Here is a 135,681-nt window from a genome sequence, read left to right on the forward strand (position 1 = left end):
GCCTCTGTCTTTTCTGCCTCTCAAACGAAGGGGAAAAATGAGTTCTAGGGAATTAAAATGATAATGACCCCCCCAACAAAGTTTAATGTGAAACTTGAATGGTAAAGTGAATAAATTATTCCAGAATATAAGAATAATATAAGGTCAATGGAGGAGATCCAATATCCAACTCTCAGGCGTTAGAGAAGAGAGAGAATTAAGGTCAAAGAAATAAGGCAAGAATATTTCCCAAAACTGGAGGACGTACGGCCCTGGGTTGAAAGTCCTGAGTGTTCAGCACAATGAGTGAGAAACAGTCCATGCCAGGAATAGCACCATGGAACGTCGGATACCGGGTGTGCAGAGACGATGCTGAATGGCTCTCAAAAATACGTACGCCGAAAGCTCGTACTGCGCCCCATAAAAATGTGCAGGTTTTGCATGTTAATGCAAAAATGCTTAAAGAGCAGTCACCGGCACAGGACTGCAAATCAGAATGTCACTAGAAAGATTCTCTACAGCTTTTTTTTTTTTTTTTTTTTTGACAGGCAGAGTGGACAGTGAGAGAGAGAGACAGAGAGAAAGGGTCTTCCTTTTGCCATTGGTTCACCCTCCAATGGCCATCGTGGCCGGCGCGCTTGGCCGGCGCACCACGCTGATCCGAAGGCAGGAGCCAGGTACTTATCCTGGTCTCCCATGGGGTGCAGGGCCCAAGCACTTGGGCCATCCTCCACTGCACTCCCTGGCCACAGCAGAGAGCTGGCCTGGAAGAGGGGCAACCGGGACAGAATCCGGTGCCCCAACCGGGACTAGAACCCGGTGTGCCGGCGCCGCAAGTCGGAGGATTAGCCTAGTGAGCCGCGGTGCCGGCTTCACTAGATTCTCACAAGAACGTTAAAGGCAGGGAGCGAAAGCACTAATGCCTTCAAAACCCCAAGAATGAGTGGGGGCTGTGGTGTGGCTTGGCATGCCTACACCGCGTGTCAGTGTGCTGGCTTGTGTCCTGGCTGCTCCACTTCTGATCCAGCTTCCTGCTAACGCATCCCAGGAGGCAGCAGCTGACGGCTTAGTAATTGGTCTGCTACTCACGTGAGGGACAGGGAGGAAGCTCCAGGTTCCTGGCTGCCGGCTGGCCAGCCCTGGCTGTTGGGCATTTGGGGAATGAGCCAGTGGATGGAAAATCTCTCTCTGTGTGTCTTCCCCCTCACACATATGCTCTCACTCTTGCGCTCTCTTTCTCTCTGCCTTTCACGTACATGAAAATAAATAAATAATAAATGTTAAAAAAAAGTGCCCAGTGAAATTTCATCCTAAGATTTTATGCCTACGCATATTTTTTACCAAGTAGAAAAGGCACATTTATTTCTTTTCTTTTTTTTTTTTTTAAGATTTATTTATTTGAAAGTCAGAGTTACGCAGAGAAAGAGAGAGAGAGAGAGAGAGAGAAAGGTCTTCCATCTGCTGATTCACTCCCCAATTGGCTACAACAGCCGGAGCTGCACTGATCCAAAGCCAGAAGCCAGGAGCTTCTTCTGGGTCTCCCATGTGGGTGCAAGGGCCCAAGGACCTGGGCCATCTTCTACTGCTTTCCTAGGCCACAGCAGAGAACTGGATTGGAAGTGGAGCAGCCGGGTCTCGAACCGGTGCCCATTGGATGCCGGCGCTTCAGGCCAGGACGTTAAATTGTTGTGCCACAGTGCTGGTCCCCAGAAAAGGCACATTTCTATGTAAGCAGACTCAGGGTTTTTCTAGCAGTAAGTAAGAGAAAAAGAAGGTACAGCACTTTGCAAAAATGAAATCCAGCACAGGAAATTGACAAACAGCGCGTCCATGAAGACAGCTGTGTGCTCAGCTTGGAGAGCACTCCAGTCCAGATCGCAGGAGGCGGTGCACAAGTGTCCACACTCCTGGAAAACAGCCTGGTGTTGGACGGATCTGTTGTAAAAACTGGACAAAGGGAGAGAGCAAAGAAAAAGAAAAAACAAAAACAACCCTGTTGGTTCAAAGGAAACAAAGAAAGGGAAAGAAATAAGGTTCTGGCACAAGATAGGAAAAACTGTACACAGGAGTATAAGCACAATATAGTATCTGGCTCAAGGGTGACTTGGCAGTCTTAAAAAACATTCACGTCCAACTGATTCAACTCAAAGTGGTGATAGAACTATACTGGGAAACAGAGCTTTGGCAAGGACTGTGAGAGAAAGACCATAACACACAGTTGGTAGAAAATATTTAGAATAAGTAAATCAGGAAATCATTAAAGCCTGTTAGTAGTAACACAATGGAAACACCAGAAGAAATAACTGAGCAGATGGGGGTGGTTGTGTTCCGGAGCAGGAAAAAACACGACAATGACTATCTTTAGTAATATCACTGTTAAAAATAATGTGTATTTATTATGCTTATACATGTTTAGATTTATTTATTTTAAAGTTGGAGTTACTGGCAGAGAGGGAGGCAGGGAGAGAGAGAGATAGATCTTTCATCTGCTGGTTTACTCCCCAAATGGCCACAACAGCGGGGCTGGGCCAGGCTGAAGCCAGGAGTCAGGAGCTACATCCGGGTCTCCCATGTGGGTGGCAGGGGTCCAGCACTGGGGCCATCTTCTGCTGCTTTTCCAAGGCCATTAGCAGGGAGCTGGATCGGAAGTGGAGCAACTGAGCCACAAACTGACGCCCATGTAGGATTATAGCCAGTGCTGCAGGCAGGGCTTTATTGGCTATACCATAACACGGCCCCTATGCTTATAATATTTTAAATGATGATGATGATGATGATGATGATGATGATGATGATGCACTGGGGTGGGAATTTAGCCCAGCAGTTAAGACACTGGTTTAGATGCCTGACTTCCATATTAGAGTGCCTGGTTGACACCTGGCTCCAGATCCTGACTCGAGACCTTGGCTCCAGCTTCCTGCCCATGCAGACCCTGGTAGGCAGCAGGGATGGCTCAAGTAATTGAGTTCCTGCCACCTATGAGGAAAACGTGGATTGAGTTCTGGGATTCTCCTTTTGCCCTGACCAGTTCTGGCCATTGCAGGTATCTGGGGAGCAAACCAGCAGATGGAAACTCCCTCTGTCTACCTCACAGATAAATACATACATGCATAAATAAGTAAATAAATAAAATTATTTTTTTAAAAAATGGACATTACCAAACATCTAAACCATTGGTATTCAAGTTTTTTTGGTCACCTTGATTTTTTTTAATTTAAATTTTTTATTTTGTAAAGATTATTTATTTGAAAGTCACAAATACAGAGAGAGAGAGAAAGAGAGAGAAACAGAGAGAGAGAGAGAATCTTCTCTCTTCCAGAAACTGTTTTTCCCTAAATGGCTGCAATGGCCAGGACTGGGCCAGGGCAAGTCCAGGAGCCAGGAGTTTTTTCCAGGTCTCCCACGTGGGTGCAGGGGTCCAAGCACTTGGGCCATCTTCTACTGCTTTCCCAAGCACATTACCAGGGAGCTGGATCAGAAGTGGAGCAGCCGGGATTTGAACTGGCAGCTGTAAGGGATGCCGGCACTACAGGTGGAAGCTTAACCTTCTGTGCCACAGTCCCGGCCTCTCAAATTTGTTTTGCTAGCTGAGTCCTTCCCCACTCCTAGGCCAACACAATCTTAGGTGGAATCAAAAGCACAGAGGGCACGGCCTTGGCACTCCCGCAGCCTCTCGGGCACCTCTTGGAAACTACTAATGCTGGAAATAGTTGGAAAACCACAGAACCATGCTGTCTCCGCTCCACTGTCACTAACTTAAGTTCTAACTTTCCCAAAGTCGTACAAGGCTGGCTTTAGAATCAAGGCCCTGAGTCCTTGTCAGGACCCTTCTCTTACACGGTCCTGCTTCAGGAACTTGCTATTGTAACAGTATTAAGAGGTATGACATAGGTCCAGTAACACTGCGCTGATGAAGTTCTGGGAGTGCTTTCAGGAATGCCATACCCAGTAAGCCCTCCGTCCAGCAATAACCCGGAAGTGGGAGGAGGAGGAGAAATGGTGGGTGCATGCCCACATTCACAGTAACTCCAGTCTGCGGGCTGGCATTGCTGCACAGAGGGTTAAGCTGCTGTGTGAGGGCTGGTTCGAGTCCCAGCTGCTCCACTTCCAATCCAGCTCTCTGCTAATGTGCTTGGGAAAGCAGCAGAAGATGGTCCAAGGGCTTGGGCCCCTGCACCCACATGAAGACCAGGATGGAGCTCCGGGATCAGGTTTTGGCCTGGCCTAGCCCCAGCCATGGTGGCCATTTGAAGAATGAACCAGGGATGGAAATGCTCTTTCTCTAACTCTGCCTTCAAAATTAATAATAAATAGGGGCCGGCGCCGTGGCTCACTTGGCTAATCCTCCGCCTGTGGTGCCGGCATCCCATATGGGCCCCAGGTTCCAGTCCCAGCTGCTCCTCTTCCAGTCCAGCTCTCTGCTGTGGCCCGAGAGGGCAGTGGAGGGCAGCCCAAGGGCTTGGGCCCTGCACCCGCATGGGAGACCAGGAAGAAGCACCTGGCTCCTGGCTTCAGATCGGTGCAACGCCGGCCATAGCGGCCATTTGAGGAGTGAACCAACGGAAGGAAGACCTTTCTGTCTACAACTCTACCTATCAAAATAAAATTTAAGAAAAAAATTTAAAAATTAAAATTAATAATAATAAATTAATTAAAAACAAAAACTTGAGTGAGAATACAGACTGGGCACTCAGCTCTTTCCCAAGATGCCTGTCTAGTCTATCAGGTATATTTCTCTTCATTAAATCTTGCTACCTTGTATGGGGGGGGGAGACCTTTGATGAGTGATTAGATCATAAGAATTTTGCTCTCAAATTTGGAAGTGAGGCCATTATAAAAGGATGAACTTGACCCCCTTTCACCTTTCCTGTCTGTCTTCCACCTAGGAAGGTTCTCACCAAATGCCAGCACCTTGAACTTGAACTTGTCAGCCTCCAGAACTGTTAAATAAATTTCTCTTCATTATAAAGGATCCAGTCTGCGTTATTTTTGGTTTAGCAGCACAAAACAGATCGAGACAAACCTCTTGAAAGCATGAATCATTGGCTTAAAGAATCAAACAAAGAACCGGTGATTTTAGGAGGAGGAGGAGGCACAGTCATAGTGGCAAAACAGGAAGGAAATAGAGCAGTGCTGAACCCAGGGCAATACTGGACACACCCTACAGCTTCATGGCTCCCTTCCTGAAGAAGAATGTGGCTCCTCCATTGCCTAGCTGTGACATTTAGACATGGAGACTAACCGCTTGCCTTAGTCCAAAAATTCTGCAAGACGTTTGTCAATGCAAGGATTAACGCAAAACTAGAGGACTTTATCTCAGACTATACTGTCCAGGACAAGTAGCTACTGAATATGTGAAATTCAGCTCTCATGACTGAGGAACTGAATTTAAAATTTTTTAATTTGTCAGTGCTAAAAAGGAGACTCACTTTAACTTCCAGGAAGGACCAGATGTACTTTTCCTTACTCCTCCTGCTGAGAACAGCAAAAATGCCAGCACAAGATACAAAAAGTGCCAGCGCCGCAGCTCACTAGGCTAATCCTCCACCTAGCGGCGCCGGCACACCGGGTTCTAGTCCTGGTCAGGGCGCCGGATTCTGTCCCGGTTGCCCCTCTTCCAGGCCAGCTCTCTGCTGTGGCCAGGGAGTGCAGTGGAGGATGGCCCAAGTGCTTGGGCCCTGCACCCCATGGGAGACCAGGATAAGCACCTGGCTCCTGCCTTTGGATCAGCGCGGTGCACCGGCCTTGGCGGCCATTGGAGAGTGAACCAACGGCAAAGGAAGACCTTTCTCTCTGTCTCTCTCTCTCACTGTCCACTCTGCCTGTCAAAAAAAAAAAAAAAAAGATACAAAAAGCAAGCATAAGACACTTACAGGTGGACAGAGGGCAGAGAGCTGATGAGCTAAATGCCTAAGGAGTGACATGGTGCCGAGTTTTCTGTTGGCTTCAGTATTCCAGACCTGGAGCTGAAGATGCTGAAGACTCAAAAATGTCAGTAACCACTCACACAGAGTCCCAACACAAAGCTCTCTCCGTCCAAAGGGTGAGAAAAGGCCTAGACCAGCATGGGAGCCTTCAGACACTAATTATTCCAGTCCATCAACTCATGCTAGTAGAGGCCAAGTGCGGAGCCTAGAATCCCACCCTGCAGGATGCAGTGGGGCCTGGATGATATCAGAGAACTCTAGGAAGCCGAGACTTTCAATCCTGTTGGCTGGTAAAGCCTTGCCCCTTGGTGGCTTACATGAAAAACCTATAGGGTGGCGGCGCTGCGACTCACTAGGCTAATCCTCCGCCTTACGGCGCCGGCACACCGGGTTCTAGTCCCGGTTGGGGCGCCGGATTCTGTCCCGGTTGCCCCTCTTCCAGGCCAGCTCTCTGCTGTGGCCAGGGAGTGCAGTGGAGATGGCCCAAATGCTTGGGCCCTGCACCCAATGGGAGACCAGGAAAAGCACCTGGCTCCTGGCTTCGGATCAGTGCGATGCACCATTGGAGGGTGAACCAACGGCAAAGGAAGACCTTTCTCTCTGTCTCTCTCTCTCACTGTCCACTCTGCCTGTCAAAAATAAATAAAATAAAATAAAATAAAAAAATAAAAAGAAAAAACCCTATAGGTGCCTGGACTTTGAAACTCACCTGCCACCAAGAAGCATCCCGCCTCCCCCTGTTGGGGTTGTTAGAGGCCTAGAGGAGAGCCAGGACCTGTCTTACCATTTCCCCAGTGGTGATGAGGCCATCCCTGAGTGGTGTACGCAGCAGCACCCCTGCCCAGCGGGAGCGAGCAGTCTGTCCTGACGCTGCCGGGGCCATGTCAAGGAAAGCCAGCCCGAGCAGAACCAAACTCTCAGATTCAACACAAAAAATGTCCAGGTTTCCATCAAGAGTCACTCACGGCACCAAGAACTAAGATCTCAGAGCTGAGCAAAAAAAAGTCACCAGATGGAAACACCAAAATGACAGATGTTAGAATTATCTAAGACTTTAAAAGCAGTTGTAATTAAAAAAAAGGGGGGGCTTCAGTGAACAACCAGAAACATCCTTGAAACAAACTAAAAACAGAAGCCTCAGCAAAAAAAAAAAAAAAAAAAAAAAAAAAAAAAAAAAAAAAAAAAAAGAAAGAAAGAAAGAAAGAAAAGGAAAACTGTAAAGATTCACGTAGAAATTTTAGAACAAATACCATAACTGAAATAAAAAGCGCGGTGGATGGGAACAGAGAATAAAGGGTCAGAGGAAAGAACTAGTGAGCTGGAATATAGAAAAATATACATTAATCATGGTTAAACAACAGAAGGAAAACTAGCTGGACCTCAGGGTTTGTAACAAGAGATCTAACAATACACACACCACTGGAGTTCTAGAAGGAGAGTAGAAAGGAGTGGGAAGTTGAGAAAGCATGGAATTATTATGGCTGAACTTCCCAAATTTAGGGAGAAATAAATCTCCAGATTTGAGAAACTGAGTGAATCACAAGATAACCGCCCCCCAAATACAAGGAAAGATATCTCACAATTTTTGAAAAAAGATTTATTTTATTTATTTGAAAGTCAGAACTACAGAGAGAGAGAGAAAGAGATCTTCCATCTGCTGGTTCACTCCTAAGATATTTCCAACAGCCAGGGCTGGGCCAGACTGAAGCCAGGAGCCTGGAATATCATATGGGTCTCCCACACGGGTGGCAGGTGCCCAGGTACCTGGCCTGTCTCTCATTGCTCTCTCAGGTTCATTAGCAAGGAGCTGGGTCAAAAGCAGAGAAGCTGGGACTTGAACCAGTACTCTGATGTGGGATGCTGGTGTCGCAGGCAGCAGCTTAACCTGCTGTAACACAACTTCAGCCCCACATCACATAGTTAAACTTTGGAAAAATAATCGGAGAAAACCTTGAAGGAAGTCAAAGAAAACACCTGCTTTGGAAAACCCAGCATATGAGAACTGGCCACCAAAGGCAGGTGTGGAGAGGGCTGAAGAATGAGGTGGACATATCCAGGGTCACACAAAGGTATAGGGGGAGGAGGGACTTAACAAACCCAGCCCCGATCAGTATTAAGGGGTTAATGTGTTAAACCAGACTAAGGCGGCCTGTGGTTAACATTAAGTGCACCTGGACTTGCTCACAAAATGTTAACACTGCAGGCATTAAGTAAGGGACATTCCAGGTCCATGTGCGCAAGGCAAGCCCAGATCATCTTTATGACTTTATTAGCTAAGGTTTGAGATGACTATCCGGGTTACCTTAAGGGCAAGATGGGAGTTACAACCCAGATGGCTACAGTCATGTCAAGATGATTTCTACAACATTTATCTGAAGAGGAAAACCAATCAGAACGACAACAGATTTTCTTTAGAGATCATGGGGCTAAGAAGCAAGTGTCAATAGAACTGTCAGTCTAGAATCCTACAGCCTGTGAAATGCAGGAGCTATGGAGACAATTTTTGATGAAGGAAAAGAAAAAGAATTTGCTACCTAATGTCCATTGGCTAAAGGATGTCTCTGAAGAAGAAAAGACAAAAGAAAAAACAAAACCTTAGAACATCAGAGAGAATGCAGTAAGCAAACATCTATACATATAATGTATTTTCCTTCTCTTGTTTCCTAAACTAGGCTTGATGGTTCAAATAGAAAGTCTAATACTATCTGATGTGAGTTGAGAAAGAACCATGTTACATTCAGGGCCACAGTAGTTTTCTCTCCTTAACAGGAGGTGGGACGAATTTCACCCCAGTGTCCAGTAACAGGATTTTCCTTCCTCTACAAAGTGATTAAACTCATTTTATCCAAGAAATTTAAACTTCCACTTTTGGAAATGGAAGATTGTGTTGCTAAGAAACAGGACTGATGGAAAAAGATATAAAGGGATTAATAATGCTAGCATAGTGCTGGTTGCAAATGTTCACTTAATAGTCAAGATCTTTTTGGATGTGTTAAATCTTTTTTTTTTTAAGATTTATTTATTTATTTGAAAGGTAGAGAGAGAGAGAGAGAGAGAAAGTTCTTCCGTTTACCCCCCAAATGGCCGCTACTTGAAGCCGGGAGCCAGGTGCCTCTTCCCAGTCTCTCATGTCGGCGCAGGGGCCCAAACACTTGGGCCATCCCCCACTGCCCTCCTGGGACACAGCAGAGAGCTGGACTGGAAGAGAAGCAACCGGGACCAGAACCCAGCGCCCACATGGGACGCCGGTGCCGCAGGCGGAGGACTAACCAAGTGAGCCACGGCACCGGGCCCTGGATGTACTAATCTTGAGAGCAGTAGCAACATACTAGTCACTGCGAGTTATGTTTAAGTGTTAATCAGATTTGGTCATCATGCAATGTGTGCATGTACTTCAAAGTATCTCACTGTGCATGGTAAACACAGCTTTATCCATCAGTGTAAAAACAGTGTAGTTACTGAGACTCTACACTTGGTTTGTTAAGTTTTATTTGGAGGAATTTGATAAACTCCACCTCAAAAATCCCAGCTGAAGACCATAGAAAATTCAGAGGAAACACCCCAAGCTGGCTAATGTTTTTTTCCTTAATGATTTGCATTTAGATTTAGCAAGTGTGAAGGAAACTTGGAAGGAACACAATATTCCTTCCCTCAACAGGCTCCATTCATACCCCACAATGATCACAGATACGTGGAAACCAGGCCTACAGTTCCTTCATGATACTCTTAGGAAACCTTTTCCTATGGAATCTGGCAATACAAATTGCTAATACCCTTAAACTTTTCATCTAGCAGTTCCACTTTTAAGCATCTGCCCTACGTATTTACATACCATCTGTACTACATATTTGTAAAATGACAACTCCTAGAGGTTATTCTAACACTGTTTTTAACAGAAGATCAGAAACAACAGTGTGTCCACCTATATGGCACTGGTTTGATTATAACAGCCTCAACAATGAACTGGAATGCAGTAATACTAAACAAAGAAGCTCTTTATGTGATGATACGGATTGCCAAGACACATTGTCAACTGAAAAGAGGTACAGAATATACGCATAACATTCTCCCATTTCTTTTTTTCTTTTTTACAGGCAGAGTTAGACAGTGAGAGACAGACAGAGAAAAAGGTCTTCCTTCTGTTGGTTCACCCCCCAAATGCCCGCTATGGCTGGCGCTGCAGCGACCCAAAGCCAGAAGCCAGGTGCTTCCTCCTGGTCTCCCACGGGGTGCAGGGCCCAAGCACTTGGGCCATCCTCCACTGCACTCCCGGGCCACAACAGAGAGCTGGACTGGAAGAGGAGCAACCGGGACAGAATCCGGCCCCAATCGGGACTAGAACCCGGGGTGCCGGAGCCACAGGCGGAGGATTAGCCAAGTAAGCTGTGGCACTGGCCTATTCTCCCATTTCTGTAAGAGGTAAACAAGCATACATGTACAAATTTGCTTACACTGTGTCTTAAAATGTTTTCTAAGGATGCAAAATAAACCCATCGTTTGTTGTCTGCGGGAAAAAAGTGGCTGTAAACAAAGCAAAGGGCATTTATCCCTTCACACACTTTGATTCACAATCATTCAGATTCTCTTTTCTCAATTTCTTTTTTTTTTGACAGGCAGAGTGGACAGTGAGAGAGAGAGACAGAGAGAAAGGTCTTCCTTTGCCGTTGGTTCACCCTCCAGTGGCCGCCAAGGCCGGCGCGCTGTGGCTGGCGCACCGCGCCTATCCGAAGGCAGGAGCCAGGTACTTATCCTGGTCTCCCATGGGGCGCAGGGCCCAAGCACTTGGGCCATCCTCCACTGTACTCCGTGGCCACAGCAGAGCTGGCCTGGAAGAGGGGCAACCGGGACAGAATCCGGCGCCCCGACCGGGACTAGAACCTGGTGTGCCGGCGCCGCAAGGCGGAGGATTAGCCTAGTGAGCCGCGGTGCCAGCAATTTCTTAATGCTATCAAAACCATTTCAAATAAAAGGTTTGGCACGACTTTTGTCCTTCCAGCTTAACCGTATGCTGCTGCTGCTGGGGCTGGCTCCTAGGCATGAGCTATGGCCCACCATGCGCACCTGGAACCCCTCAGGGAGGTGCGTTTTGTGTTCAGCTCACAGCAGAGAAGCTGGTCGTGGAGTGGCGTGGGATCTGGAGCCGTGTGTCTCCCCAGCAGCCCACTTCTCCCCAGCCCAGCCCTGTTGGGAAGCTCTGCTCCCTCCCCTCAGGGACACTGACTCCCCAGGGATGCTGCTATGGCTGTCTGGGAAGCACCAGGACAACGTGGCGGGGGCTATGGCGTGCTGAGAAAATCAAGAACTTAGCAACATCAAGAAAACGTGACACCACCTAACAGATTTGGATTCAAAATTTTAATAATAAATTGTGCCAGTAGAAGCTTTTCAAAGGCAATGATATATCAATAAATAATAGTTAAATTGAGTTCCTGAGAAAGAACCTACCACATGAAAGTATGTCAGAGCGCTGTAAATAACAACATGGCATTATGTAAAATAGCGAAAATACTGACAGTCAGGATACAAGCGCAGCAGACTTCGGAATATGCCATTCATACAAATGTAAACCAGTACACAGGGTTTTTTTTTTAGTTTAGTTTTTGATAAACTTATAAGTGTTGTTTTCTAGATACATACTAAGTAATGGATACATTATACTAAGAATTTCAAGGAAAAATATGTGGAATAATACTATAATGAAAAATATGATGCATCAGATTTTTTAAAAAGCAAAAGAGAATTTAAATTTTTACTCAAATATAAATCACTTTAAATAGGCACCATACTAATTTGAAATAAGGAATATTTTGTGTGTTTACCTATGTAGTTATATATACATCTATACGTCTAAGAAAATATGTATGGCTTATTTTTTCATCCCACTGTCACTAAGAATCTTTGCTTGTTTAAAAAGGTTAGAAAAATGTATTGTTTACACCGAGTTATGATTCAACACTTCAAAGCACACTAGAACACCATGTGAAAGAACCGTCAGATTATTCAATTTCATTATGGTAACGTCTCAGCTGTTACGACAGCGGGAAGAAGCATTCAAGAGGTTAAGTAGCAGGGTTGGAGTTACTGAATTCCACATACCAGCTACACCAAGAACCAAAGAGCATACTGCCTAGAGAAACAGACACGGGTCCACCAGTAACTTCAAATTTTTGGCATAGCTACGTTAATCCCTTTTGATGTGTATAAGTTTAGTATATGACAAATGTTTCACTTTACCCCCCCAAAGAATCCAATCATACCCAAGACACACACACACACAAATCACTTTTCAGTTACACATCTGCATGTCTGTAACAAAACAATAAGGGATACAATCATAGCGCGGAAGTCACTCACACGATACGTTATCAGCACACTGTCTAGAATACCTCATTTATAAACACTCGGTAAAAACATATTCACAGGACCTGCTGTGAATGGCAAGATACGGTGATTTTATAATAGAAAAACCCTGCTCATGCAGTACTGTCCCCAGCAGACGGCTGAAATCACACCACATCATCACCTTGCTCACTTCCTATTACACTATAATACGCAAAAAGCCAAAAAAAAAAAAAAAAAAAAGCAGCTTTTAACATTATATATCACGATTTTGAAATGTGGGAAAAAATACAAACAAAAACCATTGTGTGGATAAAACTGTCTCCATGACATCTGGGAAGAGTGTTGTCTTGTTAACTTTTTTACATTATTGCACAGACATTTCTTCTCACATGTTTTTCAGTTTTCATGTCTTTTCTTAAATGTGAATAAGTGCTACGGATAAAATACAAATGTAGAAAATAACAGCAGCATGATTTGTCAAAGTTAATCCCTATAATTTAGTAAGAAAAAATGGATATAAACAAAATAAGTGCTCTTTCTAAACTGTACTAAATGTTTAAAAATATTGTTTTGATGCAGTGTAGGTCCTCAAAAGCCAACTCAAAGTCACGTCGACCCACCCTGCCTGTCAAGCAGGACCGAGAGAGGCAGCTCGGCTGGACGTGGAGTCCCTTCAGCTTCCGCGTGGGGCGGTCACGGTGAAGAACAGTCTCGAGAGAAGTAGCCCACCTGGGCTGCTCCCCCCAGCGGCGGAGCGCCCTGAGGGCCCCGGTGCACGGCTACACATAGACCGGCTGGCAGCCCTCGGTCGGATCCACCAGATCGGAGTTTTCCAAATCTGAGTTCTCAGACTGCGAAGCTTCTGCTCCTGAGGGCTTGGGGCACCTAAAGGGGTAGCCATTGTCATCAAAGAACCTCCGGAAAGTGAACTCATAGAAGGCGTGCTCTGGGTGCTTGTTGCCGGGGGAGGCGAGCGTGTCCCAGGCCTTGGCACTCCCTTCGCTGGCCTCGTTCCACGGGCTTTCTTCATCTACGGGGTCAAAATTTGAGGTGTCCATGGGGTGGCTGATGGTGGGCACGTAGGGGGCCGGCTGCTTCCGGATGTCGCTGGAGAAGTCGATGGCGCTGAAGAAGGGGTGGGCCTTCAGGTCATCGGCCCCGTCCCTCCCCAGCCGGCAGTCTGCCGAGCAGCACAGCTTGGTGATGAGGTCCCTGGCCTCGGGGCTCAGCTTGACCTGGGCGGGAATGTGGAGCGTGTTCTCCCAGTTGATCACCTGGAGAGAGGGCAGAACACAAGTCAGCTTCCCGTCCCATGTCAGCGCCAGGCGGCCAGGGCTGCCACGCCACAGCCTGGGATGACCTGACGGCTTGCACCTCAGTGTACGAGGCAGTTCGAACAGACACAGAGGCAGCAGCTGACAACGGAGTGGACATCTTTTTAGAAGATTTTATTTATTTGAAAGGCAGAGTGACAGGGAGAGGAGAGAGATCATCTATCCTCTGGTTCACTCCCAAATGCCTGTGCCAGCTGAGGCTGGGCCAGGCAGAAGTCAGGAGAAGCAAGGAACTCCATCCAGGTCTCCCATCCAGGTGGCAGGGCCATCATCTGTTGCCTCTCAGGTGCATCAGCAGGAAGCTGGATCAGAAGCGGAGTAACTGTGATGCAAACCAGGCACTTTGATGTGGGATGTGGGCAGAAGCCCCTGGGCCACAATACCTGCCCCTGGTGGGGTTTTATTTAGTAGGTCCCTCCCAGTCAGCATCAAGGGACCACGCAACCAAACACACACTAAAGGATGCTCTACTGCTTAGCAACACAATTCTGTCTTCCAGAAAAATGAAGAGACTGATCCTCTGCGAGTCATTTCTTTAGCTATGGCAATGGGTTTCTGTTGAACCACTGTGACACACGTTCAATATTTATTATGGCCAAAAGATGGCCAACTGGGGTTTTGTTTTAAAAAAAGTAACCTAATAGAGGAAAGCTGACTGAGGGTCTGATGGTTATTGCCCTGGTTCATGTTCGTGATGCCCATCTGCATAAACCAGCCATCTGGCTGCTTGGTGAATTCATTCATCACAGATGTGTCCACTATGATGAAAAAAACAAGAGTCTTGATTGCCTATTCTTAGAATCAGGGTGAAACAAGGCCAGTGTAACTCAATTCTAGTTGGGGTGTCGGGACAGCAGGTAAGGCCTGGAAGTAGCTGGGTAGGTGGGTGGGAGGACTGGTTCGAACCTAGGTAGTTGTTTTAATAGAGCTAAAACTACAAGACTCAGAGGAAATCATAAAGGTAAATGCTGCCTGGTAACTGATCTGGGAATGACTTCTTAGATGACACCAAAAACAACAGACAATAAGAAAATATTCAAAGCTTTTGTTCATCAAAGAACATTATCAACCAGTGGAAAAGGTAACCAACCAATGAAACAAGAGCATATGTGTACAAAACATATATTAGAATCATTCAGAATATATAAAGAACACCTACAATTCCATAACAAAAAAATTCAACCTGATTAAAAAAGGGCAATGGACTTGAATAGCTATTCCTCCAAAGGAGATACACAAATGGCCAGTACATGAAAACACTCAATACTATTAATTGTTAGGTAAATATAAATGAAAATCACACTATGATACTACCTCACTCACTTAGGACGGCTAAAAAGAAAAAAAAAACCCAGGAAAATAATAAAAATTATCAAGGATAATAATAACTTTTGTTATCAAGGATACGGGTAAGGCGCAGCTCTGGCCGTTGCAGCCAATGGGGGAGTGAACCAGTGGATGGAAGACCTCTCTCTCTCTGCCTCTCCTCTTTCTGTGTAACTCTTTCAAATAAAAAATAAAATAAATCTTAAAAAAAAGGATATGGGTAAATTGGAACTCATGTGTACTGCAGGTGCACTATAAACTTGGTTTCTCAAAAAGCAAAATATAGAACAACCATATGCTTTAAGGTATATCTGGGGATATATCCAAAGGAAGTGAAAGCAAAGGAAGTGAAAACAGGAGCACAACAGCCACGAGGTGGAAACAACCTTGATGTCTAATGATGGATGAATGGATAAACAACCACGTTCTAAACACACAGTGGACCAAAATTCAGCCTTGAAAAGCAAGTTCTGATACATGCCACACAACACAGATGAGACTTGAAGTGAAACGAGCCGTCACAAAAGGACAAATACTGTATGACTCCACTTAAAGGAGGTACCTAAAATTGTCAAATGCATAGACAGAAAGTAGAATGGAGGTTCCATGAGGCTGGGGGAGGGAGAAGAAGTAACTAAATGGGTATAGAGTCTCTGGGATGATGACAACACTTAGAAAATAGTGGTGATCGCAGCACTACATGTGAATGTTCAAAAATGGCTAAAATGGTAATTTTATGATAGATATGTGTATTTTACCACAATAAAAAAATCTGGGTTATTATCATGCAGGCAAATTAGTGAGTGGTTCAGAAATTCAATTAGGATGTTGATAATATCTATTTCCAATTTTATTGCTTCTAGATGAAACAGCCTTAATTGAGGATTTTTCTAATTAAAAGGTTATTAATTTTAGGTTCTACTATGGACTTCAGGGATATGAAAACTTCCTAGAATTGTGTGTCCATGGGTAAATCCACTGCAGGCTGCAGACTCTCAAATAATTGCTCATTATAGACAGGAATGGCTCTAATTGTAAAACTAGTCAGTAACGCTGCCTCACACGACTATGCGGAACACACACATCCACTCTGCCTCCACAGCTGAAAATCCACCAACAGCGATGCTGATTCCAGACAAGGTGAGTTCTGCTTGCTCTTTGCCGGGCAGGTAAAGAGCTCAGCTCCAACTTTGTGACTTTCCTTAAGTCAACAAAATTTACAAACGCTGATATTACTGTAAAAAATTCCACGGTCCGCACCGGCATTCCCGCCCTACCCAGGACGAGAGGCCGGCTGGGGGCTCTCGCGCCCCAACTCACCTTCAGCTGGGTTTCCGTGGGCGTGGGCGCCAGGAAGGGCGGCTGCCCCACCAGCATCTCGAAGAGAATCACGCCGACGCTCCACCAGTCACACAGCTGCGTGTACCCTGCAAGACAGAGTCGGCTCAACAGGGGCCCAGGCTGGGGGTCCTCCCTGCGCATGCGTTTCCTGTCCAGCCCGGAGCACTCTGAGGCAGCCCGGGGCCCAGCCCTGTGCCGAGGCTCCCGCAGCCTGCCGGGAAGGGCTCACGGCCACGTCTATTCTCCACCTTTACTGATGGACTTGCACAAAGAAAAGATCACTGCTGTCGGGGCTCTTTAAGTTCTTCCAGACCACGCCAACAGAAGCGAGTTACCGTAACAGAACCTGGAAAATGTAGGGTTGAGACCCACGAGTAGTCCAAGAGGCTTCCGTGTGGAATACGGAGACCAGGAAGAGGAAAGGGGCACCCCGGGGGTGCTAGGCCTGCCTCACACGCCCTGCTGAGGGTCACGACCAGGAGGCTATGGGGCAGGTTCACCCATCTTTGATTTTCGCCCACTTTTCCCTCAGAGACCCATGTCACAGTGAAGCCAGGCTCTTCCTGCTGTGACCCAATGCTTGCTAAGTGTGCTGGGGACACAGGGGGTCACTCCCTGGTGTGTGTGCGGTGACGGCTGGCAGCGCTTGCCAGTGGGGGCCCTTTAGAACCCCTGCTCCCCCTCCACCCCCTCTCCTCCTGCCTGGCTGGGCACGGGAGGCTGCAGAGCTGCGATCACTAGCTGCTCTGCCCGCTGCACCAGGAGTGGCACCCACAGCTTCTCCAGGCACTTCCTGCTAGTACCTGTGAGCCTGGGGCCGAGTGGCTCAGGAGCTCCCCTTGCCTTACCACAGCTCGCAGAGACAACTGGGACTTGAACAGGTCTGGCTGCCTCCTGGGACGTCTAACAACACAGGTTTGAATGAGAAGCCGCCTATCTCTGGATTTGTTAACTCTGAGCGGGGGCCCCAGTCACTGTCATACGGGCCACACAGGGTCACGGAAGCACTGCCCTTGTTCCGAGCCAGACGTCCTATTTGATAGCGGGGGCCATCTGCTTGGCATATGGATTCTGCTGGGCCCTCGTCATGTTGTGTCCACTGCTGTCGCATAGATTCTATTCTCTGCGGGCAGAGCGGAGCAGAACAAGTGGAGGAAAGCGCTCTCCATAGCCTGGCTTCTCAACACCCTGCTGGGTGGTACAGCTCGCCCCAGCCAGCAAGGCCAGCAGCGCTCTGCTCCGCCAGCGCCTGCAGATACTCAGGCAAGGCTGAGTCACGGTGCTGCGGCCCTTGGAAACTGGCTGCCATCCTCTGCCTCTGCACAAACCAATTCTAGGGGCCCCCCTCAGAGGTCCCGGTGCAAAGCCTCCCATTGCCGGCCACCGGACTCGGCCCAAGGGATGAGTCTTCCCTCACCCCGGCAAGCGAAGGCACTTCCCCAACGGAGGGGGTGCGTGGAGGCCCAGACGTTAGGGAGAGCGAGTACCTCCCGGGCTTCTGTGGGGACACATGACAGGCAGGCTATTTTGTGCTCTGGGAAGCCAGCGCTGGGGACACCTGCGGAGGTCGGTGCGCCCCGAGTTGGGCAGCTGGCCGTGGGGTGCTCGAGGCGAGGGGTTGCTGGCCCATACCTTTGCGGAGGAGCACCTCTGGCGCGATGTAATTTGGAGTCCCGACCAGAGAGTGTGCCAGACACCGCTGGTGCTGCTTGCGCGCCCGCTGCTCCAGCGTCTTCAGCCTGTCCCCACACCGACAGTTAGACACATCGTCCCAAAGGTCGCTGGGCTCCATGCTGTCCTGTCGGATGTGGTTCCCTTCAGCCCGGAACCGGGGGTGGTGAAAAGGAGGAAGGAAAACCAAAGTGAATCTTCGCTGGTCAGCAATGCAACGAACCCACAGCTTAGAGTAGCAAATCAATTCCAATCCCCCGCCGCTGACGGGTTAGGACCGAGACTCGCGCGTGACTGGCCCCAGGGGCAGCGCCTGTGTCAGACTCTGAGGCCCACTCGGCAGGCGCCAGCTTGGACCAGGACAGAGCCGGGTGCTCTGGCAGTGCAGGAAAGGGCGCGCTATGCCGAGCAGGCGCGGGGCACCGTGAGGGCTACATTCTTGATGCTTCCTGGGCCTAGATCACAAGGCCCTGTCCAACAAGCCATGCTTTCAAATGAGCAAGAACGAATCTGCAGCGGGTTTTTAAAAAATGCACGACATTCTCCAAGGCCAGAAGATGGAGATGGTGCAGGGCGAGTTTTGAGTTAAAGGTTAAGTCTGTTAAAAATTAAGTCTGAGTTAGGGTATTAAAATAACTATTTCAAGAATCCCTGCCATAAATAAGATAACAACCAGCTGGGTTTTTGCTGTTGTTGTTATCTTTTCAAATAGCAGGAGTCTAAGGAATGGGGTGAAATATACATTAGATTCAGGTTAGTTGTGACAGAGGACCCCTTTTGGAGGGGTTATGAGAATTCTTCACAAAGGCCCTGTGACATTCCAAGATCTAAAATGTAGCAAAAGTGAAACCCACTACCTTAAGGAAAGACACCTAACACACATCACACTATTTCTTTAGGGAGAAAAGGATGTCACTGCAGACTATAAAATAGAGTGACAGACAATTCCAAAATGATCAGGGGCCACCCCCACGCAAACAGGGGTCTGGGTGTGGACAGTGGAGGTGGCATGCCCAAGACAATACCTTTCTGGTAGTATTTGGAATTGTGAGTCCACCTGAACCCAGTGCAGAGGCCGAAATCTGTCAGTTTGATGTGACCATCCAGATCTATCAGAATGTTGTCAGGCTTGATGTCCCGGTGGATAAAGCCCATCTTGTGGACGCTCTCGATGGCCAACGTCAACTCTGCGATGTAGAACCGGGCCAGGTGCTCGGGGAAGACCTCCATGCGGATCAGCAGGCTCATCATGTCCCCGCCAGGGATGTAGTCCATCACAAAGTACAGGCTGTCTTTGTCTTGGAAGGAGTAGTAGAGTTTCACCACCCACTCGTTGTCGGCCTCAGCCAGGATGTCCCTCTCGGCCTTGACATGGGCCACCTGGTTCCGGTTCAGCACATCCTTCTTCCTCAGGGTCTTCATGGCGTACAGAGCGTGAGTGTCCACCTTACAAGCAAGGCACACTTCTCCAAAGGCACCGATGCCCAGGGTTTTGATTTTCACAAACATGGACTTGTCCATCTTGGCCCTCTTGAGCCTGTTGTAATTGGACTCCTTCTGGTAGAGGATCTTCCTCATCTGCTCCTGCTCAGCTTCGCACAGTCCAGCCTGTGTTGAAGGAAAGGGAGGAGGAGCCATGTTACAGGGGGTCCCAGCACAGCAAGCCACAGCAGGGGGTGGGCTGGGGGCTCCCCAGAACCGAGAGGGCTCTAACTTAATTCACACAAAACACCTTAGAATGGGCCTTATACACTACAAGCAAGATAATATTTGGCCTTCTCCTTTATAGCCACAGCCAGCCACAAATCTGGAATCCAAGGTAAGAAAAGAATAGTTCTTTCTCTGGGTGAGTTTAAGCTCCAGAAAGGAGGGGTGCTTCCATTAGGATGGGACCACAACATCCCTGAAACTCCAAGAGCAATCTAATATTTTAATAGCCCAGGGAAAAATGAGATGGCAGGAAAGAAAAGGTCAGTGAATGCTAGACAGCAGGAAGTAAGAGCACAGATTCGATTTTCAGAATTACTGGCCCTGTGTGACTTTAAAGTTAGTGTTCCATTTTAATTTGAATAATTTATTAATAATTAACCTTCTGTAGCACTCTAGTGCCAAACATTATTAGCTACTTAGGGCATACATGAATCACTACTAGATATATTTTTCCTTAAATTTATAAAAAACCCAAACCTTGTTTCTATTTTTCAAAGTGTTGTGTTACTATGCAAATTTTGATGGTTTCTTTTTTTAAAGGTTTATTCATTTATTTAAAAGGCAGAGCCAGAGGGACAACGTCTTCCATCTGCGGGTTCACTCCCCAAATGGCCGCAAGGGCCGGAGCTGAGCCAATCAGAAGCCACAAGGAGGAGTTTCTTCCTGGTCTCCATGAGGGTGCGCACTTGGGCCATCTTCCCCTACTTTCCCAGGCCATCGCAGAGCACTGGATCGGAAGTGGAGAAGCTGGGATTCAAACCTAATCCCACATGGGATGCCAGCACTGCAGAAGGAGGCTCTTCCCACTACCCCACAGCACCGGGCTCCTTGCTGAGTTTTTTAAAGAATAAGGACACACATGATAACCCTATTACGCACAGCCATCCCTCAGGAGAAAGGGGGTGGGAGAGGGAAGTAGCAACATCTGTGACTTCTCTAACACACCTGTGAGAAGGGTTAGTCTAAAGTGGGAGCAGAAAAGGGACCCTGCTGTTACCAACTGAGGGGCGCACGTGGGGCAAACGGACAGAAGAAGCGGGGAATTACTTTGGCCATCTCTTGCTCCAGCTGCATCCTCCGGTTCACCTTCTGCTGGTAGGTTTTTATGACATTCTCCACGTGCTGCTCCATGAAGAACTTAAAGGCATAAGGTGAGTAGCTTTTGATGCGCGACTCTCGCTTCTCCTCGTCTTTGCTGTTTTTGCGGACAGGGACGGGGGAAGTCTGGATCTGCTTTTTGTCCTTCCCGCATTTGTCCCCCTTTGCGCCCTTGTGGCTCTTGTCTGCCCTGTCGGCTGGCTCGGCGGCTGTGCCCCCTCGGAGGCTCTGCTCCACACCCGCACACAGGCCATCCAGGTCGTACTGCTCCGACTTGCTGGGCAGCAGCAGGTGCTTCGGGTAGGGTGGGGGCGGGCACCTGCGGTCGGGACTGCCCAACTCCAGATCCAGCGGGTAGGGGCTGCCGAGGGCCAGGGCGTGCTCGTCCTTAGCGTCCAGCCCGTCTGCGGTCGGGGCGGGCGCGGGCACCCAGGCCGGGTGGGACGGCCCCACCGCCGTCTGCGGTTCGGGCCTCAGCACCCGCACACTCTTCACAGGGTGCAGGATGTGCGCCGCCGTGACGGCCGTGACGGTGTTGGGAGCAGGCAGGGAGGGCTCGGCCTGGACGGGAGCGCTGGCCCGCGGCTGCTGGCTGTTGAAGGAGTTGGTCCTGCTGGGCGCGCGGCCGTCGGGCCGAAAGCTCGCGTGCGGCCGTGGCGCGTCCAGACCAGGCTTCTGCAGGGAGTCGCGGCGGGCCAGGGAGGTGGCCGGCCAAGCCTGCACAGGGGCGCCGCCCAGCTCGTACAGGTCTGCGTTGAGGCTGTTTCTGGAGGGGGCAAGCAGGCTCTGCGGGGGGCTGTCGCCTGCGAACATCTGGCCCCTGGCGCTCATCACGTGCAGCTGGTGGGCCGCGGGGCTGGCCTGCTTGTGGTGCGGGTGTGGGGCGTAGAGCGCGGCGCCTGGGGCTGGAAAGGCGAGGCCGGCGCCCGGCGGGCCCCCCTGGCCCTTGGCAGTCAGGCCCGGGTAGACCGCAGCCTCGGGCGACGCCTTGCTCTGGAAGGAGGGGCTGCGCTTCACGCCGTAGGCCAGCGGCTCCCCGGGCACCAGCAAGTGCGCGCGGCCATAGTGCGCGCCGGGCAGCGGCAGCGCGGGTCCCGCAGCGCCGGGGCCCGAGAAGTGCGGCCCCGCCGCCTCCACGCCCGCTGCTGCGTAGCCTTTGGGAGGGTGCGGGGGCCCCGGCACGCCGTGGGGCGCTGCCCCGGGGAAGAGGAAGTCCACGTAGGGCCGCGGCACCTCATCCAGCGTCGCGGGGCCCTCATAGGCCGCGCCGCCCAGCGGATGGTAGGGTGGGAACGCGTCACCTGTGCCTTCTAAGCTGGGCCTCCGCGTCACCGTCACCGGGGTAGGCACCAGGCCCTTTCCTGCAGGAGATGGAAAGACGGAATCAGTGGGCCCCAGCGCTCTGGGTCCCTACCTGGCAATGCCTCAGGGGGCCGAGAGCCTCACAGGGCCTTCATCCCAGGGGCTGCGTTGTGGACCAGTGGCCGCAAAAGTGGCCCAGTGCAGGGTTGGGCTGGAGTCCAGAGGGCACCGGGAAGGGGCAAGGCAGTCCGAGGGCAGTGTCCCAGTCCTGGGGCGGGGCAGGGCGGGGACGCTCGGACCAGCGGCCTCTTTGCCTTGCTGAATTGAGCTGGGGCTGCTGGGTTTACTGCCACATAGTTCAAATGCCCACTTTTCTTTTTCCTATTTTTGAAATTGAAGCTGTTCTGCCACCTCCTTTATTAAAACTATGAAGCACCCATAAAATCTCTACAAATAACCAGATGGGTTTCAGCTGCGACTTGCTTAATCCTGACCTCCCTGCTGTGCAAATCTCTCATTTGACACAGACACGGGGACGGAAGGGCAGAAGCTGCTCCCCTCTGTGCCAGCCCTGCTCTACCCTGCTTGCTTCTGCAAAGACCTGTGCTGGGTTGTGGGGAGACCCCTCCCGGGGGGAACAACAGGCAGAGCCAAGGCCCAGCCAGCGGACATGGTGGGGCACAGGCAAAGCGGAGCTGATCTGGCCTGCAGGGAGATGGGCAGGGGAGGACGCCCATCCCCCCAGACCCAACTGTAAGGATCACACACAGACGCCAGCCAGGGACTGGGTAAGGAAACTCCTGGTCTCCAGAGAACAGAAATGGTGTCCTCGTCACAGTGAGACACAGCCTTCAAGGCATGTGACACCTCCCACCACACCAAGTGTTCATTCCCATGACTCTTTTATCACACCCCAGGGACCGCAGGTGCCCCTGGGCCTCCTGAGGGCCTCTGAAGGGAAACCCAGCACTCGGACAAGGCCCACTATCCTGCAGCACTTGCCATTTGGCACCTGCTCTCAGGGGCTCCAGTGTGAAAAAAGGTGTGCTTTCAAATTAATGAACTAAACCCCCCCCCTTTTTTTTTTGACAGAGTGGACAGTGAGAGAGAGACAGAGAGAAAGGTCTTCCTTTGCCGTTGGTTCACCCTCCAATGGCTGCTGTGGCTGGCGCACTGCGCCAATCCGAAGCCAGGAGCCAGGTGCTTCTCCTGGTCTCCCATGGGGTGCAGGGCCCAAGGACCTGGGCCATCCTCCACTGAACTCCCTGGCCACAGCAGAAAGCTGGACTGGAAAAGGAACAACCAGGACAGAATCCGGTGCCCCGACCGGGACTAGACCCCGGGGTGCTGGCACCGCAGGCGGAGGATTAGCCTAGTGAGCCGTGGCGCCGGCCTAAACCTCTCTTTTCCAAGACTCTTCCACAGGCCCACAAGAAAGTAAAAGAACATTTTTATTCTTAGGTTGCTGTATTTTTAGATCTTTCAGGGAAAAAAACAAATTCCCCAGGGAAGAAGTACTTCAGGTACTTCAGATGAGGTGGGGTGGGGTGGGGTGGCCACCCGAGATCTGCTGCCTCTACCGGGGCATGGCCGGCTCAGCTCACCCACTACTGGAAGGAGGCGACTGGCCAACAGATGGCACTGACCAGGCCCAGCTGCACTTCTTTTGTGCTCCTGAGTCCCAAATCCTCCTCACCCCCTACACTGAGGTCTGGGCTCACCTGGGGAGGTCTGCTTAATCACTCGCACTATCTGCTCGTTCCTCGGGTCCAGGTAGCCCATCTTACTGATGTACTCCAGGGCGGCTTCTATACTCCTGCTGCCGGTCTGCTTGAGCGCTCTGCCCGCCATCTCCTGGAAGAGAAGCGCGGAGATGTGAGTGCACGCCATCGTCACTGCAGCACACAGCCACCGGCGGCTCCCATCCCCGACTCGGCCCGAGTGCCTGCCATCGTCACTGCAACACACAGCCACCGGCGGCTCCCATCCCTCACTCTGGCTCAAACCACACTTTGCCCTCCTTGGAGAGGTGCTGCAGACAACCCTCAGAGCAAGTAAGGGGGCTACAGGACCTGCACTCTGCAGGAGACTGATGACAGAAGCCCAGCACACACCGCGCCACAGACTGGTTAGCCTGGGAAAAGAACATGTAGGAATTCTGATGGTGGATCTGAAAGAACCTTAAGTCGGCTTCTCCTTAGTAAACTTGTGGGGTTGGACTGGAGAATCCAGGATGAAACCAAAATGCACAAAGTTGAATGGAAAAGACAACTGCAGGAGTCAAGGAAAACTGACTCCCATGCTGACCCCTGGGACCCAGTGACCTGCCCTGGAAGGAAGGCGTGGCTGCCAAACAGTCTCTGGTAAAATGCTGATTGACTGCCTGGTGTCTGCAAAGCCCCGTGCTGGCTACAGCAGTAGAGGATCTGCCCTTAGAGAACTGACCACTGAGAGGAAGGCAGGCTGCCCACAGCCCTCTTGAAACCGCTGGTGGGAGGAACGCAAGGCAGAGACTGAGGCAGGTAAGGTGGATGAGGTCAGGAGGCAGCTTTGACCCACCCGAGTGAAGCGGTGGTGGCATGGCTGGCCCTCCCAGGACAGACAGGCTGTGGCAGGATGAGAGTCCCAGCAGAGAAAAGGCATCCTCGGTAGAGGAGTTGTTGGGACAGAGGCCCGGCGTGCTGGAAAGACAGCAGCAGCACCTGGGGGCGAGGTGACATGGGGAGGGGACCCACAGACCAGGGCCAGGCTGACTGGAGAGGTTTGCTTGTTTGCAGGCAGTCACAGGGCAGCCACTTTACCTGGGGGCAGCTGCAGGGTGCAAAGCTTGAGGTACTCTCAGATGTGGGCCATGAAGCAGACAAAAGGGGATGGGAGAGACCTGGCAGCTCATCCCCTGGCAGGGCATGAGATGGGCAAGGGGCAGCAGCAGGGGTGACAGCCATGAGAGCTGTGACCCAGCAGGAACAGAGAACCCTGCTGGAGACTGGCTCCAGACAAGGACAAGGAGGAAGCAGGCAGAGGCAGCAAAAGAAGGCTCCAAAGGTTCCAAAGAAGGGGAGCTGCGCACTTCACAGGTCAAAAGGAAAGGTGAGAGTACTGAAAATATGGGAGGGGCAGTGCCACTCAGAAGAGAAGGAAGGAGTGGGAATGCAGAAGGGGCGGGGGAGCCATACAGGCCTGTTCTGTGGCCTGCCATCTGGCAGGGAGCAGAGAGCCACCTGTGGAGAGCACCATCCACCCAGCCCTGGACAGGCATCCTGGCTAGTGACTTTGATCTCATTCAGCTGCCTGTGTCTGCCTGCTCCCCTGGGGAAGGAAAGCACGGCAGGGCCTGAAACCCCACCTTGCAAAGCACCAAAACACACAAAGTGCTATTATTCATATGCTTGTCTAATACTGAACCAGGCGTTTCAGTCCTGGCTGTATGCCAGCCGAGGGGCAGGACAAAACACATCGGCTCAGCCTGGCTATAATGTGGGAGGCTGCAAGACAGTGGGCCAAGAGTAGGGCCGGGGTCAGAGCCTGGGGAAGAGGTGTTGCCACCATAGCAGATGCAACCAAGTGGAGGAACACAAGTGACAACTTATGAAGCAGACTGGGAGGTGAGAATAAGAACAGAGTGAGCTTGAAAGCAGAGCTTGGAGCCACGGAACGGGCAAGTGTGTATGACCTGCAAGAGTGGAGGAGGTAGCAGAGGTTCAGAAGTGAGGCCCCTCCCTGCCTCACCTGGAGCCAGGAGATAACACTTCACCTCCCTACTTCACAGCCCTGCTATGCGATGAGGTCACGTCTGGGAAGGCTCCTAGCAGCTTGGAAGAGACCCGATAGAAGTCCACATCTTACTTATTAGTAGGCTCTGCCTGGAACTTTTGGCCCCTACAAGAACATGTGCCAATCAGAGTCTACCCCTAACCACAAGCCTTTCCATCAGCACTAACTGTCCAATTGCTTTGTCTGAAATGTGGCCCCCGACTGCGTCTACTTCTGGGTGAGTCACCATTATCTCAGCGCCTGCCAACAGTTAGCACGGACGATGTCACAGGGGCTCATGTGGTGACAGAGCACCTGCTACTTCAAGCTTTGTGTGCTGACGGTGCTTCAAATCCAGCCGCTTTCAGGAGACTACATGAGGAAGACTACAGGGGAAGCCTCGTGTTCACTGGCATGTATACCTGAGCCGTACTCATGAGCCAACTTGTTTGTAAAGAAAACCTTCAAATAAGCCGGGTTGGTCGAGGCTTGCCCTTCTTATCCAACCATCACCCCTCATGCAGCAATATGTGGTTTTCACAAAGAGACTCCGAAGCTGCTACTGTACATGTCCATACAGCTGTGTTGTAAGAGCTTTGGAAATGGAATCCATTTCTAAGTGCATCAGGATACTCGGGGCACAAAGACCAGACTGGGGTGGGGGTGAGGGGGAAGGAATGACAGGGGAGGCAGTATGGCAGGAGTTGAGGCTGAAATCCAGCAGCAAAGCCTGGGCCACTCACCTGCATTCTCAAGAACGTACAGAGATGGTAAGAGTCCTGACCGAGAAGTGCATGTGGCTATTCCCGGGGCAGGGGCAAAGGCAGATCTGGCCTCAGAGGCCGAGCACCCGCTCCCGCCTCCCCAGTGCCACTGAGCAGCTGAGCAAGTTCTTCATCTGCACTGATGGTCAGTTCCCTCATCTGTGAAGCCGGCTGACAGGGCTGCTCCGGAGCAGGGCTGGGGAACCTTTGTTCTGCCAAGGTCCACTGGGATATTTGTAACATCATTCGCAGGCCACACAAAATTATCAACTTAAAAACTGGCCTAATTATTTATTTATTTATTTATTTATTTTTAAAATTTGTTTGACAGGCAGAGTGGACAGTGAGAGAGAGAGACAGAGAGAAAGGTCTTCCTTTGCCGTTGGTTCACCCTCCAATGGCCGCCGCGGCCGGCGCACCGCGCTGATCTGATGGCAGGAGCCAGGTGCTTCTCCTGGTCTCCCATGGGGTGCAGGGCCCAAGCACTTGGGCCATCCTCCACTGCACTCCCTGGCCACAGCAGAGAGCTGGCCTGGAAGAGGAACAACCAGGACAGAATCCGGCCCCGACCGGGACTAGACCCCGGGGTGCTGGCGCCACAAGGCAGAGGATTAGCCTAGTGAGCAGCGGCGCCGGCCCAATTTTTTTTAAATAAAGATTTCTTTCTTTGAAAGAGAGAGAGAGAGAGAGAGAGAGAAAGTAAGTATTCTATCCACTGGTTCACACTCCCCAAATGGCCGCAACAGCCAGAGCTGAGTCAATCTAAAGCCAGGAGCCAGGAGCTTCCTAAGGACTTGGGCCATCTTCTGCTTTCCCAGGCCATCCGAGAGCTGGATTGGAAGTGCAGAAGTTGGGACTTTAACTGGCACCCACATGGGATGAAGGCACTGTAGGTGGTGGCTTTACCTGCTATGCCACAGAGCTGACCCCAGCCTGCCTAAGGTTGCCTTGGCAGAGCCAGACCGAGTGATTTCGCAGGCCTTGGGCTGGGTGTTCCCTATCCCTGCTGTAAGGGCTAAAGGAGATAATGGGTGTGTCTCAGCACCATTTAAGAGTTGGTGGTTACTGTCCCCTGAAGTAGCTAAGTGCCTCTGGGAAATATGTGAAGATTACATTTGTAGATTTTATGCAGGCTCAACATTAGTAAGTCTAATGCTTTATATATGATCTTTCTTATCACAATTATATAAAGAAACATAGTGAGTTCCAGTTGGCCTCAGGCTGGTGTTTAAATGTTACCAACTTCTGTGCATGTGCGAATGGACAAGACAAGGACTCAGCCCAAGAGTTGCAGGGAGGACAATTCAGATACGTGTCTTGTGTCCAACCCACAGAAAGTGACCAGCAGATAGCTGTTCAGAGAATGAGGAGGGAATGGCTGAATGAGCTTCGACTTGGGGTAAATAAAAGGAGGAAAGGGTGCCCAGCAGGGCATGAGACAGAAGACTGCGGGGCCCCCTGGGCTGCCTGAAGCTGGAGATGCCCCCGGACAGGCCGACGCAACAACTCCCTGAAGTGTTACTCTGTGAACCCAGACTGCAGACCTGGGCCATTCTTCAGGTGAGCCTCTTCTGCGGAAGTCCACAGTACTGCACCGCTGTCTGGCTGCGTGGCTGACGTCCTGCTTACCACCTACTAAGGATTCACAGGGCAGAATACAGGGCTAACAAGACTTTGATAACACTGTCACCTGGCAACACGCACCAAGAAAACCCCATGCCCAGCTGAGTCCTTCCCTCAGAGTGCTCTAGAAAGCTAATTTTAGGAAAGCTTGATGCAGCACAGTCCCATCAGGAGATCGGTCACCGAGTCCACGAAGCCAGCCTTCTCTACCAGGAAGTCCTTGGTGCTGGAGTTGACGCTGTCATTTGAAGCCCCAGATTTGGCACATGGTATCTCCAGTGCTCAATTCTGTTTCTTCAGTGACCACCGCACGCCAGCTGTGGCGATGGTAAGATTCAGCAATGCCTGCCTTCACCCTCCCTGTTCTCTGAGTCTTCCCAGGCTTGGAAGCCCCTGATGTGGACATTTCCTTTGCACCTCACATCCGGGGCTGAGAGGGTTTCATCAGCTCTGCTGAGGCTGGAGAAGTGTTACATTCTGGATGCCTCATGACAAGCCTGTGCTGTCCCTCATTCCTCAATCTGGTACAGAAGAATTTAACACAGCATAAAATCTGTGCCCGACAATTTGGGGGACCACGGTGGTTGCCACATAAGAGTCCAAAGGCCCTTACCTGGAGCCCTTATCTGCAGATTCAGTCAGCTGTGTAATGTTTAATGAATGCGACACCTTCAGAGAAATGCACCAAAGGGTGATTTTGGCATTGGGTAAACATCAGAGTGTATGTACACAGAAACCTACATGGTATAGCCTGCTACACAAATATGCTATACGGTAGAACCTATTCAATGTTTTTTTAAAAAAACTTAAAAAAAGGGTTTTAAACACTTAAGAAAACTAAGACACAAACACACACATTAGCCTCAGCCTACACAGGGTCATCCTGTCCCATTGGGAGGTCCTCAGGGGCATCAGGTACACATGGAACTGTCCTCTCCACTGATGATAATGCCTTGTTCTGACACTTCCCAAAGGATCTGCTTGAGGTTGTTTTACAATAACCTTTTTCTTTTCTTTTTTAAGACTTATTTATTTATTTGAAAGTCAGAGTTACAGAGAGGAGAAGCAGAGAGAGAGGTCTTCCATCTGATTGTTCACTCCCCAATTGGCTGCAACAGCTGGAGCTGTGCCGATCCAAAGCCAGGAGCCAGGAGCTTCCTCGGGGTCTCCTATGTGGATGCAGGGGCCCAAGGACTTGGGCCATCTTCTACTGCTTTCACAGGCCATAGCAGAGAGCTGGATCGGAAGTGGAGCAGCCAGGACTCGAACCAGCGCCCATATGGGATGCCTGTGCTTCAGGCCAGGGCGTTAACCTGCAGCATCACATCTTTTATTTAACAAAATAACTGTCTTTCTTTTAGATTGTTGAATTTGTTACATACTTCTTTATCTATTCACTTGAAAGAGTTACACAGAAAGAGGAGAGACAGTTTACTAGTTTACTCACCAGATGAATGCAAGGGCTAGGGTGGACCACACTGAATCCAGAAGCCAGGAGCTTCTTTTGGGTCTCTGCCATGGGTAGCAGGGGCCCAAGTACTTGGATATATTCTGCACCTTTCCCAGGCCATTGGCAGGAAGCTGGATCAGAAGTGGAGCAGCTGGGACTCGTCATATGGGATGCCAGCATCACAGGCAGAAGCTTTACATACTACCCCACAGTGCTGGCCCCATACAGTAATCTTTTTTAAAAACAAGTAGAGGCCGGCGCCGCGGCTCACTAGGCTAATCCTTCACCTTGCGGCGCCGGCACACCGGGTTCTAGTCCCGGTTGGGGCGCCGGATTCTGTCCCGGTTGCCCCTCTTCCAGGCCAGCTCTCTGCTGTGGCCAGGGAGTGCAGTGGAGGATGCCCCAGGTCCTTGGGCCCTGCACCCCATGGAAGACCAGGATAAGCACCTGGCTCCTGCCTTCGGATCAGCGTGGTGCGCCGGCCGCAGCGGCCATTGGAGGGTGAACCAACGGCAAAAAGGAAGACCTTTCTCTCTGTCTCTGTCTCTCTCTCTCTCTCCCTGTCCACTCTGCCTGTCAATAAATAAATAAATAAATAAATGTAGAAATGGGGCCAGTGTTGTGGTGCAGTAGGTTAAGCTACCACCTGAGACACCAGCATCCCACATGATCCTGGTTTGAATGTTGGCTGCTCCACTTCAGATCCAGCTCCCTGCTAATGCTGCTCTCTCTCTGTCTCTCCCTCTCTCTGTAACACTCTCAAATAAATCTTTAAAAAATTCTAAATAACTAAAATAATGATAGTACAGTAAAACACAAATCAGCAACACACTCGTTTATTATCATTACCAAATATTATAGGTTACGTAATTATACTATTCTATGACTGGCAGCACAGATGTTTTTATACATGCACCACACATACAGGTAAGGAATGGGTTACACTGACAATACATCTCTGATTCAGCTCCATTTTAGTCTCATGGGACAACCATCACACATGCCGTCACTGCCTGAAATGTTGTTTTGCAGTGCGGTACTGCATATTCAGTGAAGAACTCCCCACCAGATGTACTGAGGAATCTGGGCTGGAAGCGCTACCATGCTGCTGCAAAAAAGGACAGATTTAAGGGCCTGGCAGCCTCACTTGTTCTGGGGAGCAGCTCCAGGCCCAGGAGGTGGTTGTTCTCGGCTTAGGGGGTAGCCCTGGACCAGACAAAGGGATTAGTCCCATTCCTTTTTTTTTTTTTTTTTTTTAATTTATTTATTTGAAAGGCAGACTTACAATGAGAGTGGGAGACGGACTGGTGTTGTGGCGCAGTGGGTTAAAGCCCTGGGCCTGGGAAGGCAGCAGAAGAGGGCCCAAGTCCTTGAGCCCCTGCACGTGCATGGGAAACCCAGAAGAAGCTCCTGGCTTCGGATCAGCACAGCTCCAGCTGTTGCGGCCATCTGGGGAGTGAACCAGCGGATGGAAGACCTCTTTCTCTCTTTCTCTGACTTTACCTCTTTCTGTAACAGTCTTTCAAATAAATTAAAAAATACATACATATATATATACATATATATATATGTATATATATATATAAACAAATAGAGTGGGAGAGAGAGAAATCTTCTTTCTGCTGGTTCATTCTCCAAATGGACACAGTGGCTGGGGCTGGGCCAGGCCAAAGCCAGGAGCCCAAGTGGGTGGCAGGAGACCTAATACTGGGCCATGTTTTCCTGCTCTCCCACGTATGTTAGCAGGGAGCTGGATTAGAAGTGAAGCAGGGGCCCAGCGCTGTGGCATAGTGGGTAAAGCTGGCACTGCAGGTGGGCCAGTTTGAGTCCTGGCTGCTCCACTTCCGATCCAGCTCCCTCTCATGGCCTGGGAAAGCAGTAGAAGATAGCCCAAATCCTTGGGCCCTTGCACCCACGTGGGGGACCCGGAAGAAGCCCCTGGCTCCTGGCCTCGGATTAACCCAGCTCCGACCGCTGCAGCCATCTGGGGAGTGAACCAGCGGATGGAAGACTTCTCTGTCTCTCTCTCTGCCTCTGCCTCTCTGTAACTCTGCTTTTCAAATAAATGAATAGATCTAAAAAAAAAAGAAAGAAAGAAAAAGAAGTGAAGCAGCCAGGACTCAACTAGATGTTCAGAATGCTGGCCCCTATTCCTGTTCCTTTAAGGCAGAGCCCTTTTCCAGGGTTTCTGCCTCATGGCTAAAGCAAAGAACCTGGGGGTGGGAGGGGTTTGAGAACAGAGAAACCCAGGTTTCAGACTTCATTGGTTTCCTGCCGTGACCAACAGCACCTATAATACTGTACCTTAGGCATGTGAACTAGGCCTTTTTCCTTTTTTAAACTTTTTATTTATTTATTTGAGATGTAGAGTTACAGATAGGGAGAGACAGAGAAAGGTCTTTCATCTGCTGGTTCACTCCCCAAATGGCTGCAGAGCTATGTCGATCCAAAGCCAGAAGCCAGGAGTTTCTTCTGGGTCTCCATGTGAGTGCAGAGGCCCAAGCCCTTGGGCCATCTTCCCCTGCTTTCCCAGGCTATAGTAGAGAGCTGGATCAGAAGAGGGGCAGCCGGGACTTGAACCAGCACCCATATGGGATACCGGCACTGCTGCAGGCGGAGGCTCAGCCTATTACACCACAGCGCTGGCCCTGTGAATTAGGTCTTAATAAAGCAGTTCTTAACTTTTGCACATGAGGTCTTTCTACAAATGTCTGTCCTCTTAATTTTATGAAAACACCAGCGATACCTTCAAACTGGTTCTAGCAACAATGAGGCCTGGAAAATGTGCGGTTTGCTCACATGCTGTCTTTATGGAGAGCTCTGCCCCAGGACCACCAGGCAGGTGAGGTGTACGGCATACCGCCTGGCCGCCCCCACTCCAGCTGCCCAGGTCTTGGTCATAGCTGTGTCCCCAGGCCACCTCTCCTGTCCCGCCAGGCCTGACACACAGGCCTCCCGCTCAGCCAGGAAGGTGCAGGCCAGGAACTGGCTCCCAGGAAGGCAGGAGCTGGGCTCCTCAGCAGCAGAACTCACTCTTCCACGGCGGCGCCATGTGACTGCGAGTGATTGAAATTCGGTGACAAATTATTATTATGTATGAAGGAAGGAATTTCCTATGGAAATCCTGCCCCCACCCCTTCCTGGTAAGAAAGCATTTTTCAGATGTTAGCAACGTTTTCGCATTCCAACTGTGAGGTTTGGCTGAAAACCTAGGAATGCGGAGCTCTGGCCTTGCTGGGCCTCGGGGGCCTGCCCTGAAGACCCCTCACTAATGAGCGATGCCGGTAGGGTGGGGGCGAGGCGGGCCCAGGGGCTGAGCCCGGCCTCACAGGGTGGCAGGGGCAGCTCTTCTGCTGGGCGGTTTCTTTCTCCGACCCAGAGGCCTGGCTTTCTTGAGGAAGACGGGGAACCACCAGACAGGCATTTCTGAGGGTGCTGCTCCCGAGGCCGGGCAGCGGCACAGGCTCCCTACGGGCCCCCGGCAGGCGTTGGCAGGCCTGCGTGAGATGCTCCCGGGGAAGCCAGCAGTTGGGTGCGCTCCACCACCAGCTGTCAGGCCCCTTCGCAGGAACACAGCCCCGCCAGCCATGTGTTTCCCCATGCCGGGACCTGAGAGCAGTGTGGGCTCTCACAAGCTGCTTCCTGTGCGTGTGCTCAAACTGTGGCTGGAAAAATAAAGCAAAGATGGGCCGGCGCTATGGAGTAGCAGGTTAAGTCACAGTCTGCTGCGATCCGTGGGTCCCGGCTGCTTCACTTCCGATCCAGCTTCCTGCTAATGCACCTGGGAAAAGCAGAGGATGGCCCAAGTCCTTGGTCTTCTGCACCTGTGTGGGAGACCCAGAAGAAGCTCCTGGATCCTGGCTTCAGATCGGCCCAGATCTGGGTGTTGCGGCCATACGGGGAGTGAACCAGAGGATGGAAGACTCACTCTCACTCTCTCTCTCTCTCTCTCTCTCTCTCCCTCTCCCTGCTTTTTTTTTTTTTTTTAAGTGAAGAGAAAATGGAAGTAGCCTTTGAATTTTAACTATATGCACAGGGAAAGAAGGTGATTAACCGAGGCCGGCACTGTGGCGTAGCGGGTAAAGCCGCTGCCTGCAATGCTGGCATTAGAACAACTGACAGGCAGGACTGACGAAGAAAAACATGGCTTAAAATTAAACCAACATGCGGCTGGCGCCGTGGCTCACTAGGCTAATACTCTGCCTTGCGGCGCCAGCACACCGGGTTCTACTCCCGGTTGGGGCGCTGGATTCTGTCCTGATTGCCCCTCTTCCAGGCCAGCTCTCTGCTGTGGCCAGGGAGTGCAGTGGAGGATGGCCCAAGTGCTTGGGCCCTGCACCCCATGGGAGACCAGGAGAAGCACCTGGCTCCTGCCATCGGATCAGTGCGGTGCGCCGGCCGCAGCGCACAGGCCGCGGCGGCCATTGGAGGGTGAACCAACGGCAAGGGAAGACCTTTCTCTCTGTCTCTCTCACTGTCCACTCTGCCTCTCAAAAAAAAAATAAAAAAAACAAACCAACATGCAAAGTTGTTGACCTTGCCAGTAATCAAACGAACACTAATCAGATAAAATAGTATTCTATTACCGGTGCTAGCACCAAAATAAAATGAGTCATTATAAAGCTAAATAGGCTGAGCAAACTCTTCATAGTCATACATTTTTGGAGGCAGTATCAACCGTAAAACTCCTTTCAAGTGAGGATTTATTAAATATCCAAAGTTATTACATTTTTTAATACCTTTACTTCTTGAAGTTTTTCAGGCTAGTTTCAAAGGATTCTATTTTTAAAGTTGATTTCCAGGATGATGTCTGTCAGAGTTCGGGATACTACACCAGTTCCCCAAATAGGAGAGGCCGGGGTATGAATCAAAAATGGCCTAAGTACCCAATAACAGAATGAGTTAATTATGATTAATATCTTCCTTAAAACACACTTAATTTAGCCATAAAATACTTTCTATAATGACAAACCCTTTATAAATATTTTAAATTTATTTTCATTTTATTTGAAAGGCAGAGAGACAGAGATAGAAAATATCGAGAGAGAGAATCTCCCATTTATTGGTTCACTCCTGAAATGCCCAAAATAGCAGGGGGAAGGCCAGGCCGAAGCTGGGAGCCTGGGACTCAATCTGGGTCTCCCATGTGGTGGCAGGGATCCAATGGCTTGAGCCATCATCTGCTGCCTCCCAGGGTCCGTATTGACAGGAGGCTAGAATCAGGAGTGGAGCTGGGACTTGAACCCAAGCACTCCAACACGTGATGCTGATGTCCCAAGTGGCATCTAAACCACTGTGCCAAGTGCCTGCACCTATACCTATAATTGTTTTACCTGGCAAATATTTGCTGAATGTCTACTCCTGTTGTAGACACTGAGTGTGCAGCAGGGAACAGATCATGCAACTTTACCTTTTGCTACCATCAAGCAGGTCAACAGAGGTACTGGCACATCCAGGAGACTTAACAGATTGCCTCCTAGTTTACACACACAGTTTCTGGGGTTCTGGATCCCCTATTTTTATTCGCATGTCCCTAACTGTGCTTGTGTCTAAAAACGAGCACCAATAGTTCCTCTCCTTGCTGTATGGGAGGCCACACTTCCCTCGATAGGTAGAGCCTACTTTTCTCCCTTCCAATCGTGACGGGCATGCCACCTGCTCTGAGCACTGGAATGAAGCAGCAGTGATGCCGTGACAGTTCTGACCCTAGCCTTCAAGAAGCCTGGCTGCTTCCATTTTTACTCCTTGCATACCTGAATGGCTGGAGAGAGATCCTATCCTGCCAGCCCCGAAGCCTAGGCGAACTCCCAGGGGAATGAGCCACACAGAACCCAGCAGACACTCTGGAGGGCAGAATGACTGCCAGGCTGAGCCCAGTCAGCCCACAGGGTCACAGGAAATTAAAAAAAAAATTTGCTGTTTTTAAGCCACTAAAAATTCTGGGATGATGTGTTATATAGTAACAGGTAATTGATAACTGACCCTACTTCTTTCTCTGCTGAATATAATCTAGAAAATACATTTATCTGTTTATCTTAAAATTTGACTAATTAGAGCTATCAGAAAGTTGTCTTAAAAGTTAAATTTTCAGATATATAAGATATTATTAATATAGAAATTTAACAAGATGGAGAAAAGATTATTTCATTAGAAAATGACCTTAGTATCTAAATATTGATTGCTACTATGATGGCTGAAATCTGAGAATTCAAATAAATGTGTTTCATATTTTTATTCCAAGATGTTCCCTTAGATTATTTAGTTTTCCCATTGTAATCCCAATAATGAAATGCTTACTTTACACATTTATTTATCATAATTTGACTACATTTTCAGCAGCAAGTAGTGCCTTTTTATACAGTCTTGCATTTTTACTGGCCCTAAAATAAATATTTAGCTGGTTGATATGACAAAAAAATCATTGTTATTATGATTTTAAATGCTTTAGCTTTATTTATTTTTATTTTTCAAAGTGCAAAGTTAAGTATTTTTTAAAATAACTTATTTGAAAGGCAAAGTGACAAAGTGCAAGAGACAGAGAGAGAGCTCTCCCATCCACTGGTTCACTCTCCAAATAGCCAAAACATCCCAGTTTCAGCCAAGCTCAAGCCCGAAGCCAAGAACTCCCTCCTGGTTTCCCACGTGGGTGGCAGGGACCCAAGTGTATGGGCCATCTTCCACTGCTTCCCCAGGCCCTTAGCAGGGAGTTGGATTTTGAAGGAGGGGCAGCCAAGACTTGAACTGGAGCTCCAAAATGAGATACCAGGCTCCCAAGAAGGGCCTTAACCCACTGTGCTACAGTGCTGGCCCCCAAATGCTTTGTTTTGAAATGTATGCTAAACTCTCAAATACTCTTTTTGAGGAAAACACACTCCACATTTTTTAAAAAATTATGAAAACCAGCAGAATATTACTCTCAAGAAAGCACTTTCCAGTGCTTCAGGAGAGGCTGGCTGGGAGCACCATCCTGAGAAGCCCCTCAGTCTCAGTCTCAGTCTCAGTGTTGTACAGAAATCTGCTGGCACCAGCTGCACGTGAACCTGCTGGCTGTGTCTGGACGTAGGGCACCAGCACTGTGGTGGGCTGTCTGGCTCCCGCTCCCAGCCTGGCGGGAGGCCCTCTGCTCTGACAGCACCAGGGGCCAACCAGCAGTAGGCCTGATCCAAAGGGTCTGAGAGCCAAGCCCACCTGAGACGGCACCAGAACTTCTAGAGGCAGGATTTCTTGTCTCCGTTTGGAACCTTCCCCTGCCTAATACATTCCTGTTTTTAAGGAAGGCATCAGGTAAAATGTCTTGTACAATTCACACACATGCATGTGCGCACACACACATGTAAACAAAACGGAATACGGATCGGGCCAGCCTGGGATCAGTACTCCTCGGGACAGAGACCAGGTCCAGTGTCCTGAGAGCCCGAGGAAGGCGGGCGAGCCTTTGGCAGGCAGCACAGGAATGGCACACCCCACGCATGTGAAGCAATGGCGCTGGCCCAAAAAAGATGGAGTGCGATGGAGACTTCTGGAAACCATCAGCCAAGAGGGCTCGGCATCACGCGTGGGTAGAGGCCCAGATTTCAGAAAGGAGCTGAGGGCTGGGAAATGCATGGTGGGGCTGCGGGTGGGCCAGGGGTCAGGCGGCGGCTCCACAATCTGGCAGACAGGAAAGACTGCAGCTGAGAACGCTGAGAAAGAAAACCACTGGACCTTGATGCCAAGACCCAGAGCCGGCCTCCTGGCGCCCCCTGCTGGGCAGGTGTCGGCTGGCCAGGCTGCACTGCCCCCAGGCCTCATTCACAAAGCTTTCTCTCCCAGGCCAAGGGTCAGCCAAGAAGGGCCTGGGGGCGGTGTTAAAGCCACACATCCCACACCACAGTGCCTGAGTTCAACGTCCAGCTGTGCTCCCGACTCCAGCTTTCTGCCACTGCAGACCCCAGGAGGCAGCAGTGGGGGCTCAAATGATTGGGTTCCCGACATCCGAGTTCCAGGCTCCTGGCTTCGGATCCTAGCCTGAGGCCACTGCAGGCATTTGGGGAGGGAAGCAGTGAATGAGAGCTTTCTCTCTCTACCTCTACAACAAGGAGGAAGGGCTGCTGTGCTGGGAGAGTCCACCTGCAGACCTTGTGCTGAACCTCCAGTGCCAGCTCCGATGGAGACAGACAAGAACCAACAGCAGGTGAGACCATGGCCGGGCAGCCGCCTGTCTGCCGGAGCTCAGGACCTCAAAGACTGCCACTCAGCGGGGCGGGAGCAGGTGAAGAAAGGAATTACTTGGGGCTCTGAATCACACTCTTGCCTCTACCTTCAGCCCTGACTCTCTGGAAGAAGTTTTATTTATCAGAAAAGCAGAGTGACAGAGAGGAGGAGACGGAGACACAGAGATCTTTCAACCTTCCATCTGCTGTTTCACTCCTCGAATGCCTGCACCAGCTGGGGCTGAGTCAGGTTGAAGTCAGGAGCTCAGAACTTCAGCCAGGTCTCCCATGTGAGTGGCAGGGACCCAAGTCCTGAGCCACCATCTGCTGCCTCTCAGGGTGTGCCTTAGCAGGAAGTGAGAATAAGGAGTGGAGCCAGGACTCGAACCCGGGCACTCCGATATGGGATGCGGTGTCCCGAGTGGTGCCTTAACTGCCGTACCAAATTCCCGCCCAGAGAAGAACTGTTTTGCCAGACTAGTTCCGCGCTGTGATGAGACCGAGTCTAGAAGGGATCGACTTGTGATGTAACCAAGCATTAAGATGGCCAAAAAATACACTCGCGTCATCAGGGATGAAGCACGAACAGCTTAAACGTGACTCTGGAAGAACAGATTTCTCCTCTGTGGGCCACACGCCAGTCCTGGCTCCTGAAATGAAGTCAGCCGAGTATGTGGGAAGACTGGCTGCTCTTCACTTCCGGACAAATGCTGCCTGTAACATCCTGCCATCATCTCCCTCCGAAAAAGCCACAACTCCGAAGTAGCTCCCAGGCCTCCCCACGCAAACATGCCCCTGACGCTGACCTGGAAGCTCCTTTAGACTCTCTCAACCCTCTCCTTTGCTTTCTCACTGAGCAGCAGTTTTTGTCCATCTGGTGCTGGGGTCTCAGTGTCGGGGATGAGGAGCCTGTGAGCGCCGAGGGGTGGGGACGTCAGTGCAGATGGCACAGAGCTTGTGTCCCTGCAGTTAGGCCAAGAATGTGACCAAGCAAACTGGAAGATCCAGAAAGTTACAGGCTCACCCAAGTAGGAAGATAGCAATTCGCTTACTACATCCACAAGCTGCCCTTGAAAGAGTCGGAATGGGATGCAATCTGGCAAAATGCACACACATGTTGGCTATGAAGATGTAAGGCTGGGAAGACCGAAATTTTTATGTCATTTCCTAAAAAAATCACAACAGTCTGACTGTGAAATGCATACAGACTAGGGGAGGGTTAATCTTTAATTCACAGTTGCCAAGGCTCAGAACCTCTGCAACAGTTTCCAATTTCCGACAATGCTTTAAAGTCCAATCGTTTTGTTTGAAGCTTGGCTGTGATTCTACCAGTTAGTTTCTTCTTTCACCCATGTTGCTGATGGTGAGCCCTCAGAACACACACTGCTGAACAGTGGTGTGCATTTTCTCAACGTTACACTTGTGTGCACAGTTTCATACACTTAACACTCATAAGGAAGCTACATTTCACTTCTTGCCTTGTCCAGTAGGACAAGAGGTTTTACCCAGTACAGGTGGCAAACACACTCTACCCTGCCTTCTCTTTACTAAGGGAGAAGAAACTCAGTGAAGACGTTGCTCAGAGCGGTGAAGCGGCCTGGGACCTGAACACCTTGGCGGCCTGCACGGGGAGAAGCGTGGCCTGGCCACCCCAGCCTGGAAGCTACTCTAGCAGAGCAGAGAGTAAGCCGGGGTGGGGGTGAGAAAGACACACAGAGAGAGGGAAACTGATGGGCTGGATGTAAACTAAGGGGCCTGAAATTTATCTTAATTCCGTATGTGGGGGACAAAGCTGGAAAATGCCTGCCTCTGAAATTACAAAAAGGACTGAAAACACACAGCTCTGCGGCCAGCGTTCTCTATGCCAGTAACCGTCACCAGCACACTCTCGGCACGCCCAGAGATTCCAGCCTAATCACCTCACAAACTTTCCATCATCGTAGTGCTGAGGACGGATGATTAGCTACGCAGAGAGGGAAACACGAACACTGCCCTCATCTCAGGGTGGCGGATGAGGGGGAGGGGTCACGAGTGAATTTTCTATCCCTCTTCACACTCGTCCTACATCTTCCACGCTGCCTCTATTATTCCAACATTCAGAAAGGAAAGCCTCAGCAAAGACGGCCATCAACCCCTGGCCTCGCCAGTTCGCTGCTCGGCTCCAGCTACCACAGGCTGACCAGGCTGACCAGGCTGACTGTGACGACCGGAGCGCTGCTGTCTTCCTGGATTCCTGTGGGGGCTCCCAGAGGGTCTTCCGGCTCAGACAGGACCTCTGACTGGTCCCGCTGCTCCGGAGTTTTCTTGGTGGGCAGGAGGGTGCAGCTCTTTGGGTGCATTTGGTAGGATGACTCAAGACTGAGACAGAAACAGAGCCAGGAACTGTGCACGTGGATGCAGATTCTCATAACTCTGAAATGCAGGGATTTGTGTTTTATCAAAAGCAGGAGACCGAGGCTCAGCATGACTAACCATTTCCTAAGTTCATACAACCAGTGGCAAAGTGTGAATTCAAAATCCAAGGGCTCAAAAGAAGTCCAATGTCATTAGTAATCACAGAATTTCATTTAAAAAAAAAAGGGAGGGGACCATTTTCACATCCATTCGATTGACGACACCAGTCAGTGCTGCTGAGGATTGAGCCCTGCACTGATGAACTGAACTCTGGCATGAAACTCGCCCTGGACTGCAGGACACTCTGAGAAGACCTGGCAAAGTTAAGGATGCTTAAGGCACGCATGTTTACCCTGATTGGACATTATACATAATGCTCTCGTGTGTCAGTTAAAAATAAATAAGTAGGCCGGCGCCGCGGCTCAGTAGGCTAATCCTCCGCCTTGCGGCGCCGGCACACCGGGTTCTAGTCCCGGTCGGGGCGCCGGATTCTGTCCCGGTTGCCCCTCTTCCAGGCCAGCTCTCTGCTGTGGCCAGGGAGTGCAGTGGAGGATGGCCCAAGTGCTTGGGCCCTGCACCCCATGGGAGACCAGGATAAGTATATGGAAATTGCCATCGGATCAGCGCAGCGCGCCAGCCGCAGCGCACCGGCCACGGCGGCCATTGGAGGGTGAACCAACGGCAAAGGAAGACCTTTCTCTCTGTCTCTCTCACTGTCCACTCTGCCTGTCAAAAAAATAAAAAAATAAAAAATAAATAAATAAGTACATACATAAAAAAAGAAGTTCAAATCCTCCAATGCTGGACTCACTTCCACCCTTAGAGGGGTCCCACGTGTGCGCGGGCAGACACATGGAAGGATGCTGGCTGTGCTTCTGCTTGTGACGGAAAACAGGAGCCCTGCTCGGCGTGCACGAGGGATAATGGAATCTACAGTGCGATGCAGCACAGCAGTTAGAAGGAGTCAGAGCCTCACCTAGCGACACGGACAAGCTGCAACAACATAACGGGTGAAGAATGCAAGTGGCAAAACCGTGCTGGATAAAACCTTGTGGAAGAGCGGCACTGACTGCCTTGGGCGGACTCCACTGTAGGAGTGTCCGACCCAGCAGGAGGGAAAGCAGGGGCTCCATGGCGAGGGCACAGAGCGTGTCTTTCACACATCTCCAAAACCAGTGTGGGAAAACGCTGCATTGTCCTGCTTCTGTGCAAAATCACAGCCCTTGCACGCACAGCTGCCCTGCTGCACGCTCAGCAAGTACACTTGTGTGCTCCAGGGCCTTGGCGGCCCTCTCCCCGCACCTGCTCCTTCCCGATCCTACGCAAGAATCACCCTTGAGAATTAGTTCCAATATTTGAACAACTGGTCTCAGCACCTACTCTTTTGGCCCAGCAAGTAAGCTCATCCTAGGGACAAATTGTCGTTTAAGTTACTGAGATCTATTCAGAGGAATACAACATGAGTTTCAAAAAGATGTGTTAAGGAATAACATTTAGTGACATGTGGAAATGTTTATAATATAGTGTTATGTTTAACAAGAACATCCAAGGGTTTCTGGTTACACGTGGTCTTCAGCCACACCAAATTACTACCTCACTATTCTGCTTGATTTCTCATTGTTAGTGCTCAGATAACAAGCACAAGGAAGAAGAACAGCTTCCAGTACTTCTTAGGATAGCAGACACAAGGATGGTTCCTGCCTCGCATAGCAGAAGGCAGGACACCACGGGTATGCTGTGTGTCATGTGACCCCAGGGAGGTGAGGAGGGTGTGGGTGGGCCACATGTAGAGTACTTGGGGCCAGGTCCCCCCACCAGAGACACGGAATCAGAGCCAGCTGCACTCTGCAGGCAGATGGCAGGAATACAAGAGAGAATGAAGCGAACGTTGACATACTAGCTCAACCACAAACGCTGCAGCTCTCTTCCCTGCACCCCTACCCTACACCCTGTAGCTGTGAAGACGTCTTCTGGAAAAACCCAAAGGCCCCAGAGACAAGCCCCCCAAGAAGATTCTGGTGCTCTATCCGATCACCTTACACCAATGCCCCGCATTCAACAGCCCCACCCCACAGTCCTTCCAAAGGGGCACAAGTGAAAAAAGTTTTCCAACACAAAGCCAACAAACAAACAAATAAATAAATGGTAAGTAAAATAGGACCCTGTTTTCATAATGATAAAAATTATAGCATTAAAAAAGTACTAATAAGTACAAAGAGATGATAAATGTCTGAGGTAAAGGATATGCCAATTACCTGAATCTGATCATTACACACTGTATACATGTATGGAAATGTCACAGTGTATTCCACAAATAAATTAAAATGTCTAAAATACAGGGATGGATGGTTGGCACAGTGGTTAAATTACCACTTGGGATGCCTGTATCCTACATTGGAATGCCAGGTTCAAGTTCTGGCTACTCCACTTCTTCTTTTCGTTAAGATTTATTTATTTTGAAAGTCAGAGTTAGACAGACAGAGAAGGAGAGGCTGAGAGAGAGAGAGAGAGAGAGAGAGAGAGAGAGAGAATGAATCTTCCATCTGCTGGATCTGCTGGTTCACTCCCCAGTTGGCTGCAATGGCCAGAGCTGTGCCGATCTGAAGCCAGGAGCTAAGAGCTTCTTCCTGGTCTCCCATGCGGGTGCAGGGGCCCAAGGGCTTTGGCCATCTTCTACTGCTTTCCCAGGCCATAGCAGAGAGCTGGATCAGAAGTGGGGCAGCCAGGACTCATACTGGTGCCCATACGGGACACCGGCACTGCAGGCAGTGGCTTTACCCACTATACCACAGCGCCGGCCCCTACTCTACTTCTGATCCAGTTTCCTACTAATGTGCATCTGGAAAACAGCAGATGATGATGGCTTAAGATCTTGGGTCCCTGACACTCACATGGGAAATCTGGATGGAGTTCCAGATTCCTGGCTTTGGCCTGGTTCAGCCATGGCTGTTGTAGGCATTTGGGGGAATGAACAAGTGGATAGAAAATTTCTCTCTCTGCCTTTCAAATAAAGTGAAAATAAATAAATTTAAAACTTCTTTTAGGGGTCGGCACTGTGGCATAGTAGGTTAAGCCTCCGCCTGTGGTACCGGCATCCCATTTGGGTGCTGGTTTGAGTTCTGGATGTTCCACTTCTGATCCATCTCCCTGCTAATGGTCTGAGAAAGCAGTGGAAGATGGCCCATGTGCATGGGCCCCTGCACCTGCATGGGAGACTCAGAAGAAGCTCCCTATTCCTGCCTTTGGATTGGCCCAGCTCCAGCCAATGTAGCCATTTGAGAAGTGAACCAGCAGATGGAAGAACTCTTCTATCTCTCCCTCTCTGTCTGTAACTCTGCTTCTCTCAAATAAATAAATAGATCTTAAAAAAAAGAAAAGACTTAAAAAAAAAAAACATAGGGGCCATTGTCGTAGTACAGTGGGTTAAGCTGCTGCCTGCAATGCTGGCATCTCACATGGGCACCAGTTTGTGTCCCAGCTGCTCCACTTCCAATCCAGCTCCCTGCAAATAGCCTGGGAAAAGCAGTGGAAAATGGCCTAAGTACCTGGGCCCCTGGCAGGCAAACTGAGAGACCCAGAAGAAGCTCCTGGCTCCTGGTTACATCCTGGCCCAGCCCTGGCCGATCTGGCCATCTGAGGAGCGAAACAGTGGATGGAAGATTTTTCTGTCTCAACCCCCTCTCTGTAACTCTTTCAGATAAATAAATAATATATATTATATATACAACACTGACAAGAGACATATATAAACATCCTGCTAATGGTGGCCAACTAATAAAGGAGGTGATTTTTCAACAAATGCATGCCAATTAACCAGCAACTCATCTTTACATTAAGACCCCTTTCTTCTTCCTTCTTCCTCTCATGTCTTTCTTGGCTATTTTTAAATATCTGCTTTTCTTTACTAGCCTGCATTACAGACTAAAACTGACTTCTAAAGGTGAGAGCACATCAACGTCTGGTGGACAGACAGACCCAGGGTTAGGTCCTCCACACCCGTCCCTGGGCCTCACTCATGACACCTGTATGCTGACACCTGGCTGGAACGATCTGACGAGAGGAGTAGGTCTCATGCTGGGGACTCGTGGTTTTAAGCTGTTGCTGCATCCACAAGGGGCGGAATAAAGATGAGAAAAGTATAGTCTGCAAGTCTTCAGGTACGGCAGTACTTTCTCGGAGAAAACAGACGTTTTGCATGGCTGAGTGACTCCATGTGGCAGCTGACTGAAGCAATGTTCTCATTGTAGGCTACTGCCAGGACTCTCTGCCTTGGCCCTAGGATTTCAAAAGTCTATTGGGCTTCTTTCCTAACTCTAGAAAGTACGGGAGGAAAATACTAGCTGGCTGTTGTGGAGTTAACAGGAGTTCTAAAAGTGTGAGAACGGTGCATTCGTTATTATTGCAAAGGGTTTCACTCTTTGACCAGGACATTTTCTATCTACTGTTGTTCCTATCTTACAATTATTTTCCTAGAAAATGCTCTTTATGGCTCAGTTGGCAGTCAAAAACTTCCGCATAAGCTCTTGATAGGTTCTTAAAGGAAATGGGCAGAAAGAGGACGATGGAATGGCCAGTGAAGGGCCAGGTACTGGGTGAGACTACCGAGTCCACATCTTGTCCACGCCACTATCACCCTAGGAAATAAGCATTACCATATAGCCACACTTCAAAGATGGGAAGACTTAAGACTAAAACTGATGAGCAGTTTATCCAGTTACAAAGATAGCAGGGGTAGAAGGCTGGGGGATGGGACGAGGAGAAGCTCCAAGCTTCTATTACAAAGCAACTCATTCAGGCTGTTTGCAACCCTAACTTTCCCAAGTCAGTGACTTCATGGTCTCAGCTGTAATATCTCCTTCATTCAAAACCACCACTGGACCACCAAACAGCATGCAGCTCTGCGGCAGGGGCAGGCGGTCCTCACGGCCATCACATTCTAGTGCTAGGGTATTTTCTTCCGCACCGGGGCGGGGGAACCTTCTTTCTGCCAAGGGCCATTTGGATATTTATAACGTCATCTATGCGTCATACAAAATTATCTACCTAAAAATGAGCCTGCTATAGATGTACTAGATTTCAAGTCCTGCCTGTAGTTGCCTTGGCAGGGCCAGACCAAATGATTTCATAGGCCTGATACAACCTGCAGGCCACAAACTTCCCACCCCTGTTCTATATCAAGAAACTGCTGGAGGGGCCAGCACTGTGGCGCAGTGGGTTAACACCCTGGCCTGCAGCACCGGCATCCCACATGGGCACCGGTTCAAGACTGGCAGCTTGGCCGGCGCCGCGGCTCACTAGGCTAATCCTCCACCTAGCGGCGCCGGCACACCGGGTTCTAGTCCCGGTCGGGGCGCCGGATTCTGTCCCGGTTGCCCCTCTTCCAGGCCAGCTCTCTGCTGTGGCCAGGGAGTGCAGTGGAGGATGGCCCAGGTGCTTGGGCCCTGCATCCCATGGGAGACCAGGAAAAGCACCTGGCTCCTGGCTCCTGCCATCGGATCAGCGCGGTGCGCCGGCTGCAGCGGCGGCCATTGGAGGGTGAACCAACGGCAAAGGAAGACCTTTCTCTCTGTCTCTCTCACTGTCCACTCTGCCTGTCAAAAAACAAAAACAAAAAAAAAAAAAAAAAAAAAAAAAAAGACTGGCAGCTCTACTACTGATCCAGCTCTCTGCTATGGCCTGGGAAAGCAGTAGAAGAAGGCCCAAGTCCTTAGGCTCCTGGCTTCGGATCGGCGCAGCTCTGACTGTTGCGGCCAATTGGGGAGTGAACCATCAGATGGAAGACCTCTCTCTCTCTGCCTCTCCTCTCTGTGTAACTCTGACTTTCAAATAAATAAATAAATCTTAAAAAAAAAAAAAAGAAACGGTTATATCTGATAAACGGATTCAGTGAAGTTGCAGGACACAAAACAACATAGAAGTGGGCATTTTGTACAGACACCACTTGGGATGCCATATTTCATATCGGAGTGCTTGGATTCAAGCCCTGTCTCTGCTCCTGATTCCCACTTCCTGGGAAGCAGCAGGGACCCCAAATACTTGAGCCGTCACTCAGGGTCTACATTAGCAGGAAGCTGGAGTCAGGTGTCAGGCACTGAACCCAAGAACTTGGGTTTCACACATCCATACAGGAGAATGGACTGAGTTCCTTGTTCATGGCTTTGGCCTGGAGGAGCCCTGGCTGTTGTGGGCATTAGGGAGAGAACAAGTAGATGGAAGATCTCTGTGTCTCTCTTTCAAAAAAAAAAAAAAAAACAAAAACAAAAACACACACACACAGAAAGAAAGAAAAAAAAACATACAAATATCAGTGGCACTTTTACACACAACTAATGAACTTGCTAGAAAAGAATTTAAGAAAGCAATCCCAGAGCCAGCACTGTGGTGGAACAGGTAAAGCCACCATCTGCAGCGTCAGCATCCCATGTGGGTGCCCATTCAAGTCCTGGCTGCTCCACTTCCAATCCAGCTCCCTTCTAATGCACCTGAGAAAGCAGTGTAAAATGTCCCAAGTCCTTAGGCCCCTGCACCCACGTGGGAGACCTGGACGAAGCTCCTGGCTCCTGGCTTCAGCCTGGCCCAGCTCTGGCTGTTGCAGCCATTTGAGGAGTATGGAAGATCTCTCCTCCCCACTGCCACCCACCCCATAACTCTGACTTTTCAAATAAAATAAGTAAATATTAAAAAAAAAAAAAAAGTGATCCCATTCATGGTAGCTACCACAGAGAGTGGGACAGGTTTAACCACTGCTTGGGATGTCCACATCCCATACTGGAATGTTAACCCCAGTCACTGCATTTCTGATCCAGCTTCCTGCTAATGCATCCCAGGGGGCAGGCAGCAGACAGAAACTCAAGTGCCACCCATATGGGAGATATGTATTCAGTTCTGGGTTCCTGACCTTGGACTGGCCCACCCCCACCTACTGTGGACATTTGGGAGTGAACCAGAGGATGCAAGATGAATCTCTCTCTCTGCCTTTCAAGTAGATGGGGAAAACTTTTTGAAAAAGTTAACAACAACAAAAATACCCCTAGGAATAAATCTAACTAAGGAAGAAAAAGAGATCTACAATGAAAATTACAAAACACTGATGAAAGAAACTGAAGAGGAAACAAAAAAATGGAAAGACATCCCATGTTCATGGATTGGAAGAATTAATATTGTTAAAATGTCCATAGTCCCCAAAATGACTTACAGATTCATTTACAATAAAAATCTCTATTTAAATGCCAATGGCATTTTTCATAGATAAAAAAAAAAATCAGTCCTAAAATTCAGATGAAACTACAAAAGAGCCTGAATAGTCAAACAAGTCTTGAAAAAAAATGAACAAAGTTGGAAGTATAACAATAACTGACTTCAAAGCATACTACAGAGCTACAGAAACCAAAACAGTATGGTACTGACACGCAGACCAACAGAACAGAATAGAGAACCCAGAAATAAAACCATCCATCTACTGCCAATTGGTTTTTGCTTTATGTTGTTTTTTTAACAAAGGTGCCAAAAACATATATTGGAAAAAGGACGGTCTCTTCAATAAATGCTACTGGGTAAACTAGATATCCATCTGTAGAAAAAAATGAAATTAACAGCCTCTAGCTCTCACCATAGAAAAAAATCAACTCAAAATGGATCAAAGACCTAAAGAAATTCTAAAAAGAAGACCTGAAACTATTAGAAGAAAACATAAGGGAAACACTTTAAGCCATCAGTATAAGCAAGAACTTTTTTTTGAGTAAGACCCTGAAAGCAAAAACAGACAAATGGGATTAGAGAAAACTAAGAAGCTTCTGCACAGCAAAGAAATGACAAACAGAATGAAGAGACAACCTAAATAGGATGAAATATCTGAAAATTACTCATCCAGCAAAGGATTAAAATCCAGAATATATGATAAACTCAAAAACAGCAAAATGAAACAAGACAAAATAATCTGATTAAAACACTGGCAAATGGTCTGAATGGACATTTCTCAAAAGACATACAAATGGCCAACAAATGTATGAAAAAATTCTCAACTCCACTAATCAGTGAGCTCATGGAGTAAAAGGAAACTTTAAACACAGTTGGTGGGCATGTAAATTAGTGCAGCCATTATGGAGTGGCTCCTTAAAAACTAAAGAGATGGGTTCAGCCTACTGGTTAAGATGCCTGTGAGGATGCCCACATCCCACAGTGAAGTGCCTGGGTTCAATGCCTGACACCTGACTCCAGCTTCCTGCTAATGTAGACCCTGAGTGACGGCTCAAGTATTTGGGGTTCCTGCCACCCACACAGGAGACCTGGATTGAGTTCCCAGCTCGTAGCTGCAGCCCAGGACCAGTTCCAGAAATTCTTAGTATTTGAGGAGTGAACCAGTGGATGGGAGATCAATGTCTCTCTCTCTCTCACAGCCTCTCAAATACATAAATAATTTTTTTAAAACGCTAAAGTTAGACCTACCATATGATCCAACAATTTCACTACTGGTTATACAGCCAAAGGAAAGGAAATCAGTATTTTAAGGAGATACCTACACTCCGTTGCCTAATGAACAATAAACAAAATATGGAATCATCATGATTTCCAATTATAAGTGAATACATTAAGAAAATGTAGTACACAGGAATACACACACACTGAAATATTATTCAGCTATAAAAAGGGTGAAATACTGTCATCTATGGCAACATGAATGGGAATGGAGGGTATTAAGTTAGATGCAATAAGCCAGGCGCAGAAAGACAAATACCATATATTCTCTCACATGTGAGAACTAAAGTTAGATTTCATTTAGGGGGCCAGTGCTGTGGCACAGTGAGTAAAGCCACCGCCTGCAGTGCTGGTATCCCATATGGTTGCTGGTTCAAGTCCCAGCTGCTCCACTTCCAATCCAGCTCTCTGCTATGGCCTAGGAAAGGGAGAATACTGGTCACTAGAGGCTGGCAGGAGGAGGATGGGGAATAGAGGGAGGCTAGATGATGGGATAATGGGCACTAAAATCTAATTAGGCAGGAGCAGAGAGGTCTATGTTCCACAGCACAGTAGGATGCCCAGTTCACAACAACTATATACTTTATGAAGAACAGGAGCTTGAAGATTCCCAACACAAAAAAATGATAAATGCTAAAGGAGATGAAATGCTATTTTGCTCTTTATGCATGTATCAAATTATACTGTAGCCCATAATTATGTACAATTCTGTGTCAGTGTCTTAGAAATTCTCATCGCTTGCCCACTCTGGCTGAGTCAGGACGATGAGCTGCAGTGACAGTGAAGTAGAGCTGCTTTCTGGGGTGACAAACAGCTTCACCAGAGTAAGGAACTGTGTCTGCATCCCAATGAACCTCAACAGTTGTCCTGGCTGCACGCCTAGTATTCTCATTTCTTGAACTGTGACTAATGTGCCTGGGGAATACTAATTATTATACTTTCTAAAACTAAAACTTAGTGTTTGCTAATTCCAAAGCCCATGGAAAGAGTCCAATTTTCTGAAGACAAGACGCAAGACAGGCAGGAAAGGTGACTGCAGAGTTACCTGGAAGGCCATTCCCCAGATGCTGTATGTGGTCACAAATCCTGCCTTGGTTTAAAGGCCCTGAAAGAGTTCCGTTTTACTGACGTTCCTCCTTGTTTTACGTTGGAATCTTCACTTTTTTTTTCACTCTCTGAAATGTCCTTTTACTTGTCCTCCAATCAAATTTGTATAGATCATTTAAAAATGAAATGAGGGAAGTGGGAATGAAATGCCAAATAATGTAGGAAAACAAAAGGAAATTATTCTAAAAAAAAAGAACAACACCTCTTGCTAATGTACATCCTGGGAGGCAGCAGGCGATGGCCCAGGTACTTGGGTTCTCGCCATCCGTGTGGTAAACCCAGATGGAGTTCTAGGGCTTCTGGTTTCTGCCTGGCCCAGACCCAACTGCAGTGGGCATTTGAGGAGTGAACCAGTAGATGGGAGGATCTCTCTTTTTCTATGCATGTCTCTTTCTATTTCTCAAACCAATTTTTTTTAAATATAAAAAAAACTGAAACAAGACTAAGGCACTATGAGGTCAGGACGGGGTGGGGGAAGATGTCCATGCTGCCCCCAGGGGGAGGGAGGCATGCCAGCCGCCAGCGGCCTTCCTTCTTGTTATCCCACAGATGAGAGGAACCAGAGATAATGAGCACTGCTGGATGGCTGTCCTCGCAGGCCAAAGGAGCACTCGGAACAGAACTCCAATGCTGAACCCCACCACCCAAAGGAAGCACTGATGCAGTCAGGTTAAGCAAACCAAAGAAGCCACTCTGCTACCATCACCGTTTGGCTTAGCTAAACACTGTGTAGGAGCACAGCACACCTTTGCTGAGGACCTGCTAGGCACCAAGTGTCTCTGAATGGAAAGCATAGGCTTGATGATATTTATTAGCAAACCTCACACAGGAGGGCCTCAGGGTGACACACACACCTTCAGACAGTGTGAGAGGTCAAGCGATGCGGGGACACGGCCCTGATGGGTGACACAAGCCCCCATTGCTGCATCACAACAGCCTGGCAACTGAACATGTGTGGCTGGCTTCACCAAACTGGAGGAATCTGTGTCCGCAGCCAGCACTGCCGCCATTGGCCTTAAAGACTGATTTGAGTAATAAAAATAAACATCACGGGGCCAACGAAAGAAGTAATACGATACTTTTTTTTTTTTTTAAAGAATGTTTGTTGAGTGGTTTAGGTTTACATAGTCACTCAAATGAAAATTCCTTTCTCAGAAATTCACAAATAACACATACCATTCTTTCTCCAGCTGGGATGATCTGAACTATTTTCAGAGCTTGTCTGTTTTATGATAATTGAGTTAATTTTGGAAAGGGGTGCTGACTACATACTGATGGCTGGTGTATCAGCCTTGACTGCAAACTTCAAGAGGGCAGATTGGGTCCAGTGCACTCCCCACCACAGGGTCCCACACAGGGGCTAGTTCCCACCTATGCAGAATTTTTTTTTTTTTTTTTTTTTTTTTAATTTTTGACAGGCAGAGTGGACAGTGAGAGAGAGAGACAGAGAGAAAGGTCTTCCTTTGCCGTTGGTTCACCCTCCAAAGGCCACCGCAGCCGGCGCACTGCGGCCGGCGCACCGCGCTGATCCGATGGCAGGAGCCAGGAGCCAGGTGCTTTTCCTGGTCTCCCATGGGGTGCAGGGCCCAAGCACCTGGGCCATCCTCCACTGCACTCCCTGGCCACAGCAGAGGGCTGGCCTGGAAGAGGGGCAACCGGGACAGAATCCAGCGCCCCGACCGGGACTAGAACCCGGTGTGCCAGCGCCGCTAGGCGGAGGATTAGCCTATTGAGCCTCGGCGCCGGCCCACCTATGCAGAATTAAATAGTATCTAATATTGATCTAATGTTGATTAGGAATTCTTTTCAGTTTTAAGGGTATGGTGTTCCAGGTAGAACTGCACAATTCTCCTTGCCTAGTAAAATAAGCCAGACAGTACTTTGCCAAGAATGGTTGGAAATACATTTGTCAGCTTTTCTACTACCCCCCAGTCCCTGGCTGTGCAGAGATAAGAGACAGGAGAGCCAGGCAGGCAGGGCTCTCTCCTGTGCTGGATGGGTTAGTGCTGTGCTGTTCTTTCTGCCACTATCCCACCCTGGAAGAAGTCCCATGTTTCAGACACAAGAAGGAACAGGACTCTGGCAGGAAACAGAAACCTGACTTCATGTTGTGGCACAATTTCTGAGATGTTCTGAAAGAAACATCCATACTTCTTCAAGAACAGCTCGCACAGCTGACAGTACAGTAATCCATACTCACATTAGCTCCCTGAAAACCCAAGGAAAACTGATTCATCCTTTTCTAAGACAAGCAAATATCTTTAACTTCATGAAAGCCCAACTTCTAAAACTTCCCTAGGTAAGTCTTTTTAAAAAGACTCTGGGACTTAGCAAAAATTAATATGGGGCAGGCACTGTGGCACAGCAATTAAGTCGCTGCTTGGTATACCCACATCTCATATCAAGAGTGCCTGGGTAGGGTTGGTGCTGTGGCGTAGCATCCACATATGGCACTGGCATCCCACGTGGGCGCCAGTTCATGTCCTGGCTGCTCCTCTTCCAATCCAGCTCTCTGCTATGGCCTGAGAAACCAGAAGACGGCCCAAATGCTTGGGCCCCTGCACCGTGTGGAGGATCCAGAAGAAGCTCCTGGCTCCTGATTGGCTCAGCTCCAGCTGTTGTGGCCATCTGGGGAGTGAGCTAGCAGATGGAAAATCTCTCTCTCTCTGTAACTCTGCCTTTCAAATAAATAAATAATAAACAAATCTCTAAAAAAAAAAAAAAAAAAAAAAGGAGGGGGCAGCACTGTGATGGAGCAGGCAAAGCCACCACCTGCAGTGCCAGCATCCATATGAGCTTAGGTTAGAGTCCCAGCTGCTCCACTTCTGATCCTGCTCTCTGCTATGGCCTGGGAAAGCAGCAGAAGATGGTCCAAGTCCTTGAGCCCCTGCACCCCTGTGGGAGACCCAGAAGAAGCTCCTGGGTTTGGATAGGCGAAGCTCCAACCATTGCAGTCATCTGGGGAGTGAATCAGCAGATGGAAGACCTATCTCTCTCTCTCTCTCTCTCTCTCTTTCTGCCTTTCAAATAAATAACATAAATCTAAAAAAAAAAAAAAAAAAAAAGTATCTGGGTTTGAGTCCTGGCTTTGCCCCAATCTCAATTCCAGCTTCCTGCTAATGCATATCCTGAGAAGCTGGAGGTGATGAAGTCCTTGGGTTTCTGCCACTCAGGTGGGAGACCCTGATGGAATTCTGGGCTTCTGGTTTCAGCCTGGCCCAGCCCTGGCTATTGCGGGCAACTGGGGAGTGAACCAGCAGATGGAAGTTCTCTGTGTGTCTCTCCCTCTCTCTGTTGCTCTGCTTTTTTTTTTTTTTTTTTAATAAAGATTTATTTCATTTATTTGACAGGCAGAGTTGCAGAGAGAGGGCGAGAGGGCGAGAAGGTGAGAGGGAGGGAGGGAGGGAGAGAGAGAGAGAGAAAGAGGTCTTGCATCCACTGGTTCACTCCCCAAATGGCTGCAACAGCTGGAGTTGAGCTGATCCGAAGCCAGGAGCCAGGAGTTTCTTCCAGGTCTCTCATGTGGATGCAGGGACTCAAGGACTTGGACCATTTTCTACTGCTTCCCCAGGCCATAGCAGAGAGCTGGATCGGAAGTGGAGTAGCTGGGATTTGAACCAGTGCGCATATGGGATGCCGGCACTGCAGGCCAGGGTTTTAACATGCTGTGACATAGCACCGGCCCCAATAAATAAATCTTTAAACAAATAAAGACAAAAATCAGGAAAATCCAGGGTCGGTGGCCATGCATCTGTTGAACATGAGGAAAAATATATCCAAAAGGTCCCCCAAAGGAAAACACCACAAAACTGAAAACAAATTCATCTTCATCATAAGTGCCTCTCTCCTAGACGCCTAAGGAATCTGAAGCACACAGTGGTGACAGGAGGTGACAAAGCATTAGCAGTGCCCTCAGCAAAGTGCGTGGCGCTTGCACAGCAGCTGGCATGATACAGTGGAACATGCAGCGGCTGCCATGTTCCACACAGAATAACCCAGCACCCTGTCTCACTGATGTGTGGCTGTTTTTTTGTTTTGTTTTGTTTTTTTTTGTTTTGTTTTGTTTTGTTTTTTGTTTTTTTAAGATTTTATTTATTTATCTGAGAGGTAGAGGTACAGAAAGAGAAAGGTCTTCCATCCACTGGTTCACTCCCCAAATTGTTGCAATGGCCAGATCTGGGCTGATCCAAATCCAGCAGCCAGGAGCTTCTTCCGGGTCTCCCATGCAGGTGCAGAGACCCAAGGACTTGGGACATCTTCCACTGTTTTTCCAGGACATAGCAGAGAGCTGGACAGGAAGTGCAGCAGCCAGGACTCGAACCGGCACTCATATGGGATTGCTGGCACTGAATGCAGTGGCTTTACCTGCTACGCCACAGCCCTGGCTCCTGGGTGCTACTTTTACTGTGACCCCTGGGAAAACAACACCTGCCCTTACAGGTGCACTGTTACTCATATACCACCAATCGGATAATCTGATCCAGTCAAGGACCTCCCTCTGCAGTGTGAAGAGAGACATGCAACCCTTCCTGTCTCTTGTCAGGTGATGTGCTCTGCCAGCAAGGACGCCTCCACCAGAAACCAAAGCACTGGGCCCATCCAACCTTCGACTGTGAGCCTCCAGAACTGGGGGCAAAACACTCTCGTCTTCACAAGCAGCTGGTACAGCTGTCGGCGCAAGGTTTTCCACGGTGCTACATGAATGTGGAAAAAACTTTTATTTTTTAATTAAAAAAAGCCTGCTGAATTTTATTGGGATTATGCTCAATCTATAGGTAAATTTGGAGGAGAACTGCTATGGTAGTGTCTGATCCATTAACATTACATATCTCTATTTTAGATCTTTGATTTGTCCAGCAATGCACTGTAGTTTTCTAGATAGATCTTGTACATATTTTGTTAAATTTTCCCTAAGTATTTCATATATCTGAATGCTTTTATAGATGCAATCACATTTAAAATTTCAAAGTGTTCATTGCTAGTTTATAGAAAAACTATTGATTTTTGCATCTTTACCTTATATCATGTGACTGTGCTCGATTATCATAGGAAATTATTAGTGTTTTATAGATTTCATGTCAAATGCAAAAAAAAAAGACAGCCCTACTTCTTTCCTACTGCTCCAACTGGGCATTCCTGCCTTACTACCAACCTTGGAGGTGGAGTATTCAGCTTCTCACCATGAACAGTTCATGTGATCGGAGAGTTTTACCCAGATGCCCTATAGCAGGTTCAAAAAGTTTTGTTCTATTTCTAGTTTGGTGTTTTCATTGAGTGGCTGCAGGATTTTGTGCCCTGTACCTCTGTTTCTACTGAGATGATGAAATGATTTTCCTCTATTGTTGACATTGGTGGATTATGTGGATTTCCTAATAAGCCTGGATAAATCCCTTTTGGTGCTGATGTATTGTCTTTGCTAATATTTTGTTAAGAATGTTTGCACTTATAAAAGATTGAAATACTGGCCTGCAGTTTTTCTCTTCTCACAGTGGCTTTGTCAAGTCTCGATTCCAGAGCAGCGCTGGTCTCATGGATTAGCTAGAACTCTTCCCTCCTTTATTTTCTGACAGACTCTGGCAAGGATTACTATTATTTTCCCCTTAATCATTCAAAAGAATGAAGCTATCTGAGCCCGAACTTTTCTTTGCAGGAGAATTTTAATTACAAATTTCATTTCTTAAGTAGAGACTGAGCTATCCAGATTTTTCTATTTCTTCCTGTTTCAGTTTTGGTAGTTTTTGTCTTTCAGCAAATCTGCCCATTTTCTCCAACTGGTCATACTGGATAACAAATTTATTCTTAATATATTCCCTTGTAATTACTGGGATTCAAACGGTTTTCCTTCATTCACTCTGAAATTGGTCATGTTTCTCTGTGATGCTTTTATATTTTTCCTTTCTTTTCTCCATCTATTTTATAAAGTTCAGTTGGAGGTTTATAAATCTTATCTCCTTTTTAAGATTTACTTATTTATTTTAAGATTTTATTTATTTATAAATAAAATTTTGATAGAGAGAGAGTCAAATCTCCCATCTGCTGGTTCACTTCCCAAATGGCCGCAATGTCCAGAATTGGGCAGATCTGAAGCCAGGAGCCTGGAGTTTCTTCCAGGTCTCCCATGTGGGTGTAGAGTCCCAAGGACTTGGACCATCTTCTACTGCTTTCCCAGGCCATAGCAGAGAGCTGGATCTGAAGTGGAGCAGCCAGGACAGGTGCCCCTATGGGATGCTGGCACTGCAGGTGGCAGCTTTACCCGCTGTGCCACAGCACCAGCCCTATGATTTCTCCTTTGACTTATGATTTGCTTAGAAGTTCTTAAATATTCAGGTATTTAGGACTTCTGATGATTTTTTTTTCCAACTTAATTTCACTGGTCAGAAGACCATACTCTCTTTCAAGCTTTGAAAATCCATTGAAATTTATTCTAAATTTTTTAAAAATTATTTATTTGAAAGGCAGAGAAATACACAGAGAGAGAGAGAGAGAGAGAAAGAGAGAGAAAGGATGTTCCATCCATTGGTTCACTTCCCATTTGCCTGCAACAGCCAGGGCTAGACCACGTGGAAGACTGGAGCCTGGAACTACATCTGGTCTTCCCATGTAGGTAGCAGGGACTCAAACACTTGAGCCATCATCATCCATTACTCCTCTGAGTTCACACCAGCAGGCAGCAGGATCAGAAGCAGAGGTGGCAATCAGTCCCAGGCACTCTGATATGGGATGTGGGTTTCTAAGTGGTGCATTAACCATTGTGCCGAACACCCAATGGTTCACTTGCAACAACAAGGGCTGGGTCAGGCCAAATCAGCAGACCCAGGCACCCTCCTGGATGCCCATTAAACGGAAGCTTGACCGGAAATATGGCTGGGACTCACACCCAGGCACCCTGATGAGACGCGCACCCTAAACTCTTCTCTTGAGCCAGTAAGGCTGAAAACACATCTTGAGTTTACTTTTGCTTCTGCCAGCCATTTGCCACAGGGTGATGTAGGCTGTTACTTAACCTCTAGGCAAAACTAATTTGCATGAAACAATTACATGACTCCTAGAGTCATTTCACACGTAAAAATTCTAAATAACATATTATATTTGGATAGTGGATAGATGGGTTGAATTTTTAGTGTCTGAAAACGTCTTTTTATGGGAGGAGACAGTTGTTTTTCTCTTTCAGGTCTTTTCAGTAAAACTGAGAGGTTTCTACCCCTTGCTCTGCCTCTCACTTGCTGTAGAGTCTAAAACTGACCACACCACCTCTCTATAGGTCTCTGTTAATACAACTGGGAAAAGAGCTGGTTGGGTCAGATCAGCTTAAGGCCCCGTGCAGACTTCCCATGGTTCCTCGGATGGTACTGACACAAACAGGAATTCAGAAAAAGGAGTGCTCAGCCTGCAGGAGGTGGCCACAGGGGTGGATGGTGGGCATGGGGGTGGCATGGGTGGATTATAGCAGGCTGAGGGAGCATGTGCCAGGTGGGGCAGCGGCATGAAGAAAGCCCATTGAGCACAAGTCACACAGCTTGGTGGCAGGCTGGGGCTTCTTCCTCTCAGTTCCAGCCTAAAATACGAGAGCAGAGTGATGCCATCCCGCAAGCAGGTAGGAAGGGAAGGTGACAGACACACACGTGCAACATCCTCAAGTCTCACCTCAGTGTGACAGCTGGCATAGGGTCCCATTTGTTCCACTCTGCTGGCCACATTCTGGGGCACCTACATGTCAAATGGCACTGGCTTTACAATGGCTTTCTGCTGAACACAAGTTGCCCTAAACCAGATGGAGTTGCCTCAAATCTATATTGTTGACTTGCAGGCTGGGGAAATTCATCACTGCTAATCATTTACCTGTGCATAAAAACTACCTTTCTTCCTATCACATAATTCTACCAAAGATCCCATCAAGAATTCTTCTAATGTCACAACTAGCCATGTATATACCAGAACCACAAGGCACAAAGATTCCAAGAGTGTAAGCAAATCCTCTCCATGTGAACTCTGCGGGAGAGGGAATCGGCGGCACCAAGACTGGTAAGAGGACAATCTTAACAAGCAAAAGACGCCAGCATGTCCTGAACCTGGCTCTCCAGCTACCTCACTTGATGACACAAGGCAGGATTACTGCATCCCAATCATGCGCTGGTCATTCTCCAGATTCCTTCTGGTCTGCAGGATACACCTTACAAGATGGAGTAATTGTCGTCCCGACTGTCCAAATGAGGGGCCTGGAGCCTCATAAGCTAAGTCCTTTGCCGCGGTGCCACAGCCAGGGTGGTACTTTTCTCTGCTGTAGTTTCTTAACCATGATCCAGCCCAACAGAGCCCCATATTGTTAGGGGTGGCCACGTGCCTAGCTAACAGGACTCATGTGTGAGGCTGCTTCACCTCTCAGTGACCGAGTGACCAGGACTGGCCAGTGAGGTGCACAGGAAGCTGTTTGTGCTGCCTTCCCCCTGCTTCTCACCTGGAACACTGGCCACAGCTGCCACCTGGTGTATGTGAACTCGGAAGCCACTTGTTACAGAAGGCAGAGCAGAAAGAGAGAAGGTGTCTGGGTTCTTGGTGACACTGTGGGACCCCACACCACATATTCAGCCAACCTCTGGCCATTCCTTTTATTCTGCCTATGGGTAGCAAGCCTCTGTAGCTGGGGCTCTTACAAGCAGATTAATTCACCTTTCAAAGGCACAACCAGCAAGCTCAGTCACTGTGTGGGAGGACTCCAGGACCCCTCACAGACACCAAAACCTACAGTGGCTCAGGTGTCTTATGCAACATAAGTAACTGCACACACATGAGTAACAACATGAGTAACTGCACACACATCCTCCTGTACACTTTAAATCATCTCTAGATTTCCGAATACCAAGTAAATGCGAATATATATAGCTGTTAGACTGTATTTTTCAGGAAACGATGACAAGAAAAAAGTCTGCACGTGGGGATACAAGGGCTGACTGACCAGCCATCTACTATTTAAATGGTAGGGGGTGGGGCAATGGTACAATGGGAAGAGAAATTTCCTATCATTTCTCACTATACTGGAAAGACGTTAAGAGCACTTGTAGGGGTGGGCATTTGGCACAGTGGTTCAGTTGTCCCTTAGTATGCCTGAATCCCATACTGGAGAACCTGGTTTGAGTCCTAGATACTCAACCTCCAATCCAGCTTCCTGCTAATAGGAAGACAGCAGGTGATGGCTCAAGTACTTGGGTCCCTGACACCCACGTAGAAGACCTGGATTGAGTTCTAGGCTCCTTCTTTGGCTTGGCCCATCCATGTCTGTTGTGGGTATTTGGGGCATGAACAAGGAGATGGAACCTCTCTCTGTCTCTACCTCTCTCTATTTTTCAAATAAAATGAAAAAAAAAAAATTTAAAAAGAACACTGTAAAAGTTCAAATTGTTCCACTAATAAATAAGTCAATAATATAAAGCTAGAAATTGGAAAAACATAATTAGGAAAAATATTTCCCTTTTAAATACTCTACTAGGAAAATAAAGATATATAAGATGGATAAACCCTAATATAAAAAAGTGCATGGTAAATGCATTAGCTTTTAACTTGGGAACTATGAACTTCTGGTAACTGAATTTTAATAGTAACATAAGGAGAAGCTGGGTCGTGACTATGATAATGGATGTGGTTTTTTATTTCTTGGTGTGTTTGAAACTCATAATAACCCTATTTAAAATAGTTCTAAAAGAGATGATTGTTACATGACATTTTAAAAATTCAACTTCCTTGTTGGTTTTTCCCCTTCTCTCTACATCCATAAACGGTTTGACAAAGACAGACACATTTTAAAGGGAAGCAAACCCAAGACTCAGATCTCAGGGCACCCTCCCAGGACTGGACCCTATCTGTCAAGTCAAGGAAAGCTGGGGTGCCAGGAAGTGGTGATTCTTAACCTGGGATGTGCTGGCTACAACCTGGGACCAGACCCCCACTCGATAGCAAACAAAGGCCACAGGTCTGTTCCGTGTGCTGACAAAGTGGGCGCTAAGTAAGTGCTGCTGGAATCTCCAGCCCCTCCCACGTCACAGCAGGCTGTTCTGCACTTGAGGACAGTGTGGAGGCCAGGATCCCTGCTCTCTGAGGGTTGGGGGACACACACCTCAGTAAACCTGCAACTATTCTATAATTAAGAGGTTCAACCCCCCACTAAATGAAGAATTCAACAAGTAGAAAGACCACTACTCTGCAGAAATACAGACAGGGTTATAGACCATAATCAAATCTCAAAATGTCAATTTCGCTCATATACATTATATTTTTGGGGTACTCTATATGTCAGCTGCCACGCCAGCACCACTTTCTTCTCATTACCATACATATCCATTGCTAAAACTAAGAATAAGAAACAAATCACCAAGTTGACAGTTTCTGCTGGTTTTAGTAGTAGTAGTATTCTTCAATTCAGTCAGTAGTAGTCACAGTTACTATTCATTGCTGGTGACAACAGTTTAACAATGATTGAAAACCAAGTTGGGGAGCAGGTGTTTGGCGTGGGAGCTAAGATGCCTGAGTTGCATGTTAGAGTGGCTACATTTAATACCCACCTCTGTCCCCTGACAACACCTTCCTACTCATGTAGAGCCTGGAATACTCAGGTTCCTGCCACCACATGGGAGACTTGGATTCTTGGCTCCTAGCTTTGGCCTTGGCCACTGCAGGCATATGAGGAGTTGACCAACAGATGGGAGCTCTGTCTGCCTGCCTGATTCTCTCTCTGCCTCTCAAATAAAAATAAAGGGGGCCAGCACTGTGGCACAGCAGGTAAAGCTGCCACCTGCAGTGCCAATATCCCACATGGGTGCTGGTTCAAATCCCGGCTGCTCTACTTCCGATCCTGCTCTCTGCTATGGCCTGGGAAAGCAGCATATGGCTCAAGTCCTCGGGCCCCTGTACCCATGTGGGAGACCTGAAAGTAGCACCTGGCTCTTGGCTTCAGATGAGCCCAGCTCTGGCTGTTGGCAGCCATTTGGTGAGTGAACCAGCAGATGGCAGAGCTCTCTGTCTCTGCCTCTGCCTCTCTCTAACTGTGCCTCTCAAATAAATAAATCTTAAAAAACAAAAACAAAAAACCTGCTGCCTTTAAAAAGCAATAAAATAAAGACTAAGGGCTGGTGCTACGGCGTAGTGGGTAAAGCCACTGCCTGCAATCCGACACCAGTTCCGAGTCCCAGCTGCTCCACTTCCAATCCAGCTCCCTGCTATGGCCTAGGAAAGCAGAAGATGGTCCAAAAATCCTTGGGCCCCTGCACCTGTGTGGGATACCCAGAAGAAGCACCTGGCTCCTGGCTTCGGATCTGCACAGCCCCAGCTGTTGTAGCCAATTGGGGAGTGAACCAGCGACGGAAGACCTCTCTCTGTCTCTGCCTCTCTCTAACTCTGCCTTTCAAAACAAACAAACAAATAAATCTTTAAAATAAATAAAAGGACTATGCTCTTACTATTTATCCTACTAAGTTCACTTCCAAAATTTATTTTAAGGAAATCAGGAATATTCATAAAGATTTATGTAGAAGGATGTTCATTATTCTTTTTTTTATAGAACTATTTTATTTATTTTAAAGACAGAGTTACAAAGGGTGGCAGAGCCAGAGAGAGAGAGGTCTTCCATTCTGCTGGTGCACTCCCCAAATGACCGCAAGGGCCAGAGCTGATCCGATCCAAAGCCAGGAGCCAGGAGCTTCTTCCAGATCTCCCATACGGATACAGGGGCCCAAGGACTTGGGCCATCCTCTACTGCTTCCCCAGGCCATCGCAGAGAGCTAGATCACAAGTGGAGCAGCCGGGGCTCGAACCGGCGCCCATATGGGATGCTGGCGCTGCAGGCTGGGGTTTTTTAACCCACTGCGTCACAGCACTGGCCCCCATTATTCTTTTATTAATTAAAGATTTGAAAGGTAGAGTTACAGAGGGGGGAGGGAGAGAGCAAACAAACCTTTCATCTGCTGGTTTACTCCCCAGGTGGCCGCAATGGCTAGACCTAGGCCAGGCAGCAGCCAGGAACCTGAACTCCAAGTACTTGAACAATCTTCCTCTGCTTTTCCAAGCCATTAGCAGAGAGCAGGATCAGAAGTAGAGCAGTCAGGACTCAAATGGGCACTCATATGGGGTGCTGGCAATGCAGGCCATGGCTTAATCTGCTTTGCCATAATGCCTTATTAATTCTTTACAATAATTTATGAAACATCCATTTGAACAATGGAATACAATGCAGATGTTGAAAATCATGCTTTTAAAAACGCATTTAATGGAATTAGGAATTAAAGTGTTTATGATGAAATGTGTGTCTGTTCATTGTTGGGCAGATGTCTTCCAGAGCTTGCACAGTTCTGGGCCCTGGAAGGTGGTGCCTACAGCGCATGCTTCACAGGGTTTGATTCAGATCTACAGGAGGAGGTGGACAATCAACAAAATCGGCAACTAAGTACTTAGCAACAAGTTCTGGGGAAGGCTATGAGGAGAAATCATGGTGAGGTGAGAGCGGAGGGATCCAACTTACACTGGGGAGGTGGAGAAGGCTTTTCTGCGTCACAGACATGAGTCTTCAGGGAGTGGGCGTTATTCAGCACTGTGGGCGGGTGCCGGGAGGCCTGAGAAGCAGCAGAGGATCCGGCAGGGGACAGCAGGACTGGAGGCCTGGGGCGAATCCTGCCCTCTGGCTCCAGAGCAGTGGGAGAGGTTTCCAGAAAGGAAATGACAGAACCTTCCCTTTTTGACTCCGCAGGAAAGGCTGGGGAGAAGGGGCAGGAGGGGCAGTCAGGAGACACTGCAAGCCTGAGGGAAGGGAGAGCGGAGGACAGGTGCAGAGGTGCTCCAGGAGAGAACTGAGGGGGCTGAGCCAGATGAGGGGAGTCAGCATGCCCGAGGGTGATGGGGGAGAGCCGGACACAACTCAGCATATCCCGTACGCCCCCCGTGTGTCACAAGATATGTGTGCATGCTGTGCATATCAGTATATAATGGTGGGGCCAGCACTGAGGCGTAGAGGGTAAAGCTGCTGCCTGCAGTGCCGGCATCCCATATGGGCGCAGGTTCAAGACCCGGCTGCTCCACTTCGGATCCGGCTCTCTGCTATGGCCTGGGAAAGCAGTGGGAAAGCAGCAGAAGATGGCCAAACATCTGCCTCTAAGTCACTGCTTGGTACACCTAGATCCCAAATTGGAGTGCCCGGTTTGAGTTCCTGTTAATCACCTCTGACATGGCTTCCTGCTGAAGCTTTTGGGAGGCAGCAGATATATGGGCCGCTGCCACCCATGTAGGAGACCCAAATGGAGTTCTGGGTTCCTGGCTTCTGCCTGGAGCAGCTCTGGCTGTTGCAGCCATTTGGGGAGTAAATCAGTGGATGGTAATCTTTCTGTCTCTCCATATCTCTCTTTTTCAAATAAAATGAAAACAAAATTTAAAAAAAGAATAATTAGGGATAATTTGTATTTTCTTTTTATACTTTTCTAGATTTTCCAAACTTAAGAGAACGAACATACTTTAATAAGTAAGAAAGAGACTGCATGGCTGGGTTTTGTGTGTTTGTGTAAGATTTCCCTGTATCTTGTCAAAGTAATTTTAAACGTCATCTTTAAAAAGGTATATAGTTGGCTGGCGCCGCGGCTCACTTGGCTAATCCTCCGCCTTGCGGCGCTGGCACCCCAGATTCTAGTTCCGCCTGGGGCGCCGGATTCTGTCCCGGTTGCTCCTCTTCCAGTCCAGCTCTCTGCTGTGGCCCAGGAAGGCAGTGGAGGATGGCCCAAGTGCTTGGGCCCTGCACCCTCATGGGAGACCAGGAGGAAGCACCTGGCTCTTGGTTTCGGATCGGCGCAGCGCGCCAGCCATAGTGGCCATTTGAGGGGGTGAACCAATGGAAGGACGACCTTTCTCTCTGTCTTTCTCATACTGTCTAACTCTGCCTGTCAAAAAAAAAAAAAAAGGTATATAGTTTACCTTTTGGCAGGGCTAAAATTTAATTCAAAAGTATTTAAAAAAAAAAAAAAAAGTGGGAGGAGGCAAAGGCAAGGAACTGCTACACCCAAAGGCCATTGTGTAACAACTTCCTGTGCCATTACCGACATTCCTAAGCTGAAGTGTTTCTTTCTTCCTTCTCATTAATATTGCAGGGCAGCACAAGTGTTCCCCACAGCTAAGAGTGGTTTCTTTCAAGGCAAGTGAGAAAGGAACCTTCACTGGCAAAATACCCTTATAACAGTGAAAGGATACAGAGTTAGGGTCCTGTGCCCCAGGCAACGGAAGAGTAGATCAGTGAGAATCTTCCTCTAGGCCTTTCTCTCGCAGAAGGAAGAAGCTGCCTTTCTCTCTGGCCTCTATGCCCCAGTCTCTGGACTGAGGTGAGGGCACTGTCTGCGCTGGGACAGGGATCAAACCCACTTCAACAAATGTTAACTGAAGCCCTGCCCTGCACTGCACAAACGGCAGGGGAGTCCCAGCAGCCAGCCTCCAGCCAGCCTCCAGCAGAGCCCCACGAAACACGGAAGCTAAGACAGCTGTCCGCCCACCCAGGGCCTGGATGAGTCAAGTGCCCCAGGAGAGGGAAATAAAGTCCAATAGAAACAGCACATTCACAGGTGGAAAGTCCACTTGAGTCGAACCATGAATCCAGCCAGGGGAAGAGAGGAGGCAGTATTACCTACCAACAAAACCAAGAGTCCCGCCATGAACGGGGAAGGCTCGAGATGCAGGGAGAGGCTCACCTGCAAGCAGAATGTGTGCCCGAGAGAAGCTGCAGCAGGAGCTGTAAGCGGGAGGCTGTGCAGGGGGCACAGGGGAGCCGGGAAGGGCTGACCACTGTGCCCAGGAAATGAGAGGAAGGGGGATGGACCGGAGGGAAACAGGATGAAGCACAAAGAAACCCACAAGGATGGAAGCAGAACTTAGAGTGGCAGCAAGTCCTTCAGCAGTGAGACTAGCAACAGATATGCAAAGCGAAGGCAGAACTCCACCAGACCGCTGCCAGGGCATCCTGAACCCCTTCCCCAGGCCTGCCACCCCGAAGTCCCCAACAGGAGGTTCTAACCAGCGCCATGCGTGCAGGCTGGTGGTGGGAGCTCAGGTCGGGTAGTGCTCGACTGCCTCCCCCAGGCCTCAGCTGGGACATCAACTTGAATCCATCTCGAACGCTGGCCGGTTCTGAGGAGATGCGGGTGCCGCCTGCTCAGGATTCTGGAAACATCAGCTGTCACTCCTGGGTGAGACCCGACTGCCTCAGGGGCCTCACCTCCTCGGCAGTGCCATGCAAGCAACGTGCCTGATGGGTGGAGAACTTGCTCTTGCCCTGCTTTTTGGCCTGAGAATGCAAAGCATTCGCTCTGTTTTTCAGAATGCCGGGTCACTGGGTGCTGTGGCCACGCATTCTCAGAAGTCTGACTGTGAAGGCACAGTCTGACCATCGGCTGTTCTTATGCTGTAACAGGTTCGGTCTGTTTATCTGGGCCCCTCAGCAGCACAGCCAAGGTTGCCCAGAGAGAAAAAGCATATGCCAATTTCTCAGAGGAAGTGGCAACACAGAGCTCTAAGTGACATAGGCAAGGAGGTGCCGGGGTCACCAGCCCCTCTCTGCAGCGCTATCTGCTCCCACCAAACACCCACCCACCCTCAGATACACCCTCTCTGTGCTGCCGAAAAGGGTAGCTTCTGCAAAACCACACTTGGCCAAAAATCACCAACAAAGCTGCCAACTGCACTGCCATGACGAACTTCAGCTGACTTCAATATCATTATAATAAAATCACCACGGCTGACACTTCTAACGTGCGCCTGATGCCATGACACTTCTGAAACTTCAACAACAGGGCAAGGAAACGAGTGGTGCTCAAACCCCACCCTCTATGAATATCCTATTAAACCCCACTCCAGGCACCACTGCCTAAACCTTCAGATCATACAAGCAGATGACCTCAAACCCCACTGTGTACAGCTCTCTCTGGAACATGCCCACAGCATCTCTTGAGTGTATATATTTTTTTTAAGATTTATTCATTTTATCTGAGAAGCAGAGTTACAGAGAGAGAGGTAGAGACCGAGAGAGAGGTCTTCCATCCACTGGTTCACTCCCCAAATGCCTGCAATGGCCAGAGCTGCGCCAATCCGAAGCCAGGAGCCAGGAGCTTCTTCTGGGTTTCACACACAGATGCAGGAGCCCAAGGACTTGGGCCATGTTCCACTGCTTTCCCAGGCCACAGCAGAGAGCTGGACTGGAAGAGCAGCCGGGATGCAAACTGGCGCCACAGGCAGAGGCTTAGCCTTCTACCTAGCCACACTCCAGCCATGCACTTTTGCTTTGCATGTACCTAGATCATGTTCCTCTGCTGACCTTTACTTGGTCTCGTCCTCAAATTCTTTTTTGTATCACTACAAACAACCTGGACCCAGACATCTGATAACATCTTGATGGCTCACATCTTACAGAAACCACTCACCCAAGGCCTCCTCTGGAGACGTAACATGATTCAGGACATCACCTTCCTAGGGGGCCCAGCAGCCATGCACCTCCCTACTGGGGGCCAGTGAGTGGGACCCCAGACACCTTGCACTCTGAGTGCAGTGAGCCTGGCGGCAGCCCTACAACCATCACAGAAGCACTCCGCCTGTCAGCCCACCGCAGCTCGGCGTGGAATGAAGCCACAGCCTGGCACAGAGAAACATCACAGTTCTCAACATCACTGCAAGTTCAGGGCTGCGATTTCTAAAATTGTCAGGAAAAAGGGGCAGGCGAGCATGGTAATACGGTCATCTGAAACCATGAGGATCAAAATAAATAGTGGAACTAAAATTTTTATAAGAGATAAAAGCTAAATTTAAATGGTTACTTATGCCAGTAAATATCTAAAGCTCCAAAATACGCTCAGAACCAAAAGCACTTCTTGTTTTTCCAACTCCTTAAGCCTGTATTTAAAGAACAGTTCCTTCCTATGGAGTACTAACCTATTGGCTAGTTTCTTTCTTCCAAACAGAAAAATCTCCTATGCCTTCAGTAATTGATGTGGAAAAGATTTCATGATTATATCATTTGACATACAGATTATATTGTTACAAAGAAAAACTTCTCAAGTCTTTTACTACCTCCAGAAATTTTCATTTTAAATATTTTAATTAAAAATATTCCTGGCCGGCGCCACAGCTCACTAGGCTAATCCTCCGCCTTGCGGCGCTGGCACACCGGGTTCTAGTCCCGGTCGGGGCGCCGGATTCTGTCCCAGTTGCCCCTCTTCCAGGCCAGCTCTCTGCTGTGGCCCGGGAGTGCAGTGGAGGATGGCCCCAGTACTTGGGCCCTGCACCCCATGGGAGACCAGGAGAAGCACCTGGCTCCTGGCTTCGGATCAGTGCGATGCGCCGGCCGCAGCGCACCGACCGCGGCGGCCATTGGAGGGTGAACCAACGGCAAAGGAAGACCTTTCTCTCTGTCTCTCTCTCTCACTGTCCACTCTCCCTGTCAAAAAAAATATATATATATTCCTGAATATGCTAGTTACATGGTTATGCTTGATACTTGAAAATTCACTGAGCAGTATGCTTAGGTATCATGTACTTTAATTTTATTTATTTATTTATTTGACAGGCAGAGTGGACAGTGAGAGAGAGACAGAGAGAAAGGTCTTCCTTTTCCATTGGTTCCCCCCCAATGGCCGCGCTGATCCAAAGCCAGGAGCCAGGTGCTTCCTCCTGGTCTCTCATGCAGGTACAGGGCCCAAGGACCTGGGCCATCCTCCACTGCACTCCCGGGCCACAGCAGAGAGCTGGACTGGAAGAGGGGCAACCGGGACAGAATCTGGTGCCCCAACCAGGACTAGAACCTGGTGTGCTGACGCCGCAGGCAGAGGATTAGCCTAGTGAGCCGCAGCACCGGCCGGTATCATGTACTTTTAAAATGAAACAAAAATTATTTCAGAGAGACACAAAGTTCCTCTCTGCTGCTAGTACAGGCTGGGCCAGAACTTGTCGCTCCCCCTCTTCGTGGAGGAACGACACTAAGCCCTGCCTAGGCTTCATATCCGAGTCACGGCACCATTATGTCGCTCCCCCTCTTCGTGGAGGAACGACACAGGACCCTGCGCTGTTCTTTTGTCTGCTCGGCCCTCCCCGGGTTTGCTGCTGGTTCTTCCCGGGTTGGCTACTATCCCTTCCACCTCCGTGGAAGGGCAGTTCCCCCTGGCCACATTCCCCACTTCCGCAGGGGAGCGGCACACCGCCGGCCGGTTCTCTCGGGGGCTGCACGGGTTCCCTTAGATGTTCCCCATAGATGTTCCCGGTGCATGCCGTCTCTCTCCTCCTTTATAGTCCTCCTCCGCCAGTCCTAACTCGGCTGCCCACACGCCGAGTACGCTGCTCTCCTCCAATCAGTAGCAAGTCCTACAGTTCATTAGTTGAACTGGAGGCAGCTGTGCGGAAGCTGTTTACTTCTCTCCCAGCGCCATATTGTGGGAGAGCAGATGCATACAATAAGTCTTAATTCCAGTAACTCAGTCTAGTCCGGTTTGCTCCTCACAGAACTCAATTCAAATCTCACATATGTGGGTGGCAGGAACCCAATTACTTGAGCCATCACCACTGCTCCCCAGGGTCTGCATTAGCAGGAAGCTGGAGTGAGGAGCCAAAGCAAGGAATCAAACTCAGGCATTCTGATATAGGATGTAGGCATCCTAACTGGTATCTTAACCCACTGGACCAAACGCCCACCCCCATACCTGTTTTTTGTTTTTTGTTTTGTTTTGTTTTGTTTGACAGGCAGAGTGGACAGTGAGAGAGAGTGAGAGACAGAGAGAAAGGTCTTCCTTTTCCATTGGTTCACCCTCCAATGGCCACTGCAGCTGGTGCACCGCGCTGATCTGAAGCCAGGAGCCAGGTGCTTCTCCTGGTCTCCCATGCGGGTGCAGGGCCCAAGCACTTGGGCCATCTCCCACTGCACTCCTGGGCCACAGTAGAGAGCTGGCCTGGAAGAGGGGCAACCGGGACAGAATCTGGCGCCCCCGACTGGGACTAGAACCCGGTGTGCTGGCACCACAGGCGGAGGAGACCCATACCTGTTTTAAATGTAAGTTTTACTTTAAGGAAATATCTGAAGAGAAAGATGTTTACAAACACTCAAATCAAATAGACATTTAATAAGTCTTGGTCTGAATCAAATGAAATAAATGCACGTGTGTATACATGCAATCAATAAAACTGCATAAAATGCATGTATCTAAGACCCTGTACGAACAGGGCATTTACGGCCATTCTGATGAAAACCGGCGTTAAAGATAGCACCGAAGCTCAAAGTACAGGAGAACAAAACTGCAACTCAGTTAAAAGGCAACACAATAGGAGACAAAGGGGAAAGATGCTAGGCTAGGATTCTCTTCCCCCAGTATCCTGGCACCTAATAACCTGCTTTATCCAGACATGTGCAGCTCTAGCGGCACAGCTGATCTCTGCTCTCTCTCACAATGACTTTCCTGTGGGAAATTTCTGAAAGCAAATGCACCTTTTATCCAGGGCAGAAGCAGCCAGAGTTGGAGGGAAGGAAGGAGGCGCAGCTGTTGTAGGCGACAAAGCAGCACTCCACACAAAAGACAGAGTCACTTCCGAAGCATAACTGTGGTACATGGAGCTCTCTGTGCTGCCAAGTAACACACGTGAAATGTTGACGGGGCTCAGCAAGGCTTCATTATTTCATGGGCGGTAATTATCGCTGATGGATTTGACCCTACTAAGATGCCACCAACATCACCGTGGACTATTTGCTCAACTTGTTCCTCTTCCTCACGGCTGAAACACAAACGCCAAGGGCATGGGGCTCAATGGCCTCTTTGGTCAGCAAGTAATTTATAGAAGATTTAAAGCTTTGCCATTGGCCTGAACGTCCGGGGTCTCCCAGGCCTGCTCCTTCCCTACTCTTAACACCTGTCCTGCCAGGAGGTGGCACGTGGTCTCGCAGCCAGCACTGTCTGCAGCCTGTGCCTGAGAAAAGCAACTCCAACTAACAACACTCGCAAGTGAATCCTGGCACAGCTCACAGGGCCAAAGAAGCCCCCTGCAAAAGAGCAAGGATGCGTTTCACAAACACATCAATCCCCAGTGAGATGCTATGATGAGAAACTACAATAGGAGGCCTGGGCTTTGTTTTGGAAATAAGAGATGACAGTGCCAGCCTTTTCCCAGGACTGCGATGCCAGCTTCCTTCTGAGGAACTGAATGTGCTCACCCCATCCTGAAGAGCTCTGAGCACAGACTCTTGCTGATTTTCTAAGACAACAGAAAAACTTGGCTTACTTCCCTTTCATACAACTGTGAGTTCTGAGATGAGAGATGGAACTGGCTTTCCTAAGTCATTTCATAACACAATTACATTTTAGCTCCACTTTAGAGAGCCTAGTCCCTTAATCTGGATTCTTTTCAGCTATGTGAATTGCTAAGGGGTACAAATGTAGAGTTATAAATTGTGTATTTATACATTATTGGTGCCACTTCCCCTAATGTACCCCTTTATTCCTAAGCAACAGGGAAATCAGACCATATTTCCATGGCTCCTTCGGCTTTTTCTTTCTCATCTCATGAATGTAATTACATCTCCTGTAACAACATACACAATTTTTTTGAAAACAAGAGAAAACAGGGGCCAGCACTGTGGTGCAGCGGGTTAACGCCCTGGCCAGAAGCGCCAGTATCCCACATGGGCGCCAGTTCAAGACCCATCTGCTCCATGAATGATCTGGCTCTCTGCTGTGGCCTGGGAAAGCAGTGGAACATGGCCCAAGTCATTGGGCCCCTGCACCCATGTGGGAGACCCGGAGGAAGCTCCTGGCTCCTGGCTTCGGATCGGCACAGTTCCGGCCATTGCGGCCAGTTGCGGAATGAACCATCTGATGGAAGTCCTCTCTCTCTCTCTGTGTAACTTTTTCAAATAAATAAATAAATCTTAAAAAAAAAAAAAAAAGAGAGAGAGAGAGAAAAACAGCGTCAGAGAATTGCCAATGCATGTCAATCAAACCTCCCCTTAACTACATAAAAAATACACAAGCCAAAGACAAGACAAAGCCTGCCTCAGAACAACCCCAAATAAATCCCAAAGAAAGGGTGAAGTGTGAAAGCCCTTCTCATCTGCACAAGAATAGAATGGGGGAGGGAGACTTCAGGAGAGCCCAGAAACTTCTGGATCTTGCCTGAAAAGGAAAGGCAGCTAGAAAAGATGTTTTAGGCAGAAGGAACGGAGCAGTTCAAGGGCACACGCACAAACCCCCGGATGAGCAGTCACCAGCTCTGCACCCACCTGGTCACACCCTGCATTCACCAGCTCCTGCAGCATCTGCCGGTTAACTTCCGCCACTGTGGAGGTGCCGGATTCGTTAGCAAAAGGCAACAAGGAGTATCTGATTTCCCGCAGAGCTTTCTGATAAGGTCCAAACTTCGGGGTGGCTCTCTGCTGCTGCCTGGCGGCATCCTTGCTCCCCAGGGAAGCATCACTGTTTGGTCCCACGGGCAACCCCTGAGTGGAAGGCTTGGGCGGCTGCTTCAGCCCCTCGCGGATCTCCTGCAGTCGCTGTCGGCTATTTCCAGAATAAGTCGTGGCAGGAAAAGTCTTTGGCCTCATTGTTAGTCCAGTTTCCTTTTACCATAAATATAATCTTCTTAAAGTGTTTTATTATTTAAAAATAAAACAATAAAAAGCCGTCAATAGCATCAGTCAGTTGTAAACATATTTTCAAGACAACTTCCTTTTGAAAATTTGCTTTCCTTCAACTTTGTAGTTCCTAGAGAGAACCTAAATGTCCCAGAGTCTCCATGGCGAAGTCTCACTCTCTGAAAAACAGAACGGATGGGAGAAACATGTTCATTTGTGGTTTTCACATCATGGCAACGCTATGTTTCACAAAATGAACCCTGATCTTGGAAACACTCCACTTAGAAAAATAAGAAAGAAGCAACTGCACGCCAGATATGACAAAAATGCTGTTCATTTCTGGTTCGAGCACACATGACATCCAGGGCTGTCCCACGGTGTCTCCTGTGATTTGGAGTCTGTGAATAGTAAGCCTCCATCAAGGGCAAGAACAGCAGTATTAACAACTGACAGGTCATTGAAAACAATTCATTATGATATGACCTCATTTTGAAATCCACGGCTTGAGTGGTTCGGCTTAAATGTTCTACAAGGGATCCTGGCTCTCCAGCTTGTTCCTAATCACCAATTCACTGGTCCCTGCCTTAGTCCTTCATCCAGTGCCTCTACTAACCTCTCCACCCATGTAAGGCTGTGGCCCTTATAAAACCCTCCCAGTCTCCCTGAAAGGTGCCACAGAACTTGTCACACTGAAGGTGCTCTCTATTGCAATCAAAAGCACTTTCCACACGACACATTAGGAGACTGTGAAGGTAACACTTCCATGATTTTTTACAAGGTGGCCACTTGCCAGCATTTTGATGTAAACAGTAAAATAAAAATATCTTTCCTGTAGAAACTGAAACAAATGTGGGAAGCCTGTGAGTGATGTCTCTGTCAGAGTCACTGTGACCACATTAACACAAATGACTCTGCCACTCAAAAACTGGGTTGTTAATCCTTGAGGTGTTGGTCTGCAAGTGGCTGGGGCTTCTGGGGTCATGGTGATGACACAGCTCTTGATCTGGCTGCCATTTACAAGTGCCTTTTGTGGGGCCAGCACTGTGGCATACTGTGTAAAGCTGCCGCCTGCAGTGCCAGCATCCCATATGGGTGCCGGTTCGAGCCCTGGCTGCTTCACTTCCGATCCAGCTCTCTGCTGTGGCCTGGGAAAGCAGTAGAAGATGGCCCAAGTCCTTGGGCCCCTGCACCCATGTGGGAGACCTGGAGGAAGTTCCTGGCTCCTGGCTTCAGATCAGCTCAACTCCGGCTGTTGTGGCCAACTGGGGAGTGAACCAGCGAATGGAAGACCTCTCTTTCTCTGCCCCTCCTTCTCTCTCTGTGTAGCTCTTTCAAATAAATAAATTTTTTTAAAAAGTGCCTTTTTGTGAGCATTTTTAGTCTTATAATTTGTGTACTTTTAAACAATATGTGTTAAAACTTGGGGGGAAATGGGCCGGCGCTGTGGTTCACTTGGTTAATCCTCCGCCTGCAGCGCCGGCATCCCACACGGGAGCCAGGTTCTAGTCCCAGCTGCTCCTCTTCCAGTCCAGCTCTCTGCTGTGGCCTGGGAGGGCAGTGGAGGATGGCCCAAGTGCTTGGGCGCCTGCACCTGTGTGTGAGACCAGGAAGAAGCACCTGGCTCCTGGCTTCGGATCGGCGCAGTGCCGGCCATAGTGGCCATTTAGGGGGTGAACCAGCAGAAGGAAGACCTTGCTCTCTCTCTGTCTCTCTCTCTCATGCCTAACTCTATCTGTCAAATAAAAACAAAACAAAACAAAACAACTTGGGGGGGGGGAGACTGTTCCCACCCCCAAAAGGAGCCCAGCTGCCATCCTGGATTGTAGCAGCTTCCCACCTCCAGGGCAAACTGACCAGGATCTTCCTTCCTGCGGCTCTTGAGCCTGTACCCTGTGCTGACGTGACTGGACAGAGGATGCCCCTGCATCCGGGCCTGAAAACGGAACTTCTTTATGGCTCTATTTCTCTAGTCTGGACGATGTCTCGGGGCCTGCCTTTCTGCAGTGGAATGACAAGCAGCTGCAGCCTGCTAGCGTCTCGTGATGGTGAATGAGCCTTCTCACAGGATGCTGTCCTTTACAGAGGGTCAGCCACAGGGACTAACGTTCCACTCCATGCAAAAGCAGACAGGCAGGCCACTGGCAGGGTAAATCTCCGTATTCTCTCTGCCTTCAAGCCCAGTTCTCTGCAAGATGACTGTCATCAGCTCCTGGAACCCCTGCCCCCCCCACTCCGGGTTGCCACTCCTCCCCAGGCATCAGTCACCTCCACGGAGTGCTGCACTTGTCCTTCAAGCCCACCCCCAGTGAAGATCAGTCCTGGACACGCCATTCTTTAGCTCACCCACGGCAGGGGCGCCCCACCTCCCGCACCAAGTCCAGCCTCGGAACAGGGCCTTGGGGGTCCTTCCCTTCCCCATCAAGGCCCTGTGCAGCTCTCAGCTTCACCCCTGGTGACTGCGGAAGCCGGGTGTGGAGCCTGCAGGCTTCTCATTCCTCTCTTCCTTTGCTTCTGCTGTTCCTTCTAGTATCCCCACACTTGGGTTTAGTTACCTCCATTTCTTTTTTTTTTTTTTTTTTTAAGATTTATTTTATTTATTTGAAAGAGAGTTACAGGGAGAGGTAGAGACAGAGAGAGAGGTCTTCCATCCACTGGTTCACTCCCTAGATGGCCGCAACAGCTGTACTGGCACGGATCTGAAGCCAGGAGCCAGGAGCCACAAGCTTCTTCCGGGTCTCCCACGTGGGTGCAGGGGCCAAGGTCTTGGGCCATCCTCCACTGCTTTCCCAGGCCATAGTAGAAAGCTGGATTGGAAGTGGAGCAGCCATGACTAGAACTGGCACCCACATGTGATGCCGGCACTTCAGGCCAGGGCTTTAACCCACTGCGCCACAGTGCCGGCCCCTAGTTACCTCTATTTCAAAATTGCTTTTCATTTTCTCTTTTATTCTCCCGAACTTTTGATGGTCTCCCCTCTTCGGGCCCTCTTCCTCACCATCACCTTGCACTTGCCTTGTGTATGCTCACTGAAGGCAAGATTTTGTTCTTATTCTCAGTGCCTGAAACTCAGTAGGCACTTAATAAACGCTTGCAAGGCAGACAGCAGTGGATGGGCAGGGGATGGATACACCTTGACCACGAAACACCCTCCCTTGCACTGAACTGATTGTCGTGCAGGTTGTGAAGGTAGTATGGTTGGCTATGTCTTCTCTGTTTTAACTTTTAAAGAAAGGGAAGAACACGAAAGCCTGAACAGAGGGATTTGTGGGGATTCCTACAGGGAAAAGAACAGCTCTTCTGCCTGATCCCAGACATCCCCAATGTCCCTAGGATCCTCCAAATGTGCTAGGTGCTACTTGAGAATCTCCCCATTGTCACTGGAACGTGAGCCTCTGGTTATAGAAACTTAGGCATTTTCAAAACAGATGCTTAGACCACAAAGTCGCTGAAAATGAGTGTGGTTGCAAGATGCCCTATTTTATACCAATTAAGCAGAGCCTAGGCTTCTGGGCCATGGCCAGTGCAGGCACGGGGGAGGCGCGGCTGTCCTTGAGCTTAACAGTTCGCTAGCTACCCGCTCAGTCCCACAGCACTTCAGAGCACTTGGTGCATTTCAGATTGAGAAGGGTATTTAGTCTGGTTCTTACCTTCTAAATGGAATCTTCTCGCAGTTATGCTAGGGCTGGGCATAGTTAAAACAATCTTAAGAAACATCCCCCTTCCCATCCAAGAAAGGAATAGTAACTTAATGTCATTCCTTAGTATTTGCTGTTATACATCCACAGGAATTCCTCCACAGAAAACTCTTTACACAACATAGAAAGTACCAGATAAATATTAGGTATTATTTTTCCCCACAACAAAGCATCTGTGAAGTAGGGTCCCATTTCATAGTCACAAAATTTTCTTTCTTTTTTTTTTTTATTTTTTGACAGGCAGAGTTAGACAGAGAGAGAGAGACAGAGAGAAAGGTCTTCCTTCCATTGGTTCACCCCCCAAATGGCTGGCGTGCTGTGCTGATCCGAAGCCAGGAGCCAGGTGCTTCCTCCTGGTCTCCCATGCGAGTGCAGAGCCCAAGCACTTGGGCCACAGCAGAGAGCTGGACTGGAGGAGGAGCAACCGGGACAGAAACCGGCGCCCCAACCGGGACTAGAACCTGGGGTGCTGGCACTGCAGGTGGAGGATTAGCCAAGTGAGAAGCAGCACCAGCCAAAAATTTTCTTTTTTTTTAATATTTACTTTAATTATTTGAAAGGCAGAGTTACAGGTGGGGGGGGAGAAGGCAGAGAGAGACAGAGAGAGAGAGAGAGAATCTTTTCATCCACTGCTTAACTCCCAAAATGGCTACAGTGGCAGGAGCTTGCAACTTCATCTGGCTCTCCCCTGTGGGTGGCATGGGGTCAAGCACTTGGGCCATCCTCTGCTGCTTTTCTAGGCACCTTAGCACGGAGCTGCATTGGATGTGGAGCAACCAGGATTCCAACAGGTGTTCTGACATGGGATGCAGGCATCCCAGGCAGCTGCTTAATTTGCTGCACCACTTACAAAAGCTAAAAGTCCTGCTCCCTCTGCCCCTCCCCTTTCAAAGGATGTCCTTTTTTGGATCAATTTCTCTTTTTTTCAATGTCTCCAAACCAAAACAGGCTCACTTTAAAAACATTTTTTTTAATTTATTTTAATTTCTCTAAAATGCAGACACAAGAAGGACAGAGAGAGAGAAAAATATTTCCCATGCATTGATTCTCTCCCCGGTGCCTGCTATGGTCCCTAGGTGGGGCTGAAAACAGGAGTCAGGAATTCAAAACAGGTCTCCCACATGGGAGGTAGAGACTGGATTACTTGAGCCATCTCCCCACTGCCTCCCAGGGTCTGCACTGCTGGGACACTGGAGTCAGCAGCAGCTCAGGTCAGAGCCAGGCATCAAACCCAGGCACTCCCTGTGGGACAGGAGTATCCTAATTAGCATCCCAACCATAAGGCTGAACACCTGCCCCAGTTCGACCCATTTTTGAATTTAATGATTTATGAAATTACACAATGTGTACTCTTTGGGCTTCTCTTGTTCAGTTCCACATTCTGTTTGCTTATCCATACACAGGGTGTGCAGTGTTAGCTGTCATTTTTCATGGCTGAGTACCATTCCGTTGTCTGAACACAAAACAGCTTATTCACCCATCCTGACATCTGACCCCCAGCCTGGACTATTACAGATGTTGGCCTACTCGGCTCCAGCCCCGAGCTGGCAGGAGCTGAGTGGGGAGTGATCTGTTCTAGGACCTTGCTTTCCCACCATGTCAAACACTTCTCTATAATTCCAAGGCACAGCCCTTGGTTGGTTCTTGCGGTATTTTTGAGATAAAAAACAAACAAACAAACAAGGCATTCCTTCCTCAAGTAAACTTTTCTGTTACTGTAACAACTCTCGCCCTGGGGAGCTTTCTCAAGTCAGGTGGGCAGCAGCCCTAACCTTCTCAAGTCACTCCCAGTCACATGGCACAACCCAGCATGCAGCTAGGCCAGGGGTGGGAAAAGTTTGAATCAAATGGAGGTTGGGAACTGGACCTCTGGGGCAGGGGAGGGAAAGGAATGGACTGGGTGTCAGTCACGCAGGAGGAGAGTGATCGTGTGTGTCAGTCACCCAGGAGGAGGGTGATCATGTGTGTCAGTCACCCAGGAGGAGGGTGATCGTGTGTGGGTGTCAGTCACGCAGGAGGAGGGTGATCTTGTGTGGCCTCCGGAATCTGTGCCTAGTTCTGTGCTGCATGGCTTCGTGAGGACAGGTGACTCTCCACAGCTGCCCAGGGCTTCTTTGAGTGGCTCACTCCCCAAATAGGCTGAACGCACTCTCAAAGCGGCAGGCGTATGTATGTCACCAGGCACGTGTGTCATCTTAGATGTGGAGCTCTAAGCAGTGCACACTGTACACCCGCACACTGGGGCTGTCACCAGGTCCTGGGGACGCAGAGGAGAATGATCAGCTTCTGACTCTAAAGGAGTTCACAGCTCAGGATGAGGAGGCAGAGGAGAAAATCGGTTACTTGCACACAGCATGATACGTGTGACAATGAGCATTTGCAGGAATCAGAAAGATGTGAAACAGACCAATGGCTGAGGACAGGGAGAAGGTTCTGGGGTTGGCAGCACCGAGAGGAGAACCCTTGGGAGTTGACGATGTTTGCTACAGGGGGATGGGCTCAAAGATAGAGCCCATGGTGGCACCATTCTGAAACCTCGCTTCTCGGACAGCAGGCAGCACCAGGAGGGCAGCCTCCGAGGTGGAACAGGCAGACAGCACAGGGTCAGGGAACTCCTTCAGGGTCTCAGTGCCAAGGAAGCAGCAGCCAGGGCAGGAGGCCTGGGTTCGTGCCCGTGCAGGTACGGAGCTCTGTGCAGTCTGGGCCTGCTGCCCGAGCTCCCTGAGGTAATGAGGGCCCTATGCTGGCTCTGTATACCTGTTCCAGCGTCACCCATGATGCTGCTTATGAGTGCACACTCCACCTGTCATGCGTGGACAATGGCCGATCCTTATCATCACTCATTAAGTCAAGGACTCAGAATAAGCTGGACTAAAAAGCTGTAATCAGGTCAGGAGACAGGCCAGGTCGAATCCAGATGGGCTCAGAAGAAAAGATCCACACAGAATGTAGAAATGCCCCACTTACCCCCAGTGGTGCCTGTTTAAATTGGTGTTTAAGAACAAGGCCGGGAAAGAGAGAAACGTGAACTGACGTCATGAAACCCGCTCTCTCGAAGGTGTGCATGAGCAGCGCCAAGCCTCAGGAGGGCACCCCTGAGTCCAGCACCAGATTCTGCCTTACCTCAGCAGTTCCCCGCCCACCCTCCCCACCCCCCAACCCCCACTGCCCAGACCACCAGGCTTCCTCTATCCCACATTTGTGGCTCAAAACCCCTCCACAGAAGGGTCTTCCTGACCATCCAATCTAAGGGACTCCATTGTCACTCACAGCACAACCACTGCAAGTCGTGCCTGACTGGTCTGTAAGGAGGGCAGAAGCCCTCTGGTTCACCCCTACCTGCTGCCAGCATTGTCTGCCAATGACACAAGTCCTCAGTTCTACCCTGGGGAAGAAGCCAGCAGCCCAGGCAGTCTAAGGAGGTCACCTTCTCTCTCTGAAGTCCAAGTGAAACACACCTGTGCCAAGTTCACACAGACCTTGTGTGAAAGGCCATGTGAGTGGGGAGGGCCCAGCATTGTGGTACAGGGAGTTAAACTGCCACCTGCAATGCTGACATCCCATATGGGTGCTGGTTGGAGACGCAGCTGGTCCAATTCTGATCCAGATCTTTGCTAATGTGCCTGGGAAAAGCCGTGGAATATGGTCCAAGTGCTTGGGTCCCTGCACCCATAGGAAAAACAGGGAAGAAGCTCTGAGGTCATGGCTTTGGCTTGGCCATTGTGGCCATTTGGGAGTGAACAAGCAGACGGAAGATATCTCTCTCTGTCTCTCTCTCTCTGTGTAACTTAAATAAACAAAAATAAATCATTAAAAAAAAAAAAAAAGAGGAAGCTAGTGTTACGGCATAACAGGTTAAGCCACTGCCTGCAATGCCTGCATTCTATATGGGAGCCAGCTCAAGTCCCAGCTCCCTGCTAACAAGTCTGGGAAGCAGTAGAAGATGGCCCAACTTCTTTGGCCCCTGCACTCATGTGGGAGACCTGGAAAAAGCTCCTAGCTCCTGGCTTCAGCCTGGCCATTGCAGCCATTTGGGGAGTGAATCAGGGGATGGAAGACCTCTTTATCTATTTCTCCCCCTCTCTGTATGTAACTCAGACTTTCAAATACATAAAATAATTCTTAAAAAAATTAAAAAGCACATGAGAGGCAGGCATTTGGCATAACAATTAAGATGCTGGGTTAAGATGCCTGCATCCACAATGGAGTGACTGAGCTGGATTCCCTGCTCTGGCTCCTGATAATGGAGACCCTGGGATGCAGCAGACACGGCTGAAGTGATAAGGCCCCTGCCACTCACAAAGGAGTGAGTTCATGGCTCTTAGCTTCAGCCTGGCCCAGCCTGGTCACTGTGGGCATTTGGGAATGAATCAGCAGACGGGGACTCTCTCTTGTCTTTCTTTCTGTAAGTCTCTCTCTCTGCCTCTCAAAAAAACAAAAGTTAAGGAAGAAAGTCATGTAACAATCACTTATTATTTGGTCATAAAAAGGGAGGGAATCCTGTCACAGCTGTGGTATGAACAGATCTTGAAGACATCATATTAGTGAAACCGCAGAAAGATACAAAGTATATGAATCCACTTATATGAGGTCCCCAGAGTCAGCAAACTTAAGACAGCCAGAAAGTAGAAGAGGGATTACCAGGAGCAAAGGGAACAGTTTTTAAATGGGTAGTTTTGGTTTGGAATGATAAGAATTTTAGGTACAAGCAGTGATCATGTTTGCAGCAACAATGCAAATGGATTTAATGTCACTGAACTGAACCATATACTTTTTTTTTAAAAGATTTATTTATTTATTTGAAAGGCAGAGTTAGAGGCAGAGGGAGACAAAAAGAGAGAGAGAGAGGTAGAGAAGATCCGAAGCCAGAAGTCAGGAGCTTCTTCCGCCACAGCACTGGTGCCTGAACCATATACTTTCAATGGTTGAAATGATAAACATTACATCTATTTTAACTCAATTTAAAAAGTGGGAGGGGGGACCAGCACCTTGGCGCAGGTTAACCCTCCGCCTGCAGTGCCGGCATCCCATATGGGCACTGGTTCTAGTCCCGGCTGCTCCTCTTCCAATCCAGCTCTCTGCTGTGGCCTGGGAAAGCAGTAGAAGATGGCCCAAGTCCTTGGGCCCCTGCACCCATATGGGAGACCTGGAGGAAGCTCCTGGCTCCTGGCTTCGGATCAGCACAGCTCCGGCCCTTGCGGCCATTTGGGGAGTGAACCAAGGGAAGGAAGGCCTTTCTCTCTGTCTTTCCCTCTGTCTGTAACTCTACCTCTCAAATAAAATCTTAAAAGGGGGGGGGGGGGTGCGGCATTGTGGCATAGTGTGTAAAGCAGCTGCCTGCAGTGCCATCATCTCATATGGGTACAAGTTCAAGTACTGGCTGCTCTACTTCTGATCCAGCTCTCTGCTATGGCCCAGAAAAGCAGTGGAAGATGGTCCAAGTCCTTGGGCTCCTGCACTCGCATGGAAGACCCAGAGGAAGCTCCTGACTCTGGCTTCAGATCAGCACAGCTCCAGCCATTGTGGCTGATTGGGGAGTAAACCAGCGAATGGAAGACCTCTCTCTGTCTCTCTCTCTGCGCCTCTCCTTGTCTCTCTGTGTAACTCTGACTTTCAAATAAATAAATAACTAAATCTTCAAAAACAAGCAAACAAAAATAGTGGGTAGAAAAGTCAGGTAAGCATTCCTAATGGGCTAATTCCTGTTTGAACCACAGTTCCCTTTCTAGACACAGCTACATGAATGAAGAGACAGGGCCAAGAGACTAGAACTGCTAGTAGAGCAAAGTCCCCATAGAGAGGGAAGGGAGGACTTGCAGGGTGGCTCAGGCTACCTCCCCTGCAGTCCTCCTCCAGCACATAGACAAGGCCATGCACAACAGGGAGCAACTGCAGGGGTCAAGCTCGGGAGTGCCCGCGCCCCACAGACATTCCAATCAGAGAATCACCCAGGCGGGGGCCGCTGGACATTTGTGCTGATCTCTGCCTTTATGCAGGAGTTAAGGAAGACCCAGGGGCTGTTCCTTGACACAGAAGCCAGATCCGAAGTCTGAGTTTTCTTTTTCCATTCTCAACTTTTTTTTTTTTTCATGAAAAAATTCAAACACATAGAAAGGCTGAGAGGGTTACTCAGTGACAGCCCATAAACCGCCCATGTGGTTGTCTTCAGTGTGGAGGCAGGAGGGGAGCAAACCGTTGGCGGGGAGCAGACAGTCTCATACCACCACCTCACAGGAAGCACTGGTCCTAGAACACGCCAGGGGTCGCCCCATCTTTTAAAGTGAATAGAATAGCACTTGTGGGTAAACTTTTTTTTTTTTTTCTATTTATTTATTTGAGAGGCAGAGTTACAGAGAGAAAGAGAGGGGGAGAAACAGAAAGAAATGTCTTGCAACTGGTGGTTCACTTTCCAAATGGCCACAACAACAGGAGCTGAGACTATTTGCTGGGACCCAGGAGCTTCTCTTCTCCCACGTGAGCTGAATGCAGGGGCCCAAGCATCCTCCACTGCTTTCCCAAGCCATAGCAGAGAGCTAGATCGGAAGAGGAGCAGCTGAACACAATCCAGCACCCAGGTGATATGCCAGCACCGCAGGCGGCGGCTTACCCTACTACACCACAAAGCCAGCCCCACACTCTGTTCTTGCCCAAATAATTTGGAAAGGATGAAACTCCCCTTCAGTTTCAAAAAGGGCAAAAGCACTTTTTCACTTGAGATCTTGTACTTGAAGCTCTAGTTTGAAGAGTTGATTTCAAAAGCCAAATGATGAATCTAAGGAATTTTTAATGCAAAAACTCACCAAATTAAGATTTCAGCTGGAACAAGCTACTCTGACACTCTGCTATATCATTTTAATAAGACATGGCATATGGGAACTTCTCTTTCATCAAGTTTTATAAATATGACACTCATGGATGTAGACTTTAAACAGAGATACCAAGGGCTATTATAAAAAAAGACAAGACTGAAGATAAGAAGCGTTGATGAAAACGTGAAGAAAAAGGAACTCTTGTATACTATTGAATAGAAGTATAATCAACAGTTCATAGCTAATCATAAAGATAGGATTAAGTGCCAAAGGGATCACATAAATAAGACCAGTGTCTGTTAATAATAATTCATAGAATTAAAAAGGATAGAATGACCCAACATGAGAAGTGGGATACACAGCAGACTCACAGAATGACAAATGCCCTAAATAGCACTCTGGCCTCAGAATCAGCCCTTAAGGCATTTGGATCTGGCTAAAAAGCCTATAAAAGTATCTCAGGCATGGAAAGCCAAGACACTGTGGCAAAAAAATGACCTACATGAAAGATCTCTGTGAGTGAGATCCCAGTGGAAAGAACAAGCCATCAAAGAAGGAGGTACCTTTCTCTGAAAGGAGGAGAGAACTTCCACTTTAATTATGGCCCTGTCTAAATAAGGTTGGAGATTGTGAACTCAAGAGGCTTCCATAGCCTTGGTAGCTCATGACAAGAGCCTCGGGTGATTACTGATGTCATAAATAAGAGTGTCAATTGTTAAATCAACAACAGGAGTCACTGTGCACTTGCTCCCCATGTAGAACCTCTGTCCTTAATGTGTTGTACTATGAGAATTAATGGTAAAACTAGTCTTCAAACAGTACTTTATACTTTGTGTGTCTTTGTGGGTGCAAACTGTTGAAATCTTTACTTAGTTTAGAGCTGATCTTCTGTATATAAAGATAATTAAAAATGAATCTTAATGAAGAATGGGATGGTAGAGGGAGTAGGAGGTGGGAATGGTTTGTGGGTGTGAAGATGGTTATGGGGGGAAGAACCACTATAATCCAGAAGTTGTACTTTTGAAATTTAAAAAGTTTGATATTAAAAAAAGAAGAGTAATCAATACAGCCACTGTAAAGAACAATATGGAAGTTCCTCAAAAAACTAAAAGCAGAACTACCGTACAATCCTGCAATCCCACTGAAGAAGAAATTACATCAATTATTCTGTCAAAAAGACACCTGCACTCTCATGCTGACTGTAGCTCTATGCACAATCACCAAGAATGGAAACAACCTAAGTGTCCACCCACTGATGAACAGATAAAGAAACTGTAATATATACACACAAGGGAGTATTATTCCGTCATTAAAAAGGTAAAATGCTATCACTGGCAACTCCATAGAGTGAAGGAAGCCAGGCACAGAAAGACAGGTACCATGTGATTTCACACAAATGTGGAAGCTAAAATGCTGATCACACAGAAGAATGGTGGTTTCCAGAGGCTGGTGAGAACTGAGAGAGGGTGGGAGAGGAAATGACTGGTTAACAGGTACAGCAGAAAAGAAGTTCTAGTGTTTTATTGCACAATAGGATGATGATAGACAACAATAATGTACTGTGTAAATAAATGTATTTTTTAAAGCAAGAAGAAAGGACTTCCAATGTTTTCTCCAAAAATGGGTAATGTTTTTAGGAGATAGTTATGCTTCCTCTGTACTGAGCTTTGTGCATGCATACACATATCCAGACACCACATGGCACCCCACAAACATACATTCTTATGTAGCCACTAAAAATAAAAATTTCAAAAAAAGAAACTACAATACATTGAAATTTTAAAGCCATAACAACTCCCAAACCAAAAAGACCTCATTCTCAAATCTGGAGATGAGACAAACCACCGAATCTCAGACTTAGTATGGGTGGCTTGTGCACTTAACACAAGAGCCATATTTGGTCCTACCAAACCTGATACCAATCCTCAGCCCAATCCTGAAGAATGCTATCAGCTGTTTAAGAATTTGTACTCTAATTTCTCCCAGTGCTTCACAAACCCACACACCCACACTAGCTGCCAAACACACATCAAGCCCCAACCAAGGAACCAACTGAACCTACATCTCGGGGGACCCAGGCTAATGACACATGTCGGCATTTTAGAAAACAGTATTTCTTGGACCTGAAATCCCACTTATTATTTAAATCACATCCCTACTATAATTAACTAACAAAGCTGAAACTAAATCGGGCAGATGGGCCAGGCTTCCAGCCAGATGCTGAATGTCAGAATCACACCATCCCAATTCCAGCCCAGTCCAGGCCCAGAAACCGCAGGCTCGGGAGTCTTGCAGGACAGCAGTGACTGTACCCTCGTGGAGATCCAGGACACACATTTCAGTAGCAGCAGCATCACAAGGCCTCCAGGGGTTCAGCTACACATGTGCCACAGGGCTGCAGTTCCTGCACTCAGGCAGGGCAGGGTCTCACCTCCAAGTAAACTTAAAGAAACAGCTAGATTCTCTGGTAGATAGCTCTGCCTATGGAATCTGGATGACACATATTATACACATGTGAATGGCATAACAAGCAGTTTTGGAAATCTGCATGCAAGATGAAGCAACGGCCTGATCAGGTTATGGAAGCATTTATTCCTGATTCTGTGCAGCAGGATGGGTCTCCTTACACACAATTCCACACCCCAGCAGAGCTTCTCAGCCTTTGAGAGAGCCCTCCCTCTGCCTCCGCCGCACTGCCCGCGTCCAAGTTTCACATATCCTAAGGGACTTTAAAAAGTTTGTGGAAAACAGAATTAAAAGTTTATTTTGGATTTTGGAGCAGAAAAGTTTTCAAATCTATGCATAGTTTCTTCATAATACACATTTTCCATGAACTCTTTGAAGAGCCCTGGTTTGCATGGTTTCAGCATTTTTTTCTTTTTGCACCAAAGTAAACTTACGTCTTAATTCCATTTTCCACACACTCTGAAGCGCCTTCACATACCCCAGCTAGGGAGTCAGAATGCCTATCCCACTTGCAAATCACTGCTCTGGACAAATGTAATAAATACCGCGACTGTCCCAAGAACTCCTGCACAGGCCTATGGCTACGGACGCGTGCAATTCTTCAGGGCGGTATTGAGATGATTTGGAGAAAGCCTCCTAGAGAAAGGAACGTTTCACCAAAATTGGAAAGGCCGAAGGGCTATGATTTGATGGAGGAAGTGTGAAGCTATTCTTGGAGTCTGGAACTTCCTGCGCAAAGGCTCAAACACAGAAGAGAGAGACAAAAGAGGCAGCCGATGTTGGGGAGGGGGCAGGTGCTGTCCCGGGACATTTAATGAAAAAGCAGGAGCAAGGCTCCGAGGTAGGATGGAGTTAATTAGTAATGGAACGAGCAGGCCCTTAGCATTCCTGCTAGGATAACCGCCTGGAAGCTGTGAGGCTCAATATTCCAAACAGAGGCCAGCTCCACTGAAAATCCAACTCACATTCTTCAGATCCTTACCACCCTAGCTGAACTATACCATAATATTGTAACAATCAGTGCTAATAACGAATACAAGCCACTGCTACGAAACAGATTTTTCTTTTTCCTCCAGAAAAAGAGCCTATGTATGTCAAATATTGGCCCATGAACAGAAAGTATTTGCTAATTAACTTAAAAAAAAAAAAAACCACTTGTCACAATTCAGTTGGGCCGGTCTAGACGGTAAGCAATATAAAGTCTTCACAGCGTGAATGGCAAACAAGAAGCAATGCCAACTTTCCATCCTCATTTTAGCAGCATAACCAATTACCTTGATTTCTAACATTAACTTGTTTTATTAAAACTTTGAAACCATAAATCAAATGACATTCACCTTAAACGCACGGAGACAATGGCTGGCTAGCACTCAGTGAAGCTAACAGCCCAGGCAGGGCCGCTATCAAGCGCCAGGAGGCCCTCACAGGGAACTCTGGGTATGAATAAAGTCCCACTGTGGAGAGCCCATCGACCTAGCGTACAATGGGAACCGTGCCCTGGACTTGTGCAATTTGGAGGCCCCGTTCTGTCCAGAAAAATTACTAAGCAATTGGCTTTTTTCAAGGGAAGGCAAATTCAGAGACTGTTTGGAGCTGGAAGGCAGTCACTCACTTTGATTAAGCACTATCTCTTCATGCTGTGAATGTGGATACTGCACTCCTCTACGGAGCAGATTTATGGCCAAGACCAAGTAAATGCATTGCATTCATTTTCTGCGTTTCTCCCAGCCTACTGTTTTTAAAAAGTCAGTAAGGAATATTGTTTGCAAGTTTCACATTACTGTAATCATGAACTAAAATATAAAAGGAGCTTTTCAAAGTTCGTGTTGGTCTGTTTTGCCAAAAACAAAACAGAATACCCCTGACCCCCTTCCAAACTTCCCCCTTCCCCTGAGTTACGGGTAAATTTATCAGCTTCAACCACACCCCACCCTCCGGTGGGATTTGGGAGCCCAGGGCTGGCTATTTACAACACAGCATTTAAAATAACAAGGCATCTTATTGTAAAAGCATTCCCCTCCCACCAAAAGAAGGTCCCTCCTACCAACCCTGTGATTTGCTAAGGGCAGAAGTATGTGCAGCTCCAATTTACACCCTTCCCATCTAGACGCACAGGCTAGAGGACTCCCTCCTAGTTCTGTTATTCTAATAATTCACCTTAATAATTTTGCAAGACAGCCGATACTCAATTTTAACTGCTGGAACTTTTGAAATTGAATAAATGTTCAGCAACTGATTTTCAAAGGAATGCTGGTATACTCATTAAACAGTACTTTCTATAGCTGGATAATGAGAAAAGTTTTTAGGAGGCTGAATAACGTAGTATTTTATTTTGTTAATTATGGTTAATTAGAAACAGGCTTTCTAAACAGTTTCTGCATTCTTATTTCAGAAGATTTATTTCTGTCTTATCACAACAGTTACTAAAGACTTAAAACCTACAAATCAGCTTAGTCTTATTTAACACTCAAATATGGTCAGCATCATCCAGAGACTGAAGCTGAGAGTAAACCAATCTCCGGAGCAAGATCTACGTACTACAGATTTCCTAATAAACAGTCTCAAGTTACTTTTTTCCATATTAGGGGGAACGCCATCTACGAAGTTAAAAATTCTAACAGAACATAAATGTATGATCATACCTATTTTGTGACTTCCCAAATTTCAGTATATTTAAATCCTACCAAAATATGGCCAAACTTTCCTTTAAAAGTGTATCTGCTTGGGTACTTTACAAAGGAAATTCTTCCGGTTATTAAAATGACTTTTTTTAATCTCCCAGCTATATACTCTCAGGCTTAACAGCTGTAAGTTCAATAATTTTCCAAAGCCTAGATTTTTAAGAACACGCTCACTTACACGCTAGCAAAACCTAAGTTCTCGCTCAAACTTTTTGTCAAAAAGATCGACACAGACAGTTCTCCCACGGGGACGCCTGCACAACAGCAATTCTCATGAGCGGGCCTCAGAACGGGGAGACCTTGGCACACGCTCGCCGGCCGCCCCGGCTCCGGCCCGGGCCCCGGCCACTCTGGCTCCATGGATGAAAGCTTTGCTCCAGGCCTCCTGCCCAAGCCCGCGCCGGCCCTCACCCCCGAGGACAAGCTCTCCAAGTCGCGGAGGTAAGCAGGGGCAAAAGCGGCCAGCAAGCCGGGAATTCGCTCCGAAGCCGCATGCCCGGAGCGCGGCGAGGAACTAACTGCAGGTGAGGTTGCATCAGAAGGGAAAAGACGAGTCCTAGGAAGGTGTGCTAAACGGAGCGCACCGCACGCACGCGGCTCACGCAACGGCCGCGCTCTCACCGCCACCACGGCGGTCCCGCAGCTGCGGCCGCGTCCCGCCCGCCCAGCCGGGGCCACTCGCCGGGTACGCCGCGGGCGCCGACCAGGAACTGCAGGGCAGGGAGGGCCTGGAGCCCCCAAGTTCGCCGCCGGCCCCACGGGGCGCGGCGGAGAGGATGGCGAGAGAGCGCAGGGGCCGGCGCACCCGCACAGGACCGTGGAGGGCCCGCGCGGGCGGAGGGCGCCCCCGTGGGCCGTGGAACGCCGGCGCGGCCTCCGTGGGACCGGCCGGCCGGCGGAGCCGACGTCGCTGAGGCGCAGCTCAGGGGTGGCGACGCTGGCGTGGCCCGCGTGCCCGTGGGCGGCTGTCGGGTGGGCGACGGCTGCGGGAATGGTGGCCTCGTGGGACGACGGTGCTACCCGGACGCTTTGACCCGGGCTCTGTGGTGGGACAGCTGCACGGCCGGCCGCGGGGTCTCGGGGCTGACAGGGGCGCCGGCCGCGCCATCTGGCTAAAAGTCGAGTCCTTCGGGACTGTGGAGGCGGAGGCGCGCCCCGCGCGGACGGCCTCTAGGGTGACCCCGCGCGTCGCGGACACCGCCTCCGCCCCACCGCTGGCGCACAACAAAGCGGCGCGGCCCGCAGCGGCCCCCACCCCGGCCCGACGCGCTCGCCGCCGGCCCGGCGCTCGCTCTCAACTTCCCGGCTCCCCGCGAACCGGCTCCGCGGGCTCCGGGCGGCCCGCGACGGGGCGGCTCCCGGGCCGGGCGAGGGCCATGGGGGCAGGGCGCGAGGCTCCCGTCCGGACAAACTTCCGCGGCCGCCGCTCCCCGCCCCTCGGTTGGGCGGCCCCGCCGGGCGCCCTTCCCGGAGCCTCGGCCCGCAGCGGTCCGACGTGGGCGCGCGGAACCCCGTGGCTCCGGCCGGCCCGCGGAAACTTTCTCCCGCTCGCCCCCGGTTCCACGCGCCGCCCCCCACCCCCACACACTACTCCCCGGTTCTCGGCCCCCCTCACCTCCTGGGGCGCGGTCTACACCCTCCGGGGCGTCCTGGCCCGCGGCTCTGGGGCCTCGCGCGCCGGGAGACCGGGCGCCGGTGGTTGGAGCTGCTGCTGGCCCCGCAGGGACGGGGGAGTCCCGGGCGGCGACAGCGGCGGCGCGGGCGGCGGCTGCTCCATCTTCCCGGGGCGCTCACGCCGCGGTTCCAACGCGCAGACCCAAGTGGGACATTCGCTACATTGTTGGCATTCCACGGGCGTCACGTGACCCCGCCTCCCGCGTCACTCTCGGCCGCATACCAGCCCGGGCGGGGCGGCTGCGGCCCTCGCTCCTCGGCGGCCGGCCGCCGTGCTCCGCCCCGCCCGGCTCGGCTTCCTGCTTGCCGGCCGCGGCCGCCACCTGCCCACGGCCGCCTCGCGGCCCGCAGGAGCCTGTCGCGGCCTTGCGGGACCGGGCTGCCGTTTTGTCAGCCGGCCCCGTTCTCCCAAGGATCGACCCCCCTCCCTCCCCGCCCCGCGACTGCCCGAGTGTGAAAAGTTGGTAACTCTCGGTACAGCCGCTGTCTCCGTCAGCATCTCCTCCGCTCTTGCTGGAGAAAGTTCGGTGCGGACTAAGTAACAAAGAAGGCCAAAACGCGCGCTCGAATCCATTCGGGCGTGATGCGGGACCCCGCCCCGTGTTTTGGTTAGGAGAAGTGTTGTCTGGTGTGCACAACACAAATGTGGGTTCAGCGTCTCCATTAGCTTTCCTTTGGAGGGCTGTGCATTTGGGGCAAGGCCACAAGCGGGATTGTGCAGAGATGCTGAGGAGAAAATAATATTCCGGAAGCCAAGTCCTAAAGCTGCTTCTCTGGCTCTCCTGATAGCATCGCACTTCCTACCACCACCTGCCAGCGGTGCTGAGATCTAACTACTGAAAGTCACCCCTATTTCCTCCCTAACAAGCTTGGGGCGGTTTACATTTTTAGCCTCAGAACAAACGCCGATGCACCTCATGGTGCCCGCACCGTCTTAACAACCTGTCCAGCCTGCAGCCCCTGGCTCACCTCACCCTGTGTGCCTCCTTCCTCTCTCAATCCCGTAGGGCCTTAGCGGTTCCAGGGTTGCTTTGCAGGCCTTCCTCCTGTTTCTGTCAGCTTGGAGCTCTGATGGCTAAACCGTGGTCGTGCCGCTTGGAATTCAGGTTCCTTTGTCAGTCTCACCTTGTGCTAGTATTGGGCGCAGAGCAGGGCTCCAGCTGATGTTCTGTTATCGAATGATGTTGCGTTCCCCTGTGTGCCTTTTCGCTAATAGCCCAGCTGCGCCCATCTCCACGCCCACCTCGCCCCAAGACACGTGTGCCTTTGAAGGTTCTGTCCCTGCTCCCCCGCTTTCTAAAGTATAAAGTAATTTTTAAGAAACACTTCTGTCAAATGAAAAATACTATAAAGTACAAGATTTAATGGACTTTAAAATTCATGTGTAAGATACATAATAAACATTTTCAGTTGCAATGACCGTTACAGCACTGTTTACAACAGTGGAAGATCTAGGAGGACCCAAAGACCTAACATCTAGGAAAACAGTATTCAAGTGATGGAGTGTAGACAGTAGCCGAGTGAATGTATACACTCTCCATTTGTCAAAGGGTAGATGAACATGGAGAGAATTCAAAACCAATGAGGAATAAAAAAAAAAAAGCAGATTGCAGAACTATTTATATACTGTGATGCCATATTTATAAATAAACAAAATCCCACAGAACTTACACTAATCACATACTTTCTGTAAGTATAGACACGAGCGGCAAGTGTCCAGGCGAGCCCCGTGACAGCTGTCGTCTGTGTAGGAGAAGAGGGGAAATTGCTCTGAGGACAGAAAAATGAGGACTTCAGCTTTATCCACAAGATGTGCTTTGTTTGATTTAAAAGACAAATCATTCAATCTCTTGAAAGTTGTTGATTCTTAGTGGGTCAGTTTAGTAATGTGATATATTATTCTTTGTGCCTTTTGCAAAACATCTCTAAAAATTTTTTTCATATATAGAGGGCCAGGGTACTTCAGAAAGTCTGTGGAAAATGATATTAAAAGATAAGTTTATGGGGCCAGTGCTGTGGTGCTGTAGTTTAAAGCCCCAGCCTGCAGTGCCGGCATCCTATATGGGCACCGGTTCAAGTCTTAGCTGCTCTACTTTGGATCCAGCTCTCTGCTATGGCCTGGGAAAGCAGTGGAAGATGGCTCAAGTCCTTAGGTCCCTGTACCCACATGGGAGACCCAGAAGAAGCTCCTGGCTCCTAGCTTCAGATTGGCCCAGCTCCAGCCATTGCAGCCATCTGGAGAGTGAGCCAGAGGATGGAAGACTTCTCTCTCTGGCTCTGCTCCTCTCTGTATCTCTCTTTCAAATAAATAAAATAAATCTTATAAAATAAAATAAATAAATTTCAAAAAATATAGGTTTATTTCTGGTGGAAAAATAATTTGAAACCCATCATCATGTTTTTTTACACAATATGTATTATTTTATTTTCATAAAATGCATTTTCCATGAACTTTCTGAAGACCATTTCTCAATAATTTGGAACAAAGATGAATTGGAAACAAGTCCATTTCTGATATAGGGCCTTGGCTTATGTAGGAGAATGTTATGATGAATGGTTTGGGGATGTATTTTTTTTTTAAGATTTATTTATTTATTTGAAAGTCAGAGTTACACAGAGAGAGGAGAGGCAGAGAGAGAGAGAGAGAGAGAGAGAGAGAGAGAGGTCTTCCATCCAATGTTTCACTCCCCAATTGGCAGCAACGACCAGAGCAGTGCCAATTCAAAGCCAGGAGCCAAGAGCTTCTTCTGGGTCTCCCACATGGGTGCAGGGGCCCAAGGACTTGGGCCATCTTATACTGCTTTCCCAGGCCATAGCAGAGAGCTGGATGGGAAATGGAGCAGCCGGGTCTCGAACTGACGCACACAACGGGATGCCGGCACTGCAGGCCAGGGCGTTACCCGCTGCGCCACAGCGTCGGGCCCCTTGGATGTCTGTTTATTGACGGGAGTCATTCATTCTTTCCAGTTAGTGTTTGGTGTTTAGAGAATCTGCTGAGACCTATTGGAAACCACACACTGGGGATGCTGTGGTGAACAAGACCACAAGACTGGGGCCAGTGCTGTGGAGTAGAAGCTTAAGCCTCTGCCTGCCATACCAGGTGTCCATTTGGGCACCAGTTTGAGTCCCTGTTGCTCCACTTCCCCTCCAGCTCCCTGCTGACGTGCCTGGGAAAGCAGCAGAAGATGGCCCAAGTGGTTGGGCCCCTGCACCCAACTGGGAGACCTGGAAGAAGCTCCTGGCTCCTAGCTCCTGGCTTCAGACTGGCCCAGTGTCAGCCATTGCCACCATTTGGGAAGTGAGCCAGGGGATGGAAGATCTCTCTTTCTCCTCTCTGCACATCTGACTTTCAAATAAATAACTAAATAAATCTTAAAACAAAAACCACAAGATTTATCCACTAACGGAGCTGACACTCTAGAAGGTATGTTCAAAAAGTGACAAAATATACTATCTAATTTTTTGAAACATCATGTATATTTTGTATATTTTATTTAAAACATTTTTGAAGTCTAGGAAAGCATACAGTTAAATCTTAAAAGTGGTAGTATGTAGGCGGGTGCCACAGCTCACTAGGCTAATCCTCTGCCTGCAGCGCTGGCACCCCGGGGTCTAGTCCCAGTCAGAGTGCCAGATTCTGTCCCGGTTACTCCTCTTTCAGTCCAGCTCTCTGCTGTGGCCCGGGAGTGCAGTGGAGGATGGCCCAAGTGCTTGGGCCCTGCACCCCATGGGAGACCAGGAGGAAGCACCTGGCTTCTGGCTTCGGATCAGCACAGCGCCAGCTGTAGCGGTCATTTGGGGGGTGAACCAATGGAAAGGAAGATCTTTCTCTCTGTCTCTTTCTCTCACTGTCTAAATCTGCCTGTCCAAAAAAAAAAAGGTAGTATGTGGGCCCGGCACTGTGGCATAGCCGGTAAAGCCGCCACCTGCAGCACTGGCATCCCATATGGGCACCAGTTTGAGTCCCGGCTGTTCCATTTCCGTTCCAGCTCTCTGCTATGGCCTGGGAAAGCAGTAGAAAATGGCCCATGTCCTTGGGCTCCTGCACCTGCATGGGAGACCCAGAAGAAGATCCTGGCTCCTGGCTTCAGATGAGCACAGCTCCTGCCATTGCAGCCATCTGTGGAGTGAACCAGTAGATGGAAGGCCTCTCTCTCTCTCTCTCTCTGCCTCTCCTTCTCTCTGTGTGTAACTCTGACTTTCAAATAAATAAATAAATCTTAAAAAAATGGTGATTTTTGTCTTGTAAATCCTGATATTTCTACAGTAGAATAATTACTGACAAAAAGCATTTTTAAATTAAATAATCAACTGCATATAATGTATCCAGCTGGAAGGGTAAGGCAAGGGCAGCTGAGCAGAAAGCCTCCCGGCGTGGCAAAATTGTGATAGAAAAGTTGATTAACATAGTATGAGAGTACTTCAAAAAGTTTATAAAAAATGGAACTAAAAGATGTTTATTTTGCTGCAAAATTGGTTAAAATTTATGCATGGTTCTTTCCATGAACTTTTGGAAGACTCCTGTGTATATATGTGTTTAAGTACATACTGTGTTTTTTTGTGTTCTTGTTTCACACCACGTATCTCCAAACTTGTGTGTTATCTCATTTAGTCATCCAAACAACGGTGGATTTTTTTGTTTTTGTTTTTTTAGATTTATTTATTTGAAAGGCAGAGTTAGAGAGAGAGAGAGAGAGAGAGGACTTCCGCTCTTTATTTTTAATCAGTGTGGCGTAGGCTTAGCAAATATGCCTACCTACAGAGGAAGGTTCTCTCCCAGCAGACCAGGGTCGGAGCATGAAAGGCCTAGGAAATCAGGAAGAAGGATGCCACCGTGATGTGTTTCACTTGCTTTGAGGTTGTTTCAAGCCCTTATAATTTGTCTCCTTAACTAGATGATAAATTCCTTGAAAACAAGGATCATATTCTTCCCAAAGCCTGTACATAAGGAAACCTCCTAACTGCTAAGTTGAATGTATTCAATGCAGTTTAAAGGCTGCTTTAATACGTCAAATATCAGAGTTTCAAACACCACCTGTTGCTCTTGGCCAGCTCAGAAGTCTATTCCTTGGTTCTTTGGGGATTTTGGTTCTGCAAACTGGCAGACCTTTTGAAGAGTTAACACCATCACCTCTACTAGGTGGGGACTCTGTTTCAATGATAAACTTGAAGTCTTTTTTTTAACTTTGATTATTATGAGTAAATATACACAATATTTAATCTACTTTTTTAAGCCATTTTTAACTGTACAGTCCAGCAGCATTAAGTACATTGACAGCATTGTGCAGCTGTCACCACTGTGCTTCCCGGAACTATTTCGTTTAAAGATTTATTTACTTATTTGAAAGTCGGAGTTATACACAGAGAGAAGGAGAGGCAGAGAGAGAGAGGTCTTCCATTCACTGGTTCACTCCCCAGATGGCTGCAACAGCCGGAGCTGCGCCGATCCAAAGCCAGAAGCCAGGAACCTCATCCAGGTCTCCTATGCAAGTGCAGGGGCCCAAGGATGTGGGCCATCTTCTACTGCTTTCCCAGGCCATAGCAGAGAGCTGGATTGGAAATGGAGCAGCCAAGATTCGAACCGGCATACACGTGGGATGCCGGCACTGCAAGCGGTAGCTTTACCCACTCCGCCACAATGCTAACCCCTCCCAGAACTATTTTATCATCTCCAACTGTACCCATTAAACAATAATTTCCCATTAAATAGTCACTTCCCTTTCTCCTCTCCCCTCACTCTTGTCTCTTTTTTTGGGAAACATTTTCATTGTTAGTTGTTGTGACATTATACACAAACGCAAGTGCACACACACACACACACACACATATAAGTACTAGTCTGCCACCAGTACCTGAGACAGAGCCCCTAAAACCCTTTAGGAGCTAAGGGAAATCTTTTGTTCTCATATTTGGTCTTTGACCAGTTTCTGGCACAGACCTCCTAAATCCCTTCGACTCTCCTGGGTGACAGGAGCATCTCTTGTTCTAACAGGGAACACTTGGTGGATTCCTGGATGGTGCCTGATCATCAGAACAACCAAACTGTGGTTAAAAGCTTGGAACTTTCAGCCCTGCCCCGTCCTCCTGGAAAAGGAAAGAGGGGCTGGACACTGAGTTAACAATCAATCATGCCAACGTAATGAAACTGCCATAAAAATTCCTCAGCTGCCAGGTTGGCCAACACACCTGCGTGCTGGAAGGGTGGCACGCTCCAGCCGCAAGGGGACAGAAGTTCCTGAAGTCGGGACTCTTCTAGACCTCGCCCTGTGTGTTCACATCTCTTCATCTGCCTTTTCATCTGTAACGTTATGATATCCTGTATTAATATAGTAAACTTGTAAATGTGTTTCCTGGAGTTCTGTGAGCTGAACGAGTATGTCAGTGGAACCTAAAGAGGGGTGGTGAGCACCCTGATCTGTGGCCAGTCAGAAGAATAGGTGACAACTGAGTACGTGTGATTTGCATCCAAAGTGGGTGCAGTCTTGTGGAACTGAGCCCTTAAGCTGCAGGATGTGACTCTAACCCCGGGTGTCACTCTCAGAATTGAGTTACTGCAGGGGCACCCAGTTGGAGAATTGATGAGTGTGGGGAGAAACACGCACGTATTTTAGTGGCCTCGTGGTTGAGTGTTGAGTGTGAGTGCAGAAAGGAAATCTTCTTGCTCCCTCACCTAGTTTTTCCTTTACAGCAGCTTGGCCTCTGCTGGGTAGTCAGCCACTGTTTCATTTTGTTTTTATCCTCTCTAGGCACCAACCTTTAGTAATCTGTTATACCTTGCAAATTTCCAGCTTTGAATCTGCTGTTAGCTAAGCAGCATTAGCTACATGATGGAAATTGTCTGTAAAAGAAGAGTTAACAGAACTTCTTGTCCCTATCATTGTCTCCTGTGCAGAGAACTTTGTAATTTTCAATGACTAACCTCCTTTAGCCCCCTCAGCTCCTAAACACCCTCTGCAGAGTTTATATTATCGGAAGTCAGATATATAGGATAATGCTATTTTTTTTTTTGACAGGCAGAGTGGACAGTGAGAGAGAGAGACAGAGAGAAAGGTCTTCCTTTGCCGTTGGTTCACCCTCCAATGGCCGCCGCGGCCGGTGCACCACGCTGATCTGAAGGCAGGAGCCAGGTACTTCTCCTGGTCTCACATGGGGTGCAGGGCCCAAGGACTTGGGCCATCCTCCACTGCACTCCCGGGCCACAGCAGAGAGCTGGCCTGGAAGAGGGGCAACCGGGACAGAATCCGGCGCCCCAACCGGGACTAGAACCCGGGGTGCCGGCGCCACTAGGCGGATAATACTATTTTAAAGAGAGTGATAGATGGTAGATGAATAATTGGAAATATCTTATATCTTGTATTTTAAAATACCTTTACTGAGGCCCAGCACTGTGGCGTAGTGGGATAGGTCTCTACCTGCAGTGCCAGCATCCCATATGGGTGCTGGTTTGTGTCCTGGCTGCTCCACTTCCAATCCAGCTCCCTGCTGATGGCCTGGGAAGGCAGCAGAAGATGGCTCATGTGCTTGGGCCCCTGCACCTGCATGAGAGAGCCGGAAGAAGCTCCTGGCTCTTAGCTTCAGATTGGCCAAGCTCCGTCTGTTGCGGCCATTTGAGGAGTGGATGAAAGACCTTTCTCTCTGTCTCTGCCTCTCTCTGTCTGTAACCCAATGCCTCAAATAAACAAATATCATCTTAAACAAATAACTCATTGTGGTACATTGAATCTGCTGTTAGCTAAGCAGCATTAGCTACATGATGGAAATTGTCTGTAAAAGAAGAGTTAACAGAACTTCTTGTCCCTATCATTGTCTCCTGTGCAGAGAACTTTGTAATTTTCAATGACTAACCTCCTTTAGCCCCCTCAGCTCCTAAACACCCCCTGCAGAGGTGCCACTTGCAACTCTGGAATCCCATATGAATGCCAGTTCCAGTCCTGGCTGCTCTATTTCTCATCCAGCTCCCAGCTAATATGCCTGATAAAGCAGCAGAAGATGGCCCAAGTGCTTGGGCCCCGGCATCCATGTGGGAGATCCAGAGAAGCTCCTGGTTCCTGGCTTCAGCCTGTCCCAACCCTGGCTGTTGAGGCCATTTGAGGAGTGAATCAGTGGATGGAAGATATCTCTGTTTCTCTCTGATGTTTCTCTCTCTCTCTCTCTCTCTCTGTAATTCTGCCTTTAAAATAAATAAGCAAGTCTTTTTTAAAAGCCTTTATTTAATAGAGTCCACCAATTTTTTTCTTTGTAAGTTTTAACTCAATTTATTTTTTAAAATTTTGGTAAAACACACATTACATAAAATTTACTGTCTTAGCTGTTTTTAAGAGTGTGAATTATTATGTTTTATAATAATAAAAACACTTTGGATACCAGAGTGGAAAATTCCCAGTATGAAATTTCAGTTCCTATGGGTATATTTTCTAATATTAAAATCATGACAGAGAAAATTTTAGTCTATCCTTATTTATTCTTGCCGTACTTTTGGCAATTTTGAAAAACAGAAAACTCGAGAAGCCTCTGGTGTATAGTTAGGGAGAGCCCAGGGTCCACCTGCCTCCAGGGATGCCAGTGGAGCTTCATTCTCTGAATAGCCACTCTGCTTCTCGGATGAGTAATAAAAGATAAGGTTGCATAAGAATTGCTCAATACTTTGAGAAGATTCATTCCCAGAAGAGCTCAAAGAAACATAGTGAAGATACAAATCACACTCTGCATTTAAAGAATTCTTATGTTGACACTTTGCGTTATTAAGAGAATTGCTAAAACAAAATTTTTTCTTACCACATCCCTGTTCTTTTACGCCTTTTGCTGAGTGAGCTATGACAGCAACCCCAGTTATTTGCTTCTTTCTCATTATATTCACGGTGGGCTATAACTTCTGTTTCCTTTGCAGATGTGAGCAGAATGCTATTGTGTCTATAATTGAAATAAGAATCCCATTGAAAAGGTGAAGTTTTACTTCTCCATGCTCCAAAACATTCCTTTCAAATTTTAACCTAATCTCTTGGAGTAAACACTGTTAGAATGAATGTTAGAAAGAACAGACGTTTAAGGCCTGAATTCTGGCCTCAACAAAATTCATTTATTTATTTATTTTTTTTTTAGAGGACAGATTTATTGTTGGGTGGGGGAAGCCCGACTCTTGGGGGAGAGGGCTAGAGGGTGAGAGAGGAGGAGAGCATAAGAGATAGAGATCAAGAGCTCAACAAAATTCATTTCTATACAAAATTAACACTTCAAGGTCACACAGAAGCATCTGAGCTAATCTAAATTGACAATAAATATTTAAATGTGAAATTGTAAAAGAAATAGTTTCATGATCTATTTTTAGCTTTGCATTTAAAATTAACCACGGAGGCAGGTGTTCGGCATGCTGGTTAAGACACCTTGTCCCACGTTGGAGTGCCTGGGTTCAGTCTGTGGCCGTGATTCCTGGCTCCAGCTTCCTGCTAATGCAGAGCCAGGGAGGCGGTAGTGATGGCTCTGGAAACTGGGTTCCTGCCTGCAAAGTGTCCGGCGCCTAAAAAATCTCCCCAAGCAAATGAATCAATTAATTTACACGCTTTTATTGGAATTCAGTTCCCTCTGGTCCCAACAGAGCGGGGAGCCGGGGAAGTTGTGTCTCAGAGGTTGGGAGGGCTCCTTTTGTAGATACAGGGCGGGGGGTGGGGGGGGTGGGTGTAAAAGTTAAGGCGGGTCTGATCCTCATTGGTTGACCTTTAGGCACCTGCGGGCGCTTTGACAAGGACTTTTCGTTCCTGGAAGTGCGGGTAGGGACTCTCCATTCCCAGAAGTGTGGGCCTTCTCTCCTTGCAGATCCCAAAGCTACCTCTGCCATCCCCCTGCGAGACCTGCTTATGTTCCTGGCCTCCAGCTTTGGCCCAACTCCACCCCAGCTGTCGTGAGCATTTGGGGAGTGAACCAGCAGGTGCCTGTTTATCTCTCTGCCTCTCAAACATAAATAAATAAATACAACCAACTACTAAATATTATTTGGGTTGCCTTTAACAATTGCTTTTAATACCAGGCATTTTGCTTTATCAAAGCAGATCTTCAAAAGAAAAACTGAGTGCATTTTGTTTGGATGTTTAATAAATGGGTTTTGATCATGAAAACCAGGATGAGATTATAATAAAGTGATTCACACGCAGAAGCGGAAGCAAGCCAGTGACAAAGAGGAGGCCAAATGTAAGAAAGCAAAGGGAAGTCGACATGAATCAGGAAGCAGTCTTTGCAGGCTGTATTTGATAGTTGGTAGCCTCAGCCCAAGAATAGCTTCTGGGTTTGGGATTGGAACTTGGAAAATGTGCCAGAGCTAAGACTATCAGAGAGACAGAGATGGGAGGAAGGACTGATGTGCAAGGTAAAGAAACTTGGAAAGGGAAAAGAAACAAAGTCACAGAGGAAGCCTGGTATTTGAGGAATGCAGAGAATGGACTCCGGAGAGAGAGTAGGGAGGATGGAAGTAAACACAGAAGTGGGCAGAGGCGATGGCCTAGCTCTGTGATTACATACTGCCAAATTAATGCTGGGGAAGAGGCTCTGGAAAACAAACATGGAAACATCACAGGAGGTGAGAAAACTGAATTGAGCTTTACATAGAGAGAGGAGACTCAAGGGTTACTCTCTCGTGGATGTCACGGTGCCCATGGACCATGGGAGTACAGGATGCCTGTGGGATGCCTATACACAGAAATGTGACGCCAGAGAGAAACAAGATCTTGACTTTGCTCTGGCCAACCTACCCTTTGCTTTTGGTATTTTGCATAGACGGGAATTTTGGTATCTGCATGGATAGTAGACATTGTAATTTGCATCATAGAGTTCTAATTTTTTTATTTCTACACTTAAAACCACTGGCTAAACATTTCCATGTATGCCTTGACAACCTTTCAAAGCCAAAATGATCTAAAATAGAACGTGTGCATTCATTCAGGAAATGTGCATTGAGCACTTACAGTGAGCCACTGTTGTCCTCTCAACCGGAACCTCATTTTTTCGACATAGACTTGTTGGCACCCAGGTGCCAGGGACAAAATAGTGAGCATGGACATTATCATAGAACTGTGACGTCTACTGGGAGAGGTAAGTAATCAGGTAATGCTACCAATGCTACCAATGAATGGGAATTTGAGATTGTGATTAATACTCTAAAGGAAAGACACACCTTCCCATGAGAGCTGGAAATAGAAGGGGTCTGGCCTCATCTAAGAAATCGAGGACCAGTAATGAAAGGTGAGACAAAGGAAACCAGATGAACATAGAAAGTACAGTAGCCCCTTCCTACCCACAACTTCACTTTCTACACTTTCCATTACCCAGTTAGCCCTGTCTGAAAATATCACATAGAAAATTCCAGAAATAAACTCGCTATACATCTACATTAGGTGCTATTCTGAGTAATGTGGTGAAATCTCATGCTGCCCCACTCTGCCTGCACAGGATGTGAATCCTCTCTTTTCTCATTGTATTCACGCTGTATATATTATCTGCCCCATTAGTCAATAGCCATGTGGGTTATCAGATCCACTGTTGCAGTATCACAGTGCTTATGGCTGAGAAACTGTTACTTTATTTAGTAATGGCCCAGGGGTGGGCATCGTGGTGCAGTGAGTTAAGCCCCACCTGGGACACTCATATCCCAAAAAGTTGTGCCTGGGATTGAGTCTAGCTTTCTGCTAAAGTATACCCTGGGAGACTGCAAATGATAGTTCAAGTACTCGGGTCTCTGCCACCCACATGGGAGACCTGGATGGAGTTTCTGATTCCCGGCTATGACCTGGCAGAGCTTGGGCTGTTGTGGGCACTTGGGGAGTGAACCAGTGGGTGAAGATCTGTCTGTCTGTCTCTCTCTCTCTAGCTCTTGCTCTTTGTTACTCTGCTTTTCAAGTAAAAAGAAATAAACTTTCAAAAATAATGGTTAAGAAATGGTCCCACGGTGCAAGAGCAGCAATCCTGGTACTTTCAGAAGTAAAGGCTGTCTGGCCAGCTATCTGGCCAGCACTGTGACTCACTAGGCTAATCCTCTATCTGCGGTGCTGGCACTCTGGGTTCTAGTCCCATTTGGGGTGCCAGTTCTGTCCCAGTTGCTCCTCTTCCAGTCCAGCTCTCTGCTGTGGCCCGGGAAGGCAGTGGAGGATGGCCCAAGTGCTTGGCCCTACACCCACATGGGAGACCAGGAAGAAGCACCTGGCTCCTGGCTTCAGATCGGCGCAGTGCGCCAGCTGTAGCAGCCATTTGGGGAGTGAACCAAAGGAAGGAAGACCTTTCTCTCCGTCTCTCTCTCTCACTGTCTAACTCTGCCTGTCAAAAAAAAAAAAAAAAAAAAAAAAAAAAAGAAGTAAAGGCTGTCTTATTAGGGAAAAACAAAACAACACATACGCTGAAGTTGGTACTATCTACAGTATGGATGAATTTTCTACCCATGAAATTTCAGGAAAGGAAAAAGAAATTTACACCAGTTTGGCTGTTGAACCTCAACCTGCAGAAGTTTCAGCCACAGTGTGTGATAAGTGCTTGGTTAAGATGCAAAAGGCATTAAATTATGGGGTTTGGTACTATCTGTGGTTTCAGGCTTCCAGTGGGGGTCTTGGAACTTGTCCCCAAGGATAAGGGGGGATTACTGCATTTCAAGAGAAAACCACACGGGGAAAGGCCCTGCCAGGGAGGGAAGGTGATGCAGCATTTCAGACACAGCCACCACTGTGATAGGCAGGTGGGGTGAGAGCCAAGGGGCCAGGGGAGAGAACCAGCCTGGGCCACACTAGGCAGGGCTTTGCGGGTTATTGTGGAGATTTCAGTCTTTCTACCCAGAACAACAGGAAGTCACGGAAGTATCTTCTGTAAAGGCGTGACATGGTCTGATGGGGATACAAAAGGTCCCTCGAATTGCTCTGAATGGTGGGAGCCAGGAGGAGGAAGGGAAAGCTGTGTGGCCGGAACATCGCGGTAGTTGAGAAGAGACACGACCCAGCACGGACTGGGATGATAGCTGTGCGTGTGGAAGTGATGGTGAATCTTTGGGATTCTGAAGCTGGAGCAGCTCTGTGGACAAGGGAAAAGGATGTAGCTCCTGGGTTTCTAACTTCTAGGATTGGTGGGTGACAGTGCCTTCCATGGGACTGAGGCCATGAATTTGTTTAAGAGGTATCTTCAAGATGCAGTGGAGTGGTTGGAGAATCCACGAAGGCAGAGCGGTAGACCCAGATTTGTAGTTCTGGCAGGCCTGGGGAACCGATTGTCTGCCAAGAGCCGATGGGATATTGATAACATCATCTGTGGGGCTAAATAAAATGAACAACTTAAAAATGAGCCTGCTATAGATGCAGTGAATTTCAAGTCCTGCCTGCAGTTGCTCTGGCGGGGCCAGAACCAAAAATGATTTATTTTTATTTTTATTTTTTTATTTTTTTTTTGACAGGCAGAGTGGACAGTGAGAGAGAGAGCCAGAGAGAAAGGTCTTCCTTTGCCGTTGGTTCACCCTCCAATGGCCGCCGCGGCCCGGGCACCGTGCTGATCCGATGGCAGGAGCCAGGTACTTATCCTGGTCTCCCATGGGGTGCAGGGCCCAAGGACTTGGGCCATCCTCCACTGCACTCCCTGGCCACAGCAGAGAGCTGGCCTGGAAGAGGGGCAACTGGGACAGAATCCGGCGCCCCGACCGGGACTAGAACCCGGTGTGCCAGCGCCGCAAGGCGGAGGATTAGCCTAGCGAGCCGCGGCGCCAGCCAAAAATGATTTTGAAGATCTTCTACAACCATCCCTGCAAGCAGAAATCAGATCCAGAGATACACACCTGTGAGTTGCCAGCAGAGAGTATGGATGGTCACATAGCTGAAGGTGGCCATGAATTTGCCTTTGTGGGCAGCGGTGGAGCGGGGAGGGAGTTGGGAGGGAAGACTAGAGTTTGAGGAAATGCAACATTTCATGGCAAAGTAGAGGAAGGGGGAGCCTGCACAGGAAATAGACAAGGTGCTAGAGATTGGAGCAAAGTGTAGTTATGAAGAAACAAAGGGAAGAGTGTTTCAAGACGGAAGATATCGACAAAGAGGTATAAATGCTACTAAACACATCACGTGAGTGGCAGCTGACAAGTGTCCACTGGATTGAAAGGTGCGGCAAGTTGTCGGAACCTTAGCGAGAGCTCCGCTGGTAGCAGACGGTAGAGGGGCTGGATGGGCGACAGTGGTGAGGGGTAAGGGAGCAAAGAGCAGCGAAAACCGCACTGAGAAATTCAGCTGGAAAGTGGAGGAAAGTGATAGAGCAGCAGCTACCGGAAAGTGAGGGTTCCAGGGGAGGGTTTCCTTATGAATGGGAGAATCACACAGGAGGCTCCCACACGTTCATGTATAGCAAATCACCACACGCTACCGACTGGAAGCTGCTCGTATTTATCACTTTCCTGTTCAGTAGCTCCACAGTGTGGGTGGAGAACAGGCTTCGGGTAGGAGACCGCCCTCTCTCAATGTCCATTTCACTTCGACACTGACACAGTAGCCCAAGAAGATGCCCTGGTTTCAGTTCCTTCTCTGTCCCACTCGTTCCACACAGTTGTAAGCCAGATTTGTTTCCCTAATGCACAGCCTGCTTGGAAACCTGTAGGAGCTCCCTCATTGCCTACTGTGGAAAGCCTAGACTCTAATAACCGACATTTTCGGCCGGCGCCGCGGCTCACTAGGCTAATCCTCCGCCTAGCGGCGCCGGCACACCGGGTTCTAGTCCCAGTCAGGGCGCCGGATTCTGTCCCGGTTGCCCCTCTTCCAGGCCAGCCCTCTGCTGTGGCCAGGGAGTGCAGTGGAGGATGGCCCAGGTGCTTGGGCCCTGCACCCCATGGGAGACCAGGAAAAGCACCTGGCTCCTGGCTCCTGCCATCGGATCAGCGCGGTGTGCCGGCCGCAGCGCGCCAGCCGTGGCGGCCACTGGAGGGTGAACCAACGGCAAAGGAAGACCTTTCTCTCTGTCTCTCTCTCTCTCACTGTCCACTCTGCCTGTCAAAAAAAAAAAAAAAAATAATAATAACCGACATTTTCAAAAAGTTTGTGGAGGGGCTGGCAGGGGCGCCGGTTAGAGTCCTGGCTTCTCCACTTCCTTTCCAGCTCCCTGATAATGTGCCTAGGAAAGTAGTAGAAGATGGCCCAAGTCCTTGGGCCCCTCACCCACATGGGAGACCCAGAAGAAGCTCCTGTCTCCTGACTTCAGATCAGCCCAGCTCTAGCTGTCACAGTGATTTGGGGAGTGAACCAGCAGATGGAAGACTCCCCACCCACGCTCTGTCTTTACCTCTCTCTGTAACTCTGTCTTTCAACTAAATAAAATAAATATTAAAAAAAAAAAGTTTGAGGCTGGTGCTATGGTGTAGCAGGTAAAAGCCACCAGCTGCTCCACTTCTATCCAGCTCCCTGCTATGGCCTGGGAAAGCAGAAGATGGCCCAAGACCTTGGGCCCCTGCACCCATGTGGGAGACCTGGAAGAAGCTCCTGGCTTAGCTCTGGCCATTGCGGCCAATTGGGGAGTGAACCAGCAGATGGAAGACCTCTCTCTCCCTCTCTCTCTCTCTCTCTCCTTCTCTCTCTGTGTAACTCTGACTTTCAAATAAATAAATAAATCTTAAAAAAAAAAGTTTGTGGAAAGTAGAATAAAAAGGTAAATTTATCTGAGTGCATTTTTTTTAAATCAATGCACAGTTTTTTCATACTACGTATTTCCACAAATATTGTAAAGATCCCTCCTAGGCACGATCTCAAATTTTTTTTGCATCTAAATATATCTTAACTCTATTTTCCAAAGAATTTGTTGAGGTGTCCTTGAATAGTAATCCCACTTTTTGGGCCATCTCTTAGACTCTTTGCACAATACAGACACTTGTAGGGTATGTGTGCAGGGATGTACCCTAGGTGCCCCGTCCAGTAAGAATGCTGCTTCCTGCATAGGATCTGTCCCCACACACTGCTGTCCCTTTCAGGCCTGAGTGTCCTTCTTCTCCCTAGTTTCTTTCCTTGTTGAAATCCTTACCTCTTGTGATGTTCAGGATAATGACCACCAAAAGTCGTCCTTGCCTTCATGCCTGGAACCCGTGAATACTTCACCTGGCTCCACAAAGGGCGCGCCAGCAGGCGTGACAAAGATTTACAGACCTTGAAACAGGGAGACTGTGCTGGGTTACTGGGGGTGATGTAATCAAAGGGATCCTTCAAAGCTGAAGACGAAGGCAGAGGGGAGGCCAAAGAGATAGGAAGATGTGAAAGAGGAACATAATCTGCTAGTGGCTTTGAAGGTAGAGAAGGAGGCCACGAGCCAAGGAAGGCAGTGCCCTGGAGAAGCTGAGAACGGCCCTCTCTTTACAGCCAGCAGGCACACAGGCAAGTCTAACACAATCACAAAGACTTCATCCTGCTGCCAACCCGCGTGAGCCAGAAACGACGCCCATCAACCTGCAGAAAGGAACCCAGCTCTGCCAGCTCCTTGGTTCCCCCCCACCCCGCCGCCGTGAGGTGCACCCATCGGCAACAGGAAGCTACCCCATCATCCTTCATGGCCTGGTTCTCATTCAACATCACCAAGAAGCTGCCCTTGATCTCAGCACTTCCATCCTTGTGACAAGTGGTCTGGTGTCGCGGTGGGTGGTTTATTTGAGAGGTAGAGTTACGGACAGTGAGAGGGAGAGACAGAGAGAGAGTTCTTCCTTCTGTTGGTCCACTCCTCACATGGCCACAACAGCCAGAGTTATGCCGATCCGAAGCCAGGAGCGAGGTGCTTCTTCCCGGTCTCCCATGCGGGTGCAGGGGCCCAAGCACTTGGGCCATCTTTTACTGCTTTCCCAGGCCACAGCAGAGAGCTAGATTGGAAGAGGGGCAGCCAGGACCAGAACTGGCGCCCATATGGGATGCTGGCACCGCAGGCAGAGGATTAACCTACTGAACCACAGCGCCAGCCCCACCTCTAACTCTTAGGTCCCTTCAGATGACACGTCAGACAGGGCAGCAGCCACCATGTCTAACATAGCAGCCACTCAACAAATACTGTTTTTTAATAATCAGTGGACAAATGGAAGTCCCCTTGCAATGACAGAACTGTAATAACCATGAGAAGCCCACTCTTTCTGTTCTCTTTCCCCTCAGGTTAAGTATTATCATCTAATCAGAGGCCAGCTTTTTTTTTTTTTTTTTTTTTTTTTTTTTTTTTTTTTTAAGATTTTGTTTATTTATTTGAGAGGTAGAGTTACAGACAGTGAGAGGGAGAGACAGAGAGAAAGGTCTTCCATCCACTGGTTTAGTCCCCAAGTAGCCATAATGGTGGAGCTGGGCTGATCCAAAGCTAGGAGCCAGAAGCTTCTTCCGGGTCTCCCACACGGGTACAGGGACCCAAGTGATTGAACCATCTTCTACTGCTTTCCCAGGCCATAGCAGGGAACTGGATTGGAAGAGGAGCAGCTGGGACTCGAACCGGCACCGATATGGGATTCCGGCACTGCAGGTGGAGGATTAACCTATTGCACCACAGTGTTGGCCCCGGAGGGCACCTTTTTACTATTGATCATCTGTGGCCAGCCCCAAAACCATTTGACTACTTGCTGTTAACAGGAATTACTATTCTTACCACATAATTAACTTTAATTAGTTGTGTTCCATGCCTTTTTTTTTTTTTTTTCTTTTTGACAGGCAGAGTGGACAGTGAGAGAGAGAGACAGAGAGAAAGGTCTTCCTTTGCCGTTGGTTCACCCTCCAATGGCCGCTGCGGCCAGCGCGCTGCGGCCGGCGCACCGCGCTGATCCGATGGCAGGAGCCAGTAGCCAGGTGCTTTTCCTGGTCTCCCATGGGGTGCAGGGCCCAAGCACCTGGGCCATCCTCCACTGCACTCCCGGGCCACAGCAGAGAGCTGGCCTGGAAGAGGGGCAACTGGGACAGAATCCGGCGCCCCGACCGGGACTAGAACCCGGTGTGCCGGCGCCTCTAGGCGGAGGATTAGCCTAGTGAGCCGCGGCGCTGGCCGTGTTCCATGCCTTTCTAAAGAAGCTGCACTTAGGGCTTTAGGGAATTAGTAATAAATAACAATGAATAAAGAGACAATTTTACCTGCAACTGGCTGCTGACAACCAAGGTATTCAAACTGCTGATAATACAAATTTACATTCACACCAAACAGAATTTGTTTTAATTATGAATGGCTACGTTTCTATTTCTCCACCAGTGCAGAATTATGATTGAGGGAAGAATATGATGGGGAATATAATTTGTATTTAAACTTAGAAAGAGAAAAATAGGTTTAAAAGTAGATTTGATCCTCCAGATCAAAGGGCATGTTCATGTTCATTTATACTGAACAAATACTTGGACAATAACAACGAGACTGACAGAACAATTCCACCAGGTTAAAAATCGATATATATCAGGGCCGGCGCTGCGCATAATAGATTAAGCCTCTGCCTCTGGCACCAGCATCCCATGTGGGCTCCGGTTCATGTCCCAGCTGCTCCACTTCCAATCCAGCCCCCTGCTAATGACCTGGAAAAGCAACAGAAGATGGCCCAAGTGCTTTGGATTGGCAAAGCTCTGGCTGTTGTGGCCATTTATGGAGTGAACCAGCTGATGGAAGACTTCTCTCTCTCTGTCTCTCCTTCTCTCTGTAAGTCTACCTCTCGGCCCCATAAATAAATACCTCTTAAAAAATCCATATATATGAAATCCTATTGTTGAAACATATGACAGTGTGAGGTTAGATTCCAACATGAAGTATGATTGCTCCCTTGACAATAGAAACATGAATTTCACTGATCCCAGGACTAGAAATTTAGGACGTCAAGACAAAAAGAAAACATGTTTTAGACAGTTAAAACGCTATTAAAAATCACAAGTCGGAGTTAAGCTAACAGATTCATTTTATTTGACGTGATCAGACATGATAGGTGTTTTCACCAGGCTCTTGCCAATTTCTAAGCGTTCCTGTCACCCTCCTGTCATGCCTTTCCTCTAACAAATAGAGTACTGTTTATCTTTCAGCATGAATATGAGTTAAAGATCTCTCTAATGACTGCGCCATGCCACTCTTCAAATATTGGATGTGGTTTAGTCACAGAGCTCTGGAGAAACGCGAGATGCAATCTGGCCAGGAAGGGTGGAAGCGGCAGGAAACAAGAAGCAGCCAAGAAGCAGGACCGCGGCAGAAGCTCAGTCAGGGAACGGCACAGGCTGTGAGCCAGCGGCAGAGCGCCTGTAGGGGAAGAAGCCCAGAGACGGCGGGGCTGCCTGTGTCCCAGGGCTGTCGGGCTGTGGTGCCCACCCTGCTGCTGCACCGCCGCTCCAGGCAGTCAGTTGTTCAGTTTCCTTCTCCAGTTGAAGCGTTTTATAAGTGAGCACCCTTGAAAAGAGTGGAGGATCACTTTGCCTTTTTATTATGGGATGGAGGAGGAGTTGGAAGGAAGAGAAGAGGAACTTCGAGGGCTCCGCGAGTCCTGGCATAACGCGTGGGAGGTAACCACGTTCAAGTCGCCACATTTGAGTACCGGGCTGATTCCCCAGGGGCGGCAGGAAATTGGCTGAGCGTCTCTGACCTGTCTCTCCTACCCCGCGCGCCACACTGTGTTTTCCCTGTTCTCTGAGATACCCCTGCTTATTTGTATTTTGAAGGTAACTCCTGGGAGGTGTCAAACCTTTACGATTTAAAGGACTGGATCTCTTTAGGTGGAATTTCAGGAATTATATGTACTTTTTTTAAAAAAATTATTTTATTTATTTGAAAAGCAAAGTTACACAGAGGCAGGGATAGAGAGTGAGAGTCTTTCATCCACTGGTTCACCCCAGAAATGGCCTCAACGACAGGAGATGGGCTGATCTGATCTGAAGCCAGGAACCAGGAGTTTCCTCCGGGTCTCCCACGTGGGTGCAGCGGCTCAAGGACTTGTGCCATCCTCTAGTGCTTTCCCAGGCCATAGCAGAGAGCTGGAGCAGAAGTGGAGCAGCCGGGTCTCGAACTGGTGCCCATATGGGATGCCGGCACAGCAGGTGGCAGCTTTACCTGCTATGCCATGTTGCTGGCCCCAGTACTTTTTTTCATTCATTCATTTCACATCAGCTGAACCAGATTCCAGACCCGGTGCCACTGTGGGGACCATAGTGGTGGCCAAAACAGACACTTCTCTGAAGCCATAGGACTTACGGCATAGAGAAACGGCCAACCACAAGTCAAACAATCATAGAAACAGTACCAAGTGCCACGCAGTCAGAGACTGGCAGATCCAGTGGGTGGCGGGTTCGAGGCAGGGCGGGCTGGGCGGCGGGTGGGATCGGAAACCACGCAGGAGCACCTGATGGATTTCTGGAGAGGCGGGAGGCTGCCCAGGAGCCTGGACTGCCTTGCACAGATGCCACGTGAGTCCCAGAGCCAGGCTACTCTGGCTGGATGGCCCCCGTTTTCCCCACCAAACCAACCCCTGTCTCCGGGGTGCTGACAGGAGTGATTTGAGGCCACAGCCAGGTTGGGTGGGATCAGAGCCCACCCTGAAGACTTCCCTTCAGCCTGATTACCTCTGCAAAGACCCCGTCTCCAAATTAAGTCACATTTCCATGTCCTGAAGGTTAGGACCCCAACAAACAAAGGAATTTTAGAACCAGCAATCAGGCCGGCGCCGCGGCTCACTAGGCTAATCCTCCGCCTAGCGGCGCCGGCACACCGGGTTCTAGTCCCGGTCGGGGCGCCGGATTCTGTCCCGGTTGCCCCTCTTCCAGGCCAGCTCTCTGCTGTGGTCAGGGAGTGCAGTGGAGGATGGCCCAGGTGCTTGGGCCCTGCACCCCATGGGAGACCAGGAAAAGCACCTGGCTCCTGGCTCCTGCCATTGGATCAGCGCGGTGCGCCGGCCGCAGCGCGCCGGTCGCGCCGGCCGTTGGAGGGTGAACCAACGGCAAAGGAAGACCTTTCTCTCTGTCTCTCTCTCTCACTGTCCACTCTGCCTGTCAAAAAAAAAAAAAAAGAGCCGGCGCCGTGGCTCAATAGGCTAATCCTCCACCTTGCGGCGCTGGCACACCGGGTTCTAGTCCCGGTTGGGGCGCCGGATTCTGTCCCGGTTGCCCCTCTTCCAGGCCAGCTCTCTGCTATGGCCAGGGAGTGCAGTGGAGGATGGCCCAGGTGCTTGGGCCCTGCACCCCATGGGAGACCAGGAAAAGCACCTGGCTCCTGGCTCCTGCCAGGATCAGCGCGGTGCGCCGGCTGCAGCGGCGGCCATTGGAGGGTGAACCAGCGGCAAAAGGAAGACCTTTCTCTCTCTGTCTCTCTCTCTCACTGTCCACTCTGCCTGTCAAAAAAAAAAAAAAACAAAAAAAAAACAAAAAAACAAACCAGCAAGCCAGGGCCCATGGGCCCAATCTTGCCTACTGCTCATGAGCTAAAAATAATCTTTACATTTTTAATTGTTGGGGTAAAAAAAAAATAAAAAGAAAAATCCAAAGAAGAAGAAGGTTTCACAATAGCAATTCCTTCTCCAGAGTCTGCAGATAAGCGCTAGTGGAGCCCTGCCCTGCGCATTCCTCTACATGTCGTCTACGGCTGCTTTCTCCCTGCATCCATGGAGTGGACACGACAGGGCCACGTGGCTCGCAAAACCTAAATATTTGCTGTCTGTCCTTTATAGGAGAAATTTGCCCACTGCTGCTTAAGAGTCACAGCTAGGATGGACGAGGCTAGACCGGAGGTGACAGGGAGGTATCAATGACTTCTGTTTTTCTGTTCTTCTTCACTCCCCCAACATTACCATAAAGCCCAAGGTGTGCAAATGCCTACAAAGACCACCCAGGCAGGTAACTGGAACTCCTGCTAGTACCAGTGTACAAAGTGCCTTGCCTAAACATTTGCAAACTCTGTGTGTGTGTGTGTGTGTGTGTGTGAACTCTATGCTGGTGAAACAAGACACATCTGGATGGCCGGGGCCGCGGCTCAATAGGCTAATCCTCTGCCTTGCGGCGCCGGCACACCGGGTTCTAGTCCTGGTCGGGGCGCCGGATTCTGTCCCAGTTGCCCCTCTTTCAGGCCAGCTCTCGGCTGTGGCCCAGGAGTGCAGTGGAGGATGGCCCAAGTGCTTGGGCCCTGTACCCCATGGGAGACCAGGAGAAGCACCTGGCTCCTGGCTTCAGATCTGCGCAGTGCACCAGCCATAGCGTGCCGGCCACGGCGGCCATTTGGGGGGTGAACCAATGGCAAGGGAAGACCTTTCTCTGTCTCTCTCTCACTGTCCACTCTGCCTGTCAAAAAAAAAAAAAAAAAAAAAAGACACATCTGGAAACCAAATTCAGGCCTCCTGCTGGTTCACCATTCCCTCGTGACTGATAAGGCTGTTATCGGAGGCCAAAGTTCAAGGGGGTAAGGTGGAGCTTTGCTGTTGCTCTACTTTGAATGTCCTCTTTAGGTGCTGGGAACCTCTAATGCATATGTTGATGTTACCTGGAAGTGGGTGGGGCTTTTGGGAAGCAACTGGGGTTAGATGAAGTTAGGAGGGTGTCCCTTGCTTCTGCTCTTCCATAGTGTGCTGCCCTTGGCCGTGTTAGGATGAAGCATGAAGGTCCCCACCTGATCGAGCTCTGCCACCTTTGACTTCCCGGCTTCTAGAACTGTGGGAAGTAAGTTTGTTTTCTTTATAAATTATCCCATCTGGAGTATTTGCAACCAAAACAGGCTAAGATCCGTGTCCACCCGTCAGTGCCAGCTAACACCAGGTCACCCCAGTTCCCCTCGCCCCCACCCTGTGCCCTCTGAAAGCCCTCAGGGTGTCATCTTGGAGTTCTCTTCCACCGTCCACTCTGAGTTCCCTTGGCTCCCAGGCCCACCTCTCCCCAGATTCGCAGGTCTGATAAAGCGTGGCTTGTGGGAAGCTGCCGGAGAGAAGAGCATGGTCGTCTCTCCCTGGATGGGCTCCCCGTGCAGTAGAGGAGGGCACAATAGGAACTGGTTCGTCCCACTGAGCTGAGCACAGCAGAACAGCCTCCGTGGTTGTTCAAGAACTTGCCCGGTTGCAGGGACAGAGGCTGATCCGACTCTGTACAAAGGGAACGGACAAACGAAGACGTCAGAGTTAACTCAGAGACTATGAGGCTCATCAGGTGTACACGGGTTCTACCCCAACAACCTCCCTGCACCTCTGCCTCCTGCGTCCACCTCCCACCCATCTTGGGCCCCTGCACAGATAGACAGACTTGACTGCTTGGTGAGGGGAGCTGCCCACACACAGCTGGGGGAACCTTCCACCTGGCCAGAACCTGCACCCAGCTCTTGTCAGGGTCTTCCCTCCTAGACACACTCCTAAGGTTCCTGGGGAAGGGGGTGTAACTGACTTAATAAGTGACGATGGGAAGAAGAGGCTTCAACCTCATGACTGTCGACTTCTCTGTGCAGGGATTACTTTAGTCTTAGTCCCATCCTTAGCTCCCAGAACAGGGCCTGGCAGGTAGGCAGTAATCAGTATACATGATGGAGTCACAGAAATGAGCGGGCATTTGACCTCACGGTTAAGACACCCTATCAGGGCTGGTGCAGTGGCACAGTGGGTTAAAGCCCTGGCCTGAAGTGCTGGCATCCTATATGGGTGCCAGTTCTAGTCCTGGCTGCTCCTCTTCGGATCCAGCTCTCTGCTATGGCCAAGGAAAGCAGTGGAAGATGGCCCAAGTGCTTGGGCCCCTGTATCCACATGGGAGACGTGGATCCCGGCTTCAGATCGGCGCCACTCTGGCCATTGCGGCCATCTAGGGAGTGAACCAGCAGATGGAAGACCTCTCTCTATCTCTACCTCTCTCTGTAACTCTGTCTTTCAAATAAATAAAATAAATCTTTAAAAAAAAAAATAAAAAGACACCCTATCCTACATCGAAGTGCCTGGGTTCGATTCCTTGCTCCAACTCCTGACTCTAGCTTCCTGCGAATGCGTACCCTGGAAGGCAGTGGTGATGGCTCAGGTCACTGGGGATCCTGCCTCTCACATAGATCTAAAGTGAGTTTCTAACTTCCAGCTTTGTTTGGCCCCTGGCCCTGGGCGTTTGGGGAGTGAACCACTGGATGGAAGTTCTCTGTCTTTCTTCCTTCTGTCTTTCTGCCTCTGAATGCCACGTATGTGTTGTTTCCATTTATTTTTCTTACAGCTTTGTTCCTTCACACTTTTTCTTGCTCATTTCCCTGAAAGCCGCAATGCTCTGATCTTCATGGTCATCATTAGACCTCCTCATCCTGACACCTCCCCTGGGAAGCCCTCCTTTGATCATACATTGTAAGCATGTGACCCTGGTCTAGGGAGCAGCAGAGGGTCTGGAATGACCCCTGGGTTGGAGTCCACATAGCTGGTCAGTTGTGAGATCTTGACCAAATTTCTTAAAGCTCTTCAGAGTGTTTGGCGTTTGCATTTGTGAAGCAGGAATTCACATCTGCCTCAGAGTGTTGTGAGGATCAGACGAGATAATGACGTGAAGGCACTGGCAAGGGATAAGTGTTTGTTGAATAAACCCTTTGTCCAAGGAGAAATTTGGAAGAGCCGGAGCTTACCAAATAGCAACACAATGGAAAGAACATTCTAAGAAGGGAGGTTGAAGCCAATACTCTTTCTGTGAATTTTCAGCCTAATGAATCAAATTATTAACTTCAAATTTGGGGAGGGAAATGAGTTTCTCCAGCAGGTAATGGTACCATATGCTACCAATTATGGCCCATAGTCCTGCATTCTTAGGAATTATGAACAGACCTGCTGCAAAAGGCAGTTAGGGTGATTTTTAAGTAAGGCTCAGTTGTGACAAACATACTCTACATATTGAATAGTTTCTTTAAAAAAAAAACTATATCTAACTATACTAAATCTAAATACTAAATCTAACTATATTAAATTCTACATGCTGTACGTGCTGAAAAAACTAAAAGAATCCGGGGACTTTGAATGGAATTTCCCTAACCTTAGGAAGAAACACCACAAGGCCAACATCAGAACTGCCAGCTGTGGAATTAATTCTAAGCCATTTTAAGGCCTGACAAGTATTTTGTTTGGCGAGAGTAGAGCAATGTGTTATGGGAGATCTCTGAAACGTGGGGTTCTGGTTCAGGGATAATCCTGGTCCTTCCTTAATGCTGTTATACAATGAGAAAAAAAAAAACATAGGATTTACATGTTAGACTGGAAATACACAGAAGATGACTTTGAACTTGTTGACAGCCCGCACTTCTGTGTCATCGCTTCACCTTTTCTGTAAGTCTGTTTTGACTTTCATCATATGATTAGCTGAATTGATCAAAGTCAAGCAGAAAAGACCTGCGCATGCTCGTGTGCCCACGCACACACACATACACACACTCGCTGGAAAGAAGAGGCCGGAGTTGTTCAAGACTTGCAGCTCCCCACAGCCCACCCGGGGAGGCTACACCCTCTTTGGTTGGTGCACACGCCCAGCAGAATGGGGCACTGGGAAACTCAGAATGTCAGGAAATTGAGGCTGTGGGTGAAGAGAGATGGTCAAATGATTTCAATTCCTTTCTTGAGAGAAGCAATTCCTCACACGATGAGGAATGCTCAGAGGAATTTGCTCTTTTACTTCCAGGAAACGGTTCTCCTATCTAATGGGCATGACTGCAAATGCCAAATGGACCGACCGGGGACACACGCCAGCTCGCGGGGCTCAGCCCCGAAAATTCCCTGGCAGGGCTGGACGTTAATTTGCAATGAAGTCATGTCATGTGAGTTCTACAGAAAGGCACAACTGACAACATAACTGCTGCATGGGCTTCCAGTGGCGTGAAAAGCAAGCACTGGGCTGCTCAGCTGAGAACGAGTTTGCCATCTGAGGTTGCATGCATGGCCCCGCTGCTACACGGTAAGCACAAAAGTGGGCAGTGCACGGGGAATACGACAGTTCTCCTGGCCTCTTGGGTACATGGGCCCCCTCTGCTTTCAAATGCCCAGAATCCCATAATAGCAGACCACTTGTTTCTGTAGATATGCCATTTCCTAAGATTGGACAGGACTGGATGTTAGCCAAGGCCATCTATTGAGCGCTCGTGTACTGAGGGATTGCAAAGCCGATCAACAGAATAGAGTGATGGAGAGGGCCCCATATAGAAGAGAAATAATAACAGGATGCTTTCTATGGAATCGCTGAACAAGAAGCTCAAAGTAATACACAAACAAAACAAGGGTTTAAGTGCTCAGAGGGTATCACACAGAAATCCAGAGCTCAGCTGGAACCTGAGGTTCAGGTGGGAGCAGCTGTGGAGAAGGCACAAATGAGGCATGCAGGCTTCACGGCCAGGGCCAGCTCTGGGGGGCAGCCTGCGTGGGAGAAACACAGGGCCGTGGGCTTGGAAACAGGGTTTTAAAATAGCACCCCCAAATTAGCCTCTGAGGGCTGTAATTCCACCCCCAAAATCTAGAAGGCAGAACTAATTTTTTTTTTCTTCTTGGATTCTTAAGAACAAAACCCTATCTGCTTCCGCTGAACTGCTATTTGTAAAGCAAAAAATCAGCCTGGATGACAGTTAACTGACAAACGCGGTCCCTTTTTAAAAAAAAATTATTTATTTGAAAGGCAGAGTTATAGAGGGAGAGGGGTAGGGGGAGAGGGAGAGAGAGGTCTTCTATCTGCTGGTTCACCCCCCAAGTGGCCTTAACGGCCGGAGCTGAGCTGATCAAAGCCAGGAGCTTCTTCCAGGGCTCCTACATATGTGCAGGGACCCAAGGACTTGAACCATCTTCCACTGTTTTCCCAGACCGTAGTAGAGAGCTGGATCGGAAGAGGAGCAGCCAGGGCTACAACTGGTGCCCATATGGGATGCTGGCACTGCAGGTGGCAACTCTACCTACTACACCACAGCACTGGCTCCCATCCACGCTTCTTGAAATGGTAAGAAAAAGGCGCAAATGAGTAGAATATGAAGTTTAAAACTGGGATTTAACTGTGTATGCTTAACTTTGCAGGTTTTTTTTTTTGGTGGAAGTGGTTTGAATGAGTAGTAAGTACCTGAACTGTAAGATTCCTGGAGCAACCACGATACGCAGATGGTCAGTGCACAGGGGACATTGTGGGAAGCCCCGGGTTCTCATGGGGCGAGGAAGGGGCATCCTTTCTTTGGCTCCTGTGGCACTGGTTTAGGTTTGCCGGAGCACCAGCACCGTGGAAGCCTGGGGTCGGGGGGAGATCCCAGGCGGAGAGTAAAGCTCTGTTCATTTCTAATCACAGACCAGGGCAGCCAGTGGTCATGTCTGCAGGGATAGTCTGAGCTTGTTAAGAGAGCAGGCTGCTTAATCACTCATCTCAGAGATTCTGAGTCTAAACTCTGTGACGGCTCCACACATCTGCGATTTGTCTTAAATGGAGCAATTAAAACTTTCACAAAAATAAAAAGATCAGTACAATGAACCTCTGGGTACCTGTCACTCAGCTCTACATTATCTACTCGTTTCATCTATTGTCACTCCTGCCTGTCTCTCTGCCCATTATTCCGAAGCAAATCTCAGCTATCATTTTTCCTATAATTATCTCAGCACTTATCTCTAAGAAATAAAGACACTTCAGAAGAAAACAATAAAAGGCACCCAGATTAAAAAGGAAAAAATAAGAGCTGGCTCTGTGGTATACCGGATAAAGCTGCCGCCTGCAGGGCCGGCATCCCATATGTGTGCAGGTTCGAGTCCCAGCTGCTCCCCTTCCAATCCAGCTCTCTGCTATGGCCTGGGAAAGCAGTGGGAGATGGTCCAAGTCCTTGGGCCCCTGCACCTGCGTGGGAGACCTGGAAGAAGCTCTTGGCTCCTAGTTTTGGATCGGCCCAGCTCCGGCTATTGCAAGCATTTGGGGAGTAAACCAGTGGATGGAAGACCTCGCTCTTTCTCTCTCTGCCTGTGCCTCTCTGTAACTCTGCCTTCCAAATAAATAAATCTCTCTCTGTTTTTTTAAAGAATAAAATGGGAGGGGTGAACGTCATGGTGCAACATGTTAAACTGCTGTTTGGGATGATCGCATCCTTGTTGGTGGAGTGCCTGGGACTAAGTCCTGCCTCTACTTTGGATGCAGTGTCCTGCTGATATGTGCTCTGGGAAGGCAGCAAAGGATGGCTCAAGTACGAAGACATAAGTAAAGAACAAGACTAGATGTCTCCAAAAAATATACACAGCTAATAAACACATGAAAAGATGCTCAACATCATTAATGACTAGGGAAATGCAAATTAAAACTATAATGAGATACTATTTCCCACTCACTAGGATGACTATAATAAATGACAGATAATAATAAGTGTTAAGTAGGGTGTGGAGAAAATAGAACCCTCAAACATTGTTGTTGGCCATGAAAAATGGTACAGCCTCTATGAAAAACAGCTTTATAGCCCCTCAGAAAATTAAAAACAGAGTTATCAATAACGTAGCAGTTATATTCCTAGGTATGTACCCAAGAAGTAAAAACACATATTTAAACAAAAACTTATATACCAATTTACCAATCGTACTCATAATAGCTGAAAAGAGGAGATAATTTGAATGTCTATCAGCTGATGAATGGATGAACCAAATGTAGTATATCTAGTCAATGGAATATTATTTAGCCACAAAAAGGAAACACGAGGCGACTACAAATGGTTTCTGGAAAATTGAATTAAAGGACACAAATATAAGCTTTATTTCTCAACATAAGCTCCATCAAGTTAAAGACAGTTTTGTAAGTGAGTACACCTGCCATTTAGTCCATCTGTAGCAGCTGCACAAGGCTGGGCCAGGCTGAAGCCTGGAGTCAGGAGCTCCATTCAGGACTCCCACATGGGTGGCAGGGGCCTGAACACTTGGACCATCTTCTGATGCTTTCCCAGGTGCATTTGCAGGGCGCTGGATCAGAAGGGGAGCAGCAGGGATTAGAACCAGTGTCCATATGGGATGCTGGCATTGCAGGAGGCGGCTTTACCCGCTACACCACAGCGCCAGCCCCATAAGGCCATTTTCTGTGGATGTTTTATTTGAACATTTCTATGAATGCTCATCCCTTGTATGGATGAATTTTGAAAATTTTATGTGGCAGGTGTTGTGGCAGATCAGGTTAAGCCTCTCCTAAGACGCTGGCATCCTATATGTGTTCTGTTGGGAGACTCATTTGAAGCTCTTGGCTACTGGCTTTGGCCTGGCCCATCCCCGACTGTTGCAGCCATTTGGGGAGTCAACCAGCCCCTGCCTCTCTGTAATTCTGACTTTCAAATAAATAAATAAATCTTTAAAATTTTTTAAAACGTTTGTGAAGAATATAATTAAAAGATGTTTATTTTGCTGCAAAATGTTTAAAAACCCAGGCAGTATTTTTTAAAAGATTTATTTATTTATTGGAGAGGTAGAATTACAGACAGAGAGAGGGAGAAACTGAGAGAAAGGTCTTCCATCTGTTGGTTTACTCCCTGAATGGCCACAATGGCTGGAGCTGAGCTGATCTGAAGCCGGGGACCAGGAGCTTCTTCCAGGTCTCCCATGCAGGTGCAGGAGCCCAAAGACTTGGGCCATCTTCTACTGCTTTCCTAGGCCACAGAAGAGAGCTGGATCAGAAAAGGAGCAGCTGGGATATGACCTGTCACCCGTATGGGATGCCAGTGCTGCAGGTGGAGGGTTAGCCCACTATGCCACAGTCCTGGTCCCCCAAGCAGTTTTTTTTTTTAAGATTTATTTATTTATTTTAAAGTCTGATATACACAGAGAGAGGAGAGGCAGAGAGAGAGATCGATCTTCCATCCAATGGTTCACTCCCCAATTGGCCGCAACGGCTAGAAATGTGCCGATCCGAAGCCAGGAGCCAGGAGCTTCTTCTGGGTCTCCCACATGGATGCAGGGGCCCAAGGACTTGGGCCATCTTCTACTGTTTTCCCAGGCTATAGCAGAGAGCTGGATCAGAAGTGGAGCAGCCATGACTTGTACCGGCACCCATATAGGATGCGGGAACTTCAGGCCAGGACACACTGAGCCACAGCGCCGGCCCCCCAAGCAGTTTTTTATACTATGCATTTTCCATGAACATTTGAAGACCCCTGATATGCATGGATCTCACTTACCTACGCATTTTTTGCACAAAAATAAGCTTATATTTGAATTCCACTTTCCATGTGGTTCGGTTCTAATAGGAGAGGGATAATAAATGCTTCAATCCAAGTTCTCTCTCGAGCTTTCTGTGAAGGTGACCAATGAGTTGCTTGTTTCCTGGTGTGACTTGAACTTGGGGGCTGACACCTTATCTCAATGTGCTTTCATTCATTGACATGTTTATCCTCCCGTTGCTGCATTTTGCATGTGCGCGCATCTTCATGTCGGCTCTGGGGCCTCAGGAAAAGCTTCTTGTCTTTCTTTCATGGATGATGAGATGCTCCAGGGTCATCTTCACATGCTAGAAAGTTCATTTTATTTATTTTTATTTTTTTAATTAATTTTTTTGACAGGCAGAGTGGACAGTGAAAGAGAGAGACAGAGAGAAAGGTCTTCCTTTTCCGCTGGTTCACCCCCAGTGGCTGCTCTGGCCAGCGTGCTGCGCTGATCTGAAGCCAGGAGCCAGGTGCTTCTCCTGGTCTCCCATGGGGTGCAGGGCCCAAGCACCTGGGCCATCCTCCACTGCCCTCCCGGGCCACAGCAGAGAGCTGGCCTGGAAGAGGAGCAACCGGGACTAGAACCCGGTGTGCCGGCACCGCAAGGCAGAGGATTAGCCTATTGAGCCACGGCGCCGGCCAGAAAGTTCATTTTAAACCTCGAACTTGTGGTTCCTCTCAAGAGAGCTTGAGGAGCGGGCACTGCGGCATAGAGGATAAAGCTGCCACCTGTAGTGCCTGCATCCCATGTGGGCACTGGTTCGAGTCCTGACTGCTCCACTTCTGATCCAGTTCTCTGCTATGGCCTGGGAAAGCAGCAGAAGATGGCCCAAGTGCTTGGGCCCCTGCACCCACCTTGGAGATCGGGAAGAAACTCCTGGCTCCTGACTTCGGATCAGTGCAGCCCGACCTTTGAGGCCAACTGGGGAGTGAACCAGTGGATAGAAGACCTCTCTCTTTCTCTCTCTCTCTTTCTCTGCCTCTCTCTCTCTGTGTAACTATGACTTTCGTATACGTAAATAAATCTTACAATAGAGAGAGAGAGAGCTCGAAGGAGCCCAGTTAAAACACAGAGGCCTAAGTGATTTGTTCAGGTTCAGCCCCTATGGCTTGTCCTCAACGAGACCTCTCAGGGTTTATCTGATGACACACCTGTCTGGGTTGATGAAGGGGATTATGTGAGTAGGTGTTACTTAGCGACATCAGAGAACACCACAGAATTATAGGGGTGAGCGCTTACACACCCTCTCTCTCCTTCTCTGGGAAAAGATAAATCTAAATTGAGCAGCAGCAACCAACCACACCTTAGCTAAAGGTGGCGTGGCGTAGGTGGTGATGACGAGAAGGAGGAGTATAACAGCTACGTATTGTGCCTGCTTTGTGCCTATCGCCAATGCCGAACTCTTTACAAATATCATCTCCCACTGGCCTTCTTTTCTAATTTTTCAGACAAGAAAACTGAGACTGATATGATTGTTTCTGGCTTCTTAACATGTGAGCCTCTCCCAGTAGCCATCAGTGTTTTCAAGGCTAGGAGTCAGGGAAGGGCGGGGCAGCAGGGGAAAGAGGGTGTTTTAGAACGCAAATCACCTCCACCGGCCTCCCCACTCTCAGAGGAACTTGCTCTGTTTGCCATTCAAACTCCAAATCCCCAGAGCAGGTGACTGGCACAGCAGTGGAGTCAGTGCTTGGGACACCCACATCCCACGTTGGACTGCCTGAGTTTGAGTCCTGACTCTGCCAATTCCAGCTTCCTGCTAATGCGCACCCTGGGAGGCAGCAGGTGATGATTCAAATACCTGGGACTCTGCTACCCACGTGGGAGATCTGCATGGAGCTCCTGGCTCCTGGCTTCAGCCTGGCCCAGCCCCAGTTGTTGAGGGATTTGGGGAGTGAACTAATAAAAGGGAACTCTCTTGGTGCCTGTCTCTCTGACTTTCAAATAAAATAATAATAAATAACTCCAATTCCCACAGTTTGGTTGACCTAGGTGTTAGTAAGAAGGAGTTTGAAGTGAGGATCTCCGAGGGTTCAGGGTTCATTTCTTCTTTAAAAAAAAAAAAAAAAAAGACTTATTAGGGCCTGTGTGTGGCACAGTGGGTTAAAGCCCCAGCCTGTAGCACCGGTATCCCATATAGGTGACAGTTCAAGTCCTGGCTGCTCCACTTCCTCTCCAGCTTCCTGCTAATGAGCCTGGGAAACCAGCAGAGGATGATCCAAGTCCTTGGGTCCCTGCAACCTTGTGAGAGACCTGGAAGAAGCTCCTGGCTCCTGGCTTCTGATGGGCTCAGCCCCAGCTGTTGTGGCCATTTGGGAAGTGAACCAGTGGATGGCAGACCTCTCTCTCTCTCTCTCTCTCTCTCTGTAACTCTTTCAAATAAATAAAATATATATTAAAAAAAGAGGTCTTCCATCCCCTCATTCACTCCCTAAATGGCCACAACAGCTGGGGCTGGGCCAGATCAAAGCCAGGAGCCAGAACTCCAACTGGGTCTCTTACAGGGGTGCAAGGGCTGGTGCTGTGGTGCAGTGGGTTAAGCTGCCATCCGTGACACTGGCATCCCATATGGGTGCCCATTTGGATCCCAGCTGTTCCACTGCTGATACGCCTGGGAAAGCAGTGGAGGATGGCCAAGTGCGTGGACCCCTGCCATCCATGTGAGAGACCCAGATGGAGTTCCAGGCTCCTAGCTTCAGCCTGGCCAAGCCTCAGCCTTTGTGGACATTTGGGGAGTGAACCAGCAGATGGAAGGTCTCTCTCTCTCTCTCTCTCTCTCTCTTTCTTTCTCTCCCTCCCTCCCTTCCCTTAACCCTGACTTTCAAATAAATATCTAAATAAATCTTAAAAAATAAGAAAAAATTCCTCTAATACAGGAAAACACAAAACCAGCCAAAGGAAAGCTAATAGGAAATTCAAAATACCTTCTTTACCCTCAGCGCAGCCCCCACACAATCAGAAGGAAGCCTCCAGCGCTTGAATTCTCCCCAGGGAAGAAAAGAGTTAGGCAAGAGTTGGACTGTACGTCTAACCTCCCAACTTTTGTGGGGACTGCCTGAGGAACTGACTTCTGTCTGACCTGCCTCCGAGCCCAGATGGGACCCAGCACACTACACAAGAAGCTGGTGGCTTGGAAGACAAGAGAGGTTTGAGAAGCCTTCAGAATTTCTGATCAGGCTGATTGAGAGTCTTTTCCTGCATGAGTTTTCTCTGTGAAGATGGAGAGGTGGCTCTGTTTTCCTAATACATAGATAGTAACACAAAGAGTCAAGGAAAACGAAGAAACAAGAAATATGACCCAAATAGAAGAACAAGATAAATGACTAATGGAATAGTTATACGCTTAAACTAACAAAGAACTCAAAATAACTTATAAATTCATTCAGTGAAGTCAATAGAATAAGGCAGAAATAAAGTGAGAATTTCAACACAAAGAAAATAAAAATTCGAACTAAACAAACAAATTTGCAGTTGAAAAATGCAATAACAGAACTGAAAAATTTCCTAGAGGGGTTCAACAGTAGACTAAGGCTAAGCAGAAGAAAGGCTCTGTCACTCCCCCATTCGCGGAGGAACGACACTAGACCCTGCGCTGTTCTTTTCCGCCCGGCCCTTCCCGGGTTAGCTGCCGCTCCCCCACTCGTGGAGGAACGACGCCGTCCCGGGTTAGCTGCCGACCCCTCCACCTCTGTGGAGGGGCGGCACCCCCCGCTGCTTTCCCCGCTTCCACGGAGGAGCAGCACACCGCCAGCCAGCTCTCTCGGGGGCTGCTCAGATGTTATCCGGATGTTCCTGGTGCATGTTGTTTCTCTCCTCCTTTATAGTCCTCTTCCACCAATCCCAACTCTGCTACCCACACACCGAGCACGCTGCTCTCCTCCAATCAGGAGCAGGATTAGCTCCTGCAGCTTATCAGTCAAATTGGCGAGAGGCAGCTGCGTAGAGGTTGTTTGGTCTCTCTCTCAGCGCCATATTGTGGGAGTGCAGATGCATAGAATAAGTCTTAATTCCAGTAACTTAGTCTAGTCTCAGTTGCTCCCCACAGGCTCTATGATTTAAAGCTGGTAACGAAATTATCCAGCTACAGAAATAAAAAGAAAATAGAATGAAAAAAGAGAAGAGGGGTAGGCATTGTGGCATAGCAGGTAAAGCCACCACCTGCAAAGCTGGCATCCCATATGGGTAATCATTTGTCTTGGCTGCTCCACTTCTGGTCCAGCCCTCTGCTATGGTCTAGGAAAAACAGAAGCAGATGGGCCACATGCTTGGGTCCCTGCACCCATGTGGGAGACTGAGAGGAAGCTCATGACTTCTGGCTTTTGCCTGGCCTAGTCCTGGCCATTGCAGCCAACTGGGGAGTGAACCAGTGGATGGAAGACCTCTCTCTCTCTTTTTCTCTGCCTCTTCTCTCTCTGTGTAACTCTTTCAGATAAATAAATAAATCTTTTTTAAAAAAGTAAATATACAGGCAAATATAATGCTGTAATACTCTACTAGTTGTAAGTAAATCACTTTTAATTATAGTCCAAAAGTACAAATACAAAAATATTAAAATAAAAACTTTAAATATTTATTACTACCTAAATACAAAAGATTTAAATTATATTAATAATAGTGGGGGAGTGTAAGTGTAGTCTTTGTGTGAAACTGAAGTTATTATCAGCTTGAAATAGATTGCTATAAAGATGTTTTATGTAAGTTCCCATGGCAACTACAAATAACAGATGATACACAAAATATCAAGAGAAGGAATCAAAGCATACTGATTTTTTTTTTTTTTTTTGGACAGGCAGAGTGGACAGTGAGAGAGAGAGAGACAGAGAGAAAGGTCTTCCTTTTGCCATTGGTTCACCCTCCAATGGCCGCCGCGGCCAGTGCGCTGCGGCCGGCGCACCGCGCTGATCCGATGGCAGGAGCCAGGTGCTTCTCCTGGTCTCCCATGGGGTGCAGGGCCCAAGCACTTGGGCCATCCTCCACTGCACTCCCTGGCCACAGCAGAGAGCTGGCCTGGAAGAGGGGCAACCGGGACAGAATCCGGCACCCCGACCGGGACTAGAACCCGGTGTGCCGGCGCCGCAAGGCGGAGGATTAGCCTAGTGAGCCATGGCGCCGGCCCTAGCATACTGATTTAAAAAATAAGTGAAACTCACTAATCCACTGTTGGTGGGAATGCAAACCAGTAAAGCCACTATGGAAGACAGTTTGTAGATACCTCAGAAATCTGAATATAGCCCTACCATATGACCCAGCCTCGGAATTTACCCAAGGGAAATTAAATTGGTGAATAAAAGAGCTATCTGCACCTCAATGTTTATTGCAGCTCAATTCACAATAGCTAAGACATGGAATCAAACTAAATGCCCATCAACAGAAGACTGGATAAAGAAATTATGGGATATGTACTCTATGGAATACTACACAGTGGTAAAAAAAAAAAAAACGAAATCTGGTCAACAAAATGGAGGAATCTGGAAAACATCATGCTAAGTGAAATAAGCCAGTCCCAAAGGGACAAATATCATATGTTCTCCCTGATGTGTGACAACTAACTGAGCACCTAAAAGAAAACCTGTAGAAGTGAAACTGATACTATGAGAAGCAATGACTTGATCAGCCCTTGTCCTGACTGTTGAGGAACAGCTTACTATTTTATCCTTTTTAGTATTTCCTTTTCTACTTAATACTAAAGGTTGAACTCTTTACTTAACACAGAATTATTCTTGGGTGTTTAAATCCAATTGAAAATTGATCCCTGTTAAAAATAAGAGTGGGAATAAGAGAGGGAAGAGATGTACAGTTCAGCACATGCTCCCTCGGACTTACCCCTAAGGGTAAAGCTAAAAACTTGCATGGGACTCCAAATCCCATTAAGTTGGCAGGTACCAATGCCATCTTACTAGTTAAAGTGATCAATTTAAGTTCATAACTGATCATAAAGATAGGATTAAGTGTCAAAGGGATCACATAAATAAGACCAAGTGTCTGCTAATAATAATTCATAGAATTAAAAAGGAGAGAATGATCCAACATGGGAAGCAGGACACACAGCAGACTCATAGAATGACAAATGCCCTAAAGAGCACTCTAGCCTCAGAATCAGTCCTTAAGACACTGTGGCAAAAAAATGACCTAAATGAAAGAGCTCTGTGATTGAGATCCCAGTGGAAAGAACAGGCCATCAAAGAAGGGAGGAGAGAACTTCCACTTTGCTTTTGGCCCTATCTAAATAATATCGGAGTTTGTGAACTCAAGAGGCTTCCATAGCCTTGATAGCTCATGACAAGAGCCTCAGGTGATTACTGACATCATAAATAAGAGTGTCAATTGTTAAATCAATAACAGGAGTCACTGTGCACTTACTCCCCATTTAGGATTTCTGTCCTTAATGTGTTGTACTATGAGAATTAATGGTAAAACTAGTCTTCAAACAGTACTTTATACTTTGTGTGTCTTTGTGGGTGCAAACTGTTGAAATATTTACTTAGTATATACTAAGTTGATCTTTTGTATACAAAGATAATTAAAATTGAATCTTAATGAAGAATGGGATGGTTTGCAGGTGAGAGGGCGGTTATGGGGGGAAGAACCACTATAGTCCAAAAACTATACTTTTGAAATTTTTATTAAATAAAAGCTCTCTACACAAAAAAAAAAAATAGGGGAAAAAAAGTGAAACCGAAATAAAGAACAAGAGAGGAGAGGCCAGCGCTGTGGCTTGGTAGGTTAAGCCTCTGCCTTTAGCATCGACATCCCATATGGTTTGAGTCTCAGCTGCTCCACTTCCGGTCCAGCTCCCTGCTGATGGCCTACAAAAATGGTAGAAGATGGCTTAAGTGCTTGAGTCCCTGCATCCACGTGGAGACCCGGAGGAAGCTCCTGGCTTCTGGCTTCTGATCGGGTCAGCTCCCGCCATTGCTGCCATTTGGTGAGTGAACTAGCGGATGAAAGATCTCCCCCCCCCCCCCAACACACACACATACACACACACACACACTGCCTTCCAAATAAATAAATAAATCTTTAAAAAAGAAAAGATGCTGGCATCCTACACTGGAGTGTCTGGTTCCTTTCTTGGCTTTTGACTCCCACTTCAGATGCACATTGAATATTTTCCAGGGTAGATTATATTAGGTTCCACAACAAGTCTTACCAAGTAACTTTTCTGACCACAATGGAATGAAACTAGAAATAAATAGCAGAAGGAAAGCTTGAAAATTCACAAATATGTGAAAATTAACACACTTCTCAACAACCAATGGGTCACAGAAGAAATCAAGAGAAATTAGAACATGAATCTTGAAACAAATGAAATTATAGAACAAATCTTGAGACACGCAAAATGAAAATACAATGTACCAAAACTTATGAGCTGCAGCAAATGCAATTCTAAGAAGGTATTTTATAGCAATAAATACCAATATTAAAAAAGAAGAACCTGGGCTGGTGTTGTGGTACAGCAGGTTAAGCTGTTGGCTGTGATGCTGGCATCCCATATGGGCACCAGTTTGTGTCCTGGCTGCTCCACTTCCAATGCAGCTCCTTGCTAATGTCTTGCAAAAAAAAACAGTAGAAGATAGTGCAAGCCGCTGCCACCCACATGGGAGACCTGGAAGAGGCTCCTGGCTCCTGGCTCCAGCCTGGCCCAGCCGTAGCTGTGATGGCCATCTGGGAAGTGACCCAGCAGATGGAAGATCTTACTCTCTCTGTCTCTTCCTCTCTCTTTCACTTTCAAATTAATAAATAAATCTTAGAGAAGAAAAACAGTCTCAAACAAGCTAACTTTACACTGTAAGAAAGTAGAAAAAGAAGGAAAAACTAAAACACAAAGATAGAAGGAAGGAAATAATAAAGATTAGGGATAAAAATAAATAAACTAGAGAATAAAAAACAATAGAAAAATTTAACAGAGCTAAGAATTGGTTGTTTGAAAAAGAAAATTGGCAAATATTTGCTAGACTAAGTAAGAAAAAAAGGAGAAATTCAAATAAATAAAATCAGAATGTAAGAGGAGGCATTACAACTAATGCCACAGTAATAAAAAGAATCATAAGTGACTAGTATGAATATGACATGCCAACAAATTAGATAACCTAGAGAAAATGGAGAAATTCCTAAAAATGTGTAATTTATCAAGACTGAACCAGAAAGCAGTAGGAAATCTGAGCAAACATCTAAAAAATAAGGAGGTTGAGTCAGTTGGCTTCACTGATGAATTCCAACACACATTTAAAAATCTGGCACTAATCCTGCTCAAATGTTTCCAAAAACTTGAAGAGGATGAAACCTGTTCAAACTTATCTTATGAGGCCAGCATTAAACCAATACCACAGACAGAAAAAAAATACTACCAAAAAAGGATAGGTCAGTCTCCCTAAGGAATATAGATGCAAGAATCCTCAACCAAATACCAGACATCGAATTCAGCAGCACTTTAAAATGATTAAATGGGATTTATCTCCAGGATGCGAGGGTATTTTGGTACATGCCAATCAATGAAGGTGACAGAGCACAATAGGAGAATAAAGGATAAAAACCACATGTGGCCGGCGCCGTGGCTCAGTAGGCTAATCCTCCACCTGCGGCGCCGGCACCCCAAGTTCGAGTCCCAGTCAGGGTGCCGGATTCTGTCCCGGTCGCTCCTCTTCCAGGCCAGCTCTCTGCTGTGGCCCGAGAGTGCAGTGGAGGATGGCCCAAGTCCCTGGGCCCTGCACCAGCATGGGAGACCAGGAGAAGCACCTGGCTCCTGGCTTTGGATCAGCGTGGTGCGCCAGCTGCAGCGGCCATGGGGGGGTGAACCAATGGTAAAAGGAAGACCTTTCTCTCTGTCTCTCTCTCACACTGTCCACTCTGCCTGTCAAAAATAAAAAAATTTTAAAAACCTCACATATAATCTCCATATATGCAGAAAAAGCATTTGACAAAATTCAGCACCTTGCATGATAAAAACTCTCAGCAACTTAGGAGTAAAGGAAATTGCCTCAACACAAGAACTGAATTTTTTCTTTAAGATCAGGAACAAGGACTTGGACCATTTTGATTGCTTTCCCAGGCCATAGCAGAGAGCTGGATCATAAATGGAGCAACCGGGACTCAAACCGGTACCTATATGGGATGTCGGCACCACAGGCGGTGGCTTTATCCATTATGCCACAGCCTGGTCCCTAAGTACTGTATTACTGAAAACAATCTACAGATTCAATGAAGTTTTATGAAAACCCCAATAGCATTTTTTTACTATGTTTGAAAAAAAATCTTAAAATTGATACAGAATCAAAAAGGATCCTAAATGACAAACCTGGAGATAACACAGTCCTTGATTTTAAGGTATATCTCAAAGCTACAGTAACTAAAACCTTATGAAAATGTGGCACTGCTATAATGACATATAGATCAATATTAGGGAGCCCAGAAATAAGCCCCCCCATGTGGACTCAGCTGAACGTCAACAAGGGTAACAAGAATACACAATGGGGGCAAGAATAGTCTTTTCAATAAATTATGCTGGAAAAACTTTATATCCACGGGCAGAATGATGAAATTAGTCCTTTATCTTACACTGTACAGAAAAATCTATTCAAAATGGGCTAATGACTTAAATGGAGCACCTTGGGGCCAGCACTGTGGCGCAGTGGGTTAATGCCCTGGCCTGAAGGGCTGACATTCCATATGGGCGGCAGTTCAAGACCCAGCTGCTCCACTTCCAATCTAGCTCTCTGCTATGGCCTGGGAAAGCAGTGAAGATGGCCCAAGTCCTTGGGCCCCTGCATCCATGTGGGAGACCCGGAGGAAGCTCCTGGCTCCTGGCTTCAGATCGGCGCAGCTCCAGCTGTTGCAGCCAATTTGGGGAGTGAACCAGCAGATGGAAGACCTCTCTCTCTGTCTCTACCTCTCTCTGCAACTCTGTCTTTCAAATAAATAAATAAATCTAAAAAGAAATGGAGTACCTCAAATTGTAAAACTTCTAGAAGAAAATAGGAGAAAAGCTTCATGATATTGGTCTTGACAATAATTTCTTGGATATCACATCAAAAATACAGGCAATAAAATCAACAGTAAATAAGTGGGACTCTATCAAACTGAAAACTTCTGGGTAGTAAAGGAAATAATGGAAAGAATGAAAAATCAACCTAAGGAACAGGAGAAATTTTTTGCAAACCATATACCTGAAAAAGTGTTAATATCCAAAATATGTAAGGAACATCTACAACTCAATAGCAAAAAGGTGAACAAACCAATTTTAAAATGGCCAAAGAACTTGAATAGACATTTCTCCAAGGAAGACTTACAAATGGCCAGCAGATGTAAGAAAAGGTGTTCAAGATCATGAATCCTTGAGGAAATGCAAGCAAAAACCACAATGAGATATCATCTCACACCTGATACATGGCTATTTTATTTTATTTTAGAATTTTTATTTATTTATTTGAAAGTCAGTTTCAGAGAGAGAGGGAGAGATCTTCCATCTGCTGGTTTATTCCCCCAAATGACTGCAACAAGCAAGGCTGGGCCAAGCTGAAGCCAGGAGCCAGGAGCTTCATCCAGGTCTCCCACATGAGTGCAGGGGTCCAAGGACTTGAGTCATCTTCTGCTTTCCTAGGGGCATTATCAGGGAGCTGGATCAGAAATGGAGAAGCCAGGACTGGAATGGGCACCCATGTGGGATGCCAGAGTTATAGGCGATAGCTTTACCTGCTACACCACAGTACTGACCCCAACATGGTTGTTTTAACAAAAGATGAAATGATAAGTGTTGGCAAGAATATGCAGAAGTTTGACCGACCCTTTCTACACAGTTGTCGATTGTGTGAAATGGTGCAGGCATTATTGGAAACAGTATAGAAGTTCCTAAAAAAATTAAAAACAGAATTGTGCTATGCCCCAGCAATCCCACTTATGTGTATTTATCCTAAATAACTGGAATGAGGATCTCATTTATTGCAGTACTTTTCATCATAGCCAAGATGGACAAACAACCCAAATACCCATCAGTGAAGAAATGAATAAGATCATGTGGAAAATACAGACAGTGCAAATTTCTCCAGGCTTTGGAGGGAAGGAACTCCTGCCATATGTGTGAACCTTGATGACATAATGCACAAGGAAACAGGCCAGTCACAGAAGGGTAAATATGGCACAATTCCACTTATGTGACGTTTCCATGAAATAGCCAAACTTACGAAGCAGAGAATAGACGGGTGGTTACCAGAGGCGGTGGGGAAGGTGAGTTGATGTTTAAAGTTTCAGCTATGCAAGATGAAGAAATTCTAGAGAGCTGTTGCTGTACAACATTTGCCTGTAGTCAACAATACTGCGTTGTGCACCTAAAATTTTTTAAAGAAGGTACAACTTGCGGTAGGTGTTGTGGCACGGTGGCTTAAGCCACCGCCTGCAGTGCCAGCATTCCATATGGGTGCTGATTTGAGTGCCAGCTCTGTTTCCGATCGCACTCCCTGCTGATGGCCTGGGAAATCAGCAGAAGATGGCCCAAGTGCTTGGGCCCCTGCACCCTCGTGGGAGACATAGATGGAGTTCTGTGCTTTCAGCTTTGGCCTGGCACAGCTCTGGCTGTTGTGGTCATTTTGGAGAGTGAACCAGGAGATGGAAAGGTCTCTCTCTCTCTCTCTCTCTCTCTCTCTCTCTCTCTCTAACTCTGCCTATAAAATAAATAAATCTTTAAAATAAATAAAATAATCTTAAAAAAAGAGAGAGTACGGCTTGTTTTTACCATAATTAAAAAAGAAGAAAAAAGTTAGTCAGAGGGCATCAATCAGTAAGCTTCTTTAATTTAAAGTGCCCTTAATAACGCCAACAGAGATCGCTTTTTCTTCTTTGCTCTTTTGAAAATGAAACGTTCCGTGTTCGTCTTGAGCTTGGCCCAGCTTCCAGTTGGCTGTTACAGCCAGCCACACAGGAGCAGTTCATCACGCGTCTCCGTGCAAAGGGCCAAGGCTGAACTTCCCCGAAAACTTTGCAGTGCACTTGCAATAAATCCACTTTTGTTTTGGTGCCACTGAAAATAGAGACTCGTACCCCAGATGCAGAATTTGAGGATTTTTATGCTTTATAGCAAAGGATATCACCGTCCCAAGGCAACCTAGCAGTCCCCAGGCCCGGCTGGAGACACAGCGGCACGTTGAAGGACGTGACAGAAGAGATGGCAGATGCTTTCCCTTTGGTCCGGCTTTGCAAGCAGGCGTTGTTATCCATCGTCCTGCGCTTGGCCATCCCGCCCTCCCCCCAGCTCCTTTGGAGTCAGGATGATTGTCACTCTGCCAGGCAGAGACTCAGGAGAGGTTCCCGCCGTGCTTCTGAAATACACCTCCATGGACCACCTCTGATCCTGGCTGAGCTGGGTTCTAAACCCTGCTGACCGCCCGGAGATGCTTGTGTGTGTGGCCCGTTCTCAGAATATTTTCCAATGTATAAAATGACATGATTACCAAGGGAACCACATTTATGGAAATGCTATGATCAGATATTTTAGAAATCTGATCATATAGGAAAATGTAATGGTAGATGCAACAGCTTCCATAGTGTTGAAGGAGGAATGACCATAATGGTATTTCAAAGGTGAGTACCACATTTCTCATGTGTTTTTGAAATGTTTGTGAGTTCTAGGGGTGGCAAAGTCACAGGTGCTGCTAATATTACTGGGATGGGATGTGCTATTTACAGAAAAAAAAAAAAAACAGAAGAAAATGCTCAATGTCAGAAGTCAGGGAAAATAAATGCAATTTTCTCCATCCAGGTGCACACATCTAATTTAGTTTTGGTTTTTAAAATTTCTTTATATATATATATATTTTTGACAGGCAGAGTGGACAGTGAGAGAGAGAAAGAAAGAAAGGTCTTCCTTTTACCGTTGGTTCACCCTCTAATGGCCGCCGCGGCCGGGGCACTGAGGCCGGCGCACCGCGCTGATCTGAAGCCAGGAACCAGGTGCTTCTCCTGGTCTTCCATGCGGGTGCAGGGCCCAAGGACTTGGGCCATCCTCCACTGCCTTCCCGGGGCCACAGCAGAGAGCTGGCCTGGAAGAGGAGCAACCGGGACAGAATCTGGCACCCGACCGGGATTAGAACTTGGGGTGCCGGCGCTGCAGGCGGAGGATTAGCCTATTGAGCCACGGCGCAGGCCAAAATTTATTTATTTATTTGAAAAGAGAGGGCGTGGGCAGTAACAGGGAGGGGAGAGAGAGAGACAGAAACTCTCATATCTGCTGATTGACTCCCCAAAAGTCCTCAATGGCCAGGACTTGGCTGGGCTAGAACAATTCAGGTCTTCCACACAGGTGGCAGGACCTAGCTACAAGAGTCAGCACCACTGCCTCCCAGGGTCTGTACTGGCAGGATGCTGGGGCCAGGAACAGGAGCAGGAGTTGTACATATGGGACATGTTTTGTTGTTGTTGTTGTTTTTAAGATTTATTTATTTATTTGAAAGGCAGAGTTACACAGAGAGAGAAAGAGAGGCAGAGAGAGGTCTTCCATCTGCTGGTTCACTCCCCAATTGGCTGCAATGACTGGAGCTGCGACAATCCGAAGCCGGGAGCTAGGGGCTTCTTCTGGGTCTCCCAGGTGGGTGCAGGGGCCCAAGGTCTTGAGCCATCTTCTACTACATTCGTAGGCCATAGCAGAGAGCTGGATTAGAAGTGAAGCAGCGGGACTCAAACCGGTGCCCCTATGGGATGCCAGCACTGCAGGCAACTTCTTTATTTGCTATGCTACAGTGCCCGCCCTGACATGGGTGTTTTAACCCACATCTAAAACACTAAGCCAAATGCCTGCTCCCTGAAATTATCCACAGACTTTTTGGATTAAGAATCCCTAGACCGGTGTTCCCTACATGAGAAGGCAAGGAATTAAATGTTAGGAGTGATTACAATATAGGCCAGTTCATTAGATTTCCTTCTACATGGAATGAATTTTCTAGGGCAATCAGTAAATATTTTTTCTTCTTTTTCTCCTTTTTTTAAAAATGATTTATTTGTGGGGCCAGCACTGTAGTGTAGTAGGCTAAGGCCCTGCCTGTGGTGCCAGCATCCCATATGGGCATCAGTTCATGTCCTGACAGCTCCTCTTCCAATCCAGCTCTCTGCTATGGCCTGGGAAAGCAGTGGAAGATGGCCCAAGTCCTTGGGCCCCTGTACCCATGTGGGAGACCTGTAAGAAGCTCTGGCTCCTGGCTTTGGATGGGCCATTGTGGCCATTTGGGGAGCGAACCAGTAGATGGAAGACCTTTCTCTCTGTCTCTTCCTCTCTCTATCTCTTAAACAAATAAATAAAATCTTTAGAAAAAAATATTGATTGATTGATTGATTTCATGGGTGCAGGACTTGGGCCATCTTCTGTTGCTTTTCCAGATGCATTAGCAGGGAGCTGACTCATAAATGGAGCATCCAGGACTTGAACTGGTGCCAATATGGGTTGCCACTGTTGCAGACCATGGTTTAACCTTCTGCGACACGACACCACCCACTCCACCCCCTCCAAATTCTTATACCTTGCTTTTACAAGGTTAGAGAATATCCAAATTGTTTTAAACAATCCGTACTTAATGGCCGGCTCACTTGGCTAATCCTCTGCCTGTGGCGCCGGCACCCCGGGGTTCTAGTCCCACTTGGGGCGCCGGATTCTGTCCCCGTTGCTCCTCTTCCAGTCCAGCTCTCTGCTATGGGCCGGGAGGGCAGTGGAGGGCAGTGGAGGATGGCCCAGGTGCTTGGGCCCTGCACCCGCATGGGAGACCAGGAGGAAGCACCTGGCTCCTGGCTTCAGATCAGCACAGCGCACCGGTGGTAGTGGCCATTTGGGGGGTGAATCAATGGAAAAAAAAAGGAAGACCTTTCTCTCTGTCTCTCTGTCTCTCTCTCACTGTCTAATTCTGCCTGTCACAAAAATAAATAAATAAATAAATAAAAAATAAAAAATAAAAAATAAAAAACCATACTTAAAGACCTACAATTTCACTAATAGAAGCCCATTTATCTTACCAAATGCAAGACACTATTTTTTTTTTTTTTACCAGTTAAAACCCATTTTTGATACCCTGTATGCTTATTCGGAAAGTGGAGTTGCTGACTGAGAGACGGGCAGCCAGGGGACTGGCTCCAGCCCGCCATGGAGGACACTTCTGGGAGGAACGCTAGCAGACTGCTCCTGGACCAGGTTGGCATTCTTCTCCCCGCCCTGGTTGCTGCACGCCACTTTGAGGACCACGGAACAAGGCTCTACTGTGATATTTTCTGTAGGCCCGCATCGCTCCCTGATGAGATCCACAGGCTGTGCAGTCTCTGCATGGGGCAAATGTCCTGGGGGTGGGGAGGGGCGGTAGGCAAGGCTCGCACAACCGGACTTCCAGGTTGTCACTGCAGCCGTCGTTTGGTGCAGTAAACGGATGAGGGAGGAGGCAGCCGCACGTCCCACAGCCTGTTCTACGGTCAATTTTTTAAAAAATTTATTTTCATTTTATTTGAAAGAGAGAGAGAGAGAGAGAAAGAATCTTCCATTTGCCTATTCACTCCCAAATACCCTTAGCAGCCAGGGCTGAGCAAGGTGGAACTGGGGACCTGGAGCTCATCACGTGGGTGTCAGGGACCATGCACTTGAGTCATCATCTGCTCATCAGCAGGAAGCTGGAATCAAAAGCAGAACTGGGACTTGAACCCAGGCACTCCGATATAGAGTGAGAGCATCCCAAGTGGCATCTTAACTATTTCACCAAACACCCACCCCAACTTAAAATTAAAATAGAAGGAGCACACTCTGAAATAACATCAAAAAGTAAAATCCAGTGCTTTGGGAATACCCAGTATAACCCAATCAGCTGTCAAAGGTGGGAGAAAGAAGTGGACAAGTCCATGATTACACAAAGTGCAATTTTTTTGGGAGGTAAGTTTACGGAGGACAGGATGCATTCCAATACCCCAGTCAGTGAGAAGAGGCTGGCTGCTCTGTTAAGCCAGACAAAGGCGGCCCTTGGCTAACCTAAATGCACGTGGACATTCTCAAGAAACATTAACATTCCAGGCATTAGATAAGGGACGTTCCAGGGTCCAGCCTGGCAAGACGAGCCTGACAGGTTATCTTACGACTTTGTTTACCCCATCACAGGGCTCAGGACGACCGCCAAGGTTACCAAAAGGACAAGATGGTAGTTACAGTCGTATCAAGCTGAACTGCTATAGGATAGTAAGCGCCGGGGCCAGTGCTGTGGCTCACTTGGTTAATCCTCTGCCTGCGGCGCCGGCATCCCATTTGGGCGTTGGGTTCTAGTCCCCATTGCTCCTCTTCCAGTCCAGCTCTCTGCTGTGGCCCGGGAGTGCAGTGGAGGATGGCCCAAGTGCTTGGGCCGCTGCACCCGCATGGGAGACCAGGAAGAAGCACCTGGCTCCTGGCTTCGGATTGGCCCAGCGCTGGCCATAGCGGCAATTTGGGGAGTGAACCAACAGAAAGAAGACCTTTCTCTCTTGTCTCTCTGTCAAATAATAATAATAATAATAATAATAATAATAAAGGATAGTAAGTGCCATAAACCATCACCAAGGACGATATTACCGCCTGTGCTATGCTTTATACAACTGAGAGCACAGTAGGTGTGCTTGTACCAGCATCAGCACAAAGGTAACACCTGGCCCTACAATGTCACAATGGCTATGCCATCACTGGGCCATAGCAATTTTTCAGCTGCATTATAATCATACAGGACCACCATAGCCTGTACAGTCTGTGGCAGGCTAGACTACTTTAGGTGACGCAGGACTGTATTTATTTTATCACACAACCATCTATGTGTCCTATCTTTCTTTCTTCCATCAATTGTATTTTTAATAGATTTCAAAGTAGCAGGCCTCAACACATGCTACCCCTAAATGTCTGAACAGACATATTATTAAGTAGACAGCAATATTTACATATGGATTTGTT

At 48.3% G+C, this 135,681-nt stretch overlaps 1 protein-coding gene and 1 long non-coding RNA gene across 3 annotated transcripts; both read right to left on the reverse strand.

Annotated features, from left to right (window-relative positions):
* Window positions 1–11,246: 11,246 nt before the first annotated feature.
* Window positions 11,247–71,575, reverse strand: LATS2 (large tumor suppressor kinase 2). 2 transcript variants are annotated; one of them, XM_002712803.5, is made up of 7 exons: window positions 71,048–71,575; window positions 23,752–23,884; window positions 20,678–22,089; window positions 18,946–19,528; window positions 17,882–18,064; window positions 16,229–16,335; window positions 11,247–13,522 (listed from the first exon to the last, which is right to left on the reverse strand). In XM_002712803.5, the coding sequence occupies exons 1-7, from the start codon at window positions 71,366–71,368 to the stop codon at window positions 13,028–13,030; spliced, it is 3,234 nt and encodes a 1,077-aa protein (XP_002712849.3). In that variant the 5' UTR covers window positions 71,369–71,575; the 3' UTR covers window positions 11,247–13,027. The 2 variants fall into 2 exon arrangements, with proteins under 2 accessions (XP_002712849.3, XP_008258145.3); XM_008259923.4 differs by lacking the exons at window positions 11,247–13,522; window positions 16,229–16,335 and adding an exon at window positions 17,195–17,372.
* On the reverse strand, window positions 48,635–54,884 carry LOC138843841 (uncharacterized). Its single transcript, XR_011378907.1, has 2 exons — window positions 51,540–54,884; window positions 48,635–51,159 (listed from the first exon to the last, which is right to left on the reverse strand). It is a non-coding gene; the product is annotated as an uncharacterized lncRNA (long non-coding RNA).
* Window positions 71,576–135,681: the final 64,106 nt, after the last annotated feature.

The sequence above is a fragment of the Oryctolagus cuniculus genome, chromosome 9, assembly GCF_964237555.1.
Source record: "Oryctolagus cuniculus chromosome 9, mOryCun1.1, whole genome shotgun sequence".
Taxonomy (NCBI): domain Eukaryota; kingdom Metazoa; phylum Chordata; class Mammalia; order Lagomorpha; family Leporidae; genus Oryctolagus; species Oryctolagus cuniculus.

Coding starts and splice junctions, on each gene's coding strand:
- LATS2 (XM_002712803.5), bottom strand. CDS start 71,368: ATGAGGCCAAAGACTTTTCCTGCCACGACTTATTCTGGAAATAGCCGA. Junction 18,065..18,945: donor TTCCAAATACTACCAGAAAG/GTATTGTCTTGG, acceptor TCCGGGCTGAAG/GGAACCACATCCGACAGGAC. Junction 13,523..16,228: donor CCACGGAAACCCAGCTGAAG/GTGAGTTGGGGC, acceptor CCCTCTCTCCAG/GTGATCAACTGGGAGAACAC.